We start from the raw sequence: 104,651 nt of genomic DNA, 5'->3' as shown, positions 1-104,651 counted from the left end.
CTTAGCTCAATCACTACTGGTTCTAGAGAAAATCTGTAAAGATTCCGGGGGGGGTTGGGCTACCTGCTAAGTTTGGTGAAAACTCATCATGAGATTTTCAAGAAAAAGATACCATGAACATTTACAATTTGGGCCCAGTGTAGGCCCCCTGCCCCCTGCCCCCCCCCCCCCCCCCCCCCCTGCCCAGATGGAGCATGGTGCCCATATGATGGGATTGAGATTCTATCCCCCTAGAGATGCTACCTGCCAAGTTTGGTGAAAATTCACTATGGTTTTTATTTTCACGAAAAAGATGAAAATTTACAATTTGGGCCCAATGAAGGTGAAAATCGGTCATGGGGTTCTCAAGAAGAAGATGAAAATATAAAAAGTTTACGCACGACGGACGACGCACGCCTGACGAAGAGCGATCGCAATAGCTCACTTGAGCCTTTGGCTCAGGTGAGCGAAAAACCAACAACCAAAATGCAGGGGCACAGAAGAGATTTAAATCAGGACTTGAATTCTACAAGAGAAAAGCATTGCCTCTATACTGTCTGGAAAGTCTGGAAAACAGTCTTGCATACAGAAAGGCTCATTCACCAAAATAAATAAATTCTCCAAAAGAAATTAAATACAAGCTGTAGTATGTATTATCATGTGTAGTGTAAATATACATGTCCTTTTCGTATTCTTTTTGTCATTCCTCTCCAGATTCTTTCATTATTCCTTGCCCATTCCTCTCCGTGAATGTCACTCTCTTTCTCCCCTACCCATTTTTTAATACTCTTTCTTTCTTTTACTGTGGAAATATTGGACAGGTACTGTATGCTTACACATCACTACAATGCAGTTATAACTCAATGTCACACAAATGGCACGGAAGTGAAGCAAAGGTCTCAGTAGCTGTCACACACACTTACTGATGAGCTGAGTAAGAGAATATTTGCTGAATTGTCGTGATACCATTTTAGAAATTATAAGGATACAGTTTAAACGGAGAATCCACCATATCAACACACATGAAGACAGTAAAGAGAAGACCAAAGACAAGTTCTTTTGTCTATTCTCTGATTATATTCAGCAATATAAGTTCTCCTGAATAGTACTGCATGATCACTAGTTCCTATGTATTGCAACAAAAATATCTCACATGAACAAATATTGGTCACCAAAAAAAAAATTGTATGAGAACAGAACTTCCTTTGTTATGTACCATATTGTATGTGGACAAGATATATCTATGCCACCTACATTTGTATGAGTGATTTATTGCATGGCCATAAAAAGTGAATAATTTTTCCAGTACAGACATCAGGTATTGATTCATTGCTTCAATATCATTGGAATGTCCACTTCATTATATATCACATATTCATATACTGCCCCGCAAGAATATTGTATTTACATGATTAAGAAGAAAACTACTCCAATAAAGTAAACACGTCTCCATGCTACTTACAAAGGAAGTTGTTTCGGCTTGTGAGAGCAGATGAGTAATTCACAGATTCACACACCACTCGACAGATTTCCTCTTCACTTCCTGAATTGTTACTCGGATCCAGACCAACACAGGAAGTGAAACCTCGTGGAATGAGAAACTATGACATCATCAAAGTTTGTGCTGTTAGCATGCCACATCAAATGGGCAACCCGACACTGTCATCTCTACTACATGTATTTGGTTATGATGTCATTTCAATTCTCCTTATATGCTTTAAGCGCGACGTTGCGCTATCATACTCCCTGTGGAAGAACATCAAAATCTGCAAGACTTTTCAAAACTGCTCAGTTTGTCTGGATGTCTAATCTTAAAAGTAAATATTGACAAAACAAAAAATCAGGACATTCTAAATTGTAATGAAACTTGATTCCCCCAACCTTCACTTATCTGTTTCACTACTGACACATTTGCACAGACCCCATAATGACAAAGTAGCTGGGATCGCCAATTTTACCTCAATGTCATTAGTGCCTTGCTGAAATTGTAATGAAAAAGAAACCAGCTAAACACAGCAATGGAAAATCAGGACCTCTGAATTCACCTCGTTAAAAGAGATACATTTGTACCTCATTGGTAATAAGCTCATTACAACAGGGTTTCCCTGTACTCGAGAAGAATTGGCAAAACATTTAGTTTTCTTAGTTTTTTCCTTGGTTTCAAAAGAAAGATTATGACAAACTTAAAATGACTCATGAAGCATAATCAAGACTCACTTTTCATCGCTAAATTCCTCACTAGAAATCAAGTCAAATGTCAGGTTGAGGGCTCACACAGAATCTCTCACTCTAGTACAGTTTAGGAGGTATCCACTATTAAATCCTGTAGTGCGTCTTCGATCCGTTTCAAGTCAATGTAATAAGGCTACCTCCTCCACAGTCAAGGTAGGCCTGTCAAAGACTGACTGGTTAGGTCTTCTCTTCCGCCCAGTCGTCTCCAGCAACAGGGCTTTGTACATGGTCTGATACCGGCCTGTGCTACAGGGTAGGCCCTACACAAAGTGCTTGGGTCCCATTCTGGTAGTTAAGTCTGGGCTGCATGAAGCCAACAAGGGCTATAATGTGAGCTCATAGGGGGCTTATCATACACGATATGTAGAATAATGAGGGCACTAACAACACAAATTGTCCACACAGAAGCAACATTACAGAATGACAATGACTGTAATTTCATTGTTTGTTATCTTCCGCAATCTTGATACTTTGGCTCTGATTTGTACAGATATGACAATGCATACAGCACTTGCTTTTCCATCACAAAAGTCACAAATAAATGTATATCATATGGAAAACTAAAATGTTTGTTTTGTTGACCCCACTGCACATTCTAATAAAAGAGAAATCCATTTAAACGTACAGTTTTATACCTACATACTCTTTTGGTATGAGAGTTGAATCTCAACGATTTTGATGGCAAGTTGTTCAAATATGATATGCATCCCTACTTGCCATTTGGTTACATAAGATATCTTGACTCCCTTGAACCTTGTTGAACTTTACAGAAGTATTCCAGAGAGCAGTTTGTCTGCAAAGCTAAGCTGGGGTGATCTCATCGGGTCTTTCACTGTTGAGCACTTTGCAGGCACCTACAAGTACACCTGTAAGCCGGGGCTACAATTGTACATGGAGCAACAAGCAGTGGATATGATGACCCAGCCAGGAGGTTTCTTAGTGAGGTTGAGTTATGATGGCCTCCTCGTCAGTCAGAGCACGGATGACCCTCCAGCTTGACTGTCCATGTCTGTTTGGTCATCTTCTGGTCCCCGTGCCGACACCAGCTCATTATAGTCCTGCCTACTGGCTGCCAGTAATGCTCTCAGCTTTACATTGAGGTCGTCATTCTTCTGTTCCAGTTCATCAAGACATGAATTGATCTTGTCCATGGTTTCTTCCAGTGCTGTATATTCTGCAAAATAGGGGAAAATATAAGATTTTACTTATCATATTCTCTTAATTGAATTCTTTACTCACATATGTATAAGAAACCCAATAACCATGTAACAACATGGCATTGCTGTGATTTGTTTCCCACTTCATTCACAGTCATTCAGTTTCTGAGAGCACATGGTGTGTAGTAATTTTCAATGAACATCTCTTAGTGGCACACACTTTGTCCATTATTGGAAAGATAACCACAGAGGGGCATAGAGAAGTGATATACAGTTGTATGCAACGTGCTTACATGCAAGACAATAAGAAATAGGTCTTTGAGATATATTACACATGGTCTCTTACTCGTGTAAGGGCCAAGGCATCTGTTGCAAACAAATTAGATCAATCCAAAATATTCAAACCGACAGTAGTTGACCAACTTCATTGGAATGATCATTCACCTGAAGTCCAATGAAAGATTACACAGAAAGAGGATGAACGAGATTAAAGCGCTCGCAGAGTGCAGACCTTTGCCAAGCAGCTCATTTCCATCAAGATAGCATGTTGAAAATCATCCAATTTCCCAATATAATGTATAATGGAAGCTTTTTGTATACGTCAACAGCTTCCAGCTACGCGGTTCCTTTCCCGAGCACGAGCAGAGCATACGCTTTAGACCACATACATGTACATATAAGGCCAAGTAAAAAAAGAAAGTAGTTTCTCGTCCGGGTTTTTTGAGCAAGGCGATGAGGGAGGTCCTTACTATTTGATATCTTACTATTTTTTCAAGGATCGTCAAAATGAAAGTAATATGTGTTTCTCGTCCGGTAATTCTGAGAAAGGTAACGAGAGAGGGCTTTACAATTTCCTATATTCAATTTATGAAATGAAACATCACTCTGGTAGCTGTGTTATGTGACCAGGTCCCAAGTGTACGTCTTGCCTGCACTCTGTGCATTTTCAAACAAATAGATATATGTGCCATACTTGTAATGAAACTTCATGCATGCAGAAATACATTTGCTTTTTCTTTCCACTACAGATGTCAAGGGAAAATGACCATCTTAATACTGGTATTTAGTGTTGTAATGGCTTTTCTGATACCAGTGTACTTGCAATTCTGATGTATTGTGCTATTAATTGAAACAGGTATAAAACATGTCTTTCAACAAATGTACGACTGAAATAAATTCCATGATATTCAAAACACTAGCTTTATTTATTGGTGTTTGTGACTTTTTGTGTCCACACAGCTGGTATGTATATCTGCAGTTCTTCACAGTACAATTGTAGCACATTCAACTGGAAACTGGCTTGTACAATTGCAGATGGATGTCAAAATGATACTGATATGGCATTCTAGCATTAAACGTTTAAAGATGTTTCTTCATGTTCTAAAAAGACATTTGATAATCACTCATTATTTGGATGATGAATGATTGTATAACAGTACACACTACAGATGATACCACTCACGGCTGTGTCCGTGAATTTACATCGTGAAGAAAAGTATCCCGCAGAAATACGAGACAAACCAGAATCCGTGGAAAAGTTATTTATTTTGTAGATACACCCATTTAATAATTCTACATTTGCTGGAAAAGCGCATTCATTTTCTCTGCAAAATAGAATGTATCGCCGTGACAGACCAGGGGATGGGGACCCTGGACAGCTACAAAACACGCACACTTTGCCGATATACGGTGCGGCACGGCCACTGCACTGGCACCAGGGAGGTGTGGACCTCCCTGCTGGCACCGTACCTTCCGACACTGCACACACATGCACATAGTCACAATGACATGAAAATGTATACAAACTCGATACCGTACAATCCTCACAAGCATTTGTACAGTACAATTCATCCGCTTAAAATATCAGAAACGGGGAAAAATACGAACAACGCGCGAAATATGCGTGGAATAACAGCGATTGTTCGCAAAAATGTTGCCGCTATCGCGTTCACGACGTACCGAGTGCGCTGTACATCACAGCCCAGTAGGCCGGCCCGCCGCGCCGCCCATCCAACTACAGTGCAGTTCGACTGCTTTGTGGGTCATTCCTTCTTGCCGATCGGCCGAGCTCGCAGTGTGAAATGCATGCGTTATTACATACGCACTACACACAGAAGCTACAGCTGTACTACAGTCTACAGCTAAGTAGAGGACGCAAGGCGTAAAAATTAGAAATGAGACGTCACGATTGGTAGGTGAATTGTCGATCTTTTTTTTTTTTTCGGCGGCCGAAAAAATAGTAAATAACAAAAAAGTCGATGCGGCAACTGAAAATCGATGCGGGCGGGGAGCGGGCTGGGACGAGAATTATGAATTTCTTGGTATTTTCAGCGCCATTTTGAAAATAGTAAATAGTAAAAAAATCGATGCGGCGGCCAAAATCGATGCGCGCGAGGACGAGAAACTGGTTTCTTTTTTTACTTGGCCTAATGTAAGGCCAAGTAAAAAAAGAAAGCAGTTTCTCGTCCGGGTTTTTTGAGCAAGGCGATGAGGGAGGTCCTTACTATTTGATATCTTACTATTTTTTCGAGCATTGTCAAAATGAAAGTAATATGTGTTTCTCGTCCGGTAATTCTGAGAAAGGTAACGAGAGAGGGCTTTACTATTTTCTATATCCAATTTACGAAATGAAATATCACTCTGGTAGCTGTGTTATGAGAGACCAGGTCCCAAGTGTATGTCTTGCCTGCACTATGTGCATTTTCAAACAAATAGATATATGTACCATACTTGAAATGAAACTTCATGCATGCAGAAATACATTTGCTTTTTCTTTCCACTACAGATGTCGAAGGGAAAATGGCCATCTTAATACTGGTATTTAGTGTTGTAATGGCATTTCTGATACCAGTGTACTTGCAATTCTGATGTATTGTGCTATAAATTGAAACAGGTATAAAACATGTCTTTCAACAAATGTACGACTGAAATGAATTCCATGATATTCAAAATACAGCTTTATTTATCATTTGTGTTTGTGACTTTTTGTGTCCACACAGCTGGTATGTATCTGCATTTCTTCACAGTACAATAAGTGTAGCACATTCAACTTGAAACTGGCTTGTTCAATAATTGCAGATGGATGTCAAAATGATACTGACTGATATGGCATTATAGCATTAAACATTTAAAGATGTTTCTTCATGTTCTAAAAAGTCATTTGATAATCACTCATCATTTGGATGATGAATGATTGTATACCAAAACTACATATGTTGTAAAACATGTACCTGTGAAGGTAAGTCACATTCTCCCTTCATTTCTTCCATGGCCATCATTACAGTGCTACCAAGAAGCAGCAGTGATATAAACCACTTATCATTTGAGTGATGCACAATTTAATACCAAATCTGCGTATATTGCTGTTTATGCATGACAAGTATACCAATTTAACTACACTGTGACTGTATTCATTCAGTCATATCAAGGGTATGGAAAAGAAACACGTTTTTTTAACATAAAATATACACATTTATGCATCACTTGTTGAACCTACGAATCCAACCATAATATCTCTGGAAATGCACAGCATTATTTTTGCCTTTCAACACAACACAAACTTACTGAGTTAGATCTTTTCTCATATGAAAACTTATTCGCTCAAGGATTTAAAATGCCGCAGACAGTACTGCCAATTGTCAACCCTGTGAAACAACCACCTGATTTCCTTTTTACTGAAAGACAGAATACGAACCAGTTGAATACTAAAGCCGTTCGCTGTGCACTCGTGCGCTTGAGATCGGTTCTCTCCATCACTCCACGATTTTTTTTTTCCAGCTCCAGAACGATGCTATGCTGGCTGGCTGGTCTCCTCTACTACAGTGAAATCCCGTTATAACGAGTTCGGTTATAACGAGGAACCGCTTATAACGAGGTGATCGCGTCGGTCCCGTTTTCCTTTGCGTGTAATGGCAGAACGAATCGGTTGTAACGCGTTAAGTTATAACGAGATTCCGGTTATAACGAGGACAATTTCGGTAAATCATGATAAACAAAAACATAAGCAATTTGATCGGATATAACGAGGTTCCATTTCTTGACCAAATTGCCGCTTTCAAACACGCGACAAATGAAACATTGGAAACCGAAATCTCGCTATCCACGTCTTTTCCCGTTTTGCAGAGAACCGTTCCTTCCATGTTTTCTTCTTAATCACGCGATAAGACATAGGAACACCTTCCGATGTTCCTACTAAATCATTAAACATAATCATTCGATTTTCTTTTTCGCGAGAAACGCGTGCGTGCTATGAGGTCAGACCACAGCGCAACGAGAAAAAAATAGATAACGCATTCAAAAACTTTTCATGTAGCGACAATAAAATCATGACCAAAAATGGACAATTGGAATGTGTGTGCACCTCATCATTATATCCTTTCCGATTTTAGTTCCAACTTCCAGTTCTTTTGCTGGTTTTGAGCAAATATGAGTTTGGATGATTAAAGCCGAAATAATAAAATCATCGCCCCGATCCCGCCGGGTGACAATTATTGAGTAGCGTTAAAATAGTTGAGTAACGCATGTTAACCTATACTTAATCGGTGTTCAGAAAAAGAAGCAAACGCATTTATTAGTTTGAATAGATCTGGATTTTTTGATTATCATTTAACAAATGACAATTTAAATATGAGTGTGTATGATCAAAGCAGAAATAATTAGTGAAATCATCGCGATCCTGCCAGGTGACAGTAGAGTAAAAATAGTTGAATAACGCATGTTAACCTACTTAATCGGTGCTCGGAAAAAGAAACAAACGCATGTATTAGTTTGAATAGATCTGGATTTGTTCATTATCATTTAACGAATGATAATTTGAATATGAGTGTGTATGCTTAAAGCCGAAATAATTAATGAAATCATCGCGATCTCACCGGGTGACAGTAGCGTAAAAATTGATGAATAACGCATGTTAACCTACTTAATCGGTGCTCGGAAATAGAAACAAACGCACTCAACAGTTCAAGAACGGATGTACAAAGATTTTCGCGAAGAGATTTTCGGAAGAAAATAAAGAACGCATCTTTAATCCCTTCGAGCGCAACCATCATGCATTGTATAAAATTACAGCCAAATGATTCATGAAATTATCGAATTCCCGCTGGGCACCAACAGCGTAAAATACCTCGCAAGTTAGCGGTAAACAACTACTCTGAAATCATCGCGATCTCGCCAGGTGACAGTAGCGTAAAAAAGTTGAGTGACGCATGTTAACCTAAATCAGAAAAAGAAACAAACGCATTTATTAGTTTGAATAGATCTGGTACAGATTTGCGTAAACAGGATGACAACCTCCCACATTCAATACTGTCACATATAGATATTTTTTTAGATATTTTTTTTTTTTCATTTAGATATATTTTTCAAGAACGGTCGTACAAAACGCGAAGAGATTTTCGGAAGAAAATAAAGAACGCATTTTTAATCCATTTGGGCGCAACGATCATACATTGTACATGGATTGTGTACACAATTACAGCCGAAATGATTCATGAAATCATCGCATTCCCGCTGGGCACCAACAGCGTAAAAATACCCAGCAAGTTAGGCCTACGGTAAACAAGGCCTGTATGTTACTCTATATATTTGGCCCCATATTTGCGCTGGTGTTTAGAAAAAGCTTCACAAACAAGAATTACAATAAAGAATTAACTTATCATTTCAGCCTCTATTTCTTCGTCTAATTCACAAATCTCCCTTTATTCTCTCAATAATAACGCTCAATTGTGTAATAACAACGCAAAGGATATGTCTAAGTTTCATTGATGGGTATATGACGTCATGCTTATGTTTTTCTTTGTTTTTGATGAGTATGGTTATAACGAGGTACCGGTTATAACGAGGTAGTATCGCCGGTCTCACGGACCTCGTTATAACGGGGTTTGTGGTTACATTGCGCAATCAATCTAGCAGCACATGAAGCGGGCAACAGCACGAGAGAAATGTACAGAAGGTGCTCAACGTCCTGTCTACATCACGACGTACCGAGTGCGCTATACATCACAGCCCAGGCCCGCCCGCGCATCCAACTACAGTTCAACTGCTTTGTGGGTCATTCCTTCTTGCCGAGCTCGCAGTGTGAAATGCATGCGTTATTACATACGCACTACAGAAGCTACAGCTGTACTACAGCTAAGTAGAGGACGCTTAAATAAGACATCACGATTGGTAGGTGAATTGTCGATTTTTTTTTTTTTTTCGGCGGGAGAAAAAATAGTAAATAACAAAAAAGTCGATGCGGCAACTGAAAATCGATGCGGGCGGGGAGCGGGCTGGGACGAGAATTATGAATTTCTTGGTATTTTCAGCGCCATTTTGAAAATAGTAAATAGTAAAAAAATCGACGCGGCGGCCAAAATCGATGCGCGCGAGGACGAGAAACTGGTTTCTTTTTTTACTTGGCCTAAGCCTCAAATATGTGTAGCTTTAACTCATTATATCATTGACATTAAAACTCCCAATTTCATAGACCGTATCTGCCAAAACATTTAAAAATTCATTCAAAAATGCATAGAAATCACTACCAAAATTTAATCAGCTAGATTTTCTATTCCTTTGTGTCATTATAAACTTTTCCTGCAAATTTTCAATCAAATCTGTTCACAACTTTCTAAGTCTTTTACATTTTGCAAACAGTGCAAACCACAACAACACCGATTAAAACATAACCCCCTCCTTCTTCCTCGTTGGAAGTACTGATCATGCATTCTTTTGCTTGATTAGGCCAAATCGTGATATCTGTCCCCTCTTGCTCTGCGTGTGCGTCTTCACTATGTGCAAAGTCTATGGACGGAGGTTGAAAACAGTCACCGGCTATGCCTATGACGAAATGAATGGCAGTGAATGGAGTGGTGGACTATTTCATGATTTAAAATTTACCTTCCAAAACCTCTTCACTGACATCTACTTCAATGTCATCATCATCATCATGAGCATGCTCATCTTGTTCCGACTGCGATTCATTGCCATGGAGGACATGATTGGTGTGCGATTCATCACTGTTTCCGTCTTCCCCAGCATCGGGATCCTCCAGAGGTTCAGGATGGTTACTTTCACCATTTGCCATGATGAATGCCTGTGTCTTACACTCGACCTGACTGGCTTTTTGTACTGTGCGCAAGGTCTGTCTCTTGCCGAGACCGAGAAAAGGAAACGGCTGTTACAGTGTTAGTTGGCACGAGCTCCACAACATGCACGGTCACAGCTAACCGCAGCAGCGACCCCAATACGTATGTTACAGCGCCCCGCGCCGGGGTTAGGTCACAGCTCAAGATAAGGCCAAGGGAACTCCGAAGGAAGGTAGGCCACAGGCCCACACAGCAAATCTGACACTAACACTTTATTGAACGTGCGGGACTGTATGTCGTGCAACAGTCCGTGTCCCAATAGTCAACGTGTTAGTAATCTCCAGATTCTAGGGTTGCTGACGTGACTGTAGTCCGTCAGAGTGTGTCCTTGGTCGTTCTTCGTACCCGTGTGTGATCAGAACGCTTCAGTTTGAGTTTGGCTGGTGGGATGGCGATGTGGCAAGAGTTTTACTTGTCTGTAGTCTGTAGATTTGATCAGTCCGTGACACTCCGATCAATCGATCGCTCATCATTACATTGCTTGCTTGCGTATATCTATTACCAGACAGGATCTAACACTGTAGATGCACACACGAGCACTCTCGCGCACCTACGATCTTTGGTAGTACCATGGAGGTAGAAGCATTTCTACCTCCATGGTAGTACCATAGTACCCAGAAGTAGTGGTGGTGGTGGTGGTGGTGGTGGTAGTGGAGGGGTGGGGGGGGGGGGAGCTGCATGTGCCTCCCACCTGCATTTTACAGCTGACAGCTCTATGGTGCCTCCCCATTTTTTTTTTTTTCACCATACAAAGCAAAGGAATAGGTGTCATCATTTTGGGTCCCCCACTTTTTTTTTACCCCGGAAGTGCGTAAGTGGCACCAGGCACTAGAGAAAGAAATCGATAGAAACCTTGAAGTGTGAGCGTGGTATAGGACCTACGGCTTTGTTTTTTCGCTGTTCCAAAGATCTACAGAGTTGAGCTTTTTGAGCTTGAAAGTTGAAAAAGTTTTTCTTTTTTTCTTTACTTGTCAGCTGAAGAAACCTGGAAATGGCACCAGAAGCCTGAAGTGCCCCCCCCCCCCCACTTTTGAAAACGTCCACACTGGGCATGCCACCAATGACCCTGGATGACCCCCTGACAACTACTCCTGTACAATCATAACCATCACCCATGTTATTGCGAAAATGAAATGAGCTAGGTTCATTACTTCGAAGCATAAAAATTCTTATTCATTGACCCCGCCACAATTCCGAAGGTTCATTAATCTGAAGGTTCATAGAATTCTAAAATTGAAATAATGTTTGTTATTCCAGCGACTCATTCATCCTAAAAATTGAAAAAAAAAAGAAGATTTGTCACTCCAAAGATGCAGATATATCTAGGCCTAGGCTATAGTGTGTGAACTTGGGAATGGCAAACTTTATTTCAGTTCTGGACTAATGAACCTTCAGAAAAACAAACTGTATAAACACTAAGACTACTAGATCATGTATTGCTGTATTAGTAGGCCTATACTCTCAAGGAAAATAAACAGGGTCCTACAATACTTGTACCCCTTCCCTTTCGGACAATTATCCCTAGGGATGATTGCCCCATGGACAATTACTTCATCCCCGAACAAATTACTATCCTGATGACCACCCATCACAATCTCCCCTATAATGGAGTATGGACGATACCTGCCCTCATCTAAATTATAAAAGAACATGCATGGGTATAGATCCCAAAGGGTAAAAATCACTTCCTGAAACAATTCTTCCTAGGTACTGTCTCATTCACTTTTTGAAGCTTGAACCAGGTACGTAACACATCAAATCATGTTATCCAAACATGTTAATTTTGTTCATAATGCCGATTTGATATTGCTCAGTTACAACGTTGTGGATCTGAGCTTAATATACACATTTCTCAGTTTGACCATGGATGTAAAAGGGTTACCTTTGGCGTGCATTTCATTATTTTTTAGGTGATCCGAGTATCCTCTCGGATCACCTTCTGTATCTGTCTTTGTTAGTTTTTCTGCTTTTTATTTTCTTATGTTATTCATTGTTTTGAGCATTCTATCATCTCTTTTTTATCATTCCCTATGCATCCATATTTCATTTGCCCATTTTATCTTTCCTTACGTATTCTTCTTCTTTCATCTTCTCTTTCAGATTTTCCCGGTCATTCTATTTGTTTTTTCCCCTTCATCTTACTTCCTTTTATACTCGTTCATATTTCATTATTTTACCCTTTCTTCTTTTATAGCTGTCATAAACCTTCTTGCTTCATTTTTGTTTTCCATCTTGCCATTTGTTGTTCTCTGTTTCAACCCTTCTTTTGTTTTCTCTTTATTTTCTTCTCTCTCTTCCTTTTCTTTCTATCGGCTTACATGGGGTGAGGAGGTAATTGTCCTAGAGAGCAATTGTCCTGGGGGTAGATGTCCGGAGGGTAATTGTACAGCGGTATTGAATACTAGTAGTCGTCCCAAGGAGCATTGGAGGAACAAAGAAATTAACGATTGAAATGATTAAATATTGATTATAATGTGTAAAACAATCCATGATTTAAAAGAAAACTCATGTGAAAGATAACAACAGAAGAAAAAAACAGAGCTCTCAAGTCTCAAACCAACACAAATTTCAAACAAAAATAATATAGTCATGAAATGTATTAACCATGTTTACTTGCAACGATCTGATCGACTATACTCCACAATATAGATGATGATTATGATGTCAGGCTCTGTGGGTCATGCTTTTGGGCACTTTTGTACATCATGAGAAATGAAATAAAAAACAAACATTGCTTTCCGTCCATTAATGAGTTACGGACAACTCCCCCTCATCAATGATACAGTGCCGTACTATGTCACAATCCAGTAGGCCTACATTGTACTACATTGTAGCAGGGGCGGATTTAGTCGTCTTATGTAGAACAACATTTTTGTGATTTTTCTGACCCTTTGGTTGACACGTTAGTAGCTGTTAGTCACTCACACACACATACAAGAATTTGAAATACTTTAGTAAATGATTGTGAGGTAGGCCCTACTACCACGGACCTACAAAGTACAGTATACTAGTAGTCATTGGGGGGGGGGGGGGGCACTGATACGCACGAGTCACGTAGGTTTACGCAGGAAGGTGGGAATTCCCACAATATTCCACCCTCTTTGATTCCCACCTCCCTGGTTTACGTCAACCGTACGTACCATACTCGTAGCCAGTAGTGTATAATTATGTACCACCAAAAACGCGCGCACGTAAACCGTATGTACTCAGTATGCTAACGGTAAGTTATCAAACATGCTTGGATCGATCGCGTGCGCGGCGATGCAGTGCGTGCGCGTGCGTGCGTTTACGTCTTCTTGTTGGTTGCGTTTGAACAGCTTGAAGAGTGAGGAGAGACTGCTTGAAAACGTAAGTGAAATCCAACTAAATCGCAGATACAACTTATCATTCATCAAAAATATTGAATTATAAAGTACTTTATACATGTATCAAACTATTACGTGTATTCAGAAGTCGATCGTGATCAATTAAATGCAATGAAGGGAAACTAAATGTTATGTGAAAAGCGTAGCTGATGACCAATCGCACGGACTACTACTATATTCGTAGTCACGTAGTAGATGCTTTGTGCAAGATATTTGAAGAAGCAGCAGGCCTGTCCGTACTGTAAATGTGTACTTTTTTTCCCCTTCTTTTTCCTGTACTGACCGACAAGTTGATATTTTGGGTGACAGATGTTATATATACACACGTTTCAGCTTCTCTACGATGGCATTAAAGGGGCTGTACAGCACTGGTTTAGGTGGGGATTCATGTTTTGAACATTCCTAATTAAGTGAGATAATTCTACTGAGAAACCTCTATGAAACATATGAAAGAGCATGTAATTTTAAGAAGGATCCCATGTTTATTTGATGAATATTGGTTTTCAAATGGCTGAGATATCCAAAAAAGTGATAAAAAGACTACAGGCCACGTCTTTTATTATGATCTCTTTGTTTCACCTTGTTTTTGGATATCTCGGCTATTTCAAAACCGATTTTCATCAAATAAACTTTTGATACCCCTTAGAATGGCATGCTGTTTGACATCTCATGTAACATTACATAGGGCCTAGGCCTAACTTAGAGTGTTTTCTGAATATCTCGCAAAACGTTAAAACCTAAATCCTTACCTCGACCAGAACTGTACACACCCTTTAAGATGCAACTGTAGCCATGAATAATGAAATTATTGTGATAATTTCATTGCCGAGTGCATGCAGAATACTTGAGTAAACGAATAGTGTACCACCACCAGTTAGGCTCCGGGACCCGCTTCGCTTCTCATCGTAGACCCTATGCAATATGCGTACGCGCGCGCGTACGCCTGGTTATTTTTTCACTTCTTACAATTTACCTAGGGCCTAGGTTGGTTGACCAGCCAGCCCGCTTTTGAGAAAACTTTAATTCCCCAGGCATTGGCTACTTCCCTTCAGTTTGTTTTCCATATTTAAAATCTTTAGACTGTACTTTTTCAGGATTTTTTGAATCATTGTCACAGTGTAGGCCTAAATTATTTTTTTATTTAATTTTTGCTGAACAATATGAATTAAATTCAACTCAATTCAGAATTACAATTTCTTGTCTTTCTTTGTACTATCACAGCACAGTTGTACTACAAATCTACATCATCTCCATACATCAACATGGCTGACGACAACGATCAAGAACTGTTGGACTACGAAGATGATGAGGCACAGGAGACTGCCGATGCAGGTGGAGATGCAGCAGTCAAGCAGCAGAAGGAAGGCAAAGCCAAGGGATACGTATCCATCCACAGTTCCGGGTTCCGTGACTTCTTGCTCAAGCCCGAATTGCTGCGTGCTATTGTTGACTGTGGTTTTGAACATCCGTCAGAAGGTGAATAAACCTGGCCGAGATGTGAAGTGTGCAATGTGTGTAGAGAGTCAGAACTGCAGGTGTAAACCCACATCCCAGCCAGCCTTTTTCAAGCATCATTCACCCTTTTTTTGTTGTTGTTGTTGTTGTTGTTACCATTTTTGCCATTGGCCTCCTTAACCAAGGATTTTATCGTAATACCCTGAGTAAGAGAGTGTTGTGTTGTCTGTCACATGTTCTGTGAAATGTAAATCGAGTCATTTTTGTTAAATATTTAAGTTTCTGCCAGGTGAAGTATAAAGCAGATAGATACAATCTGTTGATAGGACCGATGGGAATGATAATTGTAGACTCCACTTGCTTGATTTTTGCAAGTTGAGATAAATATTTTGACGCCGGGAAGCCAACCTTACCTCTGAAAATCGTTACTCATGCTTTTTTCAGATAAATCATTTTGTGACTCCATGAAAATCTAATGCTTAAACATGATATCTTGCTCTTTTATCCACAGTTCAGCATGAATGCATTCCCCAAGCCATTCTTGGTATGGATGTCTTGTGCCAGGCAAAGTCTGGTATGGGTAAGACTGCCGTCTTTGTTTTGGCCACCCTTCAGCAGCTAGACCCAGTTGATGGCCAGGTGAGAAGAACTTTTCTGACACATAGTGTTTATTGTTTTTCATTCATTATACAGGCTTTAACTGAGAAGCTTATTGTCCCCGCCGAACGAGTTCGAGCAGGGGACTATGAAACGGGCTCCGTACGTGTGTGTGTCCGTCCGTCCGTGTGTCCGTCCGTGTGTCTGTCCGTGTGTCCGTCCGTGTGTCTGTCCGTGTGTCCGTCCGTGTGTCCGTGTGTGCGTCCGTGTGTGATCAAAATCTTCAATTTGCTACTTCTCTGTCATTTATGAGCCAATTTTGATTCTGTTTGCTTTATATGATAGCACTACATGGGAGCTTTGAAACTTCTACACAGAATTTCAGTTGTGACCTTTGACCTTGACCTTTGACCTATATTGTACATTTTGCTACAAAATGCTACTCCTTCGCCATTTCTAACCCGATTTCGATTCCTTTTGCTTTATATGATGGCACTAGGTGAGGGCTTCAAAACTTCTACACGGAATTTTGACCTTTGACTTCTTTGACCTTTGACCTTGATTTTTGACCTATATTGTACATTTTGCTACAAAATGCTACTCCTTCGCCATTTCTAACCCGATTTCGATTCCGTTTGCTTTATGTGATGGCACTAGGTGAGGGCTTCAAAACTTCTACACAGAATTTTGACCTTTGCCTTCTTTGACCTTTGACCTTGATTTTTGACCTATATTTTGCTACAAAATGCTACTCCTTCGCCATTTCTAACCCGATTTCGATTCCGTTTGCTTTATGTGATGGCACTAGGTGAGGGCTTTAAAACTTCTACACAGAATTTTGACCTTTGCCTTCTTTGACCTTTGACCTTGATTTTTGACCTATATTGTACATTTTGCTACAAAATGCTACTCCTTCGCCATTTCTAACCCGATTTCGATTCCGTTTGCTTTATGTGATGGCACTAGGTGAGGGCTTCAAAACTTCTACACAGAATTTTGACCTTTGCCTTCTTTGTTCTTTGACCTTGATTTTTGACCTTTATTGTACATTGGCTACAAAATGCTACCTCTTCGCCATTTCTAACCCGATTTTGATTCCGCGTGCTTTATGTGATGGCACTAGTGGAGGGCTTCAAAACTTTACACAGAATTTTGACCTTTGCCTTCTTTGACCTTTGACCTTGATTTTTGACCTGTATTGTACATTGGCTATAAGATGCTACTCCTTCGCCATTTCTAACCCGATTTCGATTCCGTTTGCTTTATGTGATGGCACTAGGTGAGGGCTTCAAAACTTTTACACAGAATTTTGACCTTTGACTTCTTTGACCTTTGACCTTGATTTTTTACCTATATTGCACATTTTGCTACAAAATGCTACTTCCGGCGGGACATATATTACGCACCGCGTAATTTCTACTTTTCCTTGTTTATTTTATTATTATTATTTTTTTAGTGTCCAGATGGATTTGGATTAACAAGTGTTGTAAGAACATGGTTGTGAGATTCTGGATTTATGCACAAGGTGGCCCAAGTAGGAAAAAGGTATATTTATTGGTTAACCCTACGCCCCCAAGTAGATGCAAAATTTACAAAGAGAATAGATGGACAAATTAGTGCTTCTGTGAGTGTCTTTGCAAATTGTTTGTAATCATGGAACTGGTTCTTGGCATGGGTTTTAGACTATTTGAGAATTTTTTAGGAGATAAGAATTCAGTTCAGACAAATGAGTGGATATTTCTCTTTTCTCTGCTGCAGGTCTCCGTGTTGGTGATGTGCCACACTCGTGAGCTGGCCTTCCAGATCGCAAAGGAGTACGAGCGCTTCAGCAAGTACATGCCCTCTGTGAAGGTGGGTGTGTTCTTCGGCGGCCTCAGCATCAAGAACGACGAGCAGACGATCAAGACCAACTGCCCCCACATCGTAGTGGGCACGCCGGGCCGCCTGCTGGCCCTAGGGCGCCAGAAGATCCTCAACCTGAAGCAGGTTAAGCACTTCATTCTTGATGAATGCGACAAGATGCTTGAACAGCTTGGTGAGTTTCCGATTTAAAATACCCAAAACAAGAACAATCTTTGTAATTCCATGTGTTCGGTGTAAAAGAGGCAAATTGACAGCTATGCCCTTAGCCTGTTAGTTCCGAGTATACCCAGGCAGCTGTTTTTGGGGAACGCATACTATAGCAAGATCAAGTCCTTCTCAATGGGTTAATCATAGCAAAACCAATGTTATCATAAGCTATGTTATAAAGAATCTGTGCCTCTAACTCAAAAGTCACCAGCACATGCCTTTATTTATGCTGTTTTTTAACTTTCCATACAGTCATGATGGATTAACCAAAAAATTGTAACAATGCTGCAAAGTGTTCAGATGAAAATTACGTTTGATATTGATCAGTCATGTGTTATGTACAGTTGGCAGCAAAATTACTCAACCCCCCACGCATTTTTGACACTTTGGCGATAAGAATAACATTGCAACTGCAGACTGTTACTAAATCATTCACGTAGTCAACAGATTGTTTATCACAATTGAATACCAAAACAAAAGTCAAGATTTACTTCATAGTCCATCCAAAATTGCAATCTTCAAACAAAAACCACGTTGCAAAATTATTCAACCCCCTATAAATACACATGGATAAATACACAAATAATGACAAATGAAAAGCCACATGCACATGTTCTGAGGTGAATGCCAAATTTTATTAATCGTCCATCCAAAATTTGAACGTTTACATGCACAAAAAACAGGTTACAGGTTGTAACGTTACTCAACCCACTAGGGTGTGTCTCTAGTACTTAGTGCAGCACCCATTTGCTGCAATGACCTGCTGTAGACGAGAGGTAACAGGGTTCTCGCCAGGAATTTCTTCACGCTTGTCGGCATTTATGCGCGCTGTTCTGGGGGTGGGTACGGGAGGGGGGATGCCCCTCCCGCGCAAAGCGCGGAAGCCTTCGCTAATGCTCAATACAACACAGATAAATCGCCGCTAAAATGCCACTAAATGCGACATTTTCACGGAGATGTAATGAACGTTGTGAGGAGCATATTCTCACAGAAACAATGCAGAAACTCCATACCTTTTGTTAGCGGCAGTTCCTAAATAATAAATGAAAGAGAAGTAGGTGCCGATGGTGGAGGTTCCGATTTCTTTTAGGCCTTTCCTGTTTCACTGTTATAATAATTAGCCGCCTCTGCATCGCAACAACGCGCGCCGTGTTGCTTTCTCGCCGTCTGCTCGACCACGTGGTAGGCCTATTGCATGCAGATGCGCGAGAAGCGATCGAGAACTTTCGGGACATCGTTGCACTTTCATTTCTGGGTATACTGCGGTAGTTTGGCCGTGACATCAAAGAGATATCATACAAAAATGTAATGATGGTCATTATTCCGAAGGTTTGTTTAATCATAAAATGAAACGATTCATTACTGAGTACTTCGAAGGTTTGTAATCGAAAACAACAACAACACCAAAGGTCGGTACTACAGATGAATGTTCAAAATAAAACTGATTTCGTTCGAAGATTAACAAGCATTTTTTCTTTATTATTTTCCGATCAACGAACCTTCAGAAAGGAATCTATCATCTATCATCGTTATTGTTTCAGAATAACAAACCTTCAGAATAAGAAAACACCCTTTTGGGGCCGTTGTTGTATTCCGAAATTATACTGGCAGAACATTCGAAATAACAAAACTGATTTCGTTTGGATATAAACGAATATTTTCTCCTTTATAATTTTTCTATTAACGATCATTCAGAATTAAGAATGTAGAGTATTATTTTGCCATTATTCTTTCTGAGTAACGAACCTTGAGGGTTAGAAAACTGTAACCGTTTTCATTTCTTCTTTATCGTTTTCCGATTAACGATCGTTCAGACTTAAGAATCTAAAGTATTATATCGTTATTCTTTCTCAGTAACGAACCTTCAGAGTAAAAGAAAACTGTAACCGTTTTGGGGCCGTCGTTTTATTCTGAAATTTCAATGACGGAAACGTTCGAAATAACAAAATTGATTTCATTGTGAAATGAACGGACATTTTTTAAAATCATTTTTGGATTAACGAACCTTCAGAATAAGGAATATAGTATTATTTTTTCATTAATCTGTCGGAGTAACGAACCCTAAGAGTAAGAAAAGTGCAACTGTTTTTTGGGCAGTTTTATTCCAAATTTCACTGCCAAAACGTTCGAAATGACGCACTGATTTCGTTTTGAAATTTACGGACATTTTTCTTTATTCAATTTTCGGTTAACGAACCTTCAGAATAAAGAATCTATTATTATTTCATCATTACTACTTCTGTCGGAATAACAGACCCTTATAGAGTACGAAAACACGCTGTTTTGTGCCGTCGTTTTATTCCGAAATTTCACTGACAGAAACGTTCGAAATAACAAAACTGATTTCGTTGTGAAATGAACGGACATTTTTTCTAATCATTTTTTGGATTAACGAACCTTCAGAATAGGGAATCTAGCATTATTTTATCATAAATCTGTCGGAGCAACGAACCCTCAGAGTAAGAAAACTGCAACTGTTTTGGGGCAGTCGTTTTATTCCAAAATTTCACTGGCAAAACGTTTGAAATGACGCACTGATTTCGTTTTGAAATTTACGGACATTTTTCTTTATTCAATTTTCGGTTAACGAACTTTCAGAATAAAGAATCTACAATTTATTATTTCATCATTACTACTTCTGTCGGAATAACAGACCCTTAGAGTACGAAAACACGCTGTTTTGTGCCGTCGTTTTATTCCGAAATTTCACTGGCAGAACGTTCGAAATGACAAAACTGATTTCGTCGTGAAATGAACGGACATATTTTCTTAATCATTCTTGGATTAACGAACCTTCAGAATAAAGAATCTAGCATCATTTTATCATTAATCTGGCGGAGTAACGAAAAAAAAAATGAATCCTGGTGGCGATAACTGATGCTGGTGTAGAGAAAAACAAAGACAGCTCGCTCAAAAGATGCTTCCTTCTTTGCAGATTATTTTCTCCCCAGTCATTCCTATCGTTCTCCTCCCATGAACCCCTGCCATGCACGGACGATGAACAAAACAAAATGTTACCGATGCTGCAATGAAAAAAAAAAAGAAAGAAACACTCCCTCAAAGCAAATTATCTACACTTTTCAAGTTGAACAAATTGATGTTCGTAATGAAGAATAAAAAAAAAAGCACGACCTCAAGCAGTGGGGAAACTTGATATCATGGCTTGTGGAAATTTCCATGATATTTCCACGAAAGCCAGGTGTCAGATAAAGAATGTCGCGCGTACTGCCACCTTGCTTCAGTGGTCGTAAACAGCGTGTACATAGCATGTAAACCAACTGGGAACATTGATGAATGATCATCATTTATTTTCTGCCCATGAAGGCCCCCTAACCCACCTTTTAACAAACCAAGCCAGAAGCACGTGGAGCATTACGTATACGTTGAACTTGAAAGACCATCATGACAGAATTACTATAAATTTCGGCCCGGAGAAGGAAAATGGAATATTCACGAATGACGTTTACAAATCCATAGAAATTGAAAAGGCTAAAATGGAACGCATGGCTTTTTAGATTTAAAAAAATAACCCACTGAAACTACCAAAACCTAAATAACAATTTGCATTTGCTTACTCCATCGCACGTTCTTTTTTTCTTTTCTTTTTTTAACGAAAAATGGAGTTAATTTTCTCTCTGCGGCAATGCTTTGAACGCATCTAATTTTGCGTCATTGCCGATGGCCAGCTTCCTAAAGAATTGATACGAATCCTTTCAAATATACGAAACAGTCTAAAGATCCTGGATCCTGGCGGTGAATTTCGGTGGTATTATAAATCCTGCTCACTATCAAAATTTAATCATCTGTTCCTTGCGCCATTTTACCAACCAACTGTTCCTGAAAATTTCATCCTAATCTATTCCCAAATTTTGACTTATTTTGCGAATAGAGAGACAGACAGGCAGACAAACTAACAAACAAACCAAAGCAGCCAAAAAAAAGAAAAGAAAATACAACCTTTGGCGGAGGGGGGCATGCATTTCATATCGTTTGTTTTTGCGTAACCCGACAACAAGCGTGACAACAAGCGAGCACGTGTCAGCCTTCCTCAGCCTCGCTCGGCCTCCGACCCTCTCTTCCCGTCCTCTCTCTCCCTCTCACAATACACTGTAGCGTTGTACACGCAGGCGGCTGGATAAGTGGCCGGCTGGGTGCTTGTGCATGTGTGTGTGGATCCCAAATCAGAGCGCATGTGAGTGAGCAAGTGTGTGATGTGTTGTGTATCAGCAGGGAGGTGAGACCTCCCTGGTATCAGCTAGTACGTCGCTCTGTTGAGCCGCGTTGTTGTGATCGGTGCGGTGACTGCGTGGGTAAATTTTTGCGCTTGTATAAGTGTGTAAACTGCAGCTGCTTTCAACATCTAGCTTCTTTTCTAGCCAGATAATAAAGACTGAAAAAGGCGAGAAATTGGTCCGAACTTAGCTCGTCAAGCAAGTTACCCTTGTCGGCAAGTTCACGCGTGGTGTTACCCTTGTCGGCAAGTTTTACCCTTGTCGGCAATTGCTTCTTCAAACCGCACGCTTGTCGGGGCCGACAAGGGTGATATACGCTGGCGAGATCCCTGCACCAGTCTCTCACAAGCTTCTGGCAGCGCTCCATGGGGATCTTGGCCCATTCCTCATTGGCAGTGGTCTCCAGGTCAGCAATGCTTGTAGGTCTACGTGCTGTAACGTTACAACCTGTTTTTTGTGCATGTAGACGTTCTAATTTGGGATGGACGATAAATAAAATCTGGCATTCACCTCAGAACATGTGCATGTGGCTTTTAATTTTGTTATTATTTGTGTATTCATCCATGTGTATATATCCAGGGGGTGAATAGTTTTGCAACATGGTGTTTGTGTGAAAATTGCAATTTTGGATGGACTATGAAATAAATCTTGACTTTTGTTTCGATATTCAATTGTGATAAACTATCTGTTGACTACGTGAATGATTTAGTAACAGTCTGCAGTTGCAATGTTATTCTTTTCACCAAAATGTCGAAAATGCGTGGGGGGTTGAAAAATTGTGCTGCCAACTGTATGTGTAGACATTAATTCCTTACATATCTTTTTATTCTTTTGTCCTAGACATGAGACGGGATGTGCAGGAGATTTTCCGAATGACGCCCCACGAGAAGCAGGTCATGATGTTCAGCGCCACACTCAGCAAGGAAGTGCGCCCCGTCTGCAAGAAGTTCATGCAAGATGTAAATATGCCACCTCCCCTCACTTCTCTCACCTCTACACTCGGCACGCCCCCAGTGGCAGAGCTGGCAGCTGACCTCCAGGTCTCGACTGCAGGCTGAGTCGCAGTGGAAGTGCACCTTGCTCTCAATTCCAGGCATCCTTCTGCCTTAGCTCCGTGAGCGGTGACATGGAGTGTCCCACAGGATGATCGTCTCGCTTCACTGGAGTGCTAGTCTAGCTCTCAACCTGTCATCACGGCTATCGTAGATAACACGAGCGCTTTCGTGTCACGCTGTGCCAGATCCTCGCATTTTTCGTCCGTACTATGGCATCTTATTCCGCATTCTAGGCTCTGTTGTCATTTGCGCGTCAGGTTTCACGTCTCTTCAGCATTTTCCAGTTTTAGGGTAAAGTTGTACAGAGGTCACACCATCACCATCTGTATCAGCGTGTTCAATATGTCACATCCTAGGAGCGGATATGTGCATGTGTGTGTGCATTCCGGCCGCACAAGTTGCTTTCCTCCTGGATCATTCAGTCCGTAAATAGCGCGTTCAGTAGCGTAGGATTGCAGCGTAAGAGAATCCAGCCCAGTTAGCTAGTAATAGGTCAGTCACAGCAAGCTCTGTTCATCTCGCGTTTATGTTGCATAGAAAATGAGGATGGACTCTGCTTTAGGTCTTCACACACCCAGTTTTAGCAAGAACTCACATACCTCGCCATCAGAAATCAGAATGGAATGTAATAGGTCTACTTCAGCTTGAGTCAACGCGATTAGCTTGTCGTCCTTTTTGTCTGTTAGCTATCACACCAGAACTCTCGCACATGTATTCTCAAAATAGATCCTTCGTGATCAGTCTTCCGCGTATGTTTTCAGTGCGTTGAACTCTCCCGTGAAGTGAACAATAAGATGCCGCTGAGCAGAAAATGGTGGCAGATGGCAGCTTGTGTCCCTGCATTGCCCTGCCTCATCCAGCTGGACTCTCGTTCAAATGATCGGTGTTCAAATCAGAAATGGGAGCGTGGCCTTCTCAAGTCCGATCATGAAGTGTGAATGGCACTGGCAAATCTTGTGGCTGTGTGATATTCACAGAGCATGTGCACACTGTCAAAGCATTTTAGCTACTCTGTAACTGTGTGATTGTATCAATCAAAAATTCTACTGATAATAGCTGACTTCATAGCATTATGAATCTCAAGGATTGCTGACTTTTTTCAGTAATAATCTTTAAAGACAGACATATGGGCAAATTAGTTCAAATTCTAAAAAGAAAATCTTCAGCAATGAGTGAAGTGTACAGTTTTGGTCATCATTACTTCTTGATTTAAGCACAACTATGTCCCATAGAGACTTATTCAAATGCTTGCCATGGCTGAATGACACATTAAGATAGCTGAATAGCAGAATAGATCAGATATCATCACAGGAAAAGTGGAGAAACTTGCTAGATTGTCATAAAAGTGTGCATTTCTTGCCCATTGATCTTCTTGGCTCTGAGAAAAATGTTTGGATTCTGTGTCTGCAACATCTAGTCAGATGTACTGTTTCAAAGAATTTTCAAACAGGTAGCTTGAAGTGGTAGCGGTTTACCTGAGTAACAAGTTTGCGTGATAACATTTTTTTTTTTTCACTTTATTTTGCATGTAAGAGGCAAGTAAGGCTCACAGGTCAGAGTCGTCAAAAAGCCCAGTCTGTGTTATAAACATTCTGTGATGGTCAAAATAAGTCTCACTTTGCCTTTGTCAGCAAAGCTCCAGAAAAGATTTACTGCCTTTAACGAGAAAGATGAGTCATTTGTTAAAAACTGACTGGAAACTTATGGAGTACCAAGAAACAGTTACCAAATTGATTGTGTGTTCTGAATGTCTCATAAACTTCCACACAAAGGCTAATAGAATAGAATAATAGATTGTTCAACGCAGGGTGCAAGTCCTGCAAATTTATTTCAAAGCTGGGTGGAGAAAATTTGAAATAATTGCATCTAAGATTGCCAAAATCAGAACCCAGCCATGTGCTGTATCAACGGTATGCTAAGTTGCAAAGTGAGAAAGATTAATTTTGCACAGTTTGTGTAGTAAGGGTGTAATTATAGTCAATAGGAAAATTGATTAATTGTGGGAAGAGGGAGGGGAGTGTTTAAAGTGTTGCTTCACCTGTCAGAAGTATATTCTGTACATCACCATCACATTTTTTGTAAGGGAATTTGTTACTGGGTGTGGGTGGATGAAATATTTCAGGTGGTACCAAACTCATGGAGCTTTCTGATAGGTTCATGACTTGAACCTCATGACAAAGAGTGTGAATGATTGCAGTAGACGTGAATGTCACTTTGTGAGGCATTTTGGCAATGGTAGATACAGCATGCTTCAAATAGGAACACAACATTGTAAAGCACAGGTTTGCCAGCTGCATTCCTCTCTCGATGATGGACTGCCAGTGTGTACGTGTGAAGCGAGGAAGTGCAACTTCCTGCGACTTTCTCACAAAAAGTACCACTGCAAGTAATTTCCAGCAAGGAAATGTGTCTACTCCGCACAAATGTATCACCCAGCAATGAAAAAAATCTGTCCAAAGCGATCCGAAAACTGGAACACTTCTTCACAGTCGTGAAATGAGGAGGACAGGGGATGTCGCTTCGTCATCTCAAAATTCTGGCTGAGGGATGCTTCCACGCGGGTACCTAGTGGCTTGAGGGAGAACGGACGACTCTGTAGAGAGGCTGTAGCGGTGCACTCAACCAACCAGGCCTTTCCTATGAGATGTGCCCTGGCCCGGCCCAGCCTGGCTCGGCTCTGCGACGAGCTCAGGACCTGCCCCTGGCGATGGTGGTGAACATCGCAGCATACAGAACTGTGCATTCTGCCTCGCATATCGTAGTGGTATCTGGGTGGCGTGAAGGGTTTGTTGGGGGGGGGGGGGGATCCATTAAAAAAAAGTGTAAGGTATTAACAAAATGGTTGGAATAGGGGAAGAAAGCATAGTCTATTAACCCCTTTGAAATTAACACAGCAGCAAATTCAAGCAGCTTGGCACATTGTTGGGACAAAAAGTAGGGTGTTTGTGGTATTTTCTGGAATAGTTCATTGACATCAATTATGTCTCACCAATTTTTGCTTTGCTTCTGATAAGCATAATCCATTCATGCTTCCACATGAACAGTGCTTTACATGGAAGAACGAAACACCAAGCTGCAGTAGTGGGAGATAATACCCACATGTTTTCATAACATAATCTCCTTTTAGGTCATTTTAATAATAGACACTCTTTCCCTCTGTTTTTGAATACCAATTTTGTTTTTGAATGTCTATAGTGCAGATCAGGGAATATGGGGATATCCAGTGCTGTAGTCCTTATGTGTGTTTAGTTTTGTTTGCATCAGACCCAAGCCTCTGTGTTACCCCCTATCTTTAGCCGATGGAAGTGTACGTCGACGATGAGACCAAGCTGACGCTCCACGGACTGCAGCAGTACTACGTCAAGCTGAAGGACAACGAGAAGAACAGGAAGCTCTTTGATCTCCTTGACATCTTGGAGTTCAACCAGGTCAGTGTGCTCACCCGGTCAGTTGGGATATCGTGATTTACTAAGAACTGATGACCATAACTAGTTTTCGAAGTGTGCAGAAGGTCTCTTTCAATAAAAGTAAAATTTTTTTCATTTATATCATGTATCCAGTCACACCCACGAGTTAGCGTTGTGAAATGTTTGCCCCACCCCATTTCATCTTTACAAGGCTTGGGAATATGTTTGGAGTTTGACTTCCTTTGCTTGGGACAATTACATTTTTTTTTTTCATGCACAATTTTTCTGCATATCCTCTTTGTAGACATGTTACTGATATTTTTTCCCCCACTTATCTCTTGAGTGAACTGTGGGGTTTAACAAATAATTTCACAATTAGATTGTATCTAGCAGACATAAAAGATGGTGCTGATGCTATCAGCATACTTCATTGTATGAGCAATTCCATGAAAGGTAGAAATTGCCTATCCCTGGATCATGTCCAGTCACAAGGAATTTATTCACCTTGATCATTTGTCCAAACTGTCATGACTACCTATAAAATGGAGCTGTAATGTTAACTCCTGTAATGTACATGTTGTACATATCCCTAAGTTCACTTCATGAGAAGTTTTCACCGACTTCGGAACTAGCCCATGGAATCATGCCGCGTAGAACTCCATTCACTTCAAACGTAAAACAAGTGAATTTTGACAGACTTGATGGTTGATGATGAATTTACCTCACACACCACAGGTGGTCATATTTGTGAAGAGTGTGCAGCGATGCATTGCCCTTTGCCAGCTGCTGGTAGACCAGAACTTCCCCGCCATCGGCATCCACAGAGCCATGCTTCAGGAGGAAAGGTTAGTAGGCATTCTTTGAGCAGTGATTCCCTAATCCCCTTGTCAAAATAAATTATTTGTTTGTTTGATTGTGTTCTTAGGGGGAAGGGGGAAATAGGGGGGGGGGTGTAGCAGGGAGAGGAAGATCGGATGTACATTGTACTGATGAGGGCTCTGTTGCCCATATTAGAAACTTGTGCATAGTTTCTGGTTGAAGAGTGACAGTGACACGACTTTCTCTTGTTTTCTACTCTGCCCAAAAGGGGTAGGGACATTTCTTTCCGTGCATGCTTTATCTTGAGGACAGTTTATATCAGACTTGGGGGAAATGGAGCAGTGAAATACGGTGATCTGATTCTGATATTGTGCTGCAAAAAAAAAAAAAAAAAAAAAAATCATAATTTTCTGTAAAAGATTTGTGGTGAAAGAATTGAAGAAGGATTCAAATGTTAACTAAAAGTATGTCATGTTCATCTGAGATGTTGCATGTATTTGCACATGTGGGTTATACCCCACATCTTTGCCTGGCAATCTTCATAACTTGTACAACTTGATGCAGATTACATCGCTTGTATGCAGAGCCCATTGTAAAATGCACATGCGTGTCTCACCATTGACAGATTAGTAAGACACATTGACAGATTATCAAAGAGAGTAATATTAATGCTCATAACTGATAGATCAAGGTAGACCTTGCCCTGATGATAACATTTTTGATGCTTGTTTTGCCAGTCATAGTTGAAGCTTGAAGACTGCTTCTAGTTACAAGAGTCATTGTACTTGCATTTAGACCTAATTTTTGTACTACCAACTCCATGCAGGTTATCGAGATACCAAGCCTTCAAGAACTTCCAGAAGCGCATCCTGGTTGCAACCAATCTCTTCGGTCGAGGCATGGACATTGAGAGAGTCAACATTGTGTTCAACTATGACATGCCAGAAGATTCTGACACCTACCTTCACAGGGTATGTGAAATTGTCGACTTTTTCTCCCTGTCGCATATAGCCAATATCGAGCTATTTCACCTCGCAATACCGATATCTGATCGATCGCTTTTGGGACGTATACTTCAGGGTTTTGCGGTTTACCCACGTCACGTCCTTCATCTAAGGATATTTTCCATAATTGTGTCGTTTTGCATCATCAGCCCCGCATTTTACCCGCTTCGCAGAAGAATCCCATTTATCAAATGTAAAGTTTCAGATTAGAAAACAACTCTATTATTCACGAGATTATAAGACAGAATTTGATATGATCTATGAATACTAGTACTTTGTCGTTCAATGTGCGTAAAAGTGTACATTTACACATTGCCCGTTCGTAACCGAAGTTTATATCCCAAGAATTAAAGGTTAAAAGATTAGAGCGCCACACGCGTTCAAATTCGGAGAGATATATGCGATAGGGAGAATTTTGGCTAAGTGTAATCCTTATTAAGTCTTTGTAAACAGTCTGTCTTCTGGTGTGAATGTGTCACTTCCTATTGTAAGAATCCCAGTTAAAATCGCATTAGGAGAAAGCAGTAAACCAGAAACCAGGGTTTTTTGTGCAACCTTAGAAATTCATCCCCATTTGAATGTCACCAATTCATCTGACAAATATGGCCATCTTTAGTCGCACGACTGTCACTTGTGCATAGTCAGTCTGTTGTGTACCAATTAAAGTAACCTACTGTTTGTCTGTACATGCTGTGTACATGCTGCAAAAATGACTGCAGTTTCCTTCAGGTTTCATGTTACCCCATCAGTAAGTCGTGCGTCATTCATCATAATCCCAGTGATTGTGTTGCCTGTAACCAGTGTCTCAATCTCTATGATGCAGGTTGCGAGGGCGGGCCGTTTCGGCACCAAAGGTCTGGCCGTCACGTTTGTCTCAGATGAGGAAGATGCCAAGATCCTCAACGACGTCCAGGATCGGTTCGAGGTCAACATCGGGGAACTACCAGACGAAATCGACATAACCTCTTACAGTGAGTGGACTGCCCTTCCTGCTATTTATAACGTCTGTCTTTGCTTCCAGTCATGAACTGCTGAAGATGTCAGTAGAATTTCTGAGGAAAAGTCCTAAGAGGGTCTGAAATGAAGGGGAAAAAAAGAGATAAAGATTGCCATCTAATTTCAGGCCTTTATTGGGCCTTTCCAGCTCTGTTTTGAAAGTGGCAATATTTGTGTCAATGAAGATGTGTTGGTGTGTGTGCAAGATGATATTATATTAATTTTACAAATTTGTTTCCTGTTTAATCCCTCAGTACTTAATACAGCAAGGATGTGTTTACCATTTCTCATGTTGAGAAATCACAAGACTCACATATGCTGGCATCTTTGCCTTCTCATCTTCTTATCTTCCAATCTGCAGTTGAACAGGCATAGAGCTAGTTGGTCCCTGCAAGAAATCCTCCAAGCCATCAGGATCCGTACAGAATGGCTGGAGCCTCATCATCAGTGTTCACCCAGCAGCTCTTGTGTCTGCTGCGAGCATGGCGAGAAACTCTGTCCCAATGCATATATATACTTCTGCGTGAAACAAGTGCCCCCCCTTCATTTGCTGTTTGCATACATCTGTCAAAGAACTCTGCTCTTTGCCGTTCTGAGCTTCGTGAGGCCCAGCTGACAGTTGGAAGTCAGCAGCTAGACTGCTTGATGACATGCCCAAGAAATTTGACGTCAGAAATGGAAATGTACACACTGTAGTGATTTCACATTGCTCCTCAATTTCAGAAAGCCCTTGAATGTGCCAGAGACTGGGAACTTGTTCACCTACTAACACTAAGTAGTAGTCATACCCAAGTCAGTTCTGCTTGTTAGTCGGACTATTGTGCAAATTTCTTTTGCTGTCATGGATGGAGAAATACTTCTTACAAATGTTTAATTTTTTTTTTCGCTTCTGAGGTGCAGAAATTGTAAATGCCAATAATTGTAATGTAGATAGATTTGGGCGCTATTTTGTGTTTTGTTTCACTGTTATCTCGGTAGTAGATAAGTGCTTTTCTTCTCTGAATTTCAATTGTAGTAAAAGATATGTACAAATTACAGTTTAAATTCAATATTGCAAGACACAGTTGTGCGTCCAGTCCTGTGTGGATCTAGGTCTTTGCATGATTTGTTGTGCTATGAGAAATGACAAGTAAAACCTCAGTATGCTGGTAAAGCCCATTTATTGTCAGACCCAGGTACTCGCATCACCATACCTTTCAATCAAATGTGAAATTATGTATGCATTCTCATTGAATGTAGTGGGTGGAGCTAGGTGAAATCTCAGCATTATCAAAGTGAAATAGAGGCTAATCCTTTTTGAGTACAGCCATCTATTACTGTTACAAAGTTCTGAGGACTAAATGCAATCAAGAAATGTTATGTGAGGTTCTGCATCTAGTTTGTTCTGCACTGTAAGCAACCGCAGGTAAAACTTCAGGTACCGCAAGACATGAAATAAACTTATAAAGCCAATGAACTGATGGCTAGTCTTAACGTAACGAAAAGAGAAGAAAACAAATGTCTGCGTCATGAAAAGAAAAATAGATCTACATCTTGCTTTGTAATATTTAGTTGAATAGGTTCATTCCATTGGTGTTTCAGTTATGTGTGGGTTTTTTTTTTTCTGTTGTTTCACTTTCATTCTTGTTACACTTGTTCTGGTGTGAATCACCCCATAACAGCCCTCAACTATGGCTCAGAAGAGTAAACAATGACTTAAATGTTCCCTTCATGGGCGGCTGTAGTTGTGAAAGAAGTTCACATTTATTGAGAAACTGCTCTGCAAGTCCAGAATGGACTGCAGAAGAGTGAGGAAGTAATCGGAAGAATGGATGCCTTCATTGTTTTTAAGTTGACCTTTCCACAGAGATGGTAGAAAGTGCAGGATATGAATGCGCTTGCACATTTGGAGATACCATTTTGTCCAGGGTGTTTGCCAGGTCCAGTATTTCGTCTAAAGAAAACTGACATTATGCGGAGGATGGCACTCAAATATTGTCAAGGAATCCAGTGTAGTGCTTGCAGTTTGTGATACTGTATTAAATCAAAATTGGACAAACCTCCTCCTCCCCCACATGCAAATTGTCCTATTGGGACTTGGAAATATTTATTGGCATGACAAATGATAATAAGAGTTTAATGTAAATTCCCGCAACGACTTTGTACAATGCATATTGTGATTATACCGGGACATCAGCAGTGTGAAAGTGTCCTGACTGCGGGTTTCCATCGTGCTTATTTTTGTTTGCGTTTTTAAATGCAAACTTTTCTTTTTTGCAGGGGGAAGGGAGGGGACAATTTTCATTCACATATGACATATGCTGTTCCCAGGCATCTCGTGTGCATTTTATGTGTGGCCTTAGAACCTTCCAGGAATCTGTAGAGATATTTTATGCCTCCATCTCCCATGTGGAAGCGTTAATGGCAATGTTAGTATGGTTGATCATTATATTGTGAATTGGAAAAAGATGTTCAAACTTTTTTGTTTGTTTTTTTGACTGCCACATACAAGTGATCATGACCACTAGTTTATAAACACAAAGTTTGCAGTCATGGTTGGTTGCAGCCCGTCTATTGCAAGCCATGTGAACCTCACGAAAGTTTTCCTCAAAGTGGTGTCTATTGCATGCAGCAAATGTGAGCTCAAACTACCTCCAGACCCAGGAAAAGATAAATAAATCATTCTTTTTACTCAAATCCTCTGGAGGCAACGGTTGGTTGCTTTGATGCTAGAAAATTATGGGTTAATAAATTTCGAGTGGTAAAATGAGTTTGATTCTGTTCCATTCCCTTCACACTTCTCACCTTCTGGTGTAAGCCCATTGTCAATGCCTCTCTTTTCATTTTGTTTTTCCTCCCCAACCCACCCCATCCCTCTCCCTCTCTTATAAAGAGGGCTCTGGTTTCTCTTCATACTGTCAGGAGATTTTGTGCCAAGATCTATTTCCTATTTTTCGGACCTTTCTGGTAGGGGGGAAGAAAGAAAGGTCTTTGGCCTCGAAACTTTTTTTTTGAGTTCACATTGCGTCATCTCACCCAAAAACTGCAGGCATTTTGAGTGGTCTTGGAGATACAGGAATGTTGTCCTTTTGTAAATTTCCTCTCTTTTTTTTTGTATGACACAAAGATTGATGTATGTAAAGACGTGTGCAGTACACTTTGTTGGAAATAAACATTATAATGACACGTCTCTTTTTGACTGAAGCAGAATTTTGAGATGACTCTTTTTGTTCTGTTTGGTGAATATTGATTTCCTTCTTGCCATCATATGCCCTACTAATGGCTGTGGCATTGATAGCATAAAACATCTGTGTATGGAATGTGGTTGATAAGCAAGTGGATTTTTTTATGGTACTAGTGTATTTACTGCAGCTGTGGAGGGAGTTATGTTTGAGTGTGCAAGTGTTTGTGTGTGCGAATGTCTTGTCGGTTTGTGTCTCTGTTTCGTGTGTTTATATGTGCATGCAGGAACACAGGCCATCTACACTAAGGCCCGAATTCACGAAGGTGGTACAAATGACACCATGGTTTCAACCATGGACAAAAACCATGGAGCGCCAAGTGTCGCATGGAATATTTTGTTACGAAATCAGTCATTTCGTCTATGAAATGATTATTTTGTAACAAAATGATAACATTTTGTAACTAAATGAACATTTCATCCACGAAATGATAATTTCGTTAAAGAAACGGTCAGTTTGTCAACAAAATGACCAATTTCATAACGAAATATTTCGTGCAACACTTGGCGCTCCATGGTTTTTGTCCATGGTTTAAACCATGGTTTCATTTGTACCTTCGTGAATTCTGGCCAAAGTGTGTTGCAGGTTATTAGTGCTGCTGGTAATACATTGTACATTCACAGCTAAGTGATTATTATTATGTATACGATATATATATATATATATATATATATTTTTTTTTTTTTTTTTTTTTTTTTTAATTATTATTTTTTTTTAACGTGTACATGTACATTGCATTTTCATTTTCTTTCCTAACTTCTCAGTGTTACAAAAGCCTAGTTACTCTGGAAGCCTGTAGCCATGTTGGAAACACATGCAAATTGTGTTTAATGAACTAAAGTAGTCTTCAGTCAAACAATACAGTACACTCCCGTTGTAATGAACATAGTTATAACGAAATTTCAGATACAACAAAGTAATATTCAGGTCCCAAAGTTATCATCCACATATTTTTATACTTAATTTGTTCCACTATAAAGAAATTTTGATACAACTGTATAACAAAAGAAAACTACTGGTCCTGAGTACTTTGTCATAACAGTCGCCTGTACTCCTTTCCATTAAAATCTTATTTTAAAAGTGTCTAGGGTACTGCAATATCATGGGCCACATGTAGTTCCTTCTTATTTTCTTCCTGTGCTCCCTGAATTTAGCAATATGTCACCCTGTATTCATATACATGTACATGGAATCTTATACACACCATTTGAACACTTGAATATTTTGACAGTAATTAGACTCCTGTCTATACATGTACAACCAAAGTCTCACACACTTAAATGTATATTTTATATAAATTTCATGAGTATGCTTTGCAAATTGGGACTGGTATGATGGATTTGTGATTGAGAAACACATTGGCAAGATGAAATAAAAGTAAAAGACTAACTTTTTAAATGAAAAGTTATCAGTTTGTAAGCTTGGAAAGAATAATGTACCATGCAAGTGTGTGGAGGAGAAAATATTTGAAAGAAAGATATTATTCAGAGGGGTGAAGGCTCAGGTTTGAGTTTCTTCAGTTTGTCTCCCTCTACAAATGAAAATTTGTTAAGATCGAAACTGCTGATCTGTAAATTAACAAACATGTCGGAAAAAAGGAACCAGTGGGACTCGAACCTGTCATCTACTGCTTTCCGGGCAGCGACACTACCACCAGGCTGTCCCTGGTTGCCGGCAGTGACACGATGAACATGCCTTGTCGGCCTTGGACTACTTAACACAACAATGTCGGAATCTCGGAGCTAGGGTATTTGTTCCATGTTCATCGTGTCACTGCCAGCAACCAGGGACAATATTATTCCCCCTGCCTTCTGAAAGAGAGAAGTCAAGTGCTCTTTTGTTATGCGAGAAAAGTGAGAATATGTTGAATTTTCTTTATTCTTTCTTTATATCGTTGTACTCATGTGACATCACAAGCTATAGTAGTCTTCTCATCCAGCCTTGAATGAGCAGAAACTTCAAAAATTCATAACTTTTGAACGGATTTTCCGATTTTCCTCAAACTCTCAATGATGTGCTCTACTAATATTGCTGCATTCACTCAACCCACGTGTCTATGAAGGTGACTTGTCCTTTAATTTACAGATCAGCAGTTGCGATCTTAACAAATTTTCATTTGTAGAGGGAGACAAACTGAAGAAACTCAAACCTGAGAAAATATTTGTACAAGTTACTAATTTGATGAAAATAATGACATAACAGAATATGATGTGTACCATGGTACAAAGTGAATGGCTATGGTCTACAATATCCATGTGACAGGGCTATCAAGCTCACTGGGTGTATAATAGACCCCCAGTCATTGACTTTATCAGATTTCTAAAACCGAGACAGTTTTGTGAACACAAAAAGACATCAAACCGGTATTGTTTCACATTGTGTCATATCAATTTATTCAAGAAGTAGATGAAAAAAAAATAACAACATTCACAGCAAAAATGTGAAAATACCCTATTGCCACTTTCATGGGACAATCTTGTGTATCAAGTTATTGAAATTTACTGTGTATTCACAAATAGATTCACTAATATACATTTTTTTTTTCCTGCTACTGGGTGTGAACAGGAAATACCATGCAGACAACATTTTGACGAGTCTGCTCACAGGCAAGAACACTGTCAAATTTCTTTGTCTTTCTCCTGAACAATTGTAATCTGCCACTTTCTTAGAAGAATACTAGTATCTAAAGAGCTACTTTATAGAGACAAGTAAGCTGCTTAATCAATTTATGGTGTACAATGTATTTGTTTTTCCATGGGTAAAATTCAAAAGCACCTTCACTTTCATATGTTTGCAACCTTTACGTCAGATGAATATAGTTTGTTTTTTCTTGTTAAAAGACGTACAAGGTACATGTACATGAAGAAAACAAACAAATACAATTCACAAGAACTACAATTAGGTTAACAAGTGCCAGAGCAACAGATCTATAGGATTTTACAAAAGGTTTTTGGCTTACAAGGCTGACTCCTTATGCATGTAATACACACAAACACACACACTACGCAGGTCTATCTTCCAACCGTTAAGTACGACCTAATGATCTTCTCATAATTTTGTCTTAGCCATCACGATATGGCTGTTACGCATGTCCAGGTCTGATTTTCCATTGGTTAAGAGGAGTTTTCAAAGATCAGAGACCATCTTTTACTCCATCGACCTGATATGACCAAAAAAAAAAAAAAAAAAATGTGTGTGTAATTGTGTAGGATTCAATATCTGCTGAAATTGCTATCCTCTGTTGTACCCCACATAATACAAGGTATACAAACCTCCATGAGGAGGTATAGATTTACAGTACACGGATTTTCAGCTTGCACAAGGCTGAATGCATTAGAAAGGTTCAGTTGCAAAATCTATAAATGTGAAGACATAGAGTGTAATAATCTTCCCACATCCACAGTACAACTGTATATCAAGAAACATTCCATTTTGCTGCAGCACCTACGTCAATTGTGTCACAACGATTACAAATTCTTTGGCTGGCTCAAGTAAAGCAGTTCCCTGTCTATCCTACACACCACTTTTGTGTCATAATCTGTGGTTCCTATGATTCTGTTCAAAATCAATTCCCATTCTCTGAGGCAATGCAATATGACATCAGTCTCGACCAGAACCTGAAAATGGTAATTAGCTACATTGTATTTGCAAAGGCAGAGCATGTAACACATATATGACTTTCAAGCAAAAGAAAATAAGAAAACTCCAAACTTACTGAGAGCACCTCATGATGCAAACTTTACGATGCAACTTATAGACCATCCACTACCCGTATCAGCAAAATCAAACATAACTTCAATGACATGATCAACACGAGAAGTCAGAAAGCACTGCTTGAAATGGCTTAAACATCTCTGGTATAAATTGTGACAAGCGAGGATAGCTTTGGGTATTCATTTTGCTAAAACAAAAAGTACAAAAACTGGCCAAAACTTAAATCCACATGTGGTTGCTATTGTTGTAGTCAGGGATAAATACAGGAGATAAAAGTATTGGCATGTCACAATGTAAATCTTTCAGTCTTTGATAAAATGACACTTATTTGGAAGATCATACATGAAATACACTCATTCAGTGCAACACTTCACATGAAACACTACTGATGACATGACTTGTGTCTTTGAATATCAAATGAGTGCCTTGTCAAACGAGCAATTCATGGTCTCAGTGCAAATCAGTCTTGGCATCAGCACCTCAAAATTTTATGATATTCGAGAGGTGAATATGTTGGAAGTGACAATGCAGGGAAGCTTTGTGAAAAGAAGTCTTTGAAGTATAACAACTTCAGAAGTGATTCGAGGGCAAAATCTCCCTCAGACACTACTTCCGATGACTACATACTCCTCTTGTGCTGATGAACAACACAGAATACATTCTACTTCAACAACTGATATCCTGCCAGGTCACAGTCCCTTTGCTTGCTGCATGCCTCAAATTCCATGCAGTATCAACATAACTGCTCCTATATATACTAATAAATACTTGCAGAGTTTTAAAGTTTGATCCATCGGCACAAAGTGTATCAAGTTTAAATTCTGTTTACATCAACACACATTTTGTACTTTTAAACACTTGCCTGCAATCACAGAGTGAGTCTCTTTGTCACTCACCAAATTCTAGTGGCAAAAAGAACACTGAGAGAATGTGTGTGCTAAAATATATTTTAGAATCGTCATCTCTGGATCAGCAGTCAACGTGCCCCGGCGTGCGAATTCACAGCTTTCCTCATGCGCTTGTACCACGGCCCGATTTTCGTCATGCTGCACATGTCGTTGAAGGCATCCAGACCTTCGATGGAACTCAGCACACCGTACACAGACTAGAAATGCAAAACAACATGAACCAATACTAGATATGTAACACAAACATTAACTAAAATTTATCAAAAAAGGTAGTAAACGTAAGATGCTCATCCATAGTTAAAACTTCGCTTGATTTCTGATATTTTTGTTTAAGTCTTGCAAGGGTTAGCAATCATAATAGTAAAAACAGACTAGAAAAGCACTCTGAGAGCGCAGACCTCCGCCAAGCATGCAGCTCATTTCGACCACTGATCTTGTTCTTCCATAGAGATATCAGTGATTTCCACCCATACATACTTATATAGCATTGTGTGCTGAAATTTCCCAATATAGAAGCCTTTGTTACGTCATAAACCCTCAGCTGCACGGCGCGCCTAGCCCTAGCAGAAACTAGAACACGCACTTTAGTGCGCGCATGCAAACCTCAAATACGCGCAACCTGAACTCCCAAGTTCATTGACCCTACCTGCCAAAATATCAAAAATCCTTCATAAATTCCCCCAAAATTCTCAGATCACTACCAAAAGTTAATCGTTTGTTACTTGTGTCATTCTCAACCTTTCCTGCAAGTTTCAGCCCAATCTGTTAACTACTTTTTGAGTTATTTCGCACACGGACAAACAAACAAACACACAAACCAACGGTAACGAAAACATAACCTCCTCCCTTGGCGGAGGTAAATATAGGAGAAATGACAATTCATACAGAACTAATTGGGCTTTTGTTTTCACTGTATCTGATATGATTTCAGTTCTGAGATAAGCAAATTGCCAATTCTGGTTATTTTCTTGTAGCATTGAGTTTGAGGTTCTATGGTTGCCTTCGTAATAGCAGCAAATTACTAGAAGAGCATTACGGCAAGGAGTGCCACATTCTGTAAAACATCATTCTAATTTTCAGTAAAAAGGAAATGTAAAAATCCCCCTCATCAGGCATGTGAGCTTTAACACAATCATTAATGCCTATGACACAATATTGTAAGGTTCAGTGTAATCCTAGTGTTACCCTGTCTTGGAACACTCAAGATAGTGAGGTTTACTGGTATGACCCCTTAATAAAGCTACACAGGAGAGTATTTTTAGACAGGGGCTTATGATAACTTTTGTAATGAAATGTAGCCCTTGTCGTCACTGCGCTCATAAGTCTTTTGGTACTTTTAATGTGCAACTGAAACGTGCAAAAGAAGAAGAATCAACAAAACGATTTCAGAACATTTAACATTATTTTTACCAAGTCTGCTAAGTTGGGCTTGGCCCCGCCCATGAAGTCCTGGTCGCCGACGACGCCCATCCAGTCATTGGCTGCATCATACAGCGACTGACGAACGTCATCTGGGATGTTGTACCTGATAATAGATGTAAATGAGGGCAGACAGAAAGAAAGAAATGCACCTTAGGTACATGACACTTTCCACAACACGACACAACACAACGCAGTCACTGCTATTGTTGTTTTTGTTGTTGTAGACATCACAGACTTTGTCCCGAAACTCTTGTACTAGTATTCTGCAGACAGTGATTAGATTGTGTACTTATGTGTCTGTGTGTGTGTGGATGTGTGTTCATATTGTTTAACATCAATAGTGACAAAGTTACCAAAATGTCATACATCACAATTCATAAATTTCAGCAATTGATGTTATCAATGTCACTGCCACTTACTGACAATTCTCTACTCACTCTCAGAGTACAATCATGATCAAAGGTGAATACATTGGTCTCACCAACACAAAATCATTGGACTTTTCATCCCCTTACTTCTTCTTGAGCCGTTTGGACACAAAGAACATCCCCGCTGCCCCGATGTACTTGATGATGAACTGCTGCACGGCGCCAAAGTTGCCCTTGCTGGAAATGTAGTCAAAGGCCTGGACTGCCTCGGAAGGGGAGCGGTAGATGTTTGGGGGAAGGTTGTGCACCAGGACATCATCCACCCAAGCTCGCCACTTCATCTCGGCCCTGTTTCACACAAGAAGAACAGTTCATTCAGAGCTATCTCACTGGTTGGGAATGAAAACCTAAACTAACTCAGTTAAAACTTTCAAAGTATCTTTAAAAGTTGTTTCTTTCTTTTGTAATCACATCTTTAGAGATTTCAAGTGTTGTTTCAAGACCTGTTCCATGGAGTATGTATGCCCAAGGAGGTATGAGAGAACTGTTCTCTCATACCTCCTTGGTATGCCACTACAAAGCAAAAATATCAAACTGCATCAACATTTCATATTTCATTAGAATATGAAACACTTAAACACATCAAATGAATGAATTAGGATGTTTCATTCAGGAAACACATAATAAGAAAATTGCACCTTAATGGTGATCATCTTATCAAAACAAAATAGACCAAGTAACCTACCAAAGCACCTTCTATACATAATTGTATATATCCACTGCATTAGTACGATCCCCCCTTATTTTTATTTGCCATAACCATTCAATACAGTGCATGGTATAGCTGAAATAATGACATGAATCTTGTTACTGTGCTATTTTCAAACCATAGAAAATAAACATAGCTGTCCGAAGTTATCAGCAGATGTATTCCGTGAATGTGACTACCATGCATTGTCATTTAAGAGGCATGTAAACTCTTACTTTTCAGCCTTGGTGAGGCCTGGCGTTCCAAGCATGATGTTGTATTTGTTGACAAACTCTGATACCTCTTTGCCCTTCTCGTTGGTGAAGGTCATTTTGGGGAAGTAGGAGACGAGGCGATGGAGGTCCTTCTCATCTGTCACCATGAATGACGTCAGGACACTGATGATCACTGAAGAATCATTCATTTGCTGAAGAGAGAGCAAAACAATCCAGAAAATGTTATCAATTGCCTCTAAGGCTAAACAACATTAACATACAGTTCATCTCCTTCAATTTTTTTTTTTTTTTTTTTTATGACAAGTATATGTCACTATAACTACACAGAAGGAGCAAAACTCAGAAAATTATCACTGCCACAGTGATTATTGCAAAGTGAGCAATTTCTCTTTAAAGGATGGTACAGTTTTTCTTGAGATGGGGATTCAGATTATAACTTTTTGTGAGATAATTAAAAACCACTTATATGAAATATTGAAGGGCATACAATTCTAAGACGAATTCAAAGAAGTTTATTTTATGAAATATGTTTTTGAAATGGCTGAGATATCCAGTCCGAATAGAAGGTGGGACCCACCTTTATTAGGACCACTTTGTTTTGTTTTGCTTTCGGATATCTCGGCCATTACAGAACAGATTTTTATCAAATAAACTCTGGGTTCCTTTTACAATTCTATGCTTTTTATTATTTCATGTAAGTGGTTTCTATACCATCCCTTTTTACACTTTATGCAGCCCTGCAGGAAAGACTATGGTACAATACTGTGGAGTCATTTCCTGATCAAAATGTCAGTAAAAATTTTATAAAAATGTGAATGAAATTAGACAAGGGGTGAAGCATGGTAAAATCTGGTAGGAAAAAACAAACAAACATTGGCTACTTATAAATTAGGTCACTATGTGAAGTCAGGCTACCTAAAGAGGAAAGGATATTGCTCATTATTCACCATACCTTGCCCTACAAACATAAGACTAAATCCAAAAGAGGATGCACTGATTATGAGACAACAAAGAAAATGTACACAGAACAGGAAGCAGAATCATGAAATAAATTGTCATAGGGATAGCAGGTAGTGCTTAGTCTACACTTATTACAGGTTCACAGTCTAAAGCAAGTACATCAACAGTCATTTGATTAAGATGACACTTTAATAGACTTTTTTTAGTTTCTCTTTTTCACATTTACTTCTTCAGCCAAATAGTGAACACCTGCTTCTAGTCTTTTTAGGCTCTATTTCATGATGCGTCCCTTCTCTTACATCAATTCGCATGAATTTAACCCATAAGAGGACGGTCTGATTTTGCTACAACACTCATTTCCCTCAGACACTTGCCCGTGTATACTTGGAAATCGTCAACAGGTTAAAATTACTTGATTTGAAGGTAGATTTTGATCTACTTTTACTAACCACGATTACTTAGCAGCATTTAGGCCTACACAACACCCTTTTTAATGGCTGCTTTTAATAGGTACACTGAAACCTCCCCCCCCCCCCCCAAAAAAAAAAAACAACAAACAAACAAACAAACACCCAGAGATATCAAAAGCCACTCAGACATACAATGTCCTCCTTGCCAGGTGATGTTTGCAGTAAAATTGGAACCTTCCGGTACTCCGAAAACTTGATTTCTTTCCTGAAGATTGGGTCCACCTCTACGATGGTGTATGGAACTCCGAAGTAATCGAGGTATGCTCGCAATTTGCAGCAGAATGGACACACTTGATACTGATACAGAGTAAGATTGAGTCTTTCCCCATCTTCATGGGATAAAACTCGTGGTCTCCGTTCCATTGGCTGCGATTCATCGCTGCAACGATTGTATGTCTCTTTACGCTGCTTGGCCTGCGGAGAGGGCAATCCCCATGGCTGCGATCCCGGGAAGCCAGCCCATCGCTGAGCAAGGTACGCCCCGCACATGAGACCCGACAAAGCACTCAATGAATTCAAAACAGCAAAGCGATTTCCTGAGATGAAACCGGGATCCCTGAATCGGGAGAAAAGTCTCGCGTCAATCCTTGCTGTTCTACTACAGCCTGCGGCATTTTGTAGGAATAATTTACCAGAAAACTGGCCATACCGCAAAATTGCGTAACGCATGGGCGCCGCCATTTTTATGTTATAGCGCCATCTACAGGTACTTATTGCGCAACCACGGAGTGAAAACAACTCGCATAAAAAAAGTAAACTCCGAAATGAGGTACTAGTAGGCCCACAGGTGCGGCAGCATAGAAGCACCTGCTAATGATATGGGACTGAGAAACATGACCATCGCATTTGTGTTGCAAGTTGCAACGCCCGACTGGTGTGGTCGAGTGTCTTTAGTCCCACACGAATGCTGGAGTAGCCTGTACTAGATCTAAAGCAAGCAATTTTGCACCTGTAGTAGCTGCAGGAGACAGCGTCGTCGTCACCCTCTCTCCTTCGGCAGGCGCCTCCACACGCTCCATGGCATAGGCATAGATCAGTGAGATGGTATCCCCGCCCGTATCATCATCATCGACTGACGACTGTGGGAAGTCGCATGGCTTGTAAGTTGTAGTAGACTCTACGCACGGATGTGAGACTGCATGTATCAAAACATAGCCAACCGAACCTGGTGCATAATAGACTATTTTCGCCGCATAACCGCAGACGTCAAACATTTCATCACTCTTTAAGTTTTTGATGAAAACTCTTGGTGAAGATCTAACTCTGTGGAATTACATCATCAAACTGTGTCGTGACGGTGAACGCATCAATACCATTTTCAGGTGAACCATGGACGGCACCATACCCTCGGAGTTTCCTGAAGGTGTCTTTATTGAGAATGGTAAGTTCTGAAATTGGCAGGATGGACAATATACCACTGCCACTATAAACGAGTCAGACTGTCTAGTCACAGTAGTAGTAGTGACTAGTAGTATGTTGATCGAAAGATGGTTCTGTATCTTCTTGTCGACTAGACAGAAAGATCCGTCTGTCCGGAGGAGTCTTTTATTTGTTGACGTTGAATTAATGCTCTCCTCCGTGAAGTCAGACACAGTCTCCGCGGAGCATATCCCCGACGATCAGATACAGACCGATCTTTCGGTCAAGTCGTTGACTCGTCGGGGATATGTTCCACAGAGACTCTGACAGAGGAGAGCATTAATAAGTAAAAAAAATTATTAAAAAAACAAAACTCCAAGTCTAGACAGACAGATTTTTCTGTCTGGGTAGTATGGAACCAGTAACTGCCCTTGTCTTGTCTTACTTTATAGATTCTACTTGTGCTACAGCTACAGTCAAAGGCATGTGACATTCATTTTGACAAGTCTCCCATCCCAAAATGTGTCAAAATTGTCATCGAGCTCGAAGTTTTGATCGATGAATACAGGTGTAGGTATTGCCCATGCAGAGCAGAGTTCCCACCCCACCTCCCTGGTAGGACCAAGAGTAATCGACCCTGTTTGCAGCAGGGTGCCTATTTCTGGCGGGGGCAGTTTCATCAATAAAACAGCTATGAGCTAATTGAACATCATGTGTGATTAGTCCCACTTTAGAACACCAGCAGGCAAAAGTTACTCACAAGTGTTCTATGGGAAGTGACACCTGATTGGGCCTTTTCATCAATGAATGAAACAGCCCCTGCTGCAAATAGGCAGCTTGTAAAAAGCCTTCCACAAACAGGGTTTACTCTAGTACGCCATCGCTGGATTAAGGTAAAGTAAAGGCAAAGTAGCCTACTTTGTCAAGTAAGTATTCAACAACTATTCCATCAGTGGGTAGAGGCATGGCCATTATAAACATAGCCTATTGTAAACAGGGTTTTTAATTTTAACTAACAATACATTTTTTAAACAATACATGGCTTTTCTCTTGTGGGGGAATTAGTGATCACATATCCTTGACAGATGTAAGCAAGGCAGATTTAACTGCACTTGCCGGGTAAATATCAGCCTGACTGAGTCATATGATTCTTGAATATATTTTTCTAAGCTTTTAATTTTTTCTAGAACTTAAGATCTCTTGGTCATCTGGGAAACTTAATTCTTTAAATCGAAACCCTTGAAAAGAAGGGTGCCTGCTTCATCAGGTAAACAAACAAAAGAAAAATAATATATTATTTAATTCTTATTCTGGTGTCGGGTCACTGCAGGTAGAAATGATTATGATGATGATATTAATGTTTAGTTGGTAAGAGTTCCTTTCGAACCCCCTCCCCTTTAAAAGACAGATTAGCTATGGTAGTAATTATTATACATGGCTGAAAATGATATTTCCAGACATGTATAGAATCTATTTAGTTTTGACTTTATAAGGCTGACAAAGTTGGGATAAAACATTGGGATGTCTGTGCTGGGTTCAAGAGTCCTAAGATGTAGGATGTAGGGTAAGATTTTGGGTAAATATCTTTTCTTTCCTAATATTTGCCCCCAAAATAGCCCACTCCAGAGCTTTTTTTTTTCTCCACCCCATTTAAAGGGATGGTACAGTTTTGGTTGAGATGAGGATTCAGCTTGTAACTTTTTGTGACATACTAAGAAACCACTGTACATATCAGGGCTGCCAACTCTCACACATTGAGCGTGAGACTCACACATTTTGGTCCTTTCTCACTCTAAAACTTTATTTCATTTGCATGCATTTCTATTGATCTCACTCATTTTGACTCCTAAATTATACAATGGGAGTCTCAGTCTCAACTAGTTTCCAGTGTTGGCAGCCCTGACATATGAAATGTTAGAGCATAATTCTAAGAGGAATTCAAAGATTACTTGATGGAAATCGCTTTTGAAATGGCTGAGATATTAAAAAACAAACAAAACAAAGTGATATTTAATAAAAGATGGGTCCTGCCTATGCCTTTTATTAGGATCTATTTGTTTTGGATATCTCAGCCATTTCAAAACCAACTGTCATCAAATTAACTTTGAATTCCTCTCAGAACTATATGGGTCTTTAACATTTCATAAGTAGTTTCTTATTATCTCAAAAAATTAACATCAAAAGAAGTTGGAAACCTGAAGCCCCATCTCTACCGAAACTGAACCATCCCTTAAAAAGTTTTGCACTACTTTAGAACATTTGTTGATTTCATTCAAGAGAAGCAGTAATGACAAGCATGTTGGTTTTGTTAATTACTTATCATTAGTCTTAATCATTCTTAAAAGCAGTTCTCAATAAAAGTTTTTGTAGTAGTGGTGATAGTATGTAGAGCAGCAGTAATGACAAAATCTTTTTTCTTGAGTTGAATTAAAGCATCCACATTGTCTTTTGTGGAAATGTCAGATGAGACAATTTGTAGAAGAAAAAGACTTGTCAGTTCATTGTGGGGAATGGCAGCCCTGGCAGGAATGTGTTGCAACAGACTGTCCAACACTTAATGGCTATTCGCCTTGAACAGGATGTGATATAATGCATAAAGAGTTCCAAAGAAAATATCTACTTTCCGGTATTTAGTACCTAAATGTAGATAAAAATGTTCCTGACTTTTTTCTTTTTAAGAAAGCTCAGGAATTGATGAAGAGTTCATTTTGATTCCTATACTCGTGATGGATCTTTCACATTGTCTGTAAATTTACAGTGACAATAATGGCTTTTTTCACCGAGGATTACTGACACTCTTATGAAAATCCTTAGAAATTATTACAGATTTTAAGTCTTGAATGCACTTATTCGCTCAGAACCTACGTGTATTGTTCATTGCAGAAAATCAGTGCACCATACAGCTGTACACATATCTGAGTAAATTCCTAATCAGAATCGTGACGGTAGTATTTTTCCAAATGCTCATCTTGAATTTGGATACATTTTAGCACTCCCATGCCTTCTTCAAGGACGGCAATACCAATGATAAATACTGATCACTGTCTTTGGAAACTAAAAATTGATATTGTTGATCGATAGTTTGTTTCTTCTTTTGAACAGTGCACATAAAGTGCTAATGTTAGTGGCAATAGATTAGGACGGTGACGAGGAATATAAAGACTGAAAGTGTCCTATCTTATATTTCTTTCCGTAATTTCCCACAAAAGAAGGAATTTTGTTTCCTACATTTTTCCATTTTGCTCAAAAATGTTAACACAACCCCACCCCCAGCACTACTGAGTATTGAGATATCCTATCACACTCTGTGAAGTGTATTAAGTACAGAAAGGGGTGTCGTGGTTAACATCAAAGGAAAGCAAGCAGTGCAGCCTGCTGTACAGTGTTTCCACAGTGTAAAGGATTTTTATTGTGTGTGTACTACACAGCAAACAGCCAAGTCTCAAAGGTCGCAATAGGAACTCAAATGGGCACTATAATTCAGTAGTAAGCCTGTCTTGTTTGCATTGTGCATACATGTTCAAAGGAATTGTACCGTATGTGAGTGTATGTATAGTTTGTGTGTCTGTTTGTTTCTTTTCCTTTTTGTTTTAAGAACTGTGCATTTTTCCCCAACACAGGTGGTTGTGCTACAATCTTGTACTCCCTGCAAACAGGTCTTCTATGATTTGTGCAACATGCACTGATTCTTGACAAGAATGCATTTTTATCTTATATGCAAAAGCTATTCTATTGATTATCTCGCATGCACTGTGGTATTTTTATGATGTAGAATGTCTGCAATTCAACCCTCTTCGCCGAGAAAAGATGCCTAGTAAATACAAAAGTAAACAGTGAAAATAAACATTTGCCACTATAATACATCAATTGAAATGTCCACAAGGCTTTGCCAGGGTTTGAGAATGGTATGGCTTGCTATCTGTTCTGCATGAGTGCGTAAAATAGATGGTATTATACCTGAGCAAGGGTAGATACACAGTACACTGTACACAAAATACACTTTTATCTTCTTTCGAATAGAATTCTGTGTATTAAAAATGCTGTGTGCACAATGTGGGCTACACTATTTGATAGCAACAGCCAACAGATTTATGCAGAATGTATAGAAATTGATGTTTTCAAGGTGGAGTATTCTGCAAAGATGACCTTGATTAACATTTGATTTGCAAAAATGAAGACCCAACAAATATGATGTACAGCTGTATGTACAGTAGTAGCCTCTTGTGTAAAACACTGATTCAAAGAGATTGTAATTTGTCACATGACTTTTATCATTCTTTGATGCCACTTTTGTGATCAGCAGAAAAGGATGAAGATGAAGAAGCTTCAGTGACACCAGAACCAGAAAAAGGTAGAACCAAATGTGACCATGTTCCACTCATCCATGAAAATCACCAAAATCACCAAAATCATGTCATTATTTCTCACCCATGCCGAGTGTGGTTTTAGCAAAGAACATTCACGTAGGAGAGAAAGTAGCAAAGTTTTGCTCGTAATGGTTGATACTAAAATGTACCTGGGCAGTGGCATAGGATGCAAAGTTCTATTGATTGTCAATACCTTCGATAAAGGCAAGCTTATACTAGTATTAAAAATACACTTAATACCTGTAATGGAGAATGTACTCTTATGACACAAGGAAAGATTACCATGTACAGAAATATAGGTGTGTTCTACTCATTCGCTTCACTGACTTTCAAGAATTCGTGCAAAATTGGTAATGAAAAATTGACCCGATTTGTGCTTATTTACTATAACTTCTCCATATCATACAATTGTAGGTCAATAGAATATGCATTGGACCCCCAAATTATGTTAGTTTGTGTTAAATTTATTAGCAAAAATATACTTGGTTGCAGACTGTGTGTTTGAAGTTATCATGCTGGTATTAGTGAAGCATAACAAACAAAACTAAGGAACAAAATTGGCAAACATGATCATCAAAAACATAAAGTCATTACTCCAGCCAAACATGAGCTCACCTACCCTCTTCCTTTAGATCCTCAGCTTCATTTTTCTCTCATACACCATTCCTGCCTCCCTCCCCCCCCCCCTCAAAAAAAAAAACAACAACAACAACCAACCAAACAAACAAACCCTTCCCTTTGTACTGGTACAAATTAAATTTCCAGGCTAGGCCCATCCACACACAGAGGGTTGTGAGTTTTTTTGTCATGATGCAACATTGTTCACCTCGATGCAACATTGTTCACCTCCATTCAACATGGCCAAAAAACTCACACGGCTCCAAGCAAAGCTTTTTCAATCTTCCTGAACTGTGCAATGACTGGAATATGAACTGGTTCATCCTCGCTCCATGCCTGATGTGATATGGGAGTCGTATACAACATGTATGGTTGGGGCACCACCTATCGGCAGGGCACCTTCCCATCGGCACCCTGCATATCATGGCTGTTTGCGTATAGAACGAAAAGGTACACGCGGGATTAAGTGTCATTAGCTATAAAGACAATAAAAACGAAGAAACGAAAATCAAACTCAAACAAACCAAGCTAAAAATTACACATCCGCTCAGTAACGAAGCATGGCTGTGAAATTCACGTGTATTACCTATGCTGTGAAATTCACGTGTATACCTATGGAGGGGAGGGGGTGCCGATCGCAAGGTTCCCTTTTTAGCTGCGCGAAGAAAACGGAACGCACGCACTAAAATTGCGCTATTTTAACACGGAGATTCATAATCAACAAGACGGTCACGACATTCAAAACTGCAGTATTTATGGCATATTTGAGGTAAGAATTAGGCGGATTTGTGTTATATTTTTAGAATAAACAAGCTACAGATCCTTAGGGTGATGATACGTGGTACCCCCAACCCTACTATGTGTTAGTGTGTGTAGTTGTGGGTGTGGGTGTGAGTGTGTAGTCCACACTCATTGCGACAGGCAATTATCACAAAGATTAAAACAAAATAAATCAAGATTCAACAGACTCTTAGTCTTACATGAGGAGATCAATATACTGTTAGTTGGTGATTTCTTTGTGTTTATATGCAAGAATGATACATTTTTGCATTGTGTTGTAAAAAGTGGTTTTTGACAGAATATGCGAATGAGTCTACTGAACATGTGTGAAAAAAAAATAAAAGCACAAACCCAATCCAAAACATCTGTGCAAGTGCTTATAACTCTGAATTTTACATTGTGCTCTGAAACCATATGGCTGTTAACCTCCATTCCAGACTTACAGTATAAATTTTTGTGTACCCCTTCCTTCTTCAGGCAGGCTGAGGCAGAAAGAGATCAAAAGCCTCCTTTGCAAAACTCATATTGCCATATTTTAGCAAAAGACCATAAGTAACAAATGAGAGTAAAACCAAAGGGTACCTGAGAAAAAATGAAAAGAATCTGTCATTGTATTGTCATCAGTGCAATGATTTGATGTCTTGATAAAATAGGCCTACATATTTTTGCAGAATTTGATACTCCAGCAAAATGTGGTACATTCAATCAAGGAGCTTCAGAGTCATTAGTTCAATCTACTAACAACCCTTTAGTTTGATGACGTGTCACTTGCTTCCTTTTGCCAGAGTAAATGTACAATATAAAGCACCTTGCATTTGAGAGCATCTTGTCTTGTAGTCTCCCTAGCTATGCCATATTATTATTATTATTATTATTATTATTATTATTATTATTATTATTATTATCATTATCATTATTATCATTATTGTTATTATTATGATTATTATTATTATTATTATTATTATTATTATTATTATTATTATGATTATTATTATTGTGATTATGATTATCATTATTATTATTATTATTATTATTATCATCATTATTATTTGGTCATATAGAGATCTGAGAAATTGTGACTCTTATAAGTCCTGTTTTTAGTTGATGTCTGGAAGAGAGACTAAGTTACTCCCAGTGCAGCTGAAGATACATTGTACATATGTATTCCCTGTTGGCAAATTTGACCCCTCAGACATTCCTTAGTAATTGCTCCTGAGTAATTCAATTGTGGTCATTGTTTAGGAGTGAAAGTGAGTTTTTTTTTTTTTTTTATAGATTTCATTCTCACATCCTCACACTACAGACATGCAAATCCATCAGAGTGTGTAAAAATTGTTGCCTGCTGGTGAACTTTCCAGTTACAATGTATTTCTCCTGTACTCCTATTTCCAGTGAGATGATTAGAACCAAGGAGGTATTAACCCATTGAGGACGGTTTGATTTTGCTACAACACACATTTCCCACAGACACCCGCCCGAGTATAATCGGGACTCGTCCTCAACGGGTTAATACCTCCTTGTTAGAACTGTATTTTTTTTCCGTTTTTTTTTTTTTTTTTTAAAGTACAATGAACTCTCAAATGCTACCATGAAACACGTAGTTACCATTAAAATGAAATACTTTTGGTAGAAAGGAAAGCACAAAATAAAGAGGTCTTGTGACAGCTTAGATCAGATATTATGGTTTATAAATGCAGGGAGGTGTGAGAGCCACACCCCCTAGTTTATGTATTCATTCAGCGTGCATTTATTACCCACGCCGATGAAAATCGGCAGGGGGTTATGTAAAGGGTTCCGTATGTTTGTTTGTTTGTTTGTTTGTTTGTTTGTTTGTTTTTTTGTTTGTTTGTTTGTTTGTTTGTTTGTTTGTTTGTTTGTGTACAAGATAACAAGAGAACGGGTAAACGGATTTGCACGAAATGTTCAGGGAATGTTTGGATAATGACAGGAAAGAATCGATTAGATTTTGGTGATAATCGGTTGACCCTTGCAAATTCTGTGTGACCTTGAAGTTTTGACCCCATGGTATAGTGACCATTCCGAAAATTTCCCGTTTCTCACTTTGCGATTTTCCGCTACCATACGAAGACATAAACTCCCCAACGATCCGACTTCGCTGCTCAAATGTTCGTAAGAATTCCGAAATTTACGTTTAGGCCTATTTGAGGGACTATGTCCTTCTAGATTTATGAAAGTTCGTTCTCCGTCATCACAAACTGGCCCGTATTTTGATGATTTTTCAAATTAACATTGATTGTTTTTTTCGTTGGAGGAGCATTTTGCTCGGTCGCAGTCACACTGCACGATATGCGTGTGCAAGGCCGCTGAAAATGCATCGCGCTCTACACTGTTGGTGCAAAATTGCACCGGGGACGTTGCGGCGCTCGTTGGTGGCCGAATACTGGTGCAGTAGACATTTGCATTCAACCCTTGCATTGAATAATTCCCGTAGACACTAATCATAGGGGTAATTGCCTAGGGGGTACGTAAATTTTGTTTTTCTTTTTTGCTTTTGTGGATACCATCAAAGATCGTACACTCATACGACCTTTGATATTTGATGATTTTTCAAATTAACATTGATTGTTTTTTTCGTTGGAGGAGCATTTTGCTCGGTCGCAGTCACACTGCACGATATGCGTGCTCAATGTCAATGCGTGTGCAAGGCCGCTGAAAATGCATCGCGCTCTACACTGTTGGTGCAAAATTACACCGGGGACGTTGCGGCGCTCGTTGGTGGCCGAATACTGGTGCAGTAGACATTTGCATTCAACCCTTGCATTGAATAATTCCCGTAGACACTAATCATAGGGGTAATTGCCTAGGGGGTACGTAAATTTTGTTTTTCTTTTTTGCTTTTGTGGATACCATCAAAGATCGTACACTCATACGACCTTTGATATCATCACACTCTCGGCTTGCTATAATCAAAATATCCCGCAAGAAAACGGCATATTTCTCGATTTTTAGCGCTTTTTCCGCGACCCGTCGCGTAGACAATACTCTTAAAACTGGACTTAATTCGCGCGCGCTTGGAAAAGTTCCGATTCTGCACTTTTGACGGTGGAATTTGGGATTTTCGATGGATTTTTGGAGGAGACTTAAGGACTTTCCTGTACGTGAATGAGTGTTAATACCGTATGTGTAATTATGTGATTTGCGTGTGATGTGACTGTAGAACCAAAGATCGTACACTTCAGTGTACGATCTTTGGTAGAACTCACTGGCTGGTGATAAAGCACACTGGCAATTAAGTGGCCGAATTCTGGTAGATGACCGAATGCACATTATGTTTACCCCGACTTTGTACTTAGGCGTGGGTCTGCCGCCTTTGACGGCCCCTCTCTAGTTTTCAACTTTTTTTAGCCATAATCAGTGTTTTGGAATGTGATTAGTGCAAAACATGATTGTGTCCTGACTCGACTGTACAAATACGCAGTCCATCAGATGTATAAATTGCAACATTTCAGTTTAATATCTTTCACGTTACCTGTGTCAACGATTCATGTGCCATCATTGCCCTTCCTTCATTTACATAACCTTATACATGTTCTGGTTATTTTTTAATCTGAGCTCTAAGGTCTTCTCAGTTTGATGTACTATTCTTAATTTCATCCATCACAGTGATGAAGCTTGCTATCAATCATAAGTACGTTGAACAGGGTATGCACCCCCCCCCCCCCAAAAAAAAAAAAAGTGTGCTGGTAGGTACACATATATTGTATGTACACACATATAAAAAACTTTACTGTGTGCCAAGTTACATAATTTGTATATCATTTCCTATTGATGTTTCACTTATGGAGGCTAAAGCAAATACACAAGTTGTAAACTTGATTTTTGATCAGATGCTAACACTTTAAAATTCAAGCATTGATGAGCAGTTACTGTATTCGTGATAGGTGTTGCAAGTGTGCATCCACCCCTATTTTTATCGTGTAGATACAAATTGTACAGGTATGTGCTTTGTGACAGTATACTCATATCCAATTTGCTGGTCTTAATGAAGTATTTACTACATAGGTTCTACTTGTTGAATCTTGATGACACGTGATTGTACAATGTGTAGATATACACAATTGTATATCGAGAGTAACATTCGCAGGAAAAATGCAACACAACATAATTATGTGACCCTGCACCACAAAACAAACAAAAAGTCGCCAGACATGGATTTTTAGTTAGGGGCAGATTCTAAAAGAGCAGACCCTAAGCTTTAAAATGATGTATTACTCAATTCAAATGGACTCTCCTAACCTATCTAAATGTTGGAAAGAAAGCACACACTCTGGAAAAGTGTGAACTGAGAAAAGAGGCTCTGAGTAAAGGGTCTATTCAAGCGTTTAATCTTTTCCAAGCCACCCTAGCTGTGCCATGAAAGGGACAAAAAACACGGGAGCGATAACAATGAAGGAATTATCAGATTAAGCTTAAATTAGGGTGATTTATTAACACATTTTGTCCATGATTAATGACAACTTTCAAAGCAGTAGCATTATCCTTTCAAAAGTTATTAGAGTTGAAAGTGAAGAGTGTGTACAGGATTTTTAAGAAATGAAAAGTGGACTCTATTAGAAACATCTAATCACACTGTAGTTCTACCATGTCTACAATAAAGTGTTTGAGAAAAACTGCTAAAAACACAGTTTCCTGTTTGTTTTATGATCCCAAACTTTAACATAATGTAGAAGAAGACTTGCTCTTTCCGAAAATATGAGAACCTCAAGATTGGCAAGGTTGACCCATTTCACCTATTTTCAGTCCTCACACAAATTCACCGTGTGCGACTTTTTGTTTGTTTTGTGATGCACGGTCACATATATAATCAATACACTGTACATGTACTGAACTGCACATGTGAAATACCAAGAGGTTTGCATGTAACGTATACATTGTACATACGGTATGCTTCTGTGCTTGGGACACAGAAACCTGGTCTGTTTACACTGTAAATTTGAAGATACTCAATCTATCATCTGTGTTTGAAGACTGCATTATACTGCCACACTATACTAGTCACATCATCCTCCCCCACAAAGATGCATTTCACATTGGATGTATAGATGAATGAATTGTTGCTTCTTCTTTTTTGTGCAGTGCTATTATGTAAATACGTACATTGTATTCAAGTTGTAATTATTTCTAAAGCTGATACAATTACTGTAGGACTACTCCTACGTTTGACATGATTTATATTATCAAGTGGTAATAAATGATGATGATGATGGTTGTTATCAACCTGATTTATATTCTTGGTGACCATTGATTCTTGTTATTTCCATTGAATGTCATCACTTTTTGTGCAATCAGTGTTGTTTGTCACCATAAATTGATACGCAGTTTATTAGTCACATTCAGTGCACATTACACTGAATCATGTCTATGGAGTTGTATGAAACATTTGCTATCAAATGTTCTTCAGTGTCTTCCAGCTAGCAAAAAACACAAACAAAAACATACAACAACAACAACAAGAACAATTGCAACAACAACAACAACAACAACAACAACAACAACAACAAAATCAGTCACGTCAGTCTTGTCAATAGAGACCAAGAAAGTCACAAGTGTCTTACATCCCCCGCTTGTAGTACATATTATGACAACACAATGTAAATTCTTTTACCATACAAAATGCACACTTCATCCTTTTAGAGTGCAGGTGGAGCATTGTAAAGCTGTTTTGTTTTGTTGGGGTTTTTTTTTCTCCACGAGTCCAAGCATGGATCATATGCCACTGCAACACATATTCTACAGTATGAATAGAAATTAATATATTATCTCATTTGAAAGTACCAGCATATCATTTCAAGTTTTACTGGAGTAGTCTATGAATTCACACCCTTTAACCATGCAAAGATTGCTTTTAATAGAACTTTTATTCATTGTTCACTTTCATAGCAATAGGATTTCCTCATTCATTTTTGTCGTATTTTTGCCTGTGTATTGTATTTCAGGCTGTAGCTGGGGTCACGAAGAACATGCACACTGATTGTAGCATTATGTGATTTACTGTGTGATAAAATTGCAATTTACTGTATATTCTGTGGTTTACTATTCCTTCCAGTTATATTGAAGAGAAAAAGTTCTGATAGTTGCCATTTCTGTAGATGACTGATAGTTCATAAGCAAAAGGATTAGATATTATAAAGATATTGTTGAGTTCATGCCGTCTGTGTCATTTCTTTGCAAGATTTCTGCATCCACTCCCCATTTGATACATGTACATCACCAATATATTCACTGGTACTTGTGTCATGCCCCACAATAAGAGCTGCATTTCTTGTGGATTGAAGCAACAACAAAAGCAAAAAAAGTCATGGTGTAAATTTACTCATTTCAGGCAGCATTACATTTGTGTGTCAACTTGATGAGATGGTGTATGTGTTGTCTTTGTACAGTTTATGACCCCTTTCTATTTTGATCTGATTTATGTACAAAGGGTTTTGTTGATCTACACATCAGAATACAAAGCAGGTCAGACAACCTGTGGTTGGACAGGAAGGACATGAGCAAGAAAATGCCACAAATCTAAAGTTTTTGCTCTGGCTAGTGCGCTTTAACTTTCGTTCATTGTTATGACTGGTTTGTAGATTGGAGCAAAGACCCGCCACAATATTTCACAGATTAGGGCTCTTGTCTTATCATATTCAGTTTCAAACAACATCTCAACTAGCCAGCCGTCTGATTGCACACAAGATTGATGTGTGTTCAAAGTCAATTGCATGCCTTGACATTTAAGATTTACAGGATAGTTGTAGGAGGCTTTGGAAGTTCTATGCGGACTTTAATACCGACACAAAAACAAACAGATGGCTTTAGAAGAATGTCATTTTATTGGTCGTTCAGCAGCATTAATCATTTCTGATCAACAAATATCCAGACATCTGGTGAATGTGGGTGTGTGTTTGTGTACAGTGTGTGTATTCATATTTCAGTGTATGGAGCAGCCTACTCTGTGATACATGTATATCCGATTCCTATGTGTATGACAGTTTAGAAACTCAGCATTTCATTGTACTGTGAAAGTTATCTTTTGCGTAGAAGAAGAAAAGTGTCGCCATCCTCTAGATTACTCTCATTTTTGACATACAGTGGGTGCAGCAGTTAAAACAGAGACAAGCAAAATAAAAAAAAAGGATTGTTTGGACGACTGCACTTTAGTTTTCCTTTCATGTTTTTTATATACAGTCATACATTGCACAGCTGCCAGTTTGATGTACCAAATATGCTTCACTGTATGATGCTGCTCTTTAATACACTTTGTATTTGTCTGAAGAAATGTCTTTTCATGTCTTATCTCATTGATTCATCAAAGCATCATTCCCTCTCCGTGAATGATACTGTGTTCAGCTCAGTGCAAGCACTACACTTATCAAATATTAGGGTCCATTCATACAGAACAAAACCAGAGAACCTAATCAATTAGGTTTGTACTGGAAATCCTCAGGTACCATAATACCCATGCCCATTTCAGTGTTAGTTGTGATTGCTTTTCATTCCTTCTATACTTGTCTTTTTTACCCACGCCGATGAAAATCGGCAGGGGGTTATGTAAAGGGTTCCGTATGTTTGTTTGTTTGTTTGTTTGTTTGTTTGTTTTTTTGTTTTTTTTTTGTTTGTTTGTTTGTTTGTTTGTTTGTTTGTTTGTATGTTTGTTTGTTTGTTTGTTTGTTTGTTTGTTTGTTTGTGTACAAGATAACAAGAGAACGGGAAAACGGATTTGCACGAAATGTTCAGGGAATGTTTGGATAATGACAGGAAAGAATCGATTAGATTTTGGTGATAATCGGTTGACCCTTGCAAATTCTGTGTGACCTTGAAGTTTTGACCCCATGGTATAGTGACCATTCCGAAAATTTCCCGTTTCTCACTTTGCGATTTTCCGCTACCATACGAAGACATAAACTCCCCAACGATCCGACTTCGCTGCTCAAATGTTCGTAAGAATTCCGAAATTTACGTTTAGGCCTATTTGAGGGACTATGTCCTTCTAGATTTATGAAAGTTCGTTCTCCGTCATCACAAACTGGCCCGTATTTTGATGATTTTTCAAATCAACATTGATTGTTTTTTTCGTTGGAGGAGCATTTTGCTCGGTCGCAGTCACACTGCACGATATGCGCGCTCAATGTCAATGCGTGTGCAAGGCCGCTGAAAATGCATCGCGCTCTACACTGTTGGTGCAAAATTGCACCGGGGACGTTGCGGCGCTCGTTGGTGGGCTAATACTGGTGCAGTAGACATTTGCATTCAACCCTTGCATTGAATAATTCCCGTAGACACTAATCATAGGGGTAATTGCCTAGGGGGTACGTAAATTTTGTTTTTCTTTTTTGCTTTTGTGGATACCATCAAAGATCGTACACTCATACGACCTTTGATATTTGATGATTTTTCAAATTAACATTGATTGTTTTTTTCGTTGGAGGAGCATTTTGCTCGGTCGCAGTCACACTGCACGATATGCGTGCTCAATGTCAATGCGTGTGCAAGGCCGCTGAAAATGCATCGCGCTCTACACTGTTGGTGCAAAATTGCACCGGGGACGTTGCGGCGCTCGTTGGTGGCCGAATACTGGTGCAGTAGACATTTGCATTCAACCCTTGCATTGAATAATTCCCGTAGACACTAATCATAGGGGTAATTGCCTAGGGGGTACGTAAATTTTGTTTTTCTTTTTTGCTTTTGTGGATACCATCAAAGATCGTACACTCATACGACCTTTGATATCATCACACTCTCGGCTTGCTATAATCAAAATATCCCGCAAGAAAACGGCGTATTTCTCGATTTTTAGCGCTTTTTCCGCGACCCGTCGCGTAGACAATACTCTTAAAACTGGACTTAATTCGCGCGCGCTTGGAAAAGTTCCGATTCTGCACTTTTGACGGTGGAATTTGGGATTTTCGATGGATTTTTGGAGGAGACTTAAGGACTTTCCTGTACGTGAATGAGTGTTAATACCGTATGTGTAATTATGTGATTTGCGTGTGATGTGACTGTAGAACCAAAGATCGTACACTTCAGTGTACGATCTTTGGTAGAACTCACTGGCTGGTGATAAAGCACACTGGCAATTAAGTGGCCGAATTCTGGTAGATGACCGAATGCACATTATGTTTACCCCGACTTTGTACTTAGGCGTGGGTCTGCCGCCTTTGACGGCCCCTCTCTAGTTTTATTAATGTAATGTTAGAATGGAGAGATTCAGATATGAGCTTAACATCATTCACTATGTAATTACTGATCTATTTTGTGTTAGAGACAAATTTGACAGTTCGCCTCGTGATGCAATGGTTGTACCTTCGGAAGTTTGTGTCAGGACATTGTTGCAGAAATGCCTGGTTTGCCTTCTATGTGCATTCTTATTTGCGTTGGACCTTAATCATTTTCTGCATTTGGTTCCTCACATCAATGATTTTTGCAGAAAAACTTTTGTACACCGAAGATGTCCAAACGTCTAGTTTCTTGGATGATTGGGACACGGAGGCTGACCAGGGAGGTCGGATGCTAGCCGCAGTAGACAGCGGCGATGACAAGTCCGTCGACAGTCTTCCATTCGTGCCAGATGAGGCCAGCTCCAACCAGACAGCAGCAGACGTCCCCGGGCGCACCCGGGAGGGGGGCATGGCGCCGTCGCTGGTCGGCGAGGAGACCAGCCACGCCTTCTTCTGCTTCGCCTGGGAGGATGACGAGTGGGCCATCAACGTCATCCGCAAGCTAGAGTCACCCGCCTACGGCTTCGGCTGCGAGAACGGCAACCACAAGTGGGACCCTGGCGTGGCGCGCATGGACAAAATTGTCAACATGATCTCGACGTCAAAGAAGCTGGTGCTGCTCATCTCGCCGGACTTCATGCACAGCCCCTGGTGCACCTATGAGAACCTGCGCGCCCTGCGCACCCACTACACCAACACCGCCAAGGTGGTGGTGGTCCTCCTCAGCGACATGGACCTACCGGACTTTCTGGAGGGCATCCCGACTATCAACGCTCTCTCCAGGAACTTTTGGCAACGCTTTGTCGCTGCACTACATCTCGGTGAGTGATGGTGCTCATCGTGGTTAAATTTGGAAAAGATGATTGCAGGTTCCTTTCAGATGGGAAATGTGCACCACCAATCGAGCAAATCAAGATTTGAAAACACCCCCAGACCTTGATTAACAAGTCAAGATTCTAGAATTGTTTTTACAGTAATTTGCCTCAAACGCAAAAAATAAAATATCTTGATTAGAATTATGATTCTTCTAATAGGGATTACAATCATGATTACAAGAGTTTTTTCTACAGTCTGAAAGACGGTAGAACTCACACCCAAGCAATGGATATGAACGGGCACTTGCCTTTTATATTGGATCCTTGCTCTGATGTCCAAGTGAGAGAAATATATCTTCTTTTAGAGCCCCAATGCAGTTTGCAGCCCTCTTAATCCATGATTACCGTAAGTAGATTATTGGTCACATTGATGCATTTGCCCGCTGATGTTACAGTAATGTGTTGACAGTCGCTGTGAATCAAGTCCGAGAAAAGAATTAAGGATAGTATTGGAAACTTTTAGTCTTCACTTGATTGAGTTGTAGGTCTTGTTTTGCTTATATACTTTAAAAATGTAAAATAAATTGACATTGGAAAAAAAATGAAACGTATGGGAACAAGTCATAACCTGTCATGCTTCTGAATTGTAGTAAAAGTTGTTTGCGGCATGGTGATAACAAGACCGGTGATAACAAGACCATCAGAGTCATAAACATTGAATTTGCGTATGTCTAGACAGGTACTGTGTAATGTATTGCCAATGCAGTGTGACTAATGGTCTCTGCTGAATTACAGAGGGGATTGCAGCTTTTCTCATCTATTTTCAAAGTTGTTGTTTTGTTTTGTTTCTCATGCTTCCCAGGTTCTAGTCTAAGTGCCCATGATGCGTCTGTGAACAACGTGCCTGGTAAGTTGACCTAATTCTGTTGTCGCCTTAAAGCACGGACAGAGGATGGGGGGAAAATACATCCAGAACAAGAGAGACTGGTTTTCTGTTTATTAAAGATATGTGCAAGAATGATCTCATAGTACATATGTGCAAGTAAAGTGTAGTGTAGACATAGAGACTGATAATATGCCAAATGCTGACAATCAAAGATCTTTTCCATTTTTTTATGCACACTGAATCATAAATACAGTGATCCCAAGTATTCAAATTTATGTTGGTTATGCAAAGTATGCAAAGGTTTCTGCAAGGCGTTTTTGTTGTTGTTATAATTTCATACATAAAGATATTAAAATAAATCGACCATCCAGAATTTAGTCTTTAAAAAAAAGAGAGAATTAATAGATTCTTGTTACTAAAGCTGTACTGGGGCCTTACAGAAGACCCCCTCCCCCTTCAGTAAATTTCATCCATAGAACACAACAATCTCATATTACAATGTGACAAACATGTATTCAAACTGTAAACAGATGTAGCACTTAGAAAAGAAAAACATGTGTGCTGTGCTAGATCATTTTCCCAGCTTCTGCCAGACATGTTTCCCCCATCCAAACATTTAAAGGGTACAGTATAGTTTTTGTTATAATGGGGATTCAGATTTTTAATTTTTTGCTAGACAATTAGAAACCACATATGAAATATCAAAGAGCATACAATTTTAGCAGGTTTTCAAAGTTTGTTTGATGAAAATTGGTTTCAAAATAGCCGAGATATCCACAAACAAAGTAAAACAAAGTGGTCTTCATGAAAGGTGGGTCCCATCTTTTATTAGAACCTCTTTGTTTTGGGGTATCTCAGCCATTTTAAACCAATTTTCATTAATAAACTGTGAATTCCTCTCAGAATGGATATTTCACAAGCAGTTTCTCATTATGTAAAAAAAAGTTGGAAACCTGGAGCTCCATCTCAACCAAAACTGTACCATCCCTTTAACATAGTTGCTGTGAGAAAGAGAGAGGTTTGTGTAAGTGTTGAATGCAGCTACCTCGTATTTGCTTTGTCCCATTTTGAAAAAAAAAAACAACTTCAGTGGTGGAGAAATGTCAAGAGTGTTATGCAGGAAGAATGCGGCAGAAGTGAGGACATGTGGGAAGGAAGTGGCTTTTCTCTGTCATTTATTCATTGCTCTTTTTTTTTTTCACATTGATTTTTCTTCAAAGCAGCATTGCTTCTGGTTGGAATGTTGAAGGAAAGTATGTAGAGTTCCCTGTGCCTTGCCGGAGGTTTCTCTTTTGATGTGTCACGTCCCATCGAGTTTTGTTGAGTTTATAGCTCTCTCTGCAAACGCAAGCCATTTGTACTTGATAATTTGAGTATTTTATTTATTTATTTTTTTTTTATTTATTAATCTTTTGTCAGGGTAGCCCATTCACCAATAAGTACAATGTAGTGGTCTTCCATGGGGCCCTGAATAATATCGATGAACATTAAAATGTACATTAAATAGCAAAATTTATATGACTGAAGAAAACATGTACATATTATACATTGCAGAGAAATATAAAAACATATATTGATATGCCATAACATATGTATGAATCTGGCATATCACTCTAACCATAATGGTGAGAGTGATATGTATCAACATGCAGCTCACACCACAACCAGGTGAAGCAATGAGAATTCAATCATTCCCTGAATCTTTTAATGTCTGTATTTTCAGGCATATTCTAGTTGATGTATGATGTATTTGACCATGCGTCACAAAACCAACAAAAAGTGGTAGGCCCTGATTTTATGTGAGGACTGCTCAAAATAGGTGAAATGGGACAACCTTGTCAATCTTAAGTTTATTATAAATTCTGAAAGCACAATTCATCTTCATGATTTTTAAACGTTGGGATCATAAAATGAATGGGAAATTGTGTTTGGAGCAGTTTTTGTAGAACACTATTTTGCAGAATAGTGCGATTAGGTATGTCTTAGAGGCTGCTGTTCATTTCAAATACTGTATACACACTCCTCACTTTCGACTCTGATAAATTTTGAAAGGACTATGCTACTGCATTCAAGGTTGGTATCAGTCATGAATATAATGTATTGAATGAGTGTGCAGAATTTCAACTTAATCTGATTACCTCTTCATTGTGGTTGCTGCCGAGTTTTACGTTCAGTTTTTTGTTCCATTTGTTGCACAGAGCGCAGCACAGTGAGGTTAAGCACTGGAATATACCCTAAACTTCAAAGCCTCTTTTCTCATTGAACACTTTTGCAGAATGTATACTTTCTTTTCATTATTCATAAAAGTTAGGAAAGCCAATTTGTATTGAGCTAAACATCATTTTAAAGCTTAGAGTCTGCTTTTGCAGAATCTGCCTAACTGAAAATCCTTGTCTGACGACTTTTTGTTGATTTTGTGATGCAGGGTCTATGTTGCCCTTTTTCCACAACTTGAGTGTTATGTGCTATCAATGCTCACTATAAAGCATTCAGATCAACTTTAACTTGCCATACCTTTTTTTTTCATGAGAATTCAATAATCCATCCAAATTGACCTAGTTGTATAAAGTTAGCAAGCCCACTCAGGTCTAGCAATGTGCCTCAGACCAACAGGAAGGCCATGGTAACACAATGGGGATTAGGGGGATTAAGTGATATTTCTGTTCATTTGCAATTGGTTTCCAGGCATCTGTGCCAAGTGGCCTAGAAAGCATTTCGGTATGAATTCATGCTAGGTGAATAAAGCACAGTAAAGGTTAGATTGACACATTGTGAAAGATTGTATGAACCCACTTTTGCTTGTGACCTCCTACAGTGTTGTTGTCTAGCTGTGAGCTCTGCTGCCTTTTCAAGCCAGCAGGAATATTTCCAAAACTGAAAGTAAACATTCCATGGCTGTTGGTGAGGTAAACTTTACATCCCCAGCCCAGTGCAGTTTGCATAATGCAAATAGATCCTGGCACATTAAGTTCCCGACTTTGGTCATTCATCAAACAGGAATATATACTTTGCTGAAGAATATGCAAATAGACAAAGTGTCATGTGCAGTGTACAACAAAGGCAGTTATAAACGATTCCGTCCATCTGTCTGTCTATCTATCTATCTATCTATCTATCTATCTATCTATCTATTTATCTATCTATCCATATCTACCTATCTATATGTAGCTCTCTATCTATCTGTCTATCTATCTATCTATCTATCTATCAATCTATCTATCTATCTGTCTATCTGTCTGTCTGTCTGTCTATCTACCTACCTACCCATCTAGCGATATATCTATCTCTTTATCTATCTATCTATCTATCGATTGATCAATCAATCTACCTTTATAACCCAAGTGGTATGTATGTATTACTGTTTTACAGTGGCGGAGTCATAGAGCGGGGCGCACAGAGCGCATGCCCCCACTTTATTTTTTGTTAAAACAAAAGAAATAAAAAGAAAAAAATGGGGTAGGGGCCCCTGCACCCCCTGTAATTTCATAAATGCGCCTCCCCTTTTACGGAATTCCTTGATCCGCCCCTGGTTTTTGTCGAGCCCACAGGAGGTGAGGGGAGACTAAGGGATCGCCTGCGGCGTCTGTCCGTCGTTTGTCCGTAACGCTATAAAAACTTGAATAACTTTGTACTCTGGTCTTCAATTTGAATCAAACTTGGAGGGAAGAGTGGTCATACAAAGTTTTACCTTTTGCCAAGTATGAAGGTCACCTCAAGGTTAAAGGTCACAGGCAGGGGTCAATGAACTTTTAGGGCCAATGTTAAGTTTTTAGGGCGCGTTTTGATTATGGGCCATAACTTTTGATCCGTATGTCTATTTGCAACCAAACTTGGATGGTAGATGTACCTTTGGGAGTGGATGGTCACCACAAGGTCAAAGGTCACAGGCAGGGGACAATGAACTTTTAGGGCCCAATGTTAAGTTTTTAGGGCGCGTTTCGATTATGGGTCATAACTTTTGATCCGTAAGTCCGTTTGTGACTAAACTTGGGTGGTAGATGTCCCCTGGGGTGTTGATGGTCACCACAAGGTCAAAGGTCACAGGCAGGGGTCAATGAACTTTTAGGGCCCAATGTTAAGTTTTTAGGGCGCGTTTCGATTATGGGTCATAACTTTTGATCCATAAGTCCGTTTGTGACTAAACTTGGGTGGTAGATGTCCCGTGGGGTGTTGATGGTCACCACAAGGTCAAAGGTCACAGGCAGGGGTCAATGAACTTTTAGGGCCCAATGTTAAGTTTTTAGGGCGCGTTTCGATTATGGGTCATTACTTTTGATCCATAAGTCCGTTTGTGACTAAACTTGGGTGGTAGATGTCCCGTGGGGAGTTGATGGTCACCACAAGGTCAAAGGTCACAGGCAGGAGTCAATGAACTTTTAGGGCCCAATGTTAAGTTTTTAAGGCGCGTTTCGATTATGGGTCACAACTTTTGATCCGTAAGTCCGTTTGTAACTAAACTTGGGTGGTAGATGTCCCGTGGGGAGTTGATGGTCACCACAAGGTCAAAGGTCACAGGCAGGGGTCAATGAACTTTTAGGGCGCATTTCAATTATGGACCATAACTTTTGATCTGTAAGTCTATTTGTGACCAAACTTGGATGGTAGATGTACTTTGAGGAGTTAATGGTCACCACAAGGTCAAAGGTCACAGACCGGGTCAATTAACTTGTAGGGCCCAATATACTGTGCATTTGATTATGACTCCTAACCTTTGATCCATAGGTCCATTTGTGAACAAAATAAAAAAAAAGGTGTTGTACGTTTGTGGGCGAGACACATTACGGCACTTGTTCATACTACTTGTAGTTTGGTTACTTTGATTTTAACAATAACATTGAACAAGGGGTAGTCATCAACATTATTTATGTTATTCCTATTGGTATCTTTGTATGCAGCTTTATATAACGGAGCTGAACTTGCAACGATCCGATCCCGTACTGAGTGCTGCTGTAAGGCCAGGTTTGACACCATTTACTGCCCAGACGAGCTGGCAAGGAAAGGTGTTCAGGTACACATTCATTCAAGTTAGACTTTCTCATCAAAGACTGAAATATACATGTATGTGTTAGTTTTTCTTTTAATTTCTTATCTGTAGTAGTAAGTGGTTGCCATGCCCGTAGTGAAGCATTAGTAATACATGATTATTTTCAAATGCCTTGGTTTAGTTCTTGTTAGTGAATGTACAAAATCAAGTATATTTCTTATTATCTAGGTTTACTAAGCAAACTCGAAACAAAGCCTGGAAAATATTTTTTTTAAAAGCCCAACAAACCCAAACTGACTCCTAAATTGGCATGGATGTGAATGTTTGGGGTTATGAGATATCATATTTTGCTCATGCAACATATTACACTGCCAATCCTGGGTGCAGTTTTCTTGACTGAGGGATATCTTTTAACTCTATGGAGAGTCTATTAGCTGCTTAAAGAAAATCAGGTGTAATTTCTCATGACTATGTCATGGAATGATTGTAAAATGTGAATTAAAGTAAAGCATTTAGTGAAATTACAATGAGAAAATTTCTTGCCAGAGCCCTGCAGGAGTGCTCCATGAGAGTGAACCAGGAACTCTCCCCCTGTCTGTTCGTCTTTGCTCGTTCAGGTGCCCCAGCAGGACTACACCTCGGCGATCTCCACCATCTTGGAGGCCCCCAAGATGCGGTGGTACACGCTGTGGTACAGCCGCTTCTTCAGCTCCTCCGTCTGCGCCATTATCTCGGCCCTCATCATTGTCGGCGTCGTGGGCAACCTCAGCGACTTCCACCACCAGAGCGGCCCCCTCCATGTGGGCGCGGCCCTGGCCATCGCCATCGTCCTCTCCGCCGTGGTCATCGGCCTCCTCCACCTCATCATCTTCTACGAGAAAAGGAAAGTGAGTTTTGTTTGTTTATTTGTTTGTTTCTACCATATGTCCCCCCAAAATTAGAACGGGACCCTCCACATTGATAACTTTAAGAATAGTGAATCAATCCAAATACAATTTCAGGGTATAAAACTATAACTTATTACCCACGTCTTGCAGAAAACCCCATCTGATTTGCTTCAGTGGTCAAAGAGAAATGAGGATTTTTGTAGAGCATGTCAGGAATGACTTCCCTCCAAGTTCTGTCCATTGTGTTCATACATAAATATGCAGTTCCAAGAGCATCCAAGTGCTGAACTTGGAAGAATCACATCCACAACATGCTTCACAGCGATTCACATTTCTCTGTGACCACTTAACCAAAATGAATGGGTGTCCTGAAAAATATAGGTAAGATGTTATATTTTTAGATTCTGAAATAACATTCAGCCAGCTTAATCATATTGGAATTTATCAAGGCAAAAATCCCATTGTATTTTTTTTTGTTGACATACTGTATGTTACTGTACCTATTAAAGACTCGGTAGCGTTTGGGACACATTGGTGGTTCGAATGATTTTAATCTTAATTTGCTGCCCATTGGGGTACATTCAACAACCATGAATAGCACCCGCAGCCACACACTCACTGGTAACGTTCAACTCTAGCTGAGACTCTGTAGAGATCAGTGGTTAAGCTTTACACAATTCATTATGGGGATTCTCCATTATATCTGAACAGGACCAGCCTTCCCACTCTATGTTATACCTATGCTATGGGGTCTTTAATGAAGGGTTTCAAAAACACTGCAATTTTTTTTTAATTCAGCATTAAAGTCCATCTATTTTAATGCCACCCCCCCCAAAAAAAAAAAAAAAAAAAAACAGAAATGAATAAATGTAAAAAGAAAAAGAATACGTAGCCAGTTGAACATTTTGAAGTGAAGTACGGTGGAAAAATGGTATGACAATGCAATTCATCCGTAAGAGTTGAGGAGAGGACCTATCTTTAAAGGGAACACAAATCCAAAGAGCAATGTGGATTGAGTGGAAGCAACAACATTAGTAGAACACATCAGTGAAAGTTGAGGAAAATCAGACAATCGATGCAAAAGTTATGAATTTTTAAAGTTTTGGTGTTGGAACTGCTGGATGAGGAGACTACTAGAGGATATGACGTGTGAGTGGACAACAATACAAAGAAAATATAAAGGAAATTTAACAAAAATTCACTTTTCTAGCATTATGAAAGAGCACTTGACTAACCGCTTTCAAAAAGCAGGGGGAATAATTGTTACCCTTAACATATGTCAGTATCAAGTTGATGGAATTTGTAATTTTCATGAAAAATGATTTTTTTTTTTGAGGAATTTTCTTTATATTTTCTTTACATTGTTGTCCACTCATACGTCATAACCTTTAGCAGTCTCCTCATCCAGTGGTTCCAACACCAAAACTTTAAAAATTCATAACTTTTGCATCGATTGTCCGATTTTCTTCAAACTTTCACTGATGTGTTCTATCAATGTTGCTGCATTCACTCAATCCACATTGCTCTTTGGGTTTGCCTTCCCTTTAATACCATCAGACAGATGCCAAAATTGTGCATCATATCAGATTTTTACTCATTTACATGGAGAAGCTTTTTGAAGTAGCATCAACAACTTGTGTGAATGCATACTGGAGGGCAATTCTTTGGCAAGATTGCGGACACAGATTTAGGTACCGAGTATTTGCTGCGTACTTGTTACTTTGCATTGATTACTAAATAGATGTAAATATGAGTACACTGCTGACAATATGCTATATAAATGCCTAATCTTCCAAAGGGCAGACATAGCCTATTCCCCACAGGTACTTTGTCTTGAAGTTTGACAGTTCCTCTGCGTCTGCAGATTAGTGTAGTGCAAGCTGAGGATTGTCTATAGCGAGGCAAGTGCCCTTCATTTTACTTGCAGATTTTGGTCTCTGCAGGCAAGGCAGTGTGTGGGATTATGGCCCACTCAGACTGTATAAAATATACAGCGGCAGCATGTCCTGTGGTATCTGACCATATGAAAACAAGGTCTTTTGCATGTTGTGCAATTCCTTGTGTTAGGTTCGGCAAGAATCTGTGGTCTGCATGAGAAGTTGCAAAGAGTATAAATGGTTTCCATGACACATCACTTGACATTTTGTATGTTTTTGCAACTTTCAACATTTGTAACAAACTCTACACAGTTGCCCACCACCATGAAAATTAAATTTTGGGTTACCAATAAGTTCCCTTTTTAGAATGTACAGATGCACATTTCCTATGGGTCTGCCATGATGCAATTGCTATTCAATTCAATTCAAATGATTTTATTTCCATATAAAGTAATACAGAGCAATATACATAACGCTTACATTAGTACATGATATTCTAAGGAACTTTGAATCACATAAGTTTCATCATAACATGATACAATATTATAATCATATCAACTTTGGTTTTCAGATGAATAAACAAGTAAGCAAGGGAATACAATCTTATTTTGTAACTCTATATGGAAAAGAGAAATCCACAAGAGAAGCATAGTTTGTAAAATTTGTGAATTACTCTAGGAGAAGAGGACATCTCAAGATTCATCAAGGACTTCATTTATGAAAATCTTGGTATCCTGCGACTGCTATCGTATTAATCACCTGCCTGATTGACAATGTGATGATTATTTGTTTTCTTTTTCCATTCAGCTGGATGGGCTAATTGAGTCAAACTTGTCGAGAGCCAACATGTACTTCAGTAAACACAATCTCCTGGTGGGAATGACTGACAGGTTCTCATGGTGCTGTAATAGAGCTGTGGTATCCTTTTGACAGTATATTAGATTAGAGATACATGCATGTCTGTAGCTTCAATTTTATCTATCTGTCCATCAATCTCTCTATCTTGCCATGTGTTTGCCTGTCTATCTTTCTATCTATCTATCCATCCATCTATTTATATCTCTTGAGTCTATCTATCTATCTATCGATCTATCTATCTATCCATCTATCTATCTGTCTATTTATCTATCCGTCTATCTATCTATCTTTCTTGTCCATCTGTCCACCTGTCTATTTATCTATCCATCTATCTTTCTGTCTTTCTACATGTGTATCTGCCTATTTGTCTATGTCTCAAGCTGTCTGCCTATCCATCTAACTCTCCATCTATCTATCAATCTATTTATTTATATTTATTTATCTATCTATTCTTTCCGTCTATCCACCTGTCTATCTATCAATCCATCCATCTATCCAGCCATCCATCTATCTATCTATCTATCCATCTATCTGTCTATCTATCTATCTATCTCTCTATCTATCTATCTGTCTATCTATCTATCTGTCTGTCTATCTATGCTCTCCATCCATCCACCTGTATATGTATGTATATATGTATGTATGTATCTATCCATCTCTATATCTATCTAGCCATCTATCCACACTCCATCTTTCTACTTGTCTGTTTATCTATATCTCCTTCTGTCCACCCATTCATATATAGAAAGATAGACAGATATGTATATATATATATCTGTCCATCTTTCTATCTATCCCACTATGTATCTTCCCTTTCGTGATAGCCCTCTTGAGTGCACAAATACACGGTCATACAGTTTTCTTCATAGTTTGTCTGTCATACCCTGTCTTTATTGTAGTAATGCAGAATAAATTACAGAAATAATAATAATAGCTATCATCCATCCATGTATCTGACTGTTTACCTTTAAAGGGGAAAATCCAGTCCAAACATAAGTTAGTCTGATAAGAAAGAGTAAAATATTACGAAGTCAACGGAAAAATTTTGATCTAAATCGGATGAAAAATAAGAAAGTTATGACATTTTGAAGTTTCGCTAATTTTTGAGGAAACCGTTCTTGAACAGTCAATATGAATATGCAAATGGCAAAGTGAGCATGTCATCCCCTCACAACTTGCCATATAGTTTTTACATAAAATTCTGAAATTTCTCCAGTTTTTCATTCAAACGCAATTATGCCCGAGGCTCAAATCCTTGTATATCTAACTGATCACTATTTTGAAGTTATTCAACCAGGGATAACATCATGTTTCAGACTTCAATGACAGAAACATTGAATTTTCGTCATTTTTTTTGTACATGATCAATATGGAAAATTGTGAGGTTATGGCATGGTCAGAAGATCACTCATTTGCACATTTGTATGCACTGTACAAGAACTGTTTTGCAGAAATCAGCAAAACTTCAAAATTTCATAACTTCCTTATTTTTCATCCGATTTCAGTCAAATTTTTACCCCTGAACTCGTAAGATTTTACTCTTTTTTATCAGACTAACTTAATTTTGGACTGGATTTCCCCTTTAAGTCTATCCATATGTATAGATAGACATATGTATGTATGATGGTGATTTTATGAGAGTGCATGTACCCCCTGTGACCTTGCAGTGATGATTCTTTCCAAATGCTTGCTTGCAAAAAGTGTAAAGTGTGTGTTATGAGAACTATCGAGGTGAAAGATGAGTGTTTTAACTGTAATTCCAATCAGGTTTTGTTATTGTTTTTGTTTTCTAGTCCAGATATAGCAGATGGTGTATATTTCGATGAATCACAGGTGTAATGACTTGACCAGTTTCCCGTTCAGGGAGTACGTCCAAATGTCTGTGGTGCAGGTGGGAGATTTGGGGGAGGTTTTGTGTGCATGTGTGCATTTCTTTGTATTGTGTATATGCATGTATCATGTATTGCCTTACTTTATTGACCAGATAAGAAAAATCATCTGATTAATAGGTGATACCACAATCAATTCTTTTATATCATTTGTTTTTTAATTATTATTGTATTATTATCATTACCATTATCATTATTATAATTATAATTATTATTATTATTATTGTTATTATTGTTATTATTGTTATTATTGTTGTTATTATTATTATTATTATTATTATTATTATTATTATTATTATTATTATTATTATTATTATTATTATTATTATTATTATCATTATTATTATTGTCATCATCATCATTATTATTTTACCAGACAAGATCTTATTCCTTGACCTCAACTCTGCAGCTTCATTTTGTGTACTTTGATATTACAGAGTGCAGGGTAAGACAACGCTGTCATAAAGTTTCTTAAATTTCACATTTCACAAGCTATGTGTTAGATATGGTAACTAGAACTAACCTCTGATCTGCTCTGCTTGACAGGAGTGTCTTGGAAGTTACGCAGTATTTTAGTATATTTCAAAATATTTATAGAAGGGAATATGTACAATTTTAGATGTGCCTCTCATTAAAAAATTAGTACACTACAGAAGTGCATACCAAATACATGTACTTACAAATTTCAAATTTGCTTTACAAGAGACCTACTTTATGTGGCAGTGTGAAGATCCAGAAGTTTCTTCTTCCAACGTCATATAATTTTTTTGGTGTGAAAATGGTAATGAATTTCCTTGTTATGACTGTAGTTAAATAGGAAGTCTTGATTTTTACATGGGCTTTAACCCTATTCTAACTGGGCTATTTGAGACCAAGTTTTTACTGGGGGGGGGGGGGGTCAATTTGACCCCCCCTTCAGATCTCGGCCGCCGATCGCGCGATCGCCGCAAAATTTTGCCTGAACATAGAGCCGGATGTCAACTAAAAGATTACATGATCATACAATAGAAAATTGTCGATTTTATATTTTTTAATAAATTAATTATGCAAATTTATGCATGAAATCATATTTTCACCTATAACTCCATCAAAAAGAATGAAGGATTGCTAAATTTTTGTGTCAGACTTCCTCAAGACACATTAAACAATTTTGTAAAAAAATAGCGCAATCAAAATCAATTTCGTTTGTTTTTTGTTTTGTTAATTTCTTACATATTTTATTGTTTTTTCGACCTTTTGTTTTCTATTGTTTTTTCGACCTTTTGTTTTCTATTGTTTTTTTGCCAAAATTTGTTGTAGGCACTTTTTCAAGCTTATCTACATTAGAATTGATTAATTTCAATGTTCAAAAGTTGAAATAATCTAATTTATATCAATTAAACAAAAAAACACAATTTGCATTGGATTTGCACACGAAATCATGAATTTGAGCTGTATTCGGGTTGACATGCATATGCAAAACATTGCGTAACTTCAGAACGGTGTACCCGGACGTCGCAAATTTGGTCTCAAAATATGCGAGAGACTTCAATGAAAAAAGTCATGAAACGACGCGGCAAAATCTTTGCGCGTTGCGGAATCGTGGCGCGAAATGTCGAGGGGGGGGTCAATTTGACCCCCCCCCCCACAGTTAGAATAGGGTTAAGTGACAAAAGTGCCATTACAAAAAAGAATAAAAAGATGTCATGTACGAAAAATACATCAACAAAAAAATTCAAACAATTCAGACACATATTTTCTTGGTATGTTTTGATGTTATGATTGTTCTGTGACAGGACATTTGATTGTATGTTCCAAATGGCATTTTTTTCTGAAATAGAAATGTCATAATATTTATTTTTTTGTGTGTCTGAATATTGTACACATGACATGGATGATATATGTCCTAGTTGGGAAAAAAAAAGTAATAAAAACATAAAATATGTTATTTCGTGAAAATTGAATTAACATTGCTTTCTCTTGTTCTGTTCATATTTCACCCACAGAAAGAAATGATCAAGTTTTTAGGAGAGAATCGAAACAACGGTGAAACAGATAGCAACGTAAACCAGGTGTGTATGTGTGTATACCAGTATGTTTGTGTATGTTGTGTGGTGTGTTCATGTGGTGTGTTTGTTCATTTGTGTATAAATGGGAAGGAATAACACTTCTCCTCAGCCATGGTACCTTAAAGAACAAGTCTACCTTAATATTCATGTGGATTGATTGAATACAGCAATATCAGCAGAACACATCAGTAACCGTTTGAGGAAAATCAGACAATCCATTCAAAAGTTATGATTTCTTAACCCTAACCAGGCCGGGCTTTTTTGGGTGTTCTGTGGCCAGGGAGGGGTTGATTCAACCCCCCCCCCCCCCCCCCCCCCCCCCCCGAGATCTCGGCCGTCGATCGCGCAGTTGCCATGAAAATTGGCACATGCATTACCTGTGGCGTAATCTACCAAACTATACAAAACAAAATGGAAATTTGAGTCATAATAATTAATTATGCTAATATATGCATAAAATCATACATTTTGCTCTAAACCAGAAATTAAGGCTCCTAGAATCCTAATTTTTGGTGATAACATTCTTTGTAGCATTCCTAGCAATGTTGTTTAATGAGTTTCTGATGTATTTCTTTGTTTTTTCGACCTTTTGCTTTATCATTTTTTTTTCGCAAAATTTATGACAGAACCTATTTCAAGCATAATCATGCTAAAATTAACAAGTTTCAACCTATGAAAGTGAAAATAATCATATCTTTACGAATAAGAAGAGAAAACTCAATTTGCATAGACTTTATACACAAAATCACGTTTTTGAGCCATTTTCGGTCTGACAGGCATGTATAAAAGGTCGTGCAGCATCGTAACGGTATTCGCAATTTTCACGAAAATGGTGTCAAAAGATGTGCGAGACTGCAAAGTAAAAAGTCAGTGAACGGTGGGGTCAAAAAATTTCGCGCGGCGGAGTAGTCGCGAAAAATGTCGAGGGGGGGGGGTTTGATTCAACCCCCCCCCCGGCCTTTTTAGGGTTAAAGTTTCTGCGCTGTTACTGCTGGATGAGAAGACTACTACAGTGTATGGTGTCACATGTGTAGAACGATATGATAAGGAAAATATAAAGAGAGAAAAAAAGTACATATTCTCTTGACTTGTTACTGATGTATGTTAAGTGTAATATTATTTTCCCTGCCCTCTGAAAGAGGCAAATCAAATGCTCTTTTATTATGCAAAAAAAAAAGAAAGAAAATGTGTTGATTTTTCTCTATGTTTCTTTATATCATTCTACACATGTGACCTCACAAGCTGTAGTAGTCTTCCCATCCAGCGATGACGGCATTGGAACTTCAAAAATTCACAACTTCGTAACAAATTGTCTGATTTCCCTCAAACGTCCACTGATGTGTTCTACTAATATTTCTGCAATCTCTCAGTCTTTATGTAAATTGATGTGAACCTGTCCTTTCATCTCTGACAATCCGGAGGCAAACCAGTTACCTGTCAAACCTAGTAATGTTTAGTGAGGGCACTTTGTGTTGCAATTCAATGAGATAACATAAAGTCATAATCATTCAGTGGTCAAAGTACTAATATTTGATTACCAAAGGTACTAGGTTGTCGCATATTAATATTCGTTCACAGTAAGCGCATCATGGATCCCATCTTAACTGAATGATTTATAGTGATTTCACCAGAAAGCTCTTGCACAGTTAAAGTAAAAAATAACCACCCTAAACATATTGCATTGATTCCCCTGGCTTTGATATGTCTACCTTTGCCACAGAGACAGCATGGTAGATCCTATACAGTCTATGTGCAGTAATGGTTGAAAAGTGACATCATTTACAGACCACTTGTTTCAGACCAACATAGCCAAAATTTTACTATTCCATTTGAAACAGAAAATTGTTCTCAATGTATTGCCCCATGCATCTAAAGCTGTGTATCGTTCAAGTGGCATAGAGACTACATGACCATCAGCAAGTTGTATAGGTTTGTGTAGTTATAGTCAGTCTTCGGCATATGAGAGTGAATTAAGATTTGTATTTAAAGAAAACCCAAACTTATTGTGCCAAGTTAGACACTTTATTTGCATATACATTTTGCTATTAAGACTTGTATGAGGCTACGACCTTGTGTACTGTGCGAGTTACAATGCATTTATTTTTTATTTTTCTTCTTTTTGTTTTTGTTTTGTTCCCCCTGCTTTGTTCAGAATACCTCCGTTAGTGTGGACTTAAACCAAGCCGGCGAGGCAGAAGACACAGTCAGACTCACTATCGACACCAGAATGAGAACATTGTCTCCTCAAACACTCATTGCAGACACAGACCCCAGGTCTATTCCCGTTAGTACATCCAATTCCTCATTTGTAGGGCAGGATTTTTTTAATCAGATACAAGGAAATTATGGGTGGTGTTTGTGTATTTGTTTTTCCCAGGCAGGGTGCTACATAAGCACTTGCCTGATTGCCCGCGGCAAGTGAAAATCAAATTCTGGCAAGTGTTTTTGAACAATGAGAACAAATGCTTGCCCAAATTGGGCAAGCAAAAAGTTTTGAAGCCACAGGTCTGTTTTTTTTTTTTTTTTTTTCACTTATTCCCTCAACAAACCCACAAAGTCAACCACACAGAAGCCCAAAGATAATGGCTGTCTAGTGATGCAACACACTTTATATTTCATTTCAGCAAGTTTCCAACACTTATGTGAAGAAGCCTCAATGCGATGCAACAGCAGCACTTGATCAGACCAAGTTTGTTAACTCCATTATGCGTGCAAATCAATGTGTGCTGTATATTCAAATGATTGTGTTTTATTAAGCCCTTGACTTTACACATGATTTTCTATATTATTTCCTTATATTTTGGACTTTCTATTCGGGCAAGTTATATTAATGTTCGGGCAAATCTTTTGCAGCAAATTTGAAAATCTGCTTGTCCAACTGGGCAAGTGGTAAAATAAAGTTATGTAGCACCCTGCCAGGATGACTCAAACTCAAACTGATTTTCAGCCCATTTGTATCTGTATAGCTGGAAGAGTGTGGAGAAAGAACAGCATATTCGAATGCAAAATCACACCTCATTTAACTGCTGGTACTGACAGTCGGCATTCTTTCCACAACCATTATCATTGATTTGATGGCTGGGTGTTGTCAAAATGTTTGAGGAGGCTGGTACTAGCTGTTAGCGTACCCAACATAGTTATGAAATACAATGTAAAACAAAGCAAATTAAATAAAGAGTCCCACAGTGAACATATATTATGCTCTAAATAAATATACTTCAGCTTCCATTAAAAAATTGGCAGAATACCATTGATGATGTGCCCACATTGCTTGTCATGGACAAATGTAGCATAATGGTCATAAGTAAAAATTTCAACATTAATTCTTGAGGTTTTATTTTTCATTTTTTTCTTCATCTTTTTCATTTGAGAAGATGGCTGGATAGCCCATATTTAGGTAGCTGCACTGGCTAGTATTCCATGGGGTCCAGTTGGGTGTGAGGCTGACCCTTTCACCACATTATGCACCCTGCTCTTTGCAATAAATTGATGAAGCGGTATCTTTCATGTGCATCAGTTGTGACCCTCTCACACACGGGACCTCCATTTTCTGTCCTATCCTAGGAAGAGAGTGTTTTGCCTCTTACTAGTGTGGACAGTGTGATTTTACACAACATTTCTCAGCTAGAGTCAGAAATCGAACCAGGGTCGTATGGAAATAAAAAGTTTTGTCCTAATGATTGTCATCCTCAGTGTGTTTTGTAATGAAGGTGATGATGATTTGGTTCATTTTGGTTTTGTGTGTTCGTTAATTTTCAGGAGGAGTCTGAGATCTATCTCATGCAACACAGCTCGTCATACGTTCGCAAACTACTCAGAAAGCAGTTAGTGGGACCACTGAGGAGACGACACTGCCGGATAACAATGTGCCTCTGTCAGTACATTCAGAAAACAGTCTTCAACGTTTCTGTGTAGCATCTTTTATAATATTTCTTTCAAATTTTATGCCATTACATCTTCACTGCAAGAACTCGTGCTCCAACTCCTTGTCAGTACACCGCAACACAGATTGTAGTTGGTGGGACTGTTCAGAAATTCATATGTGTGATGTCATCGTGCCTTTAAATAGTACTCAGATACTATGTGTATGTGAAATGGTAACTGTCTTAGTTTGTCTCTTGTGAAGCACCAAGCAGTACTTAGTAACAGTATTGAAATAGGCCTACTTGAAAATATTCCCTTCTTTTTTACAGAACTATTCCTCAACACAGTAGTTATTGGTCATGGGCAGTATTTAGCCTGTTGTTGTTGTTGTTGTTGTTGTTGTTGTTGTTGTTGTTGTTGTCGCCGTCATCGTCGTCGTCGTCGTCGTCGTCGTCGTCATCGTTGTTGTTGTTGTTGTCGTTGTTAATAATAAATAATATAGGCCTCAGACAGTGATCAGGTACTTTGTAACAGAGTCACAGATATGCAGTATGATGTTGGTTGGAAGATTCATAGGGTATCAGGGCTCGACACCAACTTTTTCTTTGAAGGCCTGTTTGGACCACCAATTTTTTTTCTTCAAATTTGAAATTTTGGTGACCCAAATGAGGAATATATTGGTCTGAGATAAAAGGAAACGTAACAATCCATTTTGAATTGTTGTTGCCCTACTGGGCCACCCAAAGATACCTTTTAAGGAAATTTGGTGGCTCGACATCAATTCTTGGTAGCGCCCAGCCACCGGGCCACCTCTAACGTCAAACCCTGGGGTGGTTTCACGATTGGCGTATATATGATCACTGTAACCTGAGTTGGATGGAAAAAAATGTTAGGACTCATATGACAGATGGAGAAACTCTCTCATACAAACATTCTTCCCCCGCTTTTTTTTTCAGGACTTGTCACATGGGTGATATTGATCATAATCCCAGTGTCTTGGGTGAGATGATGATGATGATAACAGGTGCATGAACAATATAATAATGAAGATAGTAGTAGTAGTAGTAGTAGTAGTAGTAGTAGTAGTAGTACTCTGCTTTCTTTCTCACAGGTACTCATGACAATGATTTAAACAATAATGATAATGAAATTATGTTAATTACTATCATTATCATTATTGTGAATGCTGAATACAGTAGATTTATAGGTGCATGGTTATGACTTTATAAAAGTTAAACATCATCTGCCTTATATTTTTCAGCTTTAAGCAAGAAGACCATAATTTCCAAAGAGCCCCAGCAGATTCGTGTTTTCTTGTTCTAAGTAGTGATATGGGACAGCTTTGCGTAAGAGATGAAGGAAAATTGGAACATGTTAACGATCACAGATAATCTTTCCAGTGTTCTGCCCATGCCTGTGAAGAGCATATGTGACCCGATACAACAAAAGGATCCGAAAGTCGGGAGCGGACATATTTCTGAAAATGACATGACCTTCTTCCCTTTCTCTTCCACTTTATTTTTATATATAACACGACTCCTAAAAGCACTTGGTTGCAGAGATATTGATGAATTTACTAGCACATGTCAAGTGGGTTAGGAAATGAGCGTTTTGAGAAAACTGCCTTCAAAGTTTTCCTTCCGACGCTATCATGATCAAGGGGAGGCAAGACAGTTTTCACCTCTTGACAATAGAAGGTATGCTCCTAGCAACCTCCACGATGTTCATTCGAGCTGAGTGCCAGCGTCCTACGCACGACCAATCAGTAACCAGGATGCCACGTACTGACCAATCATAAGATCACTCCCTCATTGCTATGGGCGTAGTCTAGCTGCAGTGCTTAATCCAAATCTTCGGACACATTTCTGTTCCGTTGAAAGTAGGAAAATCATGGTCCAGAAAAACGCTAATTTCTTGCCTTTCATTTGATCATTTAGCTTCGAAATTTCGTCAGATGATAGACAATACATTAGACTACAAAATTATACCAACAACAGAAAAACAATCGTTTTGACCGATTTTGACAATCTGACTTTAAACTCGATTTTCTCGCTCAGCCGTCAGCGACTTCAGGATCCTTTTGTTGTGGCGGGTCACAAATATACTGTTAGTCTAGTAGGAGAAAGGGGTTCCCATGCACCCTATACATATATTTTTAAAATCTACTTCATCTAGACCAGTTTGGTGCATAGATTTCAAAAATGTAATTTTAACAGGTCAAAGTGTGTCCCATAGTGGTAAAAAATCCGTTTCCATGGCAATGCATAGTGAAAATGTCAGTATCTCATAAAAATGTATGTAACCTTTGATAAAATTGTTCAATTATCATGGCTTTGGTCTCAAATTAAAGAAAATTAAATTATCTATATGATAATACCAATTATGTAGGGGGTTATACCAATCTTCATATTAATCTTAAGGCCAGAATACAATTTTTTCACATTTTTTAGCAAAAATGCAATTTTACAATAAAACTTATCTATCTCTAAATCATACCAAAACAAATTGACCAAAACAAATTCAATTTGTTTGAATATCCCTCAAAATTATACTAAATATGTATGCAATACAGTGTGAAAATTTCATAGATATTGCTCAAATAATAAAAAAGTTACGGCTGTCCAAAGTTGACATTGAAGCATGTCAAGAATTTGCAGGTGGGAGTGTGATGTATGCCCTCTATTTTTGAATAATCTCATTTAAATATTTCAATCATCATAATTTGGTTCCAAATGCATGAGAATGAAGTTGGGAGTGATAATATGGGTCATCTAGACCAATTTTGTGTGTAGATTTTTAAAAATGCATTAACAGGTCAAAGAGTGTCCCATGGTGGTAAAAAATCTGTTACCATGGCAACGCATGATAGAAATGTCAGAATCTCCTTAAAATGTATGTAATATTTGATACAATTGTTCAGTTATCATGATTTAAATGTCAAATTTAAATAAAGAGTATTAAATTCTCTGAATGATAATACCAATTATGACAGAATTTATACTAATCTTCATATCAATTTTGAGGTCAGAATATAATTCGCCATTTAAAAAAATAAAAAATAAAAAATAAAAAAATGAAAAAATGCAGCTTTACAATACCAATCTATCTCTTAATCGGGCCCCGACACATTTGCTTTATATTTGTCCAAAATTAGGCTTAGGATGTGTTACTAACAATGTGAAAATTCCATAGATATTGCTCAATACCAAGAGAGCTACAGCCATCAAAACTTGACTTTGAAGCATGTCCAGTGGTCAAGAATTTCCAGATGGATGTTGATGTTGAATATATTTCATTTAAGTTATTCAGTTATCACAATTTGGGCCCAAATTGATGAGAATGACGTTGGGTGTTATAAAGTGAATCCCAATGAAAGTCACACTAAATTTCATATTAATTTTAGATCAAATGTGTAATTTTTAGGGATCCCTCAACAAAAAGGGAGTGGAAGAGAGAAATTCCATCGCAACGCACATTGGTAGTACATGTGGAACTAAAATTATAGGTCGAATATAATCCTTCAAAAATGAATTTGTATCAAGTAAAACAGTAAAGAATTAAATGTAACAACAGCATATATACTGTTAAGATGACGTTCATCTGAATAATAAAGAATGCACAGGGCCTACTGTACAGTGTACCAGTTAAAGCCTCCTCACCCATTCTGATTTGGGTAGAATTGCCTTCTGTAAAACTGAAAGTAACATTTCCAGTACTTTGAAAATGTACCGCATCCTTAACTGGAAACCTGCTGTTATTCTCAGTTTAAAGGAACAAATTTCCTAATTAATTTCCCACTTAGTGTATTTGGGGATTCACGTTGCCACCATTCTTCACAATTCACTCTTGCTATTTAATCATCATCATCTGCTACGTCATCCCAGTCAATGTCCAGATCTCTGTCACTCAGTTCGTTCTGGTCTTCTTGCTCATCTATCGCCTTGGGCAACAAGTCAAATAGGGAGGGTGGGAGGATTGGGCCACAGGACCACGTTGGCTCCAACACGCCATTCTCTGTCTTTTCCCAGCCTTGTCCAGGGTCATGAGGTTTGGGACTGTGGTACATGGATTCTCCAGCTCTCTTGTAGTGGGCTAGGTGATGGTTTACTCACTGGATGTGTGGAATTCAAAAAAGATGTCAAGGCAAGGTGGAAGGCGTGCAAAGTCCACCCTTGACTTCGATGTTAATGACTCGTCTTCCCCTACCATCCACCTCAGCATAATTCCACGAAGGACATTGACCGACGTTTCCTTCTTGTTGCCATACATGCGACAGGTATACGCCTCAATGTCCTTGAGAGTATTTGGGTTGATGGACCAATTGTCCCCAAGCGTTCTGGAGAAGAAAAAAATGAGCAAACAAATTAGTACTGTAAGGCTAGAGCAGTACCATGATTAAGAACAAAATAAGGTACTGAACTGTTTAAAAATGATTGCAAATATGACATAATGTAAGATAGTTCATAGTTAGTTCCCAGGCAATTTTTCCCCAATTGACTTTTTAGTTGTAATATATTAGGCATTACACATTTTTCAAATCACGATATTGCAGAAGTTTGTCTGAAATAACAATCCATGGAATTCAGAATCCAACTAGAATAAGATTGTCTAAACTAGGTGACCAGAATTGCAAAAATGCTGTTACCATGGCAACGCATTGTCGGGTATAAATACAAAGATTGTCTTGCATGACTACACCTATAGATCGTAGATACCAAATTTGAAATTAATTGCTTAAAAACTGAGGAAGTAGTTCGCTCGAAAAGGTTTTGATAAAATTGTGGTTACCATAGCAATGCGCTGTCTAACACAAAAATCATGTTTCATACATCTATACCTCAATGCCATAGTGCCTACGAAATTTAATTTCAGTTGCTTCCAATTTGTGGTAGTAGTTCACTCCACAAGATATTCAAGAAAACATGCAGTTACCATGGCAACGCATTGCATGGAAAGACGGCTGGACAACCCGAAACCATGTCGCTTCCCAGGGGCGGATCCAGGATTTTCAAAAAAGGGGAGGGGCACCAGTGGCAAAAAAAGGCAATACCAATGGCGACAGTTTCCTGCCTTCCCTTTTTTTCTGTGCCCATGCCGAGAAGCTGGTGAGCAAAGGGGGGGGGGGGGGATGGGGGACTGTGACAATTTTTTGGGGGAACAAACAAATTTTTCATGACATTGGTACTCATCCTCAAACTGGCTGACAAGCAAAAAAAGTTTTTTTTTTTGCTGCAGCAAAAAAAAAAAAGGGGGGGGTGGGCCAATTGCATTCCCCCCCCCCCCCCCCCCCCCCCCCCCCCGATCCGCCACCTTCAGTGCAGAGGCATGAAAATATACCTCATGAAATATTGCAAATTTAGATAAAATTTGGGTGCTTCTATTTACTTTTAGTTTTCACCATCAATTAATTACATATTACCAGACTCTACCATTACAGATCTATTGTAATGAATCCAACCCTACATGTAGAGTCTACAGAACTAAGGTCCACACCAAAACTAGTATTATGTTACAGACAATATCATTCCATCAAACTAATCTTGTAATTTGTTACTTTCACACTCAGCAAAGTAACTATACAAATAACGATCTATTCATAGATGTTCTCTTTAATTATTAGTAAATTCAACTCAATTCAACACAGCACATCAACAAGTTCTGATTTCATGTCATACCTAAATCCTAACACATTTTTAAACATGTGGGACTGAAGTTCACTGAACATAAACTTGTAGTGGAAAAGCTTCAATAAATGAAGTTTTGTTGGTACTTTGCTTTCAGGCAAAAATAAATGTAATGTTGCAGAATGGTTTTAAAAACAATAATATGACATAAAATGCAATCAGATACGTGCCAGAGGTTTGATTTATGGCTGATTACTTTGACTGATCTCAGGTTGATCCAAACAATAAAGCTTCTCACCAAAACTTTTGTCCTATCACAAGCAAGCTTGCTTATTTCTCCACAATAGAGGGCACGTATCATCATCCATCTGGAAATTCTTGACCAATTCTTGACAGGTGTCAATGTCAAATTTGGACGGCCGTAACTTTCTTGTTATTTGAGCATTATCTACAAAATTTTCACATTGTATTACATACATATTTGGTATAATTTTGAAGAATATTCAAACAAATTGAATTTGTTTTGGTATGATTTAGAGATAGATTAGTATTATGGTAAAAATGCATTTTTACTTAAAAATATGAAAAAATTGAATTCTGGCCTCAAAATTAATATGAAGATCAGTATAACCCCCTACATAATTGGTATTATCATATAAATAATTAAAATTTCTTTAATAAAAGACCAAAGCCATGATAATCGAACAATTTTATCAAAGGTTACATATATTTTTATGAGATACTGACATTTTCACCATGCGTTACCGTGGAAATGGATTTTTGACCACTATGGGACACGCTTTGACCTGTTAACAATGCATTTTTGAAATCTACGCACAAAATTGGTCTAGATGAAGTAGATTTAAAAAATATATGTATATGGTGCATGGGAACCCCCTTTCCGACTCAGCTATGTGTGAGAGGAAAAAGAAGTTTGAAAGAAAAAAAAGAGAGAGATAAATAGTCTTCTGATTTCATGAATACCAGTCCTGTCTTGAGAGAAAATATCTCTCACATACTTTCATCCTGCCACCGCTGGCAGCATTACAGTTGGTGAGAAACTTTGTCCAGCAATCGTCGACTTAACATTTGACCCACATTGTAACTCTACATTTGGGTCATAACAATCTTGTCATAATAATATTGATATGATGATAGAGGACTAACACACTTCATGAAGTCTGTTGTCAAGGCAGCTAGCTGACTTGGACACAAGTATTCTACCTGTTCTGCTTACATGGAATTTTGCTAGGAATGTATTCTGAACACTATTTGATTGCCAAGCCCATTTTACTTCCATAATGGGGTCATATTAGTCTTGCATTTTGATACATGGGTAACACTTGCTTTTGTGACGTATATTACCAAAGGAGCTAAGGGATGGCTACCAGGCAGCATCTGCTGGGGACGGTACTTGTCACAGCATTTTATCACCGAGAATATTCCATTTCCAGCGAAGGAATCAGTATTCTAACAACCATTGGAACTTCTATCAAATGTTTTATTACTGTAGGTTAATTTTAGAATGTTGCAAGAATACTTTATACACCATATATTTAGCAAGTCTAATCTTTTACGTATCGGGACTTCGCAACAATTTCGCGAGTGGTGAAATTCGCGATGGTTGAGTACAGCTATGGATGGAGAAATTGGAAAGTGCATGTATCTCTTCACACAGTAGGTGCCCATAGACTTTGGGCTACTAAAATGTATTACCACGCACCTTGTTCAAGTACTTTTGTACTGTGTAAAAATACAAACAGTATCTGATTCAGAAACCTTACAAAAATAAGAACTCTGTGAAATGTACATTGTATAGCATAGATATATAGCAGCATGGGGCTCACATAGGTTTGGAATTCTTAGATTATAGTGATGGTGCCAAAGACGATATGAAATTTAAAATTGCAAGCAAGGAACTTTGTATCAGGATGCACGATGATTGCCTCACCTGTTACCCAATTTTCTCCATGTCACTCCGTCAGACACAAGATGGGGGCAGATCAACTCTGTATAAAACTTCCAAGGTAACCCACAGAAACAGACATTCCCAAGAGACGAGTTTATCTGAAGTTTCTTCTTGTGGTGGACAATGTTGTGTGGCATGTGATAACATTGTCAAAAATCTCAAACAGAAATATAGTTGTTGTATTGGATCGTGCCCAAATATGATTCATTCCCATCTGCATTGTAAATATGACACATATGCTTTCCTTGACACCAGACAACATTCTACTGGTTAAAAAGGGTTGCAACTACATCTTTTTCTATTGGTCCGAGTGTTCTGTTGGAATGATGGGTGTACTCTAAATAAAAGATATAATGATCTAATAATAAACATGTTTTTCAGAATCCTACATGCATGACATTTTTCCCCCTCAGCCTGCAATATTGTATTATTCAGATGAACAGCTGTAATGGAGATCTGTGAACGTTTATCGGTAGATAGAATATATATTTCTCTCTTTTTGGTACTATATATAATCAAACTATGGACACTGCAGCTGGTATCTGCCAGTACATGTGTATATATATGTCACACAACTTTCAAATCACAGAATTACCGCCTACTTCAGCTGTACCAACCATTTTTGTAAAGTGTGTGTTATACCTTTGTCTCACATCATCTGCCATTCCGATGTGCAAATTGCAAGCTATACCTTCATTCACCTCTGTATGGTCACATTAGCTTCCAGGTAGATATTAACAGTACTATAATATAATGTATTTGCAGATGTGTCATTTGCTACAGAATAAAAACCATGTATATTTGTGTTCATGTAGAGTTTGGGCAAAATTTACAGAGTTTCATTACGTCAAATCTTTGCATGGTCACAATGTATCTACCTGGTAGTTTTGGAAACTGATCAAATAAAGTTGATCACTGTTGATGATTTGATATATATGCATTTTCAGAATATTTGTAAAAATGGAAAAGAAAAATAAAACAAAAACAAAGATAGTCTACCTAAATTGCCAAATGTAGAAATGAAATTGATTGAATTTGACATTCAAGATGACTGCGTATTTAAGTACTTGTAGGTATGGTACAAAACCAAAGAGTGTGCATTGAATTCCACTATGTTTCTGTGTACCATCCAAAAAGCTCTGCCCCTCCAGAAATTGGTATCAGTTGCTCAATATGGCAAATATTTTAAAGTGCTTGCTGGGTCAAAAAGAGGATGCGGTAGCCTGTTTTGATGTCTCCGACCTGGGTGATGCATGTGACAGATTTCAGTGATGAATGCAACCAAACTCTTGCATTTAGGCATTAGCCTTTACATGCATGAACCTTTGATTTTCAATATAGATAAAATGTAATGTCCATGGCAAGCCCAACAAAGAGTCTTCACATTTTGATAAGAACTTTCACTTCACACACAGGCTTTGCACATGGCAAGCAAAACAACAACAACAAAATCAGCTTTATTATGATATTCAAATATATCCATCCAAAGAATGAAGAAATGATATGTAAGCCACGTGAACGAATTGATTTCATTACCATGTTTTCAACCAGAACACTGCCAAATATACACATATGCCTTTCATTGTCATGTTTAGCCCTCATTGTATTTGATGGAATTTGAGCATGGAATTTATTCCGGGGAAAACTGTTAAAAGCAATCACTTTCATGCTTACTCTATTCTAGGGCAAACACTTGTGATACGTCAGTGTATGATTTGCCTTTCCTAGTTGATGTTTTGCATGCTTGCACAACCATTGTAAGAAAGCATATAAAAACAAATATTGAAAGTCCACAGAAAACAACAACAACAACAACAGCAATTCATTGTTTGAGAATGGATGCCCATCCCTAAAAAAAAAAAAAATATCTATTCACTCATCTATTCTTTTTTGGCCAGGATTTGACAGGGAAAGCAGCAGTTTTAAATATTGATTGAGCAGTGCATCCACTCAAACTTCCAGAATCAGTCTGACCAGTGTTTCCTGCTTCAATAGGCACGGTCAGACTGGCAAAAGATCGAGAAGTTTAAGATCGCGAAGTTTGGCCCATTCATACGTGCGCAAGAAAGAGTGCGCCGTCCGATGGCTAGTGATTGTGATGTAACAATGCACATCTGTACATGACAATGGCCTTGCGCTTCAGAGACACCGCCCGCAAACAGATCGAGAAGTTTTGGGAGAAGTTTCGCGAGAAGTTTTCGGTCACACTGGCAAAACTTTGAGATCTTAAAGATCGCGATCTTTTGCCAGTCTGACCGCGCCTAATGTTTCTCTCTCAATGTTCTAAAAAGAGGAAAGATTGGGGTAGTACACCAATCTACTCAACTGTGAAATCTGGATTTAGATGTTTTGTGCCCGTGGATTTTGTTGTTGTTGTTGGTTTTGTTTTTGTGGTGTTTATATTCTAAAAGGAAAAGTTCCCCTTCATATATGTGTCAATTAAGAGAATGGACCAATATCGATGGAACACATCAATGAAAATTTGAGGAAAATTTGACAGTCTGTTCAAAAGTTATGAATTGTTCAAGTTTCAGTGCCGCCATTGCTGGATGCGAAGACTACTACAGCTTGTGATGTCGCTCGTGTAGAACAATATAAAGAAAGTATGAAGAAAATTTAATGTATTTTCACTTTTCTTGCATAATAAAAGAGCACTTGACTTACCTCTTCCAGAAGGTGGGGGCAATAATATCACCCTTAACATACATCAGTGACAAGTCGAGGGAACGTGTTATTTCTAAACACACACTCACACACACACAAATTTTGTGAAATTTTCTTTGTATTTTTCATATATCTTTCTATGCATGTGACATCATAAGCTGTGGTAGCCTTCTCATCCAGCAGTTGCTGCGCAGAAACTTTTAAAAATTCATAACTTGTGAATGGATTGTCTGATTTACCTAAGACTTTCACTGATGAGTTCCACTACTGCATTCACTCAATCCACATATATGAAGGTGAACTTGTCCTTTCAGGGAATTAGGATGATTTTACCTGTGCATTCACTCTTCTCCTTTTTGAAGTGTATATTGAACTCTGACAGATAGTTTTTCTAATGTTGCTAATATCTCCAGATTCACATGTAGATGGTGTTCACTCTATACCTTGATACCATGGAGACTATTGTCATGACTACAAACATGTGGTAAAGAAAATCCTTGCAACTGTTAAAAAGTTGGCATTCCATCCTGTTGTTGTTGTTATTGTTTTCAACTATACTCAACTGCCACACTACTTATAAAATAGTATATATCAAAAAATCTACATGAATTATGTACTTTACTGCTTTAGACCAGAATCCTGTAACACATTTGCATGTGCACATTCTTTACAGTATAGTTTATGATATATGTATGGACTTTTATCAAAAATCATTTCAGAGATCTCAAAACTATCGGTGGAATATTGGTGAAATAGCTTAAAGTGCTGCAGAGAGTTCCTTTTCTATTCTATAAATCTGATATCTGTACCAAGAAAATTTCAGTCAGAATGTGTATCCGTTCAAATAATTTAGTATTTGTGTATATTTTGTCAAAGAATAGAATAACAGATGTATGCATATATCAGCAAAATTCTATGAGGTGAGTTAGCATCTTCATGTTAAAAGCATTGTATTCAGTTTTTTCTATCTTTCTGTTTTGTTTTTTCTGTGTTTTTCTTGTGTTTTGTTTTTGCTTTTTTGCTCTGTGGTGCTTAATGAGAATAAGTGTAATTTCATGAAGCATTTTGATTCATCAGATATACATCAAAATATTTTGATATGGAGAAGTCTGGTGAATCTGTGACAGCATTCATTCCATTAACTATAGATATGTTTTATGTTGGAATAATGTAAGTCTTAGATGTGTGTCTAACAATCAAGTCAGAAGTTGTGACTGATATGACTTGTGTGCAGTTGAATTTACACAATTTTTTCCCCCAGATATCAAAAAGAAAGAAAACACATAAATGCTAACTGTTAATTTTTGCAATATTTTGTACTTTTTGTTGTTGTTTTTTTGTTAACCAAAAAAACTGAAGGACTCTTTGAAAGAATTGTCATTAAATTGTGTTACTACATAATTCTTTTGCCAGAAAGGTAAAAAGAAAAGATACTGTTTTCCACCAAAAAACATGCCTTTTCTGAAATGCCGTGGTTGCATCCAGAACGCATGCTATATTGCTGAGGGGAACATTGCAAGTTAGAATGTGGCTGTATTTCCCTGTGAACCTTTTCTACTCTCCGGCAAAAGTATGAAGTATATGATCATCTACCGACCAAAAATTAAATAAGTACTACACCACATTTAGTGCAGTAAACGATAACATTTGAGGTTTTGTGTATATTTTGTCCATGCATATGTTTTCAAACTCTCCTTTGTCCAGTTGGTGCAACAATTTACTTTCTATGGCAATCTTAAGATAATGGAAAGTGAGAATTAAAAAGTTAGTCTGTCAGTCTGTGAAATTTAAGCTATCCTTTTCCAGGACTCATGATGTATAATGTGTTACATGTATTGGATAAAAGGTTTTGGATACTGTTGTGAATGTTTCTCCATAAGTTATGCCATATTTTGTGCTACATAATGAGAGAGACGTATTTATGCTGTTTTGCGTTTCGTTTCTATCGATCAGTGTATATATACTTTGTGATTGAACAACTCATGTTTTGACTGTTTTTTGAAATTATTTCCATCCTATTTAGGTGAACACAATTCTCAGATATAATCAACGACTTCATTTTTATATTATATGTAGTGACTGCACTGTGTGCCTGTCGAATTCATGTGTGTTTAGAAACTTTTTTTTGTTTCTATTTTCTACTACAAATATCATATTATGCTTTTCTGTTGAAGACACGGTAATCTTGTCCTGTTTTTTTTTTCCTATGACGTAATAAGCAATGTCAAGCAACTCAAATATGAAAAAAAATATGAGGAATTTGTATTTTGTTCTACTGTTTAAGTTCTTATTGCTGTGATCATTCATTTTGTGAATGGCTAAATATACCACAGCCTCAATCGTATGTGTTCATTGTATTTAAGGGTCATGGGTTCATTATTACTAGCATTCTTTTTCACATTCATGTGTCATTCAAAAAAGTAACTGGTAGGTTGCCGTTGTGTACTGGTGATTTGGGATGGCCAGTTTTTTAGTCCCGCGCGATGCGTACATCCTGGGACAAGGTTTAATGGCCCACAGTAAATCTTGTTGATCCAGCTGTAAAGTTGATACCTAATGTACCTGGCATTGCACACCTGGCACACACGTAGTTGTATGAGTGTGTGTCTTGGCTAAGACTAACATCCCACCTGTTTTGTTTTGTTTTTGTTTTTGTTTTTGTTTTTGTTTTTGTTTTTGTTTTTGTTTTTGTTTTTGTTTTTGTTTTTGTTTTTGTTTTTGTTTTTGTTTTTGTTTTTGATAGAAACTGTACAAACTTGGTAGAATTCTACCGAGAAGTACTGCGTTTGTGGTTGGAATCCATGGCATTGATTTTGTTGTTGTCAGTTCAATGGTTATTATTACGCCCACCCTCCAAGCATTAAAAGCTGCATTGCATTCAATAATGGAAGGAAAAATGATGATCAGATTATGTGATCTGTTGCAAAACTGTCATTCTTTAAATGCCCTGATTGAAGAAACAGAAGAATTACAGAGAATGTGCCATGCTGGAAAGTCAAACTTTAAAAAATTTTGAGCTGGCCTGCTGATGATCTGTTTTGAAAGGCCTGTTCATTCATTCGGTAAGTTATTGAGTGCTTGATATTTTGCCCTGTAGTGCTGTTTGACTTGAGTCCAGGTAAAGAGTAACTAGTAGTACGTCACAATTCTTTGCTACTATGTGTACTACTACTACTGCATCAAGATTTGTTGTTTGGTTTGACCTTCGATGCATTTGCAGCAAAGTGTACTGGGTTTGATTCTGGGGAGTAATATTGATGTATAAATCAGATGTGACCCACAGTTTTGGTTGGTTGTTTCATCCACTAAATTCATTGTTTTATTATGATAAGATTGTAGAGGGAGGTTTACATGACATCAAAGCAGTGAGGAATGAATTCGGATGGTAATAATTTTTTTTTTTTTGTGAGATGTGCAGTTTGTTGAGGGCTGGAAAGATATTAACTCTTTCTGTACCAGGGACTTTGGACAGTGTGTACAATGCTATGGGGTTGCCTGTGCCAATTAGCACCTCAAAGCACACAAAGGGTTTAATGGTTTAATTGGTTTGTGATTGCCCTTCTGGGGTTTCAACAGTCAATATTCAGAGACTGAGCAAGAGTTTGCTGTTCATGAATGATTATGGTTGATTGTGTTGACAAAAGTTGCCTTATGTTTGTATATATATATATGTATACGGTGGACATATTTTGAATGAGTTTCTGTCCAGATATTCTTTCTTGGCGTTGGGATACACATGTATGTATACATTGCAACATTTCTTCGCGTCCATGCAATAAAACGACCATTTATTACTTACGCCGCACTAAAGAACAGACTGTGATATGTGTTTCAGGCCTCACTTTTGTGAAAGATTTGCAATCATTGACACATCAGGCAGTAATTGGAGTTATCATGGCAACAACTGAAACACTCAATGATAGTTGGTGGTTGTCCAGCTGTTACCATGGTAACTGCAAATATGTCAGCTATGATTGTTGTGTAAAAGGAAAACTGGATGTATTTGTGAGAAAAGTTGTGATTGGGTGGTAAAATAAATGCTACATATTTGAAGTTCAGTTTTGAAATGGAGACCATTCCAAAAGGGAATCCATCAATTTGAGCTCTTCTCTTTAGAAGGGTGTGATCAATATCCCTTGTTGATTGAATGGCTGATTTGTATATGAAAGACTCATTAGTAGAAATATCCCTTTAGGATGAAAGAATAATATAGAAGGTATTATAGAGGGGGCTCTTGATGGAATTTGAGATGAATGATGAAGGGAGGGCTAGAAGGATGGTTGAGGGAGAGAACGTGGAAAGGAGCATCTCCTTATGGAAGTTTTGATGAATAATAGAGGAGGAATAGTAGGATGGCTGATAGAAGGAATGTGGAAAGAGGAGGCAGATAAATGAATGACAGATGGAAAGAAAGTATAGGATGAGTGATAGCGAGAATGTGGAAAGAGGAAGCTCTGGGTAGACAGTAGAGTGAGATAGATGATAAAGGGTATATACACAAGATGGGTGATAGAATTTAGCAGGAGGAGCCTACTAATGGAATTTGAGGTGAATGATACAGGAAGAGAAAGGATGAATGATAGAATGTGGAGCTGCTGATGGAGTATTAGATAACTGATGGAGGGATGGAATATGGGATGAATGATAGAGGAGAGATTAGGATGGATAGAGAGAATGCAGAAAGAGGAAGCTACTGATGAAGTGTGAGATGAATGATAGAGGGAAAGAAAGTAGGGTAGTTGATAGAAAGAATGCAGAAAGGGAATGCTGATGGAATGTGAGATAAATAATAGAGGAGAGTTAGTAGGATAGGTGATAGAGAGAATGTGGAAAGAGGAGTCTATTTCTGATGGAATGTGATATGAATGATAGAAGGATAGAAACTAGAACTGGTTAGGGAGACATTATCTAAGGAGGAGGCTCTTGATGGAATTTGGTATGAGTGATAAAGGGAGAGAAAGTAGGATAAGTGATAGAGAGGATGCTTGTGGAGAAAGGAGGCGCCTTATCAATGACTGATGGAGGATGAGAAGGTATAAGGATGGATGATCATGCAGATAATGTGGGAAGAGCAGACCCTGGCAGAATGTGAGATGAATGATAGAGGAGAGATGGTAGGATGAATGTAGAAGAAAAGATGGATGGGTGATAGAGAGAAGAGCCTACTGATGGAGTTAGAGATGAATGATAGAGTAAGAGAAAGTAGGAAGAGTGGTAAAATGTGATGGAAAGGGGAGTCTCCTATATAATGGAATTTGAGACTCGGGGATCATATAAAGGGAGAGATAGGATGGATAGATAGAATCATGTGGAAAGAGGAGTCTCCTGATAAAATTTGAGATGTATGATGGAGGGAGAGATAGAGGAATAGGTGATAGAGAGAATGTGGAAAGAGGAGGCAGCTGATGGAATGTGAGATGAATGATGGAGGAGATGGTAGGATGAATGATAGCAGAGAGATAGTTGGGTGGATAGAGAGAATCTGGAAAGAAGAACCCACTGATGGAATTTGAGATGGATGATTAAGAGTAATAGAAAGTTATAGGAAGAGTGAAAGAATGTGGAAAGAAGAGCCTATAATAGAGCCTATAGAGCCCATTAGTATACTAATGGAATTTGAGACTCATAATAATATAAAGGGAGAGATGAGATGGATAGATAGAATGTGGGAAAAGGATCTCGAGTCTCATGATAGAATTTGAGATGTATGGTGGAAGGAGAGACAGAGGAATAGGTGATACTAGAATGTGTAAAGAGGAGGCAGATGATGTAATGTGAGATGAATGATATAGTGAGGGGGAGTAGGGTGTGTCAATGATTATATAAGTGGAAAGAAAAAGCTCTGGATATAGAGTGTGAGATGTTATAGGATAGATACACATGGTAGGTGATAGTAAGAACATGGAAAGAGGAGTCTACTGATGGAGTGTGGGATGAATGATAAGAGGAGGAAATAGTCGGATGGATGGGGAAGAGAATGTGAAAAGAACAAGTCTCCTATGAATGATAGAGTGAGAGATATTAGAATATGTGATAGAGAGAATGTGGAAAGAGGAGTCACTGATGGAATGTGAGATGAATGATAGGAGGAAGAGAAAGTTATAGGGCGAGTGTTAGAAAGTGGATAGAAGTGGCTCCCGAATGACAGAAGATAAGATGAGAATGGGATGGCTGATAAGGGGGGACTAATGTGATCGTATACGAAGGAAAGAAAATTGAGAGAACAGATGTTAAAGGAGGTGAGTAGAGCGGAAGAGATACCAAGAGAAAGAATGTGGGAGAGATAATGGCTCAGAGAAAATGTTGGAGAAATGTTTATATAGAGGAAGAGAAAGTAGTAAGATATAAACAGAGGATTCGGAGTGAGAAATAAAGGTACACTGTATTTATTTTCAAAAGATGTGAGATCAGTGAGGGAGAAAATGTGCAATGAGTGAGAGAGAGAGAGAGACTGGTGGGGTGAGATGATACCTCATCACTGGATTGGTCGAAAGTATATCATGTGACCTGGGTCCCGTTTCATAAAACTTGTTATCAGTGACAAGTTGTCATAGATGTGAGAAGCTACTGAAATCCTTGAATCTGATTGGCTGAGAGCAAATTTGTCATAGAAATGTGGCAGTTGTCACTGATAACAAGTTTTATGAAACGGGCCCCAGATGCAGTTTCGTCTATCATTGCCTCATGGTATTGACTAAGGCCTCGGGTGATGGAAGGGTCGGTATGAAAATCACCTTGGGAATGATAATTTCCACCACCATCCTCATGAGCAGTCAATATCTTGTATGCCGTGTGTCGGACATGAAGTAGATTGTATTACTTTGATCTTTCTTACCGATGACAGTTATATCAGCGTGAGCAATATCAACAGGTCAAACCAAAGATTGACCAAACATCAACCAGAAATTTTATCAAAATTGATTGAGAAAATGTACCGCGTATGATAGCCTCCCTAAGCCCTCTAAAAGCGAAAGTTTAGCAGTATATACGAGAATTTATATAATGTATTGTCAGGAAAATATGCAAATTACAGAGAAGACGAAGAAGAAGAAGAAGAAGAAGAAGAAGAAGAAGAAGAAGAAGAAGAAGGAGGAGGAGGAGAAGAAAAGGAGCAGAAGAGGAGGAGATGAAGAAGAAGATGAAAATGAAGGAGCAGAAGAGAGAGGGGAGGAGAAGAAGAAAAAGAAGACTTAGCAAAACAAGAGGAGAAGAAGGATCAAGAGAGAGAGAGGGAGAGGGGTAGAGAAAGAAACTTAACAATAAGAAAAATTCGGGAAAATTCTGGTTCAATGATTTTTGCCTCACAGGAAAGAGACTACAGGTACTAGTACTGACACAATTCAAGTTATCTTTAGTGAAGAGTATTAAGTATTGACAGCCAACATGGCCAAGTATATTTTTGAATAAACCTGTCGTTTAAATCATAGGTGATAACTTTCATTTAACGAAGACGGGGCCGGCCCGCGGGAAAAGATATGAGCAAACAAACAAACAAACAATCAAACAAACATAACTCGATTTGATCATGCATTACGAGAAGTACATCAAAGGCATGTCCTGTAGGCCCTAGTCTGGGCTCGACATTAGAGGTGGCACGATGGCCGGGGACCACTAGAATTGACGTCGGGCCACCAAATTTTCGTAAAGGTTATCTGTCCCTAACAAAAAAGTCCTGTGGTACTCCCTGTGGTACTTGTCGGTACCACACAATGTACCACACATTTGTAATGTTACCACAGGAACTGTGTGGTACTGTACCACAGGCTTGTAGGGTACTCCCTGTAGTACTTGTCAATACCACACAATGTACCACATAAATGAATGTTACCACAGGAAATGTGTGGTACTGTTTTACAGGCTCATGTGGTACTCCCTGTGGTACTGGTTGGTACCACACAATGTACCACACAAATATATGTTAACACAGGAACTGTGTGGTACTGTGTCACAGGCTCGTGTGGTACTCTGGGATGTACCACAGGGCAGTACCACAGGACATTACCACAGGAAAGTACCACAGGACAATACCACAAGACAGTATACACACAAATTGTCCTGTGGTATTTTGGGACGTATACCACACGAGAGTACCACACGACAGTACCACATGAGTTGTCCTGTGGTATTTTGGGACGTACCACAGGAGAGTACAACAGGAAAGTACCACAGGATAGTACTACAGGACAGTACCACACAACTTGTTCTGTGGTATTTTAGGACGTACCACAGGACAGTACCACAGGGCAGTTCCACAGGACAGTACCACAGGAAAGTACCACAGGATAGTACCACAGGACAGTACCACAGGAATTGTCCTGTGGTATTTTGGGACGTACCACAGGACAGTACCACAGGATAGTACCACAGGACAGTACCTCACGACTTGTCCTGTGGTATTTTGGGACGTACCAAAGGACAGTACCACAGGGCAGTTCCACAGGACAGTACCACAGAGCAGTACCACAGGACAGTACCACAGGATAGTACCACAGGACAGTACCACACGACTTGTCCTGTGGTATTTTGGGACGTACCACAGGGCAGTACCACAGGACAGTACCACAGGAAAGTACCACAGGATAGTACCACAGGACAGTACCACACGACTTGTCCTGTGGTATTTTGGGACGTACCACAGGACAGTACCACAGGGCAGTACCACAGGAAAGTACCACAGAGCAGTACCACAGGACAGTACCACAGGACAGTACCACACGACTTGTCCTGTGGTATTTTGGGACGTACCACAGGGCAGTACCACAGGAAAGTACCACAGGATAGTACCACAGGACAGTACCAGACGACTTGTCCTGTGGTATTTTGGGACGTACCACAGGACAGTACCACAGGGCAGTACCACAGGAAAGTACCACAGGATAGTACCACAGGACAGTACCACACGACATGTCCTGTGGTATTTTGGGACATACCTACCACAGGACAGTACCACAGGAATTGTCCTGTGGTATTTTGGGACGTACTACAGGACAGTACCACAGGATATTACCACAGGACAGTATTTCACGACTTGTCCTGTGGTATTTTGGGACGTACCACAGAATAGTACCACAGGGCAGTACCACAGGACAATACAACAGGGCAGTACCACAGGACAGTACCACAGGAAAGTACCACAGGATAGTACCACAGGACAGTACCACACGACTTGTCCTGTGGTATTTTGGGACATACCACAGGGCAGTACCACAGGACAGTACCACAGGAAAGTACCACAGGACAGTACCACACGACTTGTCCTGTGGTATTTTGGGACGTACCACAGGGCAGTGCCACAGGACAGTACCACAGGAAAGTACCACAGGATAGTACCACAGGGCAGTACCACATGACTTGTCCTGTGGTATTTTGGGACGTACCACAGGACAGTACCACACGAATTGTCCTGTGAAATTTTGGGACGTACCACAGGACAGTACGACAGGAATTCCTGTGGTAATTTTCGATGTATACCACAAGAGAGTACCACAGGAACTGATGTCCAAAATCCCACAGGAAAATCATAATATGGTGCTATTCCACACAGAAGTACTACACAGCAAATTAAATTTGTAAGTACCACAGAAAAATGCTACAGGATATTCTTTTTTTTTTTTCTTAACATTTTATACCAGAGGACTATCACATCAGGAGAATATCAAACAGCAGTACCACACAGGAGTACCACACAGGAAAACTGTAAGGCAGAATCAACTGAAATTTATAACAAAAATACAAACAAAAAGGCACATATTAATATTCCTCAATTAATTGATAGATGAGTTGTGCTGTGAATTATAGCAATCGATTTGCCATTACTTATCCTGTCCTATTACAGTATTACCTATTTAGTGAAAGTGCTGACGTAAAGCATGAGAAATTTCATAAGGACTTCTGTGGTACTCCTGTGGTACAAATTTTTACATAGCTCATGAATATTCATAAAAAGCACTCTAGATTTTAGAAAATACATATATGACTTAAAAAGTCAAAGTATTAAAGATGGAACTTACTTTGAACTTTGAAAGATTGTCTAATTATGTTATGTTATTCCCAATATCATAGATATTGTTATGAAAGTGTAATTTCATAACTTGATAATAAAGTATAATCGAGTTAGTAACCATGCCTTAATGCTTTACGGATAGACGGCCATATATATATGTACTGATACGGTCGATGGCTACCTAGGAATAGAATATGACTATATAGATTTATTATAGGACTAGATTGGCACTTGGCCATTAGACTCTCGTTTGAGGTTATATGTTAGGAGTAGGACAGGTTATTAAGTAGGGCCATGTTTGTCCTGGAATCCATCACTCACCTATCACGAATATTCCTTGATATGTGGCTAAAATTCTCCCAGATTTTTTTTTCGATCTATCCTGTGTGGTACTCTCCTGTGGTACCATGGAAATGCTGTGTGGTACTGCCCTGTGGTAATGCTCTGTGGTAATGATCGACCTGTGGTACTGTCCTGTGGTATTGTCCCAAAATACCACAGGACAGTTCCTGTGGTACTGTTCTGTGGTACTAGTCCTGTGGTACTGCCCTGTGGTACGTCCCAAAATACCACAGGAATTCCTGTGGTACTGCCCTGTGGTACGTCCCAAAATACCACAGGAATTCCTGTGGTACTGTCCTGTGGTACTGTTCTGTGGTACCGGTCCTGTGGTACTTTCCTGTGGTACTGCCCTGTGGTACGTCCCAAAATACCACAGGAATTCCTGTGGTACTGTCCTGTGGTATGTCCCAAAATACCACAGGACAATTCCTGTGGTACTTTCCTGTGGTACTTTCCTGTGGTACTGTCCTGTGGTACTGTCCTGTGGTACCGTCCTGTGGTAATTACCACAGGAGTACCACAGGACTTTTTCGTATTAAGGGGTTGGTGGTGGTTCGAGCCGGCAACAAAGATTCAAACTGGATTGTTATGTTTCCTTTTATCACGGGCCAATACATTTCTTATCCGAGTCACCAAAATTTCAAATTTGATGTTGGTTTCCCGAACGGGGCCACCAGAGAGAAAAAAAAAAGTTGGTGTCATGCCATTTATTTGAAGATATTGTAGGATACCGGCACAAATCTAGCAATCTACCCATATGTAGCAAGTTCATGGCATCATCTTCACCACTATACAAGTTCAACACCCATGTTGCTTTCATCACTACTAGTATGGAAATGTTCCCCACTTCTTCTTTTTCTTCTTCTTCTCCTTCTTCTTCTTCTTCTTCTCCATCATCATCATCATCATCATCATCATCATCATTATCTTTTTTTCTTCTTCTTTTTCTTTTTCCTCTTCTCCGGCCTTCTTCTTCTTCTTCAACTTCTTTTTTCTTCTTACCCTCCTCCTCCTCCTCCTCCTCCATCATCATCATCATCATCATCATCATCATCACCATCATCATCATCATCATCATCATTTTTTTTCTTCTTCTTTTTCTTCTTATTTCGATTGCAAACACTATAAAAGAGAAGTGTGAGAGAGCAAGAGAGGATAGGACATAATTACTGCGATTATATCTTACTGATGAGTGTGCAGATTGAGAATGCGTATGCTCGGAATGTAAGATTAAACGCAGTTATATCACAATATTGATCATGCTCGACCGAACATATCAGTGTCTAATCGTATAAGGATATAAGATATCAAATGCCTCCCTCTCGATCTCTGCCTTGAGGTGGAGGTGTTCGCAGCAACCACGCACGATACCGGAAGTGTTATGTAAACTATAAACGAAGTGTTTTCGCGGGAAACGTGCTTGCGGAGGATGTGATCCCAGCATCTTCGACGTTAAAAGCAGGGCGTTTTGTTTCGGCATTCTCACCAAAAGTCTGCGATTTGTTAGACGGGGTAAGTACTGATGACGAAAAAACATTCTTTCCAGCTCACCATGATACAAAGAGGACTTTTGTCGTACAGAAAAATGTTCATTCGCAGTGTTACTCTTTATTTAAATGGGCATGTTTCCCGGTCCCACACGTGTATTTTGATGCCGTGTTCCTGACCTTACCATGTTGCCACCGAGCTACGAGCAAAGAAACCACTGGAATGGACATTCCATTCAATTTATATGAACCTTAAACACATGAAGGAGTCTTTTACTACGACTATGATATACGGAAACATGAAATACACATTTCTCGATCCCTTAGTCTGACATGTTTGGCGCACGCAAGCACAATGTTCAGGAGAATGCACGATAAATAATTGTGTCCATGGTCCATGCGTTGATGCACGCTGCGCTCTGATGATGCAAAAAGCGCAGTAGTACCTAGGCCTACCTATGGATACCTATGGAAGATTCTGAACGCAGGCTGAGCCTCTATATTCAGATCCAGGTTTTGTCCTTGAGATGAGCTGGGTCATGGCCAGCCAGGTGGAGTGGCATTGAACTTAAATTGTATGGGTTCATTCATTGCATTGTCCCAAAATTTATCCAAACCAACTTCAAACTTCAATGTAATGTGATGTGGCATTGCAATGCAATGCATGTTCGTCCGTCTAGTATTATCAAATCGTTATGTGCCATGTGTGGACAGCAATATAATGAAAATATAATGGGATTTCCATTAAAAATTCCATTTTCTAGCATGATTAAAGAGCACTTGGATGGCGTACTAACTGCTTTCTGTCAGAAATATCACAGGCCTTGTCTTATGTGAAGCTAGTCTCACATATTTAATTACCAATTAGACTCCCCCACCACCAGCCACCCCCCCTTGTTTTTTTTTTTCTTTTGTTTTGTTTTGTTATGTTTTTGCTGCTGATTACCGTCAGGATAAAACATGATAGGAATAGGACAAAAGAATTTGTTACTGGTATAGATTCAACCATTGCAGAAGCTATTCTCAACCACAGCCACTGTAATTGTAGCCAATATCATAAAGTTGCCACACAGCACAGAATGAAAGCAATGTTTATACTTTTATATAAATAGAATTAAAGAATTGGGTGAATTTGGGGCAGGCTTGTAAATTGCTGCCCATGCAAACATTTGAATTTGAATTCCACATATCAAATTTTAATGATGATGGACCTTTCTTGTCTGTTGCAGGAGATGGCAGCATCAACTCAGTTGGGGTCTGACTTGGCCAGTTGTTCATCTCAATTAACTCCCAAGCCCCCCAAGCCACCACCGAGCCAATCAGAAGAGCCAGAGAGTCCCCTCAAGACCAAGGCTTCACCCAAGCGCCCAATGAGAGAGGTGGTCAGTGCCAAACTCAACAACTCAATCTCTGCCAAATCGCCAGGCCGACAAGGGAACTCGCCGAAGAGACCGCGGAAGGAGGGAACAGGGAGAGTTGATGAGAGCACAGCCAACAAGGAGTGTGAGACACCGAAGTCTGAAAAGAAAGAGGCAGCGGCAGCCACGGAAGCGGTCACAGACGAATGCGAAGCGGCAAAGGGTCGCCAGTATTCGGAAGGACTTGATGTTTTGGCGAGGTGGAGCGATGGACTCTTTTATCTCGGAACAGTAACAAAGGTTGGGCAATAATCTTTCCACCTACAATTGTATACCATATTTATTGGGGGCAGAGAGTTGTTACACTTTGCAGGGAAAGTTTTTTGTGTGTCTCCCCCATCCCCAAGTGATTTACTGTACACTTCCCTGCTCATGTTAGCCTATGCACGGATGTACGTCCCCCCCCCCCCCCCCACTATTACCCCACCATGCACAGTGCATCCAAGCATAAGCCAGCAAAGGTGGGGTAGTGGAGTGGTATGGTAAAATTAGTAGGGGGACATAAGGCAGGGCTGCACACTGACTCATTTTTTTACTGGTCCGACCTGTCTGTCAGACCAGACAGGTCGGACCAGTAAGTACCCAGTTTTTCTATTCTTTATTGGCCCATTCCTTATAAATGTTACTGGTCCGACAGTGATTTTTACTGGTCAGGGACCGTCGGACCAGTGCCAGTGTGCAGCGTTGCATAAGGAAATCCTTTCCTTTGCAGAGCTACCATAGTGCTTGCTTGCTTGATAAATTAGACAATATTGAAAAAGCACTGTGGAATTTAACTCTGTTATGTACAAAACTGAAACTATCATTCTGCCAATTGCAATATTGAAGTGCTCATTTGATACTACCTTTGGATGTGATGCTTTAGTACTAAAAAAAAAATGTTTTTGTTTTGTTTGTCTGTTCGTTTTTTCCCGGTCCTACGCTGATTGGACAGGTGGATGCTGATCACGAGAAATGCATGGTATCCTTCGAGGACAACTCCGAGTTCTGGGTCCTGTACAAGGACCTGCAGAAAGCCCTCACGGACAGCGAGGACATTACCTGCTTCGTCTGCCACGACGGGACGTCAGAGCTGCCCAACGAGATCGTCATCTGCGACAGATGCGGACGAGGTGATATGCATACTTGTGTTGAGAAATCCTGTGCCTTCCTGATTAAGTCATGCCAGGCATTGTTCAATGCCAAGGGGTAGAACTTATTTTGTTATCACAGTTACAGATTTTGTGCAAATAGTAAAGTGTAATGTTGCAAGATTTCGCAGGAGGTAAAAGATGAGATGTTGTATTCTACAAAGGGAAGCTTCTCGTCTTTCCTATCTAATGATTGTCTCATCTGTCGCTAAGTGATTCAAATTCAACTTCTAATCTTATTCCATTGAATTAATATATGTCTTTCATTATTCATTTTACCCAACACTTGTGGTCCAAGCCAAGGCACGAATACAACAACAAGCATTTTTCAGGGAAATGTAAATGGGAAACAGCAAGTTTGATGAATAACCCAATTGAGTATTGAACATGGAAGGTGACTTCATTGTGCATTATCCAAAACTGCACAAGGGTGTTTAGATTCTTGATAGTGAGGCACGCAGTGGTCCTTTTCAGCTCATGTCATGTGATGAGAAGTTGGCCAATTGGATTGCAAGAATCTTTATAGGGTGTTGCACAGAATGTGCTATTTTAATAATTTTTTGACGGGTTTGGGTCCTGCTTTCTCTTTGCCAGGAGTGTGTATACAGGCCCTCTTGGTAGAATTTTTTTTTCACTTTTGTTCCATATCGTTGGTACTTCTTTCCTTTCCAGGTTATCACCAGCAGTGTCATAGTCCTGCCATAGAGGGCGGCATTCTACAAAATGAGGACGAGCCGTGGCATTGTAGACCTTGTGTGTTTGTTAGTTCAGTCAAGGTACGTGCAGCATTGATCTCCTTGTACGTCGAGTTGAAATATGTTATAAATATTTTAAGTGATGCTTTGATCTACTATGGACATCAAATCCACAGATTTTTTTTTGTGAGAAATGTAATTACCCTTCTTGTTTGTGTGTATTGAATGGTTTCTTGTGATACTGTTTTCATGAGACTATGATTACAGCCCTTCTGTTCAATTCTGTCAGAAAAACAGGAAAACAGTAAAACATAGTGTAGTTGCAGAGGGAAATCTAGTAATTGAAATATAAAAGTGTGAAAATAGAGCTTATATGACTGGATTTCAAGTCTGTGTTGCTGTTTCTAGGCTGAGCCCCGGCCACTCCCCTTCCCGTCCTGATCAAAATATTTTTGTGTTCACATCAATTTCCACGTGCCCACCCATTTATTCATGTGTACCATGTTACCATGGTACATGTAACTGGGCATCTCATTGTTACAACCAATCTTGATGCACAAATATGTGACAGAGCCAAGTTGATTTTTTTTTTTTTTTCCCGTGGGAGTCGGGGTGGAGAAAGAAATGCACCCGGTACATTCGACATCTTAAAGTGAGAAACTAGTATGGAGGGGACAATTCACAAATATCTAATATCATGATCTTTAGTTGAAAATTTAAAGAGGGAAATCTAAATTTTTCAGTCTGTCTTGTGGCAGATGCGTCCAAGTCAAATCATGTCACAGATGTCGGTTATAAATTCCTGTGGTGTTTAAAGGCTAACACTTTCCAGCGTGGACATTAGCTGATTTTCTATATTCATTACTTTTCATTTTTGTTTCTTGTTATTTCAGGTGGGCGGAGCTCTTAAGAAAGGTCCAGCAGGTAAAGGAAATGGCTTGAAGTTCTATGTGACAGTGTTGTTTATAAATTAGACCACAAAATGTTTTTCATCTTGCCAGTGATTTTGCAGTACAGTTCAAATATGCAAATTATCACGTGTGCATTCTGTCCACCATTGAGAGTTTTCAGTACTGTTAAGGTCGCTGCCAACAGCGTTTTTGTGTCTTTGAGAGTGTGTAAAGTAATCATTGTCTGACCTCTGCTTAAGAACAGGCTGACTGTGAACTCCACCAGTTTCTGGCTCAGTCTCCATGTACTTCCTCATCATTTTTCTGGTCTGATACCTTTTGTATTTGTTGCTTGCAGTAAATTTGACATATTTTCCTGATGTTAGAGTCCAATGCAAATAGTGTACATAGAAATTCAAAAGCAGAAACAGACAATAGAAATGGTTTGTTTTTGCTGGATCTCATGTAGTGATTTGCTCCGCCCCTCCTTGTCTTTCATATTTTGCAGCAAAAGCATTCCAAGAGGTGAAGAAGGCACTCCCATACAAGGTAAGAGCACCATTATAATGCAAGAGCACAAATAAATAATATCTTTGATATATTGTTATATATTTCCTATATCTTTGCTCGTGTAAGTAGGAATGATTTCATTCCTGTTCAAATAGATATTACATTTTTTTTTTTGCCATTATACTTTGATATTCAGTATGTGTATTTACATTCAGTATATGAGTTGTCCAACCATGTCCAGTATAAGTGTATACCTGATGATGTCTGTGCTTATTTCAAGAACTACAGGTAATTCAACAATGCTATAAATGAAGGAAAATTGTTGCTATGTGTGTACTGAGGGGACATTCACTGAGCCTCGTGATGTCATTAAATATGTTGTATGTATTTATTCACTTTTAAAGGTGTATCAAAAGACGATGGTGTTCCTGGAAACACCTTATTATTTTCTGTCCATGTTAGTTCTTCAACAGTATTGAGCATCTCACGATATTCACTTCTGTCCAAGTTTCTCCCATCTTCTAGATCTTGTGTAATAGATTCATCCATCTGTTTTTGTCTCAATCTGCATTACAGATAGAAAATCTCCACTGGGATTCCGGCCACAAGACCAACACAGAACAGTGCTACTGCTATTGTGGGGGTCCTGGAGAGTAAGTGTACAATGGCCTATCCATCATTCTCATTCATATAAAGTCAAATGCATTGAAACCCCCAAGGTTTTTGATCTATTTCGAGTGGATAGAAATTGTTTCTTGTTGAATAGTAAGTAAATTCAGTTTTTTTAAAAGTCTTCATTATTGTTTCTGTCAAATACTAGTACTGTAAACAATCTCATGGGAACAGCATTTTATTAAAATATACATATGCCAAGAACTGATTTACATGATGGTATTGTAGGCAATCCTTTCTATACCAAGCCCATTGCATTCCTTGGTATGTTGTTATCATTATATATATCTAATTGCTGTAGAAAAACATTTGTCATGTACAAGGTAGACTTGCCTTGTGGTTTAACTCCAGGAAGTGGGTTGTTTGAATTTTTTTTCAGTTGTTTCAGTCTTCACATCACATCTAGTGAGGTCTAGTCACTCTGTCTCACACATCCATGAATGGACTCCTTCAACCATACTTACTTTGTGAACCCCTCTCCTCAACAGTATTAAATCGACATCTTTCTGAGATCTGTGATGTTGCTCTTTAAACCGGAGATTACTGCTTACCTGCTGAATAGAAATGATATATCTTTCCTTTGTCTCGTCTCCCGTTCAGCTGGTACTTGAAGATGCTTCAGTGTTGCAGATGCCGACAGTGGTTTCATGAAGGTAATCAACTAAACCTGAGTCCCCAATTTGGAAATGGTCATTACAGGAATAGTGATGTAAAAGTAAAGTATTACTTAGCCCTGGGAGCCTCTTCTATTCTATATATTGCCCTCAGAGAGGGCTCGAAAATTATTTCAGACCCAGCAGTGGCCAGTCCATTGCGTGTAAGTATTTTGAAAGAAATGTGTGTTTTTGCTCCAACCGTAAAAGCTGTGGTGGGAAAGGCATGGCATCATACAGGGAAGACATTTGCAATATTGTACAATGAGGGTCTGTGTTAGATTTTTGATAATCGGAGTGCCTAAGACTGTACCCTGTAAACACTGCTGTAAGCTCACAATGACAATGAGATACTTATGAATTTGATTTTTTTATTTTGAAATTCCACAAGAAGATATGTTGCTGATGCAAAACAATTTAATTTGTGAATTATCTCCGAAGTTCATTCAGAACTTCCCGCACAATCTGTGTGCATGAAATGCTGACTTAACCCATGAAAAGGTGTCTGTATTCAAACTATACTGACCTAAAATGATGACAGTTGTTTGCTAGATTCCAACTCGCATGTATTTTTTCCTCCCACAGCATGTGTCCAGTGTATA

General features: G+C 38.9%; 4 protein-coding genes across 4 annotated transcripts in view; 3 read left to right on the top strand and 1 right to left on the bottom strand.

The window, feature by feature from the left end:
- The first annotated feature begins 13,810 nt into the window (after nucleotides 1-13,810).
- On the top strand, nucleotides 13,811-32,675 carry LOC139731570 (spliceosome RNA helicase DDX39B). Its single transcript, XM_071642460.1, has 10 exons — nucleotides 13,811-13,840; nucleotides 15,079-15,333; nucleotides 15,824-15,951; nucleotides 17,668-17,944; nucleotides 23,052-23,170; nucleotides 26,563-26,694; nucleotides 27,409-27,518; nucleotides 28,319-28,463; nucleotides 29,320-29,467; nucleotides 29,854-32,675. Exons 2-10 carry the CDS (start codon nucleotides 15,120-15,122, stop codon nucleotides 29,865-29,867), a joined length of 1,287 nt encoding a protein of 428 aa, XP_071498561.1. The 5' UTR covers nucleotides 13,811-13,840; nucleotides 15,079-15,119; the 3' UTR covers nucleotides 29,868-32,675.
- A 4,728-nt stretch (nucleotides 32,676-37,403) lies between these two features.
- Nucleotides 37,404-42,220, bottom strand: LOC139731565 (prostaglandin E synthase 2-like). The gene is made up of 5 exons (XM_071642455.1): nucleotides 41,672-42,220; nucleotides 40,110-40,300; nucleotides 39,273-39,473; nucleotides 38,746-38,860; nucleotides 37,404-37,532 (listed from the first exon to the last, which is right to left on the bottom strand). Exons 1-5 carry the CDS (start codon nucleotides 42,218-42,220, stop codon nucleotides 37,404-37,406), a joined length of 1,185 nt encoding a protein of 394 aa, XP_071498556.1.
- A 648-nt stretch (nucleotides 42,221-42,868) lies between these two features.
- Nucleotides 42,869-76,422, top strand: LOC139731574 (transmembrane protein 268-like). The gene is made up of 11 exons (XM_071642464.1): nucleotides 42,869-42,920; nucleotides 47,199-47,249; nucleotides 58,094-58,705; nucleotides 59,562-59,606; nucleotides 64,481-64,593; nucleotides 65,187-65,456; nucleotides 68,141-68,251; nucleotides 70,490-70,525; nucleotides 72,066-72,131; nucleotides 74,281-74,412; nucleotides 75,888-76,422. The coding sequence occupies exons 1-11, from the start codon at nucleotides 42,869-42,871 to the stop codon at nucleotides 76,041-76,043; spliced, it is 1,644 nt and encodes a 547-aa protein (XP_071498565.1). The 3' UTR covers nucleotides 76,044-76,422.
- A 21,664-nt stretch (nucleotides 76,423-98,086) lies between these two features.
- The window catches only part of LOC139731564 (metal-response element-binding transcription factor 2-like), a 15,801-nt gene continuing 9,236 nt past the window's right edge, over nucleotides 98,087-104,651 (top strand). The window contains exons 1-9 of the mRNA XM_071642454.1: nucleotides 98,087-98,106; nucleotides 99,311-99,739; nucleotides 100,434-100,611; nucleotides 101,302-101,405; nucleotides 102,218-102,248; nucleotides 102,723-102,763; nucleotides 103,301-103,377; nucleotides 103,997-104,049; nucleotides 104,635-104,651. The exon at nucleotides 104,635-104,651 is cut by the window's right edge and continues 26 nt beyond it. Coding sequence (XP_071498555.1) covers nucleotides 99,314-99,739; nucleotides 100,434-100,611; nucleotides 101,302-101,405; nucleotides 102,218-102,248; nucleotides 102,723-102,763; nucleotides 103,301-103,377; nucleotides 103,997-104,049; nucleotides 104,635-104,651 — 927 coding nt within the window. The 5' untranslated portion in view covers nucleotides 98,087-98,106; nucleotides 99,311-99,313. The remainder of the gene's footprint in view (nucleotides 98,107-99,310; nucleotides 99,740-100,433; nucleotides 100,612-101,301; nucleotides 101,406-102,217; nucleotides 102,249-102,722; nucleotides 102,764-103,300; nucleotides 103,378-103,996; nucleotides 104,050-104,634) is intronic.

This window comes from Diadema antillarum, unplaced genomic scaffold, assembly GCF_040938485.1.
Source record: "Diadema antillarum isolate AM-2024a unplaced genomic scaffold, OU_Dant_1.0 seq00000379_RagTag, whole genome shotgun sequence".
NCBI classification, from domain to species: Eukaryota; Metazoa; Echinodermata; class Echinoidea; order Diadematoida; family Diadematidae; genus Diadema; species Diadema antillarum.
This window is presented reverse-complemented; position numbering and strand designations above follow the sequence as displayed.

Coding starts and splice junctions, on each gene's coding strand:
- LOC139731570 (XM_071642460.1), top strand. CDS start 15,120: ATGGCTGACGACAACGATCAAGAACTGTTGGACTACGAAGATGATGAG. Junction 15,952..17,667: donor TAGACCCAGTTGATGGCCAG/GTGAGAAGAACT, acceptor TCTCTGCTGCAG/GTCTCCGTGTTGGTGATGTG. Junction 28,464..29,319: donor CTGACACCTACCTTCACAGG/GTATGTGAAATT, acceptor TCTATGATGCAG/GTTGCGAGGGCGGGCCGTTT.
- LOC139731565 (XM_071642455.1), bottom strand. CDS start 42,220: ATGGCGGCGCCCATGCGTTACGCAATTTTGCGGTATGGCCAGTTTTCT. Junction 40,301..41,671: donor CACCTGGCAAGGAGGACATT/GTATGTCTGAGT, acceptor CTCTCTCTTCAG/CAAATGAATGATTCTTCAGT. Junction 38,861..39,272: donor TCCAAACGGCTCAAGAAGAA/GTAAGGGGATGA, acceptor ATCTATTATCAG/GTACAACATCCCAGATGACG.
- LOC139731574 (XM_071642464.1), top strand. CDS start 42,869: ATGGACGGCACCATACCCTCGGAGTTTCCTGAAGGTGTCTTTATTGAG. Junction 68,252..70,489: donor GGTGCTGTAATAGAGCTGTG/GTATCCTTTTGA, acceptor TCAACTCTGCAG/CTTCATTTTGTGTACTTTGA. Junction 74,413..75,887: donor CAGACCCCAGGTCTATTCCC/GTTAGTACATCC, acceptor GTTAATTTTCAG/GAGGAGTCTGAGATCTATCT.